General features: G+C 38.1%; 2 protein-coding genes across 3 annotated transcripts; one reads left to right on the forward strand and one right to left on the reverse strand.

Moving 5' to 3' along the window:
- The first annotated feature begins 2,198 nt into the window (after positions 1 to 2,198).
- Positions 2,199 to 86,095, forward strand: SNX24 (sorting nexin 24). 2 transcript variants are annotated; one of them, XM_081943553.1, is made up of 7 exons: positions 2,199 to 2,458; positions 46,986 to 47,069; positions 52,787 to 52,891; positions 80,626 to 80,720; positions 81,547 to 81,579; positions 82,644 to 82,782; positions 84,256 to 86,095. In XM_081943553.1, exons 1-6 carry the CDS (start codon positions 2,399 to 2,401, stop codon positions 82,744 to 82,746), a joined length of 480 nt encoding a protein of 159 aa, XP_081799679.1. In that variant the 5' UTR covers positions 2,199 to 2,398; the 3' UTR covers positions 82,747 to 82,782; positions 84,256 to 86,095. The 2 variants fall into 2 exon arrangements, with proteins under 2 accessions (XP_081799679.1, XP_081799678.1); XM_081943552.1 differs by having other exon boundaries at positions 2,206 to 2,458; positions 82,644 to 82,708.
- A 114-nt stretch (positions 86,096 to 86,209) lies between these two features.
- Positions 86,210 to 98,138, reverse strand: PPIC (peptidylprolyl isomerase C). Its single transcript, XM_081943551.1, has 5 exons — positions 97,987 to 98,138; positions 89,681 to 89,794; positions 88,249 to 88,342; positions 87,323 to 87,507; positions 86,210 to 87,004 (listed from the first exon to the last, which is right to left on the reverse strand). The coding sequence occupies exons 1-5, from the start codon at positions 98,074 to 98,076 to the stop codon at positions 86,870 to 86,872; spliced, it is 618 nt and encodes a 205-aa protein (XP_081799677.1). The 5' UTR covers positions 98,077 to 98,138; the 3' UTR covers positions 86,210 to 86,869.
- Positions 98,139 to 116,391: the final 18,253 nt, after the last annotated feature.

Raw genomic sequence — 116,391 nt, forward strand, 5'->3', positions numbered from 1 at the left:
AAGTTCTCAATGTACATTTTGTGAAGATCTCCTTTAAAACTGGAAATAGGTGAAACATTAGGACTCCACTAGAGTCCCAGGTATCACTTGGAATAGAGATTTAAGGAAAAAACGGTGCTTTCTGAAAAATCACTTCACATTCTGTCAAAATCACTTCAAGAATACAGCATAAAATAATCCAGGAAATAATACCTCCAGGATAACATTTTGGAATCTAGGCCTACTGACCTACACGAAAGAGTTCAGGAAAGCACTGCTAAAATGAGACTGGTGAAAAAAATATAAGATGAATCCTGTAGGTGCCTAGGATAATTGATGCTATACTCAAATTTGCCAAAACCACTTGGATGACTTCCGTAGGAATATGATATGGACTGGTGATTAAACAGTGGAACTTTTCATACCATGGTCAATACTGAAGGGCATTAAGAGATCCAGCAGAACAATGGATACATAACCTCCATCCTGCTTTCACTATAGATCATTCAAAAGTGCAACCAATGCCATTTCCATTCAATATCCAGTTCTGAATCTTGACTGAAAGGACTTCATATCCATCAGCCTGAGGAGCAGCTTCCCTTTAAGTCTTAAGACACATTCAGATGAAAATAACTACATCCCCGCACCTGGAATCTCTGTTAATGCCATACCTGAAACCCAGCTGGGTACATATCTGAAAGAGCCACCCCAACCTCTGGATCCATCCAGGTCTCAGTAATACATGCCAGATCAGCAGTCTCATCTATGATTAAATCAATGTTTGAGACCTTACTTATCAAATAAGCACTAAACTCTGGCAGAATCTATTCCTTGAGAATCTTGTATCAATAGAATACTAAAATACAGCTCTGGTAATATTCTGTAGTGAAGATAATGCAACATTCAGAAAATTTTAAAAGGAACATACTTTCATAGAGCTGTATTTAGCAGCTTTTATTTTAAGGAAGAATGGTTCATTTCACATGAAATGCATATTTGACAGGAAGATATAAATGGATACATTTGGTCACTGAAAGTTAATCATTAACATCTTTCTGAACGTTTTTTATGCTAACATGATCAACATCAAAGAGGAAGAAAAGTCTCTGAACTGACTTCAAGTCCTAATACCCATGGAGTTTCCCTGGCATCAGTACTGGAATGATTTGCCAACTTCTTCTCAAATACTTTTTCTACTTCTCAGTCTAGGCTACACAAAGGTTAGTTTGGATGGTAGTCCATTCAATCTTGTTTAGCTGGACAAGTTTGTCCAGGTGTCTGTCTCTGCTTAGGATATGATCAGCACTAAGGCTGAGTCCAGTCAAGGTGTTTAAATGCTATCTCAATGTCCTTGAAATATAGTGTATTATACATGTTTATAAATGCAGCTTCTAAATACATTTTTTAATTGGCTTAAGATGTTAGGTACGTCTATGGATATCTTAATCTGTAAAGATTTACTGTAATGCCATGGAATTTAAAATCTTGATAGTTGCATTTTCTCCCACAACAGTTCTTTACTGCCTTTAGCAGCAAAAACAGAATTCCAGATGATACACAACAATCCTATTTCATATGTATTTAACCTCGTATAAATTAACCATTTACATAGGAGAGGAAAGGTGAGAGAACAATGTTCGCATTCAAGTAAACAGAAGGCAGCAAAGAATATGAGCCCAAAGAATCGAGGAGTCTGAAATTTTTAGTGATGTCAAGTGCGCATCTTTTGCAATCTAACAACTGTTCTCGAAGTAAGAAAATTGTGCGTTTTATTTTACAAACTTGCAGCCACTGTATTTTTCCCTGTGTTTACTGTCTGGCTAGCGTATCTATTAACATTACTATTGGATGACAGTTCAGATTGCGCATTCCAAAAAAGGCGTTCCCCTTACTCAGCACTGCCTAATGCGTCAACTTACAATTAAGTAGGGGCGGAGGCACCTAAGGGCTGTCCTTATCCCACATTGCTGCAACCGCTTTAATAAAAAGTATGAACGTGCCTGTGGCAACTGCTGCCGAAAATAGCGCAGCCTCCAGCAGGAACAAAGATAACATTTACCCTGGCGCACAGGACGCCCTCCCTATCGCCCAAGACCAGGAGAGCTGGGAGTAGCGAAAGCACCCTCCCTCGCTCTCCCCACCCTCCTCCCCCGTTTCGCTTTCCCAGTCCTTCTTGCACCAGGAATCACGTGGGGGAAGAGCGGAGACTGCTGTTCCCATAGAGATAGAAAAAAAGGTTGCCCTTGCCAGTCATGTGATTTTCACTGGCCCCACGGCTCCTTCCGCCAGGCTTTGCGCTGCCCGGGGGACGTAGAGTCCCCCCTCCCTCCCCTTGCCTATCCTTTCCACGAATGCCCCTCCCCCACCCACCCTCCGTGGCGAATCCGTCCAGGGTCTGCGCTCGCGCACCGGCCGTACCATGGAGGTTTTTATTCCTTCGTTCCGCTATGAGGAGAGCGAATTGGAAAGGGGCTACACGGTGAGTGATGGCCAAGGCGAAGGCGCTAATGACTCCCCCTCCTTCCCCCTGCAGAGGATGGGATGGTACAGCTCGGGGGCCGGGCGTTTGCTTGCCTTCTCCCGGAGAAGCGCGCTCAGGCAGTGCTCCTGAATAGAAGGGATTTGCAGGGTTGGTGCGTTGGGCTAGCAGCCAGGTCGCCGACAAGGCGGCGAATGATTTTAGTGCTAAATTTATTTTGCGGGATCCAATCGGGGTCGGTCACCGGGACCAGAGGCTTACTCCTGCCCGCTTTGGGATTCGTGCTGGAGCCCATCCTCAGGGAACTTCTCTCTAGCAGAGTGGTGCGCTTTGGACTATTTTGTGTGTGGTGTTCATATGGTGCCTGATTGTGCGTTCGCCAACTGCAAAGCCACACAACACACACAAAACAGTCCAAAGTGCGCAAACTGCTAGACAGAAGTTCTCTGAGGATGGGCTCCAGCACTAGCCCGAAAGCTCGTAAGACAAAACCTCTAATCCCGCCCGGTGACCGATCCACATTGAATCCAGCAACATTATCCTGGGACACGTATATTCGACTTCATTCATAAACATATTTTGATTGTAGTGTAAATCTAGTGAATGGTTGGGTTACCGTTTGAACTCGTCATTCTATATCATGGCTACCTAGCTAGCTGAAGACCTGAGGGCATTCTAAGTAGGCTATGATGGAAGATTTGGATCAAATTTTATTGTTTAAAAAATTCCGGGTCTTAGGACAATTTATCTTGGAGCATGTGTGAAATGTTTCTTAGAGATACATAACTCAACACGGAAGGCAGCGGATACCAAAGCAGATACAAACTGCATTTATGGAAAAAAAAATTGCTTTTTCCCTTGTCTGGGGTCCTCCAAAGTATACTACTTGAAGTATGCCCTGATATTTTGGGCCCTTGCTCCACACAGTGGAGTCCATGTGTCTATTTTAAAGTTGTAGCTCTTTCTCTTAAGTGAAGAAGCAGTGTTTATATTTTGTCAGAGTAAAAGATTTAGGGTTACTTAACCTGTAGCCTAATTATTAAACGTTGTTCCTAATTATTAAATGTTCCTATCAAATGTCCAACTAACAAATACCAATTCTGCTGTGTGGTTCCTCACAAGTCTTGAGTTAAATATGGAAACTCTTTTACTATCCCTAATTAACCAAAACTAGAATTAACTTCCATCCTTCACTTCTCTCTGCAATATATGAGCTGACAAGCTGTTGAATCTGACTTTAAATGGGGTGGGTGGGGAGGATCTCACTCATTCATAAAGAATACGAATTAAATCATATATATAATTCAAACAAGATAGAGGTGTTGCTTATGAGGAGCCTGCAATGGGAATGGAGTCAGTTTGGATGGGGTGCTTAATCTAAAAAAAAATCAAATTTCCTTTTGGATACTTCTAGATTCTGCTTTGCATTTGGAGGCTTGTCTGAACGTAGAAGTGCCTTTACCAGATTTAAGGCAATGATATATAGAATGAAGCCATTCCTGATTAATTAGGCCTGCCTCTGCTTTAGTTAAGTTAAACTAGATTGGTACAACACACATTACTTGGGGTTTCTATTTTGAAAATATAGTTGGTCTAGAACCGTGATGGCAAACCTATGGCATGCGTGCTACAGGTGGCACACAGTGCCCTCTCTGTGGACAGGTGAGCCGTCACCCCAGTTCAGCTCTGCTGCGCATGCACACGCATTTCCCACCAGCCAGCTGGTCTCGGGTCTCTGCCACACATATGTGGGGGGTACATGCATGGGTGTCACACATGCATTGCATTTTGGGGATTTGGGGGGCACACATTCACACATGTATACATGCAGTTTAGGCACTCGGTCCAGAAAAGGTTAGCCATCACTGGTCTACAAGAATGCTGATGGGCAAATGTTTGAGATGGAGCCATAATGTATAACTCCACTGATTACTGTAGCTCTTGTTCTAATTGGCCTGACTTAGGGCACAGTTCAAAGTTACAGTTCAGATAGTCCTTGACTTACAACAGTTCATTTAGTGACAGTTCAAAGTTACAATGGCACTGAAAAAAGTGACATGACCATTTTTCACACTTAAAACCATTGCAGCACCCCCATGATCAAAATTAGAACATTTGATAACTGACTCACATTTCTGACAGTTGCAGTGTCCTGGGGTCAAGTGAACAGTTTTTGCAACCTTCTGACAAGCAAAGTAAATGGAGAAGCCAGATTCACTTAACAACCGTATTTGTAACTTAACAACTGCATTGATTCACTTAACATCTGTGGTAAGATAGGTCATAAAATGGGGCAAAATTCACTTAACAAATGTTTCACTTAGCAACAGAAATGTGCTCAATTGTCATTGTAAGTTGAGGACTACCTCTAGTTATCTTGAATTCTTTAGTTCTAGAATAGCTTGAGATCTTTTCATATTATGTTCCCTAACATTTATTTATTACAGCATTCTCTACCCTAAAATCTGATGAAACGTCTGTTCTCTTGGCAGAGGCATGATTGATGAAGATAATAGAAAGAGGTACTCAGTGGCTACATTTAACTCTGGACCTCTGTACATCAGGGATTCTCAGGACCACACCTGCACTTTTTCCAGTAGTTTTTTATCAGTTGGTTAAGAATTTCCTATTTATAAGACTACCAGATCTGGGCTAGAAAACCACAAATAGCATGGAAAAGCCAGAGCTTTTTCGTACCTTTTGACTACCATCTCAGGTCATAGACTTAGTAGCTCTATTATTTAGGAAAACATTTGATTCTCACATAAGTGTAAATTTCATTTGATAATTTCCTCGGTATTTGTCTGATTTATACTGTAAGAAAATCTTACTGCACTTTTTTCCTATATATTTTTAATGTTGCACTAGTTTCAGTTGCTAGTCTTTGTGATAGAAGGATGACATAAAATAACGTTAACTAGCCTTTTCTTCATCACAAGACATTAACATTTCTGGGAGTGGTAAGTTTGAGTTCCCAAATAGAGGATTTATCAGAACTATTGGCTGATTTCCTAGAGTAGAAACTAACTTCACAGGAAAATCACAGTTATATATTTTCCAAATTTAATAACATGCATTCATCTCATTATTTTTATTAGTGGAGTTATGTTTTATCCCACCTTTGTTTTTATAAATAATTCAAGGTGGGAAACATATCTACAAGTAGTAATTCTAGTACTCCTCCTAACTTTCCCACAACAAATCTGTGACTGACAGAATGACTGGCCCAAAGTCACCCAATTGTCTTGCATTTCTAAGGCAGAACTAGAACTCCTGATTGCTGCTAGCCCGATGCCTTTTTAAGGCTTCATCCAATTCATACTATTCTTTTTTCTTCTTCTCCTATATCTTGAAAACAGGGATAGAGCTCCAGATTGTCAAATTCACTTTTCCATATTCCCTTCTTTCCACTTTCACCCATGTTTGCTCCATTAATAATAATAATAATAATAATAATAATAATAATAATAATAATAATAATAATAATAATAATAATAAATAATAATAAAAATAAAAATTTATTTATTAGCCGCACCCTCTCCCGAAGGACTCGGGGCGGCGTACAATAAAACACATAAAATACAAATATGGACAAACATACACAAGAACAAAGACGTATACGTGTACGTGGAGGAGGTAGACAGATGAGTGGAAACAATTAAAATCACAATTTAAAATCCCCTAAATAAAATTACAAAATTAAAAACCCATCAGGAGCGATATGAAATTATGGTTGAGCCAGGCCAGCTGCTTGGAATAGGTGGGTCTTGAGCTTTACACGGAAGGAGCGGAGGTCAGAGGTAGTCCTAATATCCGGAGGGAGGTCATTCCACAGGGCTGGGCCCGCCACAGAGAAGGCTCTGCTCCTAGGCGCCGCCCCTCGGCACTGTCTGGTGGACGGCACCTCGAGAAGTCCCTCTCTGTGCGAGCGGATGGGTCGCAGGGATGTATGGGGCAGGATACGATCCCGCAGGTAACTAGGTCCTGAGCCATGGAGCGCTTTAAAGATCGTTATCAGGACCTTGAAACGCACCCGATAGACCACAGGAAGCCAGTGCAGCTCGCGCAGGAGAGGTGTCACATGGGAGTACCTTGTACTCCCCATAATTACCCGCGCGGCCGCATTCTGGACCAACTGTAGTCTCCGAGTGCATTTCAAGGGAAGCCCCATGTAGAGAGCGTTACAGTAGTCCAGGCGAAACGTCACCAGCGCATGAGTGACTGTGCGTAAGGCGTCCCGGTCCAATAGGGGGCGCAATTGGCGCACCAGGCGAACCTGGTGGAACGCCCCCCTTGCCACGGCTGTTACATGGTCATCCATGGACAGCCGGGCATCCAGGAGGACGCCCAAATTGCGCGCCCGCTCCACGGGGGCAAGTTGTACGCCCCCGATGGCCAGAGATGGAATTAACTGGTTGAACCGGGGGGGCCGGAACCCACAGCCACTCCGTCTTGGAGGGGTTGAGCTTGAGTCGGTTGTCATCCATCCAGACCCGTACAGCTTCCACACACCGGGACATCACTTCGACGGCCTCGTTGGGGTGGTTCGGGGTGGAAATGTACAGCTGAGTATCATCAGCGTACAGATGATATCCCACCCCGAAGCCACGAATGATCTCACCCAGCGGCTTCATGTATGTGTTGAACAGGAGTGGCGAGAGGACCGACCCCTGTGGCACCCCACAAGTAAGGGGGCTTAGGGTCGACCTCTGCTCCCCTGCCAACACACGTTGCGTCCGGCCGGAAAGGTAGGAGCCGAAACACCACAAAACGGTGCCCCGGACCCCTGACCCATCCAGTCGGTGCAACAGGATACCATGGTCGATGGTATCAAAAGCCGCCGAGAGGTCTAATAGGACCAGGATAGAGGAACAACCCCTATCTCTGGCCCTCCAGAGATCATCCACCAACGCGACTAAGGCCGTCTCTGTGCTGTGCCCGGGGCGAAAGCCGGACTGGCGCGGGTCTAGATAATCATTTTCCTCCAGATGTCGTGGAAACTGATAAGCCACCACACTCTCTACAACCTTCGCCAGAAAGGGAAGGTTGGAGACAGGACGATAATTGGCCAGCTCCGTAGGGTCCAGGGAAGGCTTCTTGAGCAAGGGTCTCACCACCGCCTCTTTCAAGGCGGCCGGAAGAGACCCCTCACCCAACGAAGCGTTCACTAGGCCCAGGAGCCAGTCACGTGTAACCTCCCAGGATGCCAGTACAAGCCAGGAGGGGCACGGGTCCAGTAAACATGTGGTAGGTCGCAGAATAAGTTCATCTGTTGTCTTATCTTTATCTTCTACATCTTCATTCTCTTCTTTAATTTTTGGGGCTCCAACCCCCTCATATTTTGCTATGAGAAACAATAGACTATCCAACTTCTTCTCAAATCTCCCAAATCCTTCCAATATGTTTTGAATTCCAGCCAAAATATTTTGAAAACTTAAGGATTCCTCATCTGCATATTAATCCATATTTCCAGGAAAAAAGTGAGGAAAAGAAAAAGACAAAAGAAGTATAAAATCCGCTGCCACTCTAGCCTTCCAAGCCTCTTTTGTATTTAAAAATATATTTACTTTAAATTGACTTAAGCACAAGTTCTTTTATACTCTTCAAAACAAGGGTTCTGTTTTTTTTCTTTTCTTTTCCTTCCCTTGCCAAGTTATTTCACAAAAGGCACCTGAAATTCATACTATTCTTTATGTATCAGTCTATCATTGTTTGATAATGAGATTTAAACCAAAATTTAAAAACAGTATGCAGAATATGTGTAAGATTAAAGTGTACTACTTTACCATTTTTATTGAACAAAAAAAAAACACTAATTATGGGCATTTTCAGTATCATTACAGCAATATAACTTTATAGAGAAGTACCTTTTCTTTTGGTAGTGGGATTCTATTCAAACTTTCTAAGGAAATCAAATATCTATTGTATGTGGAAAGATTGCTCAGTGATATATTTTCCTCAGTTCATACTAGTCAACATTTAAACTTTTTACGAACACTTTAAATTGATGAGTGGATCTCCAAACTATTGATTTCTCTGCTTTAAAATGCAACAGTTGTTCATAATTTGGTAGTGAATAACCTTTAAATGTAGACATTTTGTGAACATATCCTTGGGGAACAATTTAACTTTAAAATGACACCCATGAGCACTTGTTATCATTTAAGTATGATTCTTTTGCCAATGACAGAAGAGCAAATACTAGTTAGATTTCTAAGGTTGATTCCAGTATGAGGAAACCACCTGAATAAATTAATTTGTGCTTGATTCACATTGATCAGAAACATTTATTGGTATGTTATAGGTCAAGGTGACATGTGTTTAAGTAGATCAAAGTGCAAAGGGCATATTTGACTGCCAGGCTTAGAGTGTTCTTAATTAAATCCCCCCTATCCTGTTAGCTTTTAATTGCCTTCATGTAATGTTTTCTTAAAACACTTTTTAGAAAGATAATTTTACCCATCCTTATGCCTATTCTTGACACTTAGTCTCATAAAGATAAGTTAATTATACTTAATCATAAAGTAAGTGTAGTTCTTACTGTCTAATGGAACCTTGTATACAGATTAATAACAAAATATCTTTAAAAGTATTTGGAATGTGCTTTTTTTCTTTTGTGGCACTCCTCTGCATTATCAATATAGAAGTGCTACATAATATAAAGTGTTATCTTTCTCTTCTTTTAATTTTGAAATACTTGGTCTAGTTCATTAAGTTCTTCTGTGAATGCAGCAATACATAGAACAGAAAGAGTATAAAAAATACAGGTTCGATATTGGTAGAAAAAGACAAATCACTAAATATTTCGCTTATTTTAAAATTTTTAGTTAGCAAAACTACTTAAATTCTATCCCTTGAGGACTACAATTATTAATACCAATTATTAAACCTGCTCTAAATATAACTGAAATATATGTTGTTGTTTAAAAGAATAAATGTTTGTTTCAAGTACACAATAATCCAGCAGTGCTTATATGTAGGTTTTTTAGGCTGTACTAAGGAAAACATATCCACTTAGAAAAATGAATGAAAATAGAGTGAATGTGGATGAATGCACACAAACACCAAGAGAGAGGAAAGGAGGGGGAGAGAGAGAGAGAGAGAATTGACCGGTTTCCCTGTTCCAAAATGAAGGTCTGTTTGGGGGGCTGAAAAAAAATTCAATATTTGCTTTGAATTCTGCAGGAGATATTCACACTGCATAGATATAACTTACTATTTTAAAGGTTGGACCTTCCCACATAGCTGACATATGTAATTTCTTGAAAATATGTATCTGTCAGTAAATAAAATTTCCAGTATAAAACATTAGTTATTCCTGTTTAGCTGTTTTGGTAATAAAAGTATTGTTTAAAAGCACAGTTTAAACGTCATGCAGAGAAATATTCATATGCTGCAATGGGGTTTCAAACTGGAGAAAAAATGAAATCCAATGTCTCCTCATCATTCCATTCATAATCTTAAAATAAGGAGCTTGATTATGTGGTGAAATAATCAATAAGATAACTGTAAGTATATATTGATTAAGAAAATTGTTTTCGTAACATGTAAACAAATTTCACTCCAGCTGACTTGGTTTCTTCTTTCTTTCTGCATTCAAATGAGTTTTCTTAGGTTCTGAGATTGAGAAATGCATTAAGATGAGTAGAATCTACTTTTAATGGTGTTTGGGATCACAATATATCGATTTTAGTGCTAATGTTATTACTTTAGCTATGTAACCAATAGGTGCTTTACATAGTATCCAAGTATCTTCTAATACTGTTAGATGCTATTATTTCTTACTTGTAACTCTTGGTATCTATTTACATGTTATACTACCTATTTGCATCATAATATATTCATGAACATTTCAAACAATGATTGATTGGTTGATATTTCTTTTCCAGCACATTATTTTACAATACGTTTATAGCAGATTTTCCAAATAGTAACAGTTATGTTTAAGTTTTTATATTAAAATACTTAGAAGCTTCTTAACAGTAACCATAATTATAACAGTGACAGAGTTGTAAAGGACCTTGGAGGTCATCTAGACCAATTCCTTCTCTCATAGGAGACTCTTTCCAAAGTCTCCATATCTTTTAGGGAAGAACAAGCAATTATCATCACATAATACTTGTGAACCAGACAAAAGCAGAGTCAGTACTGTATGGGTCAGGAAAGAGACTAGATAGCCCAAAAAGGTCAATCCTTGTTGTAAAGATGCATAGCAAAGGCATTAATGCTTCTCATAGTTCTATAAGCTTCCTGTTTTTACTACTTATTTCTGAATAAAATGGTTTTTTATTCTGTGTATTGTCAGAATAAGAATATGAACAGAGTTAGCAAAACTGTGGTCTGTTGCTAACAAATGAAATCAACAGAATTTGTGGTGATTCAGTCCCATGTTCAAATCAGTGGAGAAATTGTATGAATTACAGTATTAAAAGAAATTGGTGGACCAGTAAGTTCGATCAGTTTCTACATTAAGAACATAGCTTTCATTTATATTACCATTTATTCTTTTTATATGAAAGGAAAGTTTTGTCCAAATCTGAACTGGAAAGCTGTGAAAAACCTTCATAATGAGTCAGATAATGTTTATTTGATAGGCTTCATTTGGACCAATAATGACTAAACTGCCTCTCTTGCTGCCACTGAGATAGTACAAGGTAGCAAAGAATTAGAATTCATTATTGGCCAAGTATGATTAGACACCTAAGGAATTTGTCTCCGGTGCATAAGCTCTCAGTGTACATACAACAATATGTTGTAGATAGTTATCATAATATTGTAAAAACACATTCATCATAAAACATTAAATCAACACTTAGTTATAGTCATGGATAATTGTGGATACTAAATAAATCATACTGGAATACTAAGTAAACAATGTAAATTGTAAGATGCAAACAACAAAGTTATAGTCATAAGAACATAAAGAGATAGTAATAGGGAAGATGAGAACAATGATGGTAATACTTCCTGTCCAGATAGCTTGACAGTGTTGTGGGAATTAGTTGTTTAGCATAGTGATGGCATGGGGGGGGGGTGCGCTGTCCTTGTGTCTAGTTGTTCCAGTATGCAGTGCCCTATAGCATCATTTTGAGGGTAGAAGTTGAAACAGTTTATGTCCAGGATGTGAGGAGGCTGTAGATATTTGCACAACCCTCTTTCTGGTTCGTGTAGGTCCTCAATGGAAGGTATAATAAGTTTGCTGTTTTTGCTACAGTTCTGAAGACTTGCCTCTCTAGGTTGATTCAATTAGCATCACTTAGGTCAGTGATGGCTAACCCTTTTCTTGCGGTGTGCCAAAATTGTGCATGAGCATGCATGCCCACTCAATCATCCCCGCCCACCTGTGCATGCACATGTGACCCCCCTGTGAATGTGCGTAAGACCCCCAGGCTCCAGGGGGCTTTCCTGAAGCCTGGGGAGGGCAAAAATGCCCTTCCCCAAAGAAGCTGGAAATGGATCATTTCTAAACTTCTGGTTAGGCCATTGGGGCAGTTTTTTGCCCTTCCCAGGCTTCAGGAAAGCCTCCAGAGGCTGAGGAGGTCAGAAAACAGTCCCAACAGCCCATGGGAATGATCCATTTCAGGCTTTCGGAGGGCCTCCAGGGACTGGGAGAGGCCATTTTTGCTCTCCCCAGCCTCTGGAGACTTTCCTGAAGTTTGGGAAGAGTGAAAAACGGCCCCAACAGCCCAACTGGAAATTCAGGAACAAACTTCCGGCTGGCCTGTTGGGGCCATTTTTCACCCTTTCCAGCCTTCGGAGACTTTACTGAAGGCTGGGGAGGGAAAAAATGGCCTCCCGCACCCTCTGGAAGGGCAAAATATCAGCTGACGGCTGGCATGGCACCAAATATGGCTCCTTGTGCCATCTATGGCATAGGTTTGCCATCACGGACTTAAGTGCTCTTTGTCCAAAGTATTTTCAAAATCAAATGTCTCAAGTCCTCAACTTATGATGGGTCATTTAATGGTCATTTGAAGTTATGACTGACCCTCGTGCACTATAGTGGTCATACATGCATGACATTGTATTTTGGGTCCTTGGCAACCAGCTCATCTTTATGGCCATTTGCAGCATTCTGCAATCACATGACTATGATTTGTGACACATTTTGCCTCTTTCCAACATTTACTTCCAGTTTGGCAAAAAAAAAACGAAAAACATCTAAGGGTGGGAATTGATTTGCTTAACCATGGTGTTCCCTTAACAACCACCATAAAAAAGGTAAAATAAATTGGATCTGGTGATGATTTGACCTAGGACTGCAACACCTTATAACGGTAATTCAGGCTCAGTTATGGTCATAAGTTGAGGATTGCCTGTATGTTAGAGAAATAAACTTTCTACATTTTAAAAGTTGCAAGCTGCAGAAGCGTTAATGAACCTCAGGCTGCTATCTCATTCCATTTGCCTCATTTGCTACAGTGAAGCTAACATTCTTTTTAGTACTATACAATGGTGAATTCAAATTATTATTGAATGAACATTAAGGCAAAAAATTTAGCAACTTGCCCTAGCTTTTAAATTTGCTTTGGTATATTTCAGAAAGTATCAGAGATAGTAAACTGGAAAAATTATCCTGAATTTTAAATTATTATTTTTTAGTTACAAGGACAAGCAGGATATTTTTCTAATCCTGTTAAAACATCAACTTCATTTAGCAGCAGAATATTTAATTGAAAACATTGGGATGGAATTTCATCTATAATAAATTCATGTTAAGCTATACAAAACATTCTGTTAGAATCACTAATGTGTTTAATATATTCATGGTAGAGAATTCAAAAACAATAGATGAGTGATTATTTCCTTGCCTAGAAAGGATGCTCTTGATATTTAATTCAATTCAATTTAGATGCTGCCTGAATTCAAACTAATTATAAATAGTGAAAATTTTGTACACATCGGTGGTATAACCTTCTGTAGCAATTCCTCCTCTTGAAAGATAATTTCATTAGGACATCCTTAACTATCAGTGCTTTCTATGAAAGGTCTTAGAAAGATTTAATGTATATAAGATGACATTTGTTTTTCATACATTTTTGATCCAGGATGCTAATTCTGTTAATAGTATATTGATTTATATTATTTAGTCTCTGTAACAAATGCATTAGATTAACTTTTTCACATTACTTAGATTTGTGTGTGTGTATTATTTTTTATACAGTGTTTTCCTGTTGACTTTAAGGAACAATAATTTTGTAAAACAGAATAATTCCAACGCTTAGATGTAAAATAGTGCTTCTGTGTATAAATGAATCTCAGTGAAAATTGAAACTTGAGTCATGAAGACAGATAATGATGAAGTGTAAATAAATTATATAGCTTAATTTTCCATGATCAAGCAATATACAGATGCTTTCAAAACTATTTGCAAAACATAAAAAATATTTCAGGCTACACTACTTCTTCAGTTCTTTGGAATTTGGTCTCAAAACTAAGGTGTGATTAATCATGCAATCTAAATACCACACTTATCTTTTAAACTGACCTAACAGAGATAATGCTCAGGAAGGGGGGGGCAAACAAACAAAATAAACTCATTGTTAGTTTTACATTCATTCAGCTAACTTCTCATAAGCTAATAGTGAAGCAGTTCCATTTACAGAAGTGGGAAAAGAATCCAGGTGTGGATTTGTAAGCTAGAATTAAATAGCATTAGACTTCACATATTGTGCACCCTTGCATATCAGTACATATATTTGCCTTGATATGAATAAAGACTTGTATTTTATAATAAACCAAATCTTTCAAAATTTTGGTTTAGGTTTAAAATATTAAAAGAATAATCTTCTTTATATAGACTGAATGCATTGTAAGTAAAGTTGGTCTATTTAGTGGGACCCCAAAAAATTATCAGCAAATGTAAAATAGAAGACGAAATGTTTTATATAAAATGTGTCATCGAATCTTAGAGTTCATTGAAACAGTTAATTTGCTTATCAGTTGGTTGTGGGCAAAAGAACAAACCAACAAACATTACCTCCCACATTTTCGTCCTCTAGGAGAGAGCCGTGTTTTTTAATGAAGGCTTCTGCCTCCCCCACTGTATTAATTCTAATTCTGTTTCCCTCCCAAAAGATCAACATTCCCTCTGGCAATGACCATCTAAACCAAACTCCTTTATTATATAATTTCTTTGATAAGGCAAAAGAACAAACCAACCTTTCATTATCTTATGTTCTGGTTGCATTGATATTACAGTTCCCGTGATTCTGAGAGTTATAATCTTAACATACCTGTAAAGTACTGGGAGTAAATCAGTAATAGATTATAAAGCAAAAAGAGGAGAAAAATATGGTTTCTGTTTGAAAACACGAAAATAAGGTTATTGAGTTTGCTTTGATGTTTCATATTACTCTGAACTGTAGGAATTATCATAAACTTGCTTTAAATTCTGTGTTAATAATTTCAGTATGGTATATCTTGCCTTTGGAGATCACTGTTTGTTACTGGAAATGTTTCACAGTGTTCAGTAGACAGATTACTGGTTTCCTAAGAAAAACTGACAGCAAGATTCTCAACCTTTTTGAATTACTTGTAATCTGAGTTGTCGAAACTGGCTGGTTTAAAAAGAGAACTCTACTAAAATAATCTCCCGATAGCTTTATCTGTTGGGGCTATGAACTCAATGCCCTGTTTCTAAAATCTCACGTTCCCCCACCACCACCAGTTTACTAGATAGCTGAATAACCCTCTTAAGTGAAGAGCTCATGAACCCACTTCCATGAATATTTGTAGTCTCAGCTCTTCTTTCCAGGTCACCAGTTATTTTTGCTTATAGAAGTAGAAAATAGATCTGATAAAAATGGCCAGTCTCTTGGCCTTCGTTTTATTTATCATATCAGAAAAGAACAATGTTTTGCTATCCTATGGTCAAAATAAGAGGCGACCTTGCTTGTTCACAAGTGTTCAAAGTCTAGAGATAAGAAGGACAAAATAATAGGGTACAATGGAAAGAGTGCAGTGTAATTATTTGTGGCTTGTCAAGGGACGCCCTTTCAGGCCCCAAGTGATTCAAATCTGGGAACTCTGCACAATTCTCTAAGCTAAGCCTGGCCAGCATCTCAGAAATCTTACCCCATTTCTTCGACAGTGCTGAAATTGCATCAGTTTGTCATGCACTGAGCATGCCAACTCTATACAATATCATTTGCTTGCAAATCGGCCTGGCCCCCAAGCTCTGATACACATTCTTTGGTATCTGACTCTTGGCCTGTGATTTGTCATGTCTCTAGTACTATCAGTTTGAGGTAATTTTAATAGGTTCTGATGGTTTGCTTCTGGGAGTAAAGAATGCATATAGCTTGTTTTACTTGGTGCCTCTTACTGTGTTGTGTAACAGAGGCCTCATGTTGCTGGTACTTATTTAAATAATTGTCAAGGAAATGAAACCATTGTGTGAGTACTTTTGCTAAAAGCTTGTATTGACAAATGCAATGTCAGCTGTGACAAATCTTGAGAAATTTTATTATTCCCATTTCTGAAATTCAGCATTTCTTTTAAATAGTTTTGCATTTTCTGATGAATATGACATAGTTCCTACTTATTAAAAATGGAAACGCTTGTTAGAATCACATGAGTTTACTTACATTTCATTTTTTTCTGATTAACTGTCTACATTGTGATCTTGAAGAGTTTGCTTGTTTTCCTAAATACAGTTATATAAAAGAAGTTCCATAAACCTCAATGTAAATTTTATCTTGAAATGTATAGAATTCTGCTATTACTATTAACTGAATAGATCAAAAGGTTTTCAGACATCTTGACCAAAATATATATTTAAGATCTTATTACAGAAGATATCCCACTGTCATTTAAATATCTTTCAAAAAAAGGATTTATTTTATGTAAACAGTAATTTAATAGTAGGTAAATAGATGTTACTGTCTAGAAAAGTGGGTATGCAAAATAGCAAAATAATTCAGCTATGTTATGAAATAAATGCCATATTTTACTCTGCTTTTGACACCATAAAATGAGATTGTTTTACTGTTGACATCTCTGATCTTTGCATCATTTTTAACTGACTCCCTTAATTGATTACTTCTCTGATATTAGAGCCTGCAGCATAGCTCTCTAAAATTCTGCTGACATTAATCGATTACCATAAAGGTGTTAATGTTTGCTATTTCATCTAAGAAACATTCAAAATTATAGATAAAAGCTGTCAGAGCAGAAAACTCATCATATTTTGAATTACTGTTGATTTATCAAGAAGTGTTTTAGGGATGTGTTAATGAGTTTTGGGGAAGCAACTAATCATTGAATATTGAATTGGTGTGTATTTTAATATATTAATTGTATTTTTCTTTTTTTTAAAAAAACTTTCTTTTAATAGTTAATCTCCTTGGAGTTTGTACAAAAAGATAATGATCATTTTACTTTTTACTAGACTTTGGAACTATTTACTTTGGAGTATCTTTTCTTTAAAGTATTTTTCCTATACAAACATGCACACAGACAAATTCAGAGTAGGGTAGACTTTTCTTTATGTAAGAAAATGTTGTATTCAGACATAATTTAGGGATATTTTTTATTTTTAAGATTTTGCATGGGAAATGCAAGAAATATTGAACTTTTAAGAATTAAAGGGATAATTCAGCTTCTAAAATAACCTTGCCCCATTATTCCTTAACATATTGCTGTATCTACAGGACTCTTGGGATTGGAGAAGGCTCCATGTTATATTTGCATGCCATGTAGCACTTAAAAGATGAGACTTCCATCAGATTTTTTTAAAATGGCCAGTTAATTCAGCATTACATATGTGATTTTCTGCATAGAAATTCAAACCCATACACTTTGAAGACCTCAGTCAAGAGTTAGCAATACAATATACATATATGAACACATTGCCACCGATTCCAAGACATGAAATCAATGCTACAAAATGAAAACTTGCTAAAACCATGCAAGTTTAGAGTTTTCTTAGACTGGGTATGCCTAGAGCTCCAAAATGTTGCAAACCTGAAATATAGTTCCTCAACCATCTTTCTGAGTTAATTGAAATAATTGTATCCCAAGTGATGTCAGTATACTGTACAAGATCTGTCTCCAAGTCAATGGGATATTGGCGATGATAGAGCTTGCAAGGTAATCTCTAGCTTGGATATTTTAATTTATTCTCTTGCTTAAGTGAAATTGGGTTTTGATTGTACTTGTGGCCTACTTGCCAAGACTGATAAGACCAATTTTTTTACCCTTAACAGTGAATGCTAAATGTTGCATGGTGATAACTGAAGATGTAAGCTAGTCCACAGCTTTTTGTGTTAAAAAGGCTTATGTGAAAGCCTTGATTGACCAAAGTCTTAATGGGCAGCAGAGATCAGTCATCTGGTGATGACTATAGCATATTAAAATGTATGACTTGCAGGGCAAGAGAAATAAATAGTAAAGAACATGAGATAAATTAAACGAGGTGGGATAAATTTGTTAAATGTTTGTAAAACTAAAAGAAAGGGAAAGTTGGTAATAGATCCTGAATGAAAGTTGTCTCATCTTATAAAATGAAACTGATAAATGCCCGTTGGGAAGTGAAGATGTAGGTTAATTATTTATCAGAAAGCCAAAATGCATGTCAGGAAAAATATATATCATTCCTTAAGATCTGGCTACATCACCTAGGGATCTCAGGGACCTAGAAACATTCTTAGATGACTGCAGTGTGGTTTTTCTTTTTATTCCTTTTGTGTGGTTTGCATATTTTAAATTTTTATAATGCTTTGTTTCAGATAAAGACTTTTTATTGTTATAATGAAGGTTTTATATATTTGCTTTTTCATTAATGGTGGTACACCACCTACATTTGCTTTCTGTGGAATTAGTGGCCATATAAATGAGATAAATAAATAAAACTATTCTGTTCATGACAAATTTGTATTAATGGGACTAATATGAGAGTGTACAACAAAATGTTTGGGGCTATTCAGAGACCTAAGTATGAATAAGAATGATACTATCTGGTGAAAAGTCACCAAACACACCCAAGAGATGTTTGTTTTTGAATAAATGGGTTTAACATGTAATACCCAAGCATGGCAAAATAGATTTATTGTTATAATTGATTTATGTATTTACATTGAAGAAAGAAGAGAATTGATGAAGAATAAAAGGGTGATAAAAAGTTCTGAATGTGTTAGGCATGTTCAGTAGTGTTAAGAATCCAAATTTTGACAGTGAATGTTATATAGAGCATATGATGCATTAATGAGTATAAATCTGAAAATCAATATATCAAATACAAAGGATGTAGTGTTTAGCAAAGAAAATTGACTGAATACTTCTATGTAAAAGCCAAAAAGAAATTGAGCAAGTAGCTGAATTTGTATACCTTGATAGAACACTTAATAAATTTCAAAAATGAAGAAATTTTAAGATTGCAAATGCTAGTGTTGTATACAGTCTGTTGTAAGAAATAAATATTGTCAAAAGTAGCAAACAATGGCTGTCTATCGAGGCATACTTCTGCCCACTTCGTTACATGATTTTTATATGAGGAGAAATACAAAAAAAAAAAAAAAACCCTGAATATGAAATCGAATAAAGTATATGTGGTAAAGTAGTAAAAGTAACCAAGCAAAACATAGTGTTGATATAAAGTGAATATGCTTTGTTTCCTTTTGTTTTTTTTCTATTTCCTTTTTGTTTCATACCATTAATTTACATGACCTATTATCTCTTATTCAATTTACCATATGTATTCATGTAGTTGCCCAGTTCACAGTAGTAACTGTTCCATATCTAATGGGACAAGCTGATACAACTGGAGACAAATGGCCCAACGGATTAGTCATTCCTGTGTTATAAAGGGCTCTATGGGTAATAAGAAGAATCATGAATTGTACCCAGAACCCTATAGGATGACAATGTTGCTCACAAAGTAGTTAAGTGACTGTATTGTGATGTGCCCCTAAGTACCCATGCCAGTACATTCTCAACTGATTGTACTTTAATTAGATCTTCAAGGGCAGCTCCATGTAAAACTCATTACTGTAGTCAAGCAGAGGATCTACCATTTAGTGATAATGTGAGTGTTGGTTTCTCTTAAAAATGATTGATCATTTTAATTATCAACTACAAATACATTTACTGGAATGAATAGTAAGTTTAAATTGTGTTTACACTGGTTATGTATATGCGTATATATACACACGTGTGTGTGTGTGTGTGTGAGAGAGAGAGAGAGAGTGTGAGTGTGTGTGTGTGTAATATAATGTATACATACATGATATAATCAATATAACCAGTATAAATACAATTTAAATTTCCAGTAAAAATGTAGTACATCTCTAAAAATATTAGAAACATTATTGCAGAACAGTGCAATTTTGATGATGCTACTGTGATAACCGATATGATCCAATGTACTGTATGTATATTTAAAAAGTCATATTTGTTCCCTTATGATCAATATCACTGCTCTCTAAATCCTTCTATTTCTAGCAAGATTATTGTTTAAAATTCTTCCCTCAAAAAAGATATGTATGCCAATATGGAACAGCACTTCATTTTTGTTGAAGACTTACCTAGAAAGATTATTCCTTTTCTAAATTTGTAAGTCTCTTCCCCTGTATAGTTCCCTAAATCTCAGCTCTTTTGAAAGTAATTGGCAAGATCAGCTCTCTGGAAACTGTCATACAATCTTTGCTTTCAGGAGTGGATTAACTACATATTGATGTTGTAATATATCCTGGTTGGTATTAGGTAAACAGAATATTCCTAACTACGTTTGTTTGGGGGATACAGCTCTTTTTATGTTGATATATAATTTCTTATTAAATGTTAAGACTGAATCATGATAAAAATCAGTGTCAACAAAAATGCTAATAAATATAAAAATATATTTAAGAAAAAACATTTCATATAAATGCAATGTATTTGTTTGAAATTTCCCCACAACCTTTAATCTTTTATACATGTTAATTTCTTGGGAAATATTATTTTTAAAGGATGATTTATTAGTCATTTTATATTTTGTTACAGTTATTTGACTGATGATCCTGCAATGCAATGAAAAATTAATTCTACAATTTTGTATAATTTATGTTCCAACAATTATTTTGATTCCTTATTCAAAGTTATACAATTAAGAGTGAAATAACTGGGTAATTACTGTCAACTTCATTATGAACTGCAAATGCTCACATTTCTACTTATCAATTCCCTTCTCCCCCTCTCCCCAAAAGCTTAACAGATGTACTTTAAGACTGACCTGGTTAATTAGTTTTACACTACAGTGAATCGATTACCAGGTTGGGTTGTCATTGCTTTTACTTGGATATCCAACGTGTATAACAGTAGGGGTCACTCTATGCATTTAATATGTGATATCATTTTAAAATTAACTTTTAAAACTTGCATATGCAGAAAAGACTTTTTCAAAAAAGAAAAACCACCAACTTATTATCCCAAATTATTTTTAATAAATAAGATAAAGATGCCCACATTGTTTCAAAATGAATGGAATAAAAATATGATTAATGTATTTTAGTGTTTTTTTTCCATATGACCTTGTTGACATCCAATGCAACTATCTGACTCATCCATAATAACTTTCTTAGAAAAAAGGGAATGTTTAAAAAGAAAAGTTTGACGCTGATAATTTTAGCTATGAAGGGTATGCAAAAAGATACTAGCAAGAGGAAGCAGCATTAGCAAATAATGAGAAAGTAAGAAAATTATACAACAGATAAAAGTATAAACTATGGCTTAATCAAAGGCCAAATGTTTGGAACTATTGAAGGTAATTTTAGCTGTTTGTTTTGGTGTTAGTACTTCTCACTTTGAAAGGATAGTTGTTTTCTGCCATTCTTAGCTTTTTAATAGTCTTCAAATGATAAGTGGTAGATTTTTGATGGGAACATAATTGTAACTGTTGTATGTCCAACAAAATATTCTCATTTTCCAAATGATTTAGATATTAGTTAACAAGTATCTTTCGACATTAGTTAACAAATTCTTTATATTATTCAGTATCTTCTTGACACTGTGCTTGGTATCTGCATTTATTCTAGATATTCAGTACTTTTAACTTTTTGACAGTATTTTAGATTTTTGACAGGAACATAATTGTAACTCTTGTATGTGCAACAAAATATTCTCATTTTGCAAGTGACATTAGACATTAGTTAACAAGTATCTTTTGACATTAGTTTACAAATTTCTTATACTATATTAACAGTATCTTTTTGACACTGTGCTTGGTATCTACATTTATTCTAGATATTCAGTACTCTAGCTGAATCACAGCTTTTTTCCCTCCCTTTTCCCCCAGGGCCCTACAATTTCTTTTGTTATAGTCTGTTGAAAAATTTAGATCTTCCTTTTCTTGACATGGTTGCATTAATCTCCCTGACAGTGTGCTACAGAATGAAAACAGGTCCAAAATCTTCATATTTGGATTCATGCTGAATTACACGCAGTAGTATTGAAGCAAATTGTGCCTAAAATGGATTCATGTATAGGTCACTTCTTAGTGATATATATATTTTTAATATCGGAACTAAAAAAGGCATGCTAATCAGTCTACAGCTCTACAGTCTGCTGTTAGGTTCCTTCTAAAAGCCATTTATTTCTAGTTAAATCATCAGAGATCCAGATTCAAGTATTTCCTTAACCACGGAAATCATTAGGCCTAATCATTCTCTCAGACCAAACTAGTTTTTCTAATTGTCCTGTCTCCACACTGAGTTTTCAAAACTCAGTGTATGAGTTTTGATGTGGCATACAATCATTCCTCAGCAGAGGGCAGCACCTAGCTGAACTTGGCCAATCTTAATATTTAAACAGAATTAGTTGTGGTTAGTTCTTAGGTGGGAGACTAACTGGAAATGCCACAGTTCTTGACTAAACAGGGGAGTTACAAATGTACTGGGGGAAAGGAAGCTACTTTGTAACACTGCCAAGAAATCTGAGAATCATTGGAAGCTGAGCTTGAGTTGGAAGCAACTACTTTATCATCCTATTCAAAGGGCAGAATTAGCCCTGCTAGCTTTTCCTTCTCTTCATTGATTTAGTCTCTTTTCAAAGCCATCCATATTTAGTAGACTTCACTACATCATATGAGCAAGGATGGGAAATTATTGATTTTTTTTTGTATTGTTCATTGTCGGACTTGTTACATTTTCATTCAAATAAGTGGCTTCTTCTTCAAGATAATGGCAACCACAGTTTGTCCCCAGCCTTTTCCTAAAAGTAACACTATGGTGAAATTGGAGGTAGATCTTTTTTCACTTTGGGTTGTAGGAAGTTAAAACCCACCCCACTCCTAGAAAAATGAAATATCCTGGGAAATATTGAAAAAGCAGAAAATTATATTATATTTCCCTCGATAAGAAATGGAGAAACATGCAGGATAAAGTCGCTCAGATCCGGAGCGGATGGCCCCCCCTCAGTGGACCAGACGGGCCGCCAACAGCGAGTCTTGTGAGACCATCCTGGGAGGAGTTTGATTCTGTTGTCCCCGAGGATTTGGATGGGTTGCGTGGACGGCTGCGACCCACCACATGTTTAATGGACCCGTGTCCCTCCTGGTTGGTACTGGCATCTTGGGAGGTGACCCGAGGCTGGCTTCTGGGCCTGGTGAATGCCTCATTGGGTGAGGGATCCTTACCAACCGCCTTGAAGGAGGCGGTGGTGAGGCCCTTACTTAAGAGGCCTTCACTCGACCCAATGGAGCTAGCTAATTATCGTCCAGTCTCCAACCTTCCGTTTCTAGCGAAGGTTGTTGAGAATGTGGTGGCGCAGCAGTTTCCACGACACCTTGACGAATCCGAGTATCTAGACTCAGGCCAGTCCGGCTTCCAACCCGGGCACAGCACAGAGACAGCCTTGATCGCGTTGGTTGATGATCTCTGGAGGGCCAGAGATAGAGGTTGTTCCTCTATCCTGGTCCTATTAGACCTCTCGGCGGCTTTTGATACCATCGACCATGGTATCCTATTGCGCTGGTTGGAGGGGATAGGAGTCGGAGGTACCGTTTTGCGGTGGTTCGGCTCCTACCTCTCCGACCGGAGGCAATGTGTGTTGACAGGGGGACAGAGGTCGACCCCGAGGCCACTCACTTGTGGAGTGCCACAGGGGTCGGTCCTCTCGCCTCTCCTGTTCAACACATATGTGAAGCCGCTGGGTGAGATCATCCGTGGTTTTGGGGTTGAGTATCACCTCTACGCTGATGATACGCAGCTGTATATTTCAACCCCAAACCACCCCAACGAGGCTGTCGAAGTGATGTCCCGGTGTTTGGAAGCTGTCGGGGTCTGGATGGGGGACAACAGACTTAAACTCAACCCCTCCAAGACTGAGTGGCTGTGGCTACCGGCACCTCGGTTCAGCCAGCTGATTCCATCGCTGGCCATAGGGGGCGAACAATTGCCCCCTGTGGAACGGGCGCGCAATTTGGGCGTCCTCCTTGATGCCCGGCTGTCAATGGATGACCATGTGGCAGCCGTGGCGAGGGGGGCGTTCCACCAGGTTCGCCTGGTGCACCAATTGCGCCCCCTACTGGACCGGGATGCCCTACGCACGGTCACTCATGCGCTGGTGACGTCCCGCCTGGATTACTGCAACGCTCTCTACATGGGGCTGCCCTTGGGACGCGCCCGGAGACTGCAGTTAGTTCAGAACGCAGCCGCGCGGGCTGTGATGGGGTGTACGAGGTACTCCCACGTAACACCTCTCCTGCGCGAGCTGCACTGGCTACCTGTGGTTTTTCGGGTGCGTTTCAAGGTGCTGATTACCATCTTTGAAGCGCCACATGGCACGGGACCTAGTTACTTGCGGGATTGCATCCTCCCACATACATCCCTGCGGCCAATTCGCTCACACAGGGAGGGACTTCTCCTGGTGCCGTCCACTAGGCAATGCCAACAGGCGACACCAAGGAGTAGGGCCTTCTCTGTGATGGGCCCAACCCTCTGGAATGACCTCCCCCCCGACATTAGAACCACTTCTGACCTCCGCTCCTTCCGGCAAAAATTGAAGACCCACCTGTTCCGATTAGCAGGCCTGGCATAATTACAACTGTCCCTCCTGGCAAATGTATTATCATCTGGTTATTTTAGGGTTTTTTTAATTTTTTAATTTATTGTGTCTATTTTAGGGGTTTAAAACTTATATTTATATTAGCTTTGTACAGTTCTTTTAATTGCATTTTAACCTCCTCCATGCCAACTGTACATATTTAACTTTTTTATTGTATTTTGTTATATTCTGTATGGACTGTACACCGCCCCGAGTCCCTTTTGGGAGAGGGGGCGGTCTAGAAGCATTAAATATAAATAAACAAATAAATATAAATGTTCTTAGGCAGGAAACAAACTCTTAATAGCCCTCACCTTTGTCAATGGGCCATTAAAAGGCCTGAACCAATCTATTCTACATAACAAAGATATCCCCCTTCAGCCCCAGGGATAGTATTAGCCCTTTACCCATCTCACCACAGGGCACCTGGGAAGAAGCAATGTTCAACCAAACTTGGACTCAAAACACAGCCTAGAGAGTTACCCTGCATTGCCCATGGGAGTCTGACAACCAATCAGAATACAAAATCTAGATCAAAGGCCAGAGGGGGCATAAAATCAGGGACTTTCAGCATCTCGCTCTCTTTTCTTTTTCACCCAACATCTGGAAGCATGTGATTCCCCTTTTCGGTACAGGAGCTCAAGCAATGTGATCCTGTTCAATCCCAGTTCACAGCAGTGATTGATAAATCCACCCAACAATACTATCAAAATCATGACTGATCTCTAGAACAATTCTGCATTTTTAGAAGAGTTAAATTTTTGATTGTTTATTGAACAGTAAATGCACAAACCTGGAGGCAACACTTTTGAAAAAAAATAAAGAGAAAATTAAGGGCAAGCTTGAAATGTGGTAGGAGGGCAAAATCAAATAATTGTAGTTGATAATGCCTATCATTTAATTAGTGAATTAATTACTGAGTATAGGCAGGTGGAAGCAGACTTCAATTCCACTTGAATAACTCACTGTGAGCATTTTTCCCCATTACAGCATAGTTAGAATGGTGATTTTATTTCCATTTAGGCAATGGCCTTTGAAATATAGATGTGCAGTTTCTTTTTTTAAAAAACATTTTTTTATTTGCTCTAAAACTAAAATAACTAGTTTTCAAAGCATTAGATGCTCACCTCTTTTCCCATCAATTGGTCTATTGGTGAAAACTTTAGAACCTACTCAAAATAATGCTCAGCAATTTTACCCGTTATCTTAGTTTTTGTAAACTCATTTTGTTCTGAGATGGGACAAAATAGATTCTAACCCATGGCCCACAGCAATTCTAGATGAGAGTCCCCCCCCCCCTTTGTGGCAGAAGAGGAGGAAGAAAAGCATGAGGTGCTGCTGCAGTATATTTCCCACCACAGAACCATTGCTCCCCCTCTCCCCCAAAGCTTAGGTGTTCAGCAACTTAACTGGGAGGACATTGAAAATATGCATCCTGAAGCCTTTAAAAAATCTGCTGGACACATGTCATCTTGATAACATGGGAGATCCTTGGCCTGTGTTTAAAATGTCCCACCCTAGCTGTAATGCCCAACCTTGGAGGAGGGGAGTTAACTACTCTTCTGTTGAGGGGACTGTAGCATATATAGAGCAGAGTCTTCTGCTGCAGTTATAACTTGCCCTCCTCCAACTAGTCAGGAGAGCAATGTACAGCTTCCACAACAGTCATTTTGCAGTGGGAAAAAGAGCTAGGTGAAACAGCTCTGCAGCAGAAAAAGATGGATGAAAAGACCCATCTTCCCTGCTGTCTTTCACGCTTCACCTGCCTCTAATGACAAGGAAAGCTGGGTTAGAGACAGAAAAAAAAATCCCAAGGAAAGTATTCTCCATTTGTCATTCCTGGGCTCTCAGTATAGACTGAAGCCAAGAAACCTTTCTCTAGGCACCTAGACTTGATACTGCTGTGAACAGTTCATTGGCTGGGGATGAGATGAATACAATGTACAGCAACGGGGGGGGGGGGGGGAATGTTTCCAAGACACATTTGTGCCATAGTTCCCCCAAACCCCATATCCTTCCTCATTAGCTTTTGCTACAGTAGCAAAAGATGGGAGTGTTGTACCATCTTTTGGGGAAGGCCTTTTTCTCCCACATACAGACTGGCCTCTTCCAAATATGAAACTCCACAAAACTAACTCTTGCATTAAGTAACTAATAATAGTTACATGGGTGTAATAGTAAATATACTATTGTTTTTGCTCATTTGGAAATGCCGCAAAACTAACCTTTCTATTAAGTAACTAATAATAGGGCATTTTTGTTGATGGGTGTAATAGTAAACATGATACTATTATTTTCACTCATTTGGATCTCAGAAAAACTCAGTTGTTCCAGTTACTGATTTTATTCCCCCAAGAAGTAATAGTAGTGCTATAGGCATGCTTAGAGCAGTGTCTCAGTTATTTGCCCAGTTCACATATTCCTGTCAAAAAGAGTCAGTTTCTGCTCTTCTGAAACCCAAGATATTACCTTGTAAATCTTGAAGTGTGTTGTATTTTTTGTCAGCCAAAACAATAAATATTTATATCTTTTATTGCTGATTAATAATTAATCGGGAATAGTCTTAAATACAAGATGGCCATTTGGATCACCTTTCATTGATGCTTATTTGGGGGAAAATGAATTTAAAATTATTTGGATCCCAGAAACTGCAAGTTGTCAATGGGAGATTTCCTTTACAATCTGAAAAAGACAACATACGAAGAGACAGGTGGGACTGGAAGAGAAAATGTGCACTTTACATATGCAGCATCCAACTCCTCTTATATATTTTTCCAGGTGGCATCTCTATAAAAGGGGAGAAAACCTGCTTACCTGGTAAAAATCTGCCCAAAAGAAATTATGGCTAAGACTTCATCCAATACAAAAAAATGGTTTCTGCTTAAAAATAATTGGCAAAACCTGAGCCCTAACAACTGCAAGTTAAAACCTATGTACACAAAAACTGCACTGCATATATGTAACTTTAAAAAAAAATCAAAATGCACAACACTGCTTGCTATCTGTAGAAAGGCATTTTAAAGGATGCCATTAATAAGCATTTCTGTGTTGTAAATTATTTAAACTATTATTTGTGCCTAATTCCAATTAATAATACAGGGAGGCAAGACTTGTATTGAATGCCTTTGTCTCATTAAGTTATTAATTTTAATGAAATCTACGTATTTAGTCATGATGTCTGTTTTGCTGTAAATATGACCATTATTGGCAGTTGCAGTCTCTACACAGTTCAGAAAGTGGAAATTTCTTAGGAGATAACAGTACTTATTTTCTTTACATTTTGTGTGGGGTCTGAAAGTATATTATTCCTTGTTTTCTCCTGCTAATAGTGATTCTTAATCATATATATATATATATATATATATATATATATATATATATATATATATATATATATATATATATATATATATATATATATATATATATATATATATATATATATATATATATATATATATATATATATATATATATATATATATATATATTACTGAATTTTGAAGGCTTTTCAGGCTGTGAAAACTTGAAACTAAGTCTCATAAAGCTTATTAAGAAATAATAAAGAATTGAGATGCAGATCTGTTCTCCTCCATCTCAGGAACTAGCTGTCTCCTTTTCTAGTCTTGTTTATACTCTTGCACGCAAGGTGAAAGGACTGGAAAAACAGAGTGGAAGGGCAGAGAGGATTATGCCTAGTGATGCTACTGCCTGGCGACAATGGTACACCAATGTATGTACTAACTTAGCAGTGGAAAAGTTTTTAAAAGTATCTTCCTGAGAGGTTGTGCCTCACTAAATTGTAAGTTACCAGCATTTTTTTTAAATGGGGGGAGGAAAAGGTCAGCTCAATAAGCCTTTGGCACGATTGCAATGTCAGTACCTGTCTGATATATTCGTCTTGGCAAGTTAGCCGGCCATTTGCAAAGGTTTATGAGCAAATGCAGTTAGTAGCACATTGATACCAGCACAAAGAGATTGTCCTCAACCCTACGTAGACAAAGCAATCAGGAAATCTAGGCAATGTTTTAAGCACTAGTGGCATGATATAATGAAGTTGTATGCTATTAAACACTTGTATATGGGGAACCAAATGTCATCACCTGAGTGTAGCTGCAATTCAGTAATACAACATCATCTGTTCCATCAACTAGTTTTGCTCTGATCAATAAGCAGTTTTCTGTGGCCTTTCACTACTGTCAGTTATCATTGAATGATGTAAATACACATCAGAAACGAGAAACTTGACAGCTCACCCAGACTAAGGAGGGAGAGGAAGACCAGTGCAATTGACAGAGATGACAGTTGACATCTGCTGTGTATAAATTATTTGTTGTTGCCACACAGAAGAGCCCTATAGTCTGTGAACATCCCACTAAATCGTTATTACCTGAGAAAAGCCCAAGCAAGTGATAATTGTACTGCAACATTCATAACCAGATTCATTTTTTTAAAAAAGAATATTTGGGAATATGATATTCAAACAATTCTAGTAACTGTTAAGAAACAAAAAAATAGTCTATTCTCTCTAGACATACTTGTTATAAATTGACTTGATAATGATTCAAGATGTTAGCATTTAAGTTCTTCAAATTCATGAATCACATCCTGCAAAAAAAAAACTATTATGCAATATTTATTTCAAAAAGTGTATTGTCTGTTTTGTGGTTATATTGTGAAAAACCTCACAGCAAGAACTGTGCAATATTTGTACAAAGAGTACAGCGTTCCATAAATAGTATAGTTATCTCTTTTTTAAAAAAGCAACACATTGTATTTCTGTAGTATAGTAATTGGTAATGTGGCTTGCTAGGATATGTTTTCTTCTCATTTAACTGTAATGACCTCCATTTGTTTTCGGACACATTTTAAAAATCTGTTTTGGTGATATTTATTTTATTTTTGTCATATAATTTATTTTAATTTTTAATATGAAGATTGAGACAGGTTTATACAACACACTACCAGAACAGTGTTCATTTAGCTTAGCAGGTTTTATGCACCATGCAGTATGTTATAGTGATTTGGAAACCATGCATTTTACTTAGCCTGATGTATAAATTCAGTCAATTGTGGCTTAGTTATTAAACCACAGTTATGCAAAGCAAGGTTAAGTGCTATGTGTGAACCCAGCCAGTCATTGTGAAACTGCCATGATTAGAACAGTACAAAGGACCACAGTGAGGGATTCAAGAGAGTAAAGATTCTGCATTTGCTTAATCTTTTTTAAGACTGAGACATCCCCATTCTCTACTAAATACAGAATTTAGTTTTGACAGTTCCCAAAACAGTGTTTGTTATTTGCTCACTTCACACTGTCAGAAAGAGTCAGTTTTCATTCCTCTGAAACCTTGTAAGTTCTGAAGAGTATTGTATCTTTTCCTAACCAAAGCAATACATATTTATATATATTTATTGCTAATTTATAATTAATCAACTCTGTTATTCTAAGAAAAATACAAGATAACCATTTGGATCACATTTCACTGATGCTTATTTTAGGGGGGTCAATGAATTGCAGATTAGTTGGATTCCTAGAAACTGGGAGCTTCTGTATCTACTATATTATTTTTATATTTTAAAACATAAAATATAAGTTGCAACTATAATATACAATACACACACACACAACTACTTACAACTATAATATACGCAATAACTGATACTAAATTACAAGTTTTTAGGTGGTGAATGGAATCCTTTGAAAAGTATGATAACTACTTATTTTTTAAAAATATCTATCAGTAGGGATCAGTACTTTGAGCAGTAGTGTAAAAACACTAGTAGATTCTTTTATTAAATTATTAATTTGTTCTGAAACAAATGAGTGGAGGAAAAAGAGGAGGAAAAATGTCAAGCAGACTTACATGAATCAGTGTGACTCCCCCCCCTCCACCACCACCCCGGCAAAGCTGTTCAGGATTTTAAAAAGTGAATTGAATTTGGAAACAACTTGACAGCTGAAGAGGTTTGGTCTGATTTATGAATGGGTCAGAATTCTGGTGCTGCATTGTGAGTCAAAAACATTGATTTCTAGTTAATTTTCAAAGGCAGTTCCTACTGTCTTGAGTGGAGTAATTTTGTTCAGAGGAAGCTAAATTTATTTTTGTGCTTCTAGACCGCCCCCTCTCCCAGAAGGGACTCGGGGCGGTGTACAGTCCATAGAGAATATCACAAAAATACAATAAAAAATTAAATATGTACAGTTTGGAGGAGGTTAAAATGCAATTAAAAGAACTGTACAAAGCTGAATAAATATAATTTTTTAAAATCCCTAAAACAGACACAACAGATTAAAAAACCCTAAAATAACCAGATAATAATACATTTGCCAGGAGGGACAGTTGTAATTATGCCAGGCCTGCTAATCGGAACAGGTGAGTCTTCAATTTTTGCCGGAAGGAGCGGAGGTCAGAAGTGGTTCTAATGTCGGGGGGGAGTTCATTCCAGAGGGTTGGGCCCATCACAGAGAAGGCCCTACTCCTTGGTGTCGCCCGTTGGCATTGCCTAGTGGACGGCACCAGGAGAAGTCCCTCCCTGTGTGAGCGAATTGGCCGCAGGGATGTATGTGGGAGGATGCGATCCCGCAAGTAACTAGGTCACGTGCCATGGAGCGCTTTAAAGATGGTAATCAGCACCTTGAAACGCACCCGAAAAACCACAGGTAGCCAGTGCAGCTCGCGCAGGAGAGGTGTTACGTGGGAGTACCTCGTACTCCCCATCACAGCCCGCGCGGCTGCGTTCTGAACCAACTGCAGTCTCTGGGCGCGTCCCAAGGGCAGCCCCATGTAGAGAGCGTCGCAGTAATCCAGGCGGGACGTCACCAGCGCATGAGTGACCATGCGTAGGGCATCCCGGTCCAGTAGGGGGCGCAATTGGCGCACCAAGCGAACCTGGTGGAACGCCCCCCTCGCCACGGCTGCCACATGGTCATCCATTGACAGCTGGGCATCAAGGAGGACGCCCAAATTGCGCGCCCGTTCCACAGGGGGCAATTGTTCGCCCCCTATGGCCAGCGATGGAATCAGCTGGCTGAACCGAGGTGCCGGTAGCCACAGCCACTCGGTCTTGGAGGGGTTGAGTTTAAGTCTGTTGTCCCCCATCCAGACCCCGACGGCTTCCAAGCACCGGGACATCACTTCAACAGCCTCGTTGGGGTGGTTTGGGGTTGAAATATACAGCTGAGTATCATCAGCGTAGAGGTGATACTCAACCCCAAAACCACGGATGATCTCACCCAGCGGCTTCACATATATGTTGAACAGGAGAGGCGAGAGGACCGACCCCTGTGGCACTCCACAAGTGAGTGGCCTCGGGGTCGACCTCTGTCCCCCTGTCAACACACATTGCCTCCGGTCGGAGAGGTAGGAGCCAAACCACCGCAAAACGGTACCTCCGACTCCTATCCCCTCCAACCGGCGCAATAGGATACCATGGTCGATGGTATCAAAAGCCGCCGAGAGGTCTAATAGGACCAGGATAGAGGCCCGTCTGCTCCACTGAGGGGGGCCCATCCGCTCCGGATCTGAGCGACTTTATCCTGCAGATATTCCCCAAACTCCTCTGCTCTGCCCTGCAAGGGTGCCCCTTGCGTCCTCTGTGACAAGAGGGAGCGGGTCACCCTAAACAGGGCGGCAGGGCGGTTATCCGCGGACGCAATAGAGCAGCGCAATATCTACGTTTGGCCGCCCTTAATGCCACAAGGTAGGTCCGTAAATAGGCTCTTACCTGTGTTCGATCAGATTCGGAGCGTGAGGACCTCCACCTGCTCTCTAGACGTCTCCTATGGCGCTTCATCACCCTCAGCTCCTCGGTATACCAAGGAACCCGGGTGGGTCGCTGACGCAGGAGAGGTCGCAAAGGCGCAACCCGGTCCAAGGCCCCAGCCGCCGCCCTATTCCAGGCGGCCGCTAGGTCCTCCGACCGAGCGCGGGTCAGGGCTACAGGTAATGGCCCAAGCTCCATCTGGAACCTATCCGGCTCCATCAGGTGCTTGGGGCGGTACCAGCTTGGACCATCTGGTCCCGCCTCCTCGCGGTGGGGGGTAGCGCCAGGGAAGTCCAGCCGGAGACATGAGTGATCCGACCATGACAGGGGTGTAACAACAAAGTCCCCTATACCCAGATCACTCGTCCACTGCTCAGATACAAAAACAAGGTCCAATGTGTGGCCACCTTCGTGTGTGGGGCCCTGAATTAACTGGGTCAGGCCCATGGCTGTCATGGAAGCCATGAACTCCCGAGCCACCTCAGACGCTGCACCCGTCGACGGCAGGTTGAAATCCCCCATAACCACAAGCCTGGGGATCTCAACCGCCGTCTCCGAGATCAGCTCGAGGAGCTCGGGCAGGGCCGCTGATGTATAGCGAGGAGCCAAGTATACAATCAGCAAACCCAACTGCCTCCCTGGGCCCCATTTCACACCAAGGGACTCACACCCGGATATCTGAGGAACAGTGAACTCCCTCGGCTCTAGACCTTCCCGTATAACTACCGCCACCCCACCACCCTTACCCAGGGCCCGAGGCTGATGGAATGCGCGGAAACCTGGTGGGCACATTTCCACGAGGGGTAAACCACCCTCGTGGCCCAACCAGGTCTCCGTTATCCCTGCAAGGTCCAGCTTCCCCTCAGAGATCAGCTCATTAATGAGGGGGGCCTTGTTGGTTACGGATCTTGCATTGCAAAGCATCAGCCGTAGGCCCGGGCTCTGTAGTTCCTGGCCACCTAGGTTGCGGGGGTTGGTACAAATGACCGGGCGTAGCCAACAGCCACGGTCTCCCAACCGACCTTGTAATCTTCTTTTGTCCTCGCATCCCCCCCTTCCCGCGACCGTTGTAATCAAACAACCCTCTATTGGAATAACTTGTTCCCTCCCCCCCCACTCCGCTCACTTCCCTCCTGGACTCACCTGTTCGTCTGGCACTGGCTTCCCTCCTGGCCTGGTTATCCCCCCCCTCCCTTCCCAGAACCTCCTAAAAACAATATAAAACATTTAGCTAAAAAGCCCCTCAGCTTCCTCTTCTTCCACCTCTCGGGGTTCACAAACCCGTCATCAAGGCTGGCCCCTGAGAGAGCCAAGGGCCATACCTGCGAAAGAGGGGCCTCCCGCAGGCGGAGCAGATCAGACCTCGAATAAATTAAAACGTTGTAATAGTCCCAGTAGGGTAGGGGTGCAGATGATGCAAAGTTAGTAATTAATAGAGTCTCGGTGGAATGGAGGGTAGAAAGTTAATAAATAGAAGAGTCTCAATGGAGGGTAGGGGATATTCCAGTGTCCAGGTGGTACTTGGTACTTGGAGGCAGGGGGGGGGGAGGGCAAGAAATGATTAAATATCCCAGGTGGTAGGGGGAAGGCAAAGGTAGCAAAAATAGTGGAGGGTAAATGAAAGTTCAGCTTAGCTGTTTCCAGGTGGATACAGCCCCCCCCCCGATGGATGGGGGGGCCTGGAGGGGTATGGGAGCAGCCAGGAATGATAAAATAACCCAGGAGTCCCTGGCTGCGGCTCCCTCCCTTCGTCTGCCGCCGCAGGCATCTCCCTTTGATCCTCCGACTGCCTCTGCCTCTGGCTGCTTCCCAGCCCTTCTCACCTATCAGCTGATTATTCCAATGTCCTGTTGCATCCCGTTGCTCCCCCTTAAGCCCTTTGATGTCTCTGGGTCTCTGGGGGCCTCCGGAGCCTCTCACCCCCTCTTCCTTACTCCTCTTCTGGCATTTCTGGCTTTTCGGCTTCTTCTTTCGGCGTTTTCGGCGCCAGCGCCATCTGCGCAATCGCACCACGCCATCGCCATTGCTCTCTCCTTGCTGTTTACAGCCTTCCGAGCCTCTTTCCTCTCCGCTCTTCACCGACCACCCTGTCGGGCTAATATCAGCCTGAAACATGCCTGGGTGGTCGGGCTGTCCAACTCTCGACCCCCTTCGATGGTATGGGGGCCGGCAGCAGTCCCTACCCGGTCGGGAGCTCCATGGTGTTCCTGGAGCTCAGAGGACGACCGCCATTCGTAGGAAGCTCCTCCTCCTAAAGCCAGAAAGTTGTGTATAATACAAGTCTGTAAAAATCATTCTGGGCATCATAGCCCAGAGGAAGCATGGTCTTTCCTATTCAAATGGATTATAATCCATACCTACCTGTTCTGACCCCCCTCTTCATACACCAAAGCAGTCCAAGACAAGAATACTGCTAGATGATTTATTCACAGTAAATTAACACACTGACTAGACCTTAGCAGCAATCCAGACTTCCAAGATAAGAAACAGACACGAGAGCTTCTCCAGCGTAGGTAATTAAGTTGAATCCTGCAACCAGCCTCCAGGAAAGTCACTCCTTATATACTATCTTATATACTATATACTCCTTATATACTATCTATACTAGAGGAGCCTAATTACAACCACCTGGGTCCAATTATCTTCTGTATCTGCGTAGTTGTTATCTACATCTATCAGCCCTCCGTTTCCGGATGTCCAGGACCAACTCCCTTGTCTCCTCCCCGCTGCTCCAAGGCATGACTTCAGGAGCACACTCCCTTTGGCTTTCACCACTACTCCATGCCTCAGGCACCTAGTGGTGGCCAACCAGCCTCTCTGATCCCTGCTCGGAGTCGGAACCCTGTCCAGGGTCCTCCACATCCAGAGCCGACTCATAAGGCCCCTCGCTGTCGGAGTCTGGTTGCAGCTCCAATGGCTCCTGCCGGGTCACAACACCTACCATATCTAGTAGTTTCATTACTACAATCCAGTCTTTTTACTACCTGTTCAGTAAAATATTATTTGTTTGTTACTTGTTTGTCTGTGTGCCTTAACTTTTGTCAATAAATTACAAGGATGTAAAAAATTTTCAAGAATGCAGATTTTTAAAAAGTTCTTGTCTAGGACGTCAAGAGACTTCTCTAAATTGTTTGATTATTCTGTTTTTAAAAAGAAGTAGAAAAGGCTTTAAGGGATTTGTCAAAATCTATTCAGTACCAAAAAAGGTGTGTGTGTGTGTGGGGGGGGGGAATCGTAGACCTTTTATTTTGTTAAAGTCACTGAAGAAACATCTTCAGGTAACCGAAAGATTCAAACTTCAGTCACTAAGGCAGATAAATTTTTAGGGAAAAAAACATGTAGAATAAGTTTGGGATGAACATGTAGAGAAAATTATTAAACCTTGGTCCATGTTGCCTTTTATTTATCTCAATTTTATCATTATTTGGAATTATTGACCAATAGTAAATTTAAAAACCAGAATTCTATCTGAAACTCACATGGAAGGGTAGATGAATATAAGTGTTACACAAGACCACTACACGAGATACCTAGGAGCCAGTGGTGGGGTTCCGGATCCCATTGCAACCGGTACAGTGCAACAGGGCCCGGCGTCCACCACATGAACACGTGCAGCGTGCACATGTGTCCTTACCTCCTGTAGTTGGGCAGGTAGGCAAAATGTATCCTCAATGCCTCCGCCACATTCCAACTGCTCAGTGGAACATCGCGCAGGTGCCGTTCGCTCCATGTGCAGAGCTCAAATACAGGTAAGGAGGGTGGGTGGGGTGGGCCCTCCAGAGCACTATACCAGAACGGTACCCGGTGCTCCTGGCAGGCACCGGTAAGCCTGTACTGGGACGAACTGCTTGCAACCCACCACTGCTAGGAGTACTCATCTTAAATGATCTAAGCCCCAGAGCCGACTGTAACATGATTGCAAAAAAAGGCATTAAGAGTTGTTAAACTAATTTTGTGAAGCTTCTTCTCCGGTAATGTTGTATTGCTAACTGGGGCATACAAAATCCTTTGCCAGACCAATTCTGGAATACAGCTCATCTGCCTTGAATCCACACTGTATATCAGGCATTAATACAATTGAGCAGGTCCAGAGGTACTTCACGAGAAGAGTACTCCACACTTCTACTCACAATAGAATTCCTTATGCCACCAGACTTGAAATTTTGGGCTTGGACAATCTCGAACGATGCTACCTGAGGTATGATCTAAGCACAGTACACAAAATTGTCTGCTACAACGTCTTGCCTGTCAATGACTTCTTCAGCTTCAACCTCAATAATACATAAGCAAACAATTGATACAAACTCAAAGTAAACCGCTCCAAACTTGATTGCAGAAAATATGACTTCAGCAACAGAGAGGTCTACCTGACTCCGTTGTTACATTCTCTAACCCTCACAGCTTCAACCTTAAAAGTGGACTTTACCCCATTCCTAAGAGGTCCATAAAGGGAGCGTGCATAAGCGCACCAGCGTGCCTAACGTCCCTATCCTACTGGCCCCATCTATTTGTATTCATTTCTTTCGTTCATATCCATGTTTATATTTATACCTGCTATCTTGTACATGTTTGACAAACTAATACATACAAATACAAATACATGTTTTTAGAACTTCTTTCCGCAAATATTCTATTTTAATAAACTGAGGGAAATGAGTAACTTAGTGAACTAAAGTGAGAAAAATGTTTCTTGTTTACAGATTTCTTGCTTAGCTGACAAAATAATGGGCTACAGAATTGACTCTCTACCAGCCTGTATAAAATAGCTCAGAATATCTGTTTTACAAACAATCATCCAGATTTTTTATTGCTCATCAATTTTTGATGTTTACATGGTGAAAAAAAAAGAACAAAATTTCTTGGGAAATAAGAGTAATGGTATCATTAATTACCATTAATTGGACACAATGGTTACTCCTACTTAAATGTAGTTATCTTAACCAAGTTATTTTCAATTTTTTGCACATGACAGGTTAGTACTAATTTAGCTAATTTTCACAGTTTACTGCCATATCTGCATCCCCTCTCATATAATTTCAAATGTGATTGTGACTCTTAAGGAGCATGTTAAAGTATGCAGAGATTGCAGTGAGGGCAAATAGTGTGGCAAAATAACCAAGTGTTTTACTTGTATATATTGAGATCAGAAACATTTGTCAAACTTTATAAAAAAAGAACTTTGTGGTATAAATGTGGTCTAGAAAATTGCTTTAGATCTGACCAAAAAAAATGTCAAACTTTCTCAGGCCTACATATTCAACATATCTGTAGAAACATCAGATTGGGGGAGAAAATATTTGTTAACTTTATGGCAAGGAATATGCATTTTAAAGTAGAAACAGAGAAAGCAGTATCTTCTTAAAGTTCTCCAATCTGTTTAGTGTGTTTTAAACACCCTTGGCAGCTATCTTTTCCAACACTGCATCTGGAGCAAGATAACTCTTGATGTGCAATGTTGCAAAACTTTTTAAGTAACTTCCAAATCTACTTAAAACTTTTGAAAGCTTGAAAGCTTTTTCCAGAATTGTGTTAAGTTTATGTTATTGTAGATTATGTAATTTGCAGCCTTCCTCCTCCTCCTCCTCTAGAACCAAATTTTCACGTTAAATCATGAAATCATTACTTTTCAAAGATCTCCAGGTTTCAAAAGCAAATTAACCTCAAAGGTAGATTACCATCTGGGCATAAAAAGCTGTTTTACATTAATCCATAGATGCATAAATTAACTGTCCAGTTCTTTGAATCCCATGTCATCCCATATAAATAAATAAATACATTGCTACTAATAACTCAACTGTCTACTTGAAGATACACAAAAATTAAAGGCCCTCATTCAGAGCATTGTATTCATGACCTCCTTTTTCACCAACAGCAAGCACTCTATCCAATAAAATAGCTCAGGCAAAGAAAAATGGAAGTTTCAGAAGAAGCTGTGAACTTAAAACTATTTTTTAAAATATCTGATTATGAGGATGATGATGGTGGAGAATTTGATTTTAAGCAATCCTGGCACTTTTGTGGTTTACTTCTTATTAAGACTTCAGAGATACAAACCAGTAGCTCAGTAATTGCTTTCTTGAATCTGCCCTTAATAATTACATTTAGTAAAGCTGTATTGAAAATTAGAAAGGCAGAGACTAATGGAAAACTAGATTTTTCACTGAATTAGAAAGCAAGACAATCCATATATTGACAACATTTCAAGTTGAAACAGATCAGGAAAACTGTTTTGGACTGTCCACGCAAAGAGTCAAATACAGGCCTGATGTGCAGTGGCATCTACATTTTATACCAACAGAGAAACTATACAAGATTTCATGTAAATTGCTGTCTTGAAAAGCTGATACAATTCCAATTTGGATGAAGTCATTTAAATCTTTGTGAGGTGGGAATTATTGCAGGATTTTCTGTTTGACATGTCACAAAACAAGAAATTGTGTTAATGAAGAGACTGTGTCTTTAAATTAGAAATGAAAAATTAGATATTCAAAAGCAAGGAAAGAGGCATGGGATAAAGAATTAGAATGCTGTGTATAAATCAATGGAATGCCATTTGAGCATCTTTGTCATCTTGCTAATTAATTCAAAGAATATTGTTTTGTATGCATTGGACATTTATGGGTTTTTTTTAGAGTTATTGATGGGTCCACCTAAGAGTTGAAGAGGTAGTCCTCAAAATGCAGATTTATTTTGTACTATAATAATTCCTTTTCTGGATAAAAATTGTTTCACTTATTAATTTTGTTCTTGAACTTTCATTGATATTTTGGGATGCTTGTGTTGCTTTCCATGATATTCCAACAGTTTGGAAACTATTATGAGGACAATAAAAATTGATATTGTACGTATTTATAGCTACAAAAAAATTAACACTATAGAGTTACAGATGGACATACTATCCATCAGTTTATGGTGGTCTGAAAAATACACACCTCTTTGTATATTTGAATAAGCATTTTGCTACTATGGATTCTGTTTGGAAGACTCTTTTAGAAATTCAGGTTACATGTTTAAATCTTTAATATATGTTTCCCCCCTTCCCTTGTATTGATGTTTCATTAAAAAAAACTTGCACAGAAAAAAACAATGAAGTAATATAAATTAATTACTATTAAGTAAATACTTAGAGTGACAATTTTAAAAATATTTGTCTATGTTGCTTAATTACATTATAAAATCTGTATTTAGTATTGCATAATATATATTATATTCAATAGAGTAGTAATAAAGTTCTGCAAATAAACCTGTAGTCACTCTCCCTTCCCCTCAAAAAAGCTCTTTTGGTTGAATTAGAATGAAATGGGGACAAATATATGTCTTTAGTTTCAGCAGGGCAAATTCCTCAATATGTATCATTTCTTCTTCTTTTTTCTTCCAAAATAGTAGCTAAATTGGAGAACTGCATTTTAGAACATCGGGACTTGAAGTGACTAAATATGTGAGAAACAGAAACAGTAGAGAATGAATATCTAGCTGCTTGAATGACCATTAGAATAGTTGGACAGGTAGGCAAAATGTATCAATATTATCATGTTTCTCATGTGTCTCATATTTCATTGAATCCAACAGTATTTCCTATGTCATGAATTTGTGTTGTATTTGTACCTCATATGAATAAACGGTATAATCCGGATTGTTAAAGAATAGGAAAACTGTGAATAAAAAGCTTTTTAAAACATTATTTCAAATAATGTATACCGCCACCCACCTCACAAGGGCGGGTGCACAGGTTCAGCAGTTAAGATGCTGGACTTGTCAGCTGGAAAGCCCATAGCCCAGGGGTGTCCAAACTTGGCAACTTTAAGACTTGTGGACTTCAAGTCCCAGAATTCTGGGAGTTGAAGTCCACAAGTCTTAAAGTGCCAAGTTTGGACACCTCTGCCATAGCCCATTGTGTCATGAGATGAACTCTATCTTCACCTACCATATTTTTCAGCGTATAAGACACACCTTTCCCCCCCTAAAAGAGCGTGGAAATGTTGGCGCATCTTATACACCGAATGCAGCCATTTTTGCCTCCTGAAGCCCCGCCCCTGCAACCCATTTTTGTGAAAAATCGGCCATTTTTCACCAAAACGGGGGTGGTTTTGCCTTCCCCCACCCCCTAGAAGCAGTCTGCAGGCTTCAGCAGGGCTGGGGGAAGGGAATTTTTTTTTTTGCCTTCCCCCAGCCCTGCTGGATCCTTTAGAGTGCTGCTGGGGGCTGGAAAAGACAAAAACTTTTTTTCTTACTTACCTCTTCAAAATCTTGGTGCATCTTATACACCGGTGCGTCTTATAGTCCGAAAAATATGGTGGTTTCTGAGAGTTCAAAAGCATGCAAATGTACTTTGATAAATATGTACCACTTTGATGGGAAGATAACAGTGCTCTGTGACATCATGCTGGCCACATGACCCAGAAACATCTTCAGACAATGCTGGCTCAATGGCTCTTGAAAGGAGATGAGCACCACACCCTATTGTCGGGTGTGGTGCTCATCTATTAGCAGAGTAAACATCCACAGAGACTCCTTTCCATCTCACAACAATGATTCTAAATGACATACAAACATTAAAGATGTCCTCACACAAGCTGATTTTCTCCTGTTTTAAATGCAGTGCCAGAGGTTTTGTATTTAATGCTTAATTCAAGCTAGAATTACATTGCTACAGTACTGTTATTCAGATCGTTTTTCACATTGTACTTGCCAAATATAAATGATTTTATATGCACCAATGTCCATTTATATACTAGAAGTTTGAAATAACAAAATAATAGAGTTATTATGGCTCAGTTAATGCTCACTCTGCCGAAGAACTTCAATAACTTATGGACTGTTTTAGCAAGGCCTGCCAAGACTTTGGACTAACAATCAGCCTGAAAAAAACACAAGTCATGGGTCAGGATGTGGATTCGCCTCCCTGTATTACAATCTCTGCACAAGAACTGAACGTCGTCCATGACTTTGTGTACCTCAGTGCAACTATCTCCAACACTTTCTCTTTAGATACTGAGCTGAATAAACGCATTGGTAAAGTGGCCACCATATCTTCTAGACTTAAAAGAGTATGGCTTAATAAGAAGCTGACGGAACATGCAAAGATCCAAGTCTATAGAGCCTTCATCCTGAACACACTCTTGTACTGCAGTGAGTCTTGGACCTTTTACATACAGCAGGAGAGAAAGTTGAACACTTTTCATATGCGCTGTCTCCGACGTATTCTTGGCATCACCTGGCATGACAAAGTTCCAAACAGTGCAGTCTTGGAACGTGCGAGAATTTCTAGCATGTATACACTATTGAAACAGTGATGTCTACGCTGGCTTGGGCATGTTGTGAGAATGGCTGATGGTCGTATTCTGAAAGATCTCCTGTATGGAGAATTAGTGCAGGGAAAGCGCCCAAGAGGGAGACCACAGCTGCGATATAAGGATATCTGCAAGAGGGATCCACGGTGCCAATGATATGGCTCAGGGAAATATATACAAGCCATGTGAAAAGTGTGGCTGGGGGTATACAACTTGTATGAATTCAATCATAATTTAAACATAATATATCAAACATGGTTAAATTTAATTCTAGTTAGGGTTTTTGTGGCCTTAGGTATTATGTGATCCAGGGCATTTGGTCAACTTATCATTTGGTGTATTATTTAAACCCAAATAGTGGTCAATTTGGTCACTAGAATGTAGCCAGCGTGAATCTAGCTTGTGGAGTTGTTCAAAACTGTACTATCATTTTCTACTGAAATGGATCCAGTAGTACCAAATTTTTCTTGTTTATAACTTGATAAAAATATAAATTTATTTATTGGATGCCTTCTTCTCTATTGCTGAGTACTTCTACGCTAAGATATTTCAGTATTCACAAACTTAAAAAAAGCAAAGTATATTTCTGTTATATTTGCAGTATGTATTTGTTATGGTACAAAACAGTGGTATCCCTTTTTTTTAAGTAAGTTCAACTTACTTAAAATGGCTTGCTTGCCTCCAATCATTTAGCTACATTTTGCTATGTTTCTTCAGTTTTTATTATATAAAATGTGTTGGGCTAGAGTAGACTGAGCATTGTCTTAAGTGTCCATGAGAAATTTTGGTCTAAAGGGAATTAGTTGTGATGTTAGGCAATGGATACAGGTGGCCAATAAAAATGCAGATTCACTTCATTTGTATTCAGCCAAGATGTAGTAAAGTTGAGTAACGTTCATTTGCAGCGAACTAATTATTTGGTACACTACACCTCTACTGATAACTTTTTTTTGGTTCTTTTTATTTGTCTGAAATACAGATTTGTTTTTGTTTTTTAAAATTTTCAGTATATTTGTACTGTATATGGAACGTAAATATATATTGAAGAATTTCAGCATACTTCATAACTGCACACCTAGTATTTCCCTTCAGTTCTCCCTATTTTGACACTGGAATCCCCATACATAGACATCTTTAATAAAAGCCTATGGTTTTCCCCAGTTTATAGTTCATTCATTTAGCACTGAATCCTAGTTAATGTGATCTTCTTCTTTCCTTGGCCTTAACTCCAAATAAGACCTTAACAATTGAGAATGTTGCTTTATACTATAGTATTGGGAGATAGATTGCTTTCCAAATTTGCTATGGTTTATAGCATATTTATCATAATAGTTTGTGATGCATTTATTATAATGGCTAATCAGATAATGATTTACTATTATGTTTTTAATATTCACTTTAAATGAAGACATCTGTTAATATTTACTGAAATCTATAAAAAAACTTTGCTATGATTTCTCACAAATAATTTTTCAAATAGGACTTTAATTTAATAGGTCTCAGTATTTCTCCATCTTTTGATAGTTATGAGATAAAATGTCCTATTTTAGGCACATTAATCTAAGAAAAGTGTAAGTCTTCACACACTGTCTGTTCTTCATTTATATGAGTTAAATGGGATGGGTAATTGTTTTCCCTGTCAGCTATTGGCTCAATGTAGGAGAAAATTGTTGAGAACTAAATGCACTTTTATTGTGGTGAAAGAGAAAGAACATTCATTTTGACTGCCAAGCAGTTATAAACATAATCTGTTCTATCTGCTTCATTTATGAATTATACCTTTGAAAGGCAGAATGTAATAATTGAAGTTCTATATTCCTTGCTAAAAGAGCCAAATTATATAATGGGTTAAATGTGTGCATACCCATCATCAATCCCCCTTCCCCCAACTTTAAGGTTGCACATTGATGGAGAAGGAAATGAATGTGGTTTGAAAGATAGATTTGTATGTGTTTGTTGTTAATAGATTTTCTTTGCTATGATCTGTATGAAAGTTCTGCCACAAGCTGTGATTTTTTTTCTTGGGAAGAAAAGTTATAAAAAGCAGATTTAAGGAAGAGAAAAAATAGCTTTGGTGCAGTGGGAAAATATTTCACTCCTTCCTAACATACTGCTTAGATTGAAAATAACACAAGAAACATATAAATGATAAAATGGCTTCTTTAAATGTTGGCTTAATGCGTTCTGAGAACTTAACCAAATGTAGTTTATTCTGTAAGAACTTGGTGCATTGTGTGAACCAAATCTCTGTAGTCCCAATTCTCAAGTTATTACTTTAAATGAGGATGCATATTAAATCCATACATTAACATTTTTTGTTCAAAAATTGTAAAATGGAAATGGTTATGGGTCATTAGCTACATGGACAGTGTCTTTTTTCAGATATGATAATGAACATGTAAGGAACAAACCAATTTTCATTTTGGTTCAGAAAATGTATGAATATCATAAATACATAAATAATCATGTCTGATATTTCTTAGTGTGGGATTTCCTTCCACCTCTGGTATTATTCTTAAAGAACTAAATAGAACTTTATAATCCATTGAAATTGCAATAAACTATTTTGTCATTTTGGGAAATAGTTGCTGCAACTTGTACTTCAACAGCAATCCATAATGTTGTATTTATGAAATTGTGTATGTCTTTTCAAGAGTAGAAACATTTTCTTTTGGTACAGATCTTCCAAATATATAATTTCATTTGCAAAGAGTTCAGCACAATGTGACTTGATTACAACTGATTGATCTTATTTTTTCAAGGTCCAGGTAATTGAACATGCTTTGGTTTGATGTTTGCATTTGTCATGTGGCACACTCTAAAACTCTTGAACTATGCAGTTTTCAGTATGACCAGTATTTTAAGAATTTTAAATATCCTAAAGCTAATTTTAATTGTTCTTAGCAAGCATAACACAAATCTGAAGAATTACAATGATAAATTTGCAATAAAGATGTATTGTCTTTTGAAAAACAAATTGTATTGTTGTTGACTGATAATCTGTACAGTTAAGAGAAGCAATGTTCATAAAGCATACTAAACCATAGCTTGTTTTACTGCTGGGTTTTTAAAGAAACCACAATTGACTCAGTTTATACAACATACTAAATTATAATTTATAGTTAACTAATTATGATTACTAGATTCATATAACACATTAAACCAAAGCCAGATAAACTACATTATGTCTGTTTATATATTTTATATGAAGTCTACAAGCTGAATGCAATTAGTTTAGAATTATGAAAAGGGGATTTTGAAAAGTAAAATACCCCAGATACAGAATTTAGTAGCATATGGGTATTTAAGCCAGTATTTCTGGAAAACAATCCCTGACATACGGAAGCTTCAGACCATACATACAATATGGAAATCCAAAATTATCTTCCAACTTTAAAAATGTTCATGAACTTTGACCATTGATCCTGAACTTTAATAAGAGTTTTTCATCCCTATCCTCCCCCAAAAGGTTTATTATCTTCCTTGATTCATATCTATATAAAGAAAACTAGCCCTCCCTAAAATGAGCTTCCATTTACTAGGTGATCACTCAATTCCACCTAGTTATCACTGTACTACATGGATAACTTTATTGTTCCAGTTCACTCATAATTCCTAACTAGTGCTTGTTGAATGTGTTTTATGTCTGGATTCATCAATAATGTTAAATCATAAACCATGATTTACAAATTTGGCTGGATTCATAGAATACACCAAGCTAAAATCAAACCATACTACAGTTTAGTGCAGGGATCAGCAACCTACGATTCTGGAACAGCATGTGGCTCTTTCATCCCTCTGCTATGGTCCCCGTTGCCAGTTGGCACCACAATTTTGAGAGGAGTTTCCGGTTTCGGGGGGAGCAGGACACAACAGGAGAAGACTCTATGGCAAGGGGTGGATTTTCCTGTCAGTTCCACAGTTGATAGGTCTTTTAGTTAGGACAGGTAGAGGAAAAAGGATTCTGCGCTAGGAGGAGACTCTATGGTTGGAAAACTGGACTTCTGGTTGGCTCCAGAATTAAACGGGGGCTTCCTGTTCATGGGGCTAGGACCTTTGTGGCTCTTTGAATGTTTAAGGTTGCTGACCTCTGGTTTAGTGTATTGTATAAACCTAATTTGCTATAGATATGACATGATTTAGAGACAAAATAAAGTTGCAAATTTTCACATAAGCGTGTTTCACCAAAATTCGTTCTTTCAAAAGTGCTTGAAGTATACATAGATGCTTTTTCTATAGTTGTTCCCTATCTCATTATAGAAATTGTGTTAGAAATATTTGTCATGCAGAACAAGGATCAAATCCACAAATGATAGAGGCAATCTTGAGGGAAGTCTTGTCTACTTCCTTGAGACAACAAGCTTGAATACGTTCTAAGTTGCAGGTTATTGGCTGTCAATTTCTCAGTTGGTTTCCATGTCCAAGTAAATGTGATTTTTATCCACAAAATGCCTAGATAATTATAACAGACAAAGTTACATAGTTCTCTTTTTTGGAAAATTTCCTATCTAACATTTTTCCACAAATTCATTTTGGGGGAGGGAGGAAAAAAAAGTATGCTTAACACAGTTTCAGATTTAGAAATCTCCTGAATCTATTATTCACTCTCAATCTATTTTTTTTCCTGAAGGTAAGAATATTTACTGATTGTAAATAGATTGTTTTATTATGCAATTTCCCGATCTTGGTTTCACTAGGTTGTGTTTTCATGAGCATTGTGAGATATTTCTTGTCACCTGCCCTAAAGATTTGACCTAGTGACCTGGAAATCAAGAAAATGTCATCTTAGTGGCTACTAATTAGTGGGTCTACAGAGCTGCTTCATCTGCCCTTTCAACCGTGTATAGACAGTATCCAAAGCTGTCATACTCATCATGCTAAGAAAATAAGTCAGCACCACATTTTTTAAAGTAGTTTAAACACTTAAAAAAAGGTCCAGCTGAGACTAAACAAGAGTATATAGGTTAGGGCAGAAATTAACCTATAATGTAGTGTTCGTATTTATATCTCATGCAGTAAAGATACTAAAAAGTAGAATAGCTTATGGGATACCTATCACTCTATGCTGTGAATGTACTGTGTATACTACATGATCAGAGAAGCACGAATGCTTCTCACTTATTTTGCATTTTTAAAATAAAATTCCATCACTGCATTGCTTGTGGGATAAAATACCCAGTTTCAAAATGCAGATAATGTCTAGGAATAAGAGGAGTGGAGTAAAATAGACTTTTAAAGGCACTAGACGTTTTAATCCTTAGGTGGATTTAAAGAAACACTTGGTTAAAAGGCACCGGAGCGCTCGTTAATCAATGTTGCATCCTGGTATCTCCTGAGTGTCGTGGGGTTTTGAGAGGTAGAAAAGATTGGCTACAGTAATTAAAGCAAAGAAATCGATTACAAAACAAACATATCAGGAAATACATAAAAGTAATCTTTTATTTCCACAGGTCTTTAAGATTGAAGTACTAATGAATGGAAGAAAGCATTTTGTTGAAAAAAGATATAGTGAATTTCATGCTCTCCATAAAAAAGTAAGTATATTGTGCAAATTGTTCAAGTAATACTGTCTGTAGCCCATTTCCATTCACTCCCAAGTAACGACTGCACTTGATTTCTGAATATGATAAGAAAGCTTATACTTTACTTTACTGTCCATTTTTGAAAAATTAAAGGTAAGTAGGTAGGTAGTAGGTAGTTACAAAGAAAGTAAGGCATTCCACTCTCTTCTGATCAAACATGGCGTACTACTCTGTCTATGTGATGGAGGGGGATCGCAGCGCTTCCAAGAAGCATATCTCTGAATAAGCAAAAAATAAAACCCGAGAACATGTTCTAATGAAAACAAACTTTAATATGAAAATAAAAATAAATCTTACTATCTAATTCTTACATTCTGGCAAGAGCAATTGTTGCCCATCTCCTCCGGTAGGCAAACGGAAGATCAGAAGGAAAGTACAAGAATGTGTGACGTATTATGAAACGTGTTATGAGACATGCGCAGTAAATCATTGTCACATAAGAAAAACATTTCTACAGTATAACTCAGAATAGAAGCTCAAGTAGACAAACCAAAATAACGCAGTGACAGTCTATATAACAGCCCACCAGCCCAGATAAAATTCAGTGGGCCCTCAGTCAAAGGTTAAACTTAAGGCTAAACTTAGGCAAAGGACTATTTTTTTGACTTTGTCTTTTTTACCATCTTTCTTTTTGGGGTTAATTCTCTGCTTTCATTACTACTGGATGATCAAAGCCTCAAACAAGGGGCAACAGACATTTAGAAAAGAAAAGAAAATACAAATTTAAGTAAGTGGGAGTTGGTAATTCCCTCTATCCAGTCTTTTTGAAGGAAAATCCAAGTGGCAGAAAAATTATCTATGCCTTTGAATATTACCTATCCACCTTTCTTTTTTCAGAGGGAAAGGCTAGGTGAGGTGAATGTTACTCTCAGGTGCCATGCCACTTTTCCAAACTGTACTGGGTAGAGATATTGATCTCGAGCAAGCCACTTGAAGTTCCTTCCTGTAGCCAACATGACAACCTCAGATTTTTCAGGAATTGCTTTACAAAGTGGGATGTGCAGCAAAACACCGTAGCTTAGGTATACTTCATTTTAATCCCCTGCTCTCTTCTTCAGCATCCACTGCTTTATGCTGACTGATCATAGCCACTTTTTCTAGGCTATATGGAAGTTCTGCCCATCAGGTTTTATTTCTGCTTATCTAATTTGGCTTGCTGCTAATTCACTTTTTTTGAACAGTGTTTAATCTTACCTGAGGGAAAATCCACACTGCCTGCTGGCCCTGATGCAGTGATGACTCACTATCTGATTTCCAAGGACATGTCTATATGCCTTTCCTTATATTACAATGTTCTCTTGCCGCTGACGCAGCTTAAAGTTTTACATACCAAAAGAGGTGTTTTCCCTAATATCTCATAGTCAACATAGTACCCAGCAAATGCAGGCAATGCTGATATGTTTGAATTAGGTGTTTCATACCAGCAGTCTCTTGGCTCCAGTTGTTTTGCAGGTTTCCTGTGGAATTTCCCCCTTTGATCTTGTTTTTATCTGTTCCTCATTTCTCTCTTGGCTGCCAGGAAGAACACAACTGTAATTTCTACAGCTTTTCTTTTTTTATGTTAGTTAGTCAGCTGGTTGACCTCTGTAACATGGACAGCCTTAAATCTTGTCCTTTAGAAAGTTACACATTAAAACAGTTACACTGACTTGGCCTAAGTTGTGAGGTTAAATATACTGTATCTAACTCAATTATTTTAATTTTAATTACTGTCATTATATGATGCTGGATTTGTCCAGCATTTGTAGCATTATGGTTTGAGAAATACATTGCTTATTTACTATCTCATTTAAAGTGCAAATCCAGAAGAATTAAAATCCATGCCAGGAAATTCTAGGTTTTCTCTATGAATCACCAATTTCCATATTTAAAGAGAGCCATAGATTGACTATGCTATGATTGTGCCTCAGTCATGACCTTTTACAAATTCAGATCTGCTTAAGGTTATCAGAACACTGGATCATGTTGGAGCTTTCCACGTGCCTATCAGAAATAGTAGTTGTAGAACAACACCAGATTATGGAAGTCTGGTTTAAATGAGCAACTGTAAATCAGCATCTGTGAATTCCTTCCTGAACAGTAGACTTTTTTCTTTGATATTCAAATCTCATGACTTGAAACATTTGTTGACACAGCTTTTAGTCAGATGACATCTCGTCAAGATGAAAGATGAAATGTAAATTACTCTACTCCTGTGGGCATTACATGTCAAAGTCAAATTTGAATGTCCTTTTGACTTTCAATTTCCACCCCTTCTCACAATTTTTGAACTGATAAAGTACCTGGAGAGTACCACTTTTACTTTTTTCAACTATAGGTAAAATATATTTGTTATCTTTCTTTTTACTTTCTTTTTTATTTTTAATGCAGCCTGTTTTGTATGTTAAATGAGTTGATCATAACCTTTATTGGAATCCTGATAGCTAGGCATTATTCTTACTAATGAGACAAAGAAAGTATAGGTCTCTCATCTACAGTAAAAAAGTAACTTATCCAAGGGCACATAAAAGTCACAACTGTCCAGATATGTCACAATCACCAGATCCCCTACAGATGTTTGTAGAGGAATTGATTTTTTAATTATTATTTATTTATTTGTCAAACATATAACATAACAATATGACAAGTATAGGTATGAACCTAAACAGGAACAAAGGAAGTAAATACAGATAAATGGGGACAGTAAGACAGGGACGCTGCTGCGCTTACGCATGCCCCCTTTACGAACGCCCCCTTTACAGACCTCTTAAGAATGAGGTGTGGTCCAGGGTAGGCAGTTTGAGTTTGAAGCTATGAGGGTTTGAGGCTGTAACAATGGAATCGGGTGGAGCAGGCGTTGACCATTCCGTTGCTGAAGTCGTATTTTCTGCAATCGAGTTTGAAGCGGTTTACCTTGAGTTTGTATCTATGTTTGCCCGTTTATTATTGTGGTTGAAGCTGAAGAAGTCATTGACAGGCAAGATGTTGTAGCAGACAATTTTGTGTACTATGCTTAGATTGGACCGCAGGAGGCTCAGTTCCAGATTGTGCAAGCCCAACATTTCAAGTCTAGTGGCATAGGGAATTATATTGTAACTAGAGGAGTGGAGTATTTTTGCTAATATTCATATCCTGCTTTCCCATTTTAAAACCATAAACTGTGGATAGGAATTGGTTCATATTCACTTAATAATCTGGCTATAAATCAGCCAAAACAAAGCCATAGTTTTGTAGTTGTAGAAAATTCTTTCGTACTTAAGTCAATCACAACTTCACTTTGAGGTGTGCAGTAGGACTACTATATAAGGATTATAAAAAATATGGACAACTACTGGATGGCAATGAAGAATTAACGTTTTTTTTCTTTGCGGCTGTCTTCCAGTTGTCTAAATATTTGTAAGCCAGATCTGATAGTCCTAGCACAGTGATGGCAAACCTTCTGGGCTTAGCATGTCAAAAATTCAGAAAATACCTAGCTTTATTCTGCTGGCTTGTTTGTTTTGTTTGTTTGTTTGTTTTGGATTTATATGCCGCCCTTCTCCCAAAGGGCTCAGAGCGGCATACAACATTAAAAAACACACATCCCAAATTAAATATATATCCAAAAAAACAAATCGAATTTATGGAACAATACATTTAAAAATGAGTTAAAATTAACAGGCCAGGTCGGCTTGCTGGAAAAGCCAACTTTTTAGGGCGCATCGGAAAGACCGGAGGTCAGGGATTATGCGAAGCTCTGGGGGCAGCTCATTCCAGAGGGAAGGTGCTCCCACAGATAAGGCTCTCCCCCTGGGAGTTGCCAGCCGACACTGCCTGGCCGACAGCACCCTGAGGAGGCCAGCTCTGTGGGATCGTACTGGACGGTGGGAGACTACTGGTGGCAGTAGGTGGTCTCGCAGGTACCCTGGGCCTAAGCCATGGAGCGCTTTAAAGGTCATAATTAATACCTTGAATCGCACCCGGAAAACAATCGGCAACCAGTGCAGGCCGCAAGTCACAAACACACACACACACACACACACACAAACAAATGAAACAATTATCTCCCAGTCATCTAGATCTCATAGAACGGTGGCACTTAGTGGCAGTACCAAGGCTGGGCCTAAAGTAGAGGAGGCTTCGACTTCATTCTTCAAGGGCTTCAGCATCTCTGGCCTCAACTTCAGCCCTAGCACCACTGGTGCCACTCAAAAAGCCCACACAGTGTCATTCCCCAAGAATGTGTGATTTTCTTGCAGCCCACTGTTCTCCAGAATCTTCCGCTTGCCTCTTATTTTCAAGTAGTATTCTCTTTCTGTTAACAGGCCCCTGCAACTTATCTACACAAGGCTGCTCTAGGACACACAAGGCCTTTGTTTTTGATGTGGCTTTGGAGAATTGTATTTCAGAGCCTCCACAGCCTCCAAAACTGCATGAAAGCACATCCCATTCCTGCAGGATTTACACGGGCTCCAGGGGCCATGCAAGAACATGGCCCACTTGCTTGAGATCCAGAGGTTGCCCAAGATCACAAGCCATCCACAGCTTCTGAAAATCACACAAGAATGGGGATGTGCTTTTAAGTAATTGTTGCATATTGGTGAATACTGGCATGACACCCAAGATGTTGTAGCATGTTACCGTTGACACATATCATACATTTCCCACCCCTCTGCTTTTAGATCTTGGTGAATAAGCAGATTCCTTGCTTATCCTTCGCTACAAAAATATAAATTTAAATACTACCCAGAAAGTTGGAAAGTAAGAATATATAGCAGGTTCTTTAAAAGTGACTTTCTTTTGTTTTGAGATCAATATTTTGGTCTCCGTAATCTGTAACAATCTTAGCAAATTTTGGAAATGCACACTCTACTTATTGGCTAGTGATTTTGACTATCATTTGAATCTGAAATCTCTGAAATAAACCATATAATAAAATTGTTTGTTTTTTGTTTGCTTTTCTACCTTTATATTCTTGTCAGCTACTTTTTGAATTCTATCAAATTAACAGGAAAAATGAAGGAAAAAGCACAATTGTTTCAATGGAATAATTTCCACTGCCAAAAAGTGAGAGGAATAATAATACATATACTTACACACATTGCTGCCACTCAGCCTGCCTTTCTTGTAATCTCTGAGACTTAATTCATTCAAAAATTATTTTGTTCTGTCTCCTTATTTTTCAGATTTTGAAATTCTTGCCGTAAGATGTCCTCTCAAAACCAAAGCATTTATATTTTCATAGATATTTCATTTGTCTGTATTTGCTGTTTTCTAAATTGCCCATCTGGCGAGGAAAAAAACAACAAATTGCATTTTATCCATATAGTACAGTTTTTAAGGTTTGTTTTTTAAACTTAATGCTCAAGAGTGCATCTAAAATAAGAGTTAAACTCCATTCTTTCGGATTTATTAGAATTGTATATTGGTTAGTTGGTATTTAGCTGACATACCAAAATGTTTTAGTTTCCAACTTAAGAAATTGTCTAGTCTGTTAGCTGTTACAAGTGTTTATTTCAAATTTGCAGTACCAATATCTTTTGTAATTGAATAAGTCCATTTACGGTCATAGAGGTTTTTCATAACAACACTTAGCTTATTGATTTTTTGTCTGCTTTCCCAATTTGTTTATTTCTCTTTTTGTAAGTTTTTATTTTTAAAGAATCTGTTATATTGATCATAGAGTTTATTTCTTTGCTCCTATTTTTTAGCTTAAAAAATTCATAAGAACTCCAGAAATCCCTTCAAAGCATGTGAGGAACTGGGTGCCCAAAGTTTTGGAACAGCGTCGGCAGGGATTAGAATTTTATTTACAGGTAAGCTATTTTTAACAATGAACAGAGAAGAATCTTTTCTCCAAGCAATATCAGAAGTTTGAATGACTCTAGAAGACTCTAGAAAGAGTGCAGAAAAGAGCAACAAAGATGATTAGGAGACTGGAGACTAAAACATATGAAGAACGGTTGCAGGAATTGGGTATGTTTAGCTTAAGAGAAAGAAGGACTAGGGGAGACATGATAGCAGTGTTCCAATATCTCAGGGGTTGCCACAAAGAAGAGGGAGTCAAACTATTCTCCAAAGCATCTGAGGGTAGAACAAGAAGCAATGGGTGGAAACTAATTAAGGAGAGAAGCAACTTAGAACTGAGGAGAAATTTCCTGACAGTTAGAACAATTAATCAGTGGACCAGCTTGCCTCCAGAAGTTGTGAATGCCCCAACACTGGAAGTCTTTAAGAAGATGTTGGATAGCCATCTGTCTGAAACGGTATAGGGTTTCCTGCCTAGGCAGGGGGTTGGACTAGAAGACCTCCAAGGTCCCTTCCAACTCTACTATTGTATTGTATTGTATTGTATTGTATTGTAATATGTACTTTACAGTGATCATTGAAGTCACTTCAATAGCAAATATATTATTTGCTTGTGTCTATCTAAAATATTTATATCTGAGCTTTGTACAACTATATTGTTTTAAAGACAGTTTTAAAGACAGTCCCAATTGCAAAGGACAAAGACATGGTTATAGCAAAGAGAAATACTTGATTTAAATAAATAGCATTGATTCAGTTAATATCATTGTTCTACATTTATTTAATACTCTTTATCCACTGTAACATTAAAATTAAAATGTTCTGTTTAACATGTACACAAACTGGATGTGCTAAGAGAAATATTACCGAAGGAAAGCTGTATTCTAGTTCATCTTTCTTGCTGCTTTCTGTTCTTGGATGGTAGTTATCTCTAGAGTTTCCCTGATTTTTACAATTTCAGTTTGCTTGTATTCTAAAAACTTGGACAGAGCATCTAAAGGGTACAAGAACTTCTTTGCAGTCATGTAGTAAACAATGAAAAGTCATTAGTATCTAGAAAAGCAAATGACATGTATATCATGTTATGTGCATGTGTCTAATGTTCTTGTGTTGAATGTCATTTATGAAGGGACATTAAGATATGTAATTTGCCAGTCTGACATCATTGTGGTCTACTCCAGGTATATGGAATGGAGGAAAGAATCAGCTAGTCCATTTCTGATGTCTTATTTTTATTCATGAGGTCCAAAAGTAAATGTTTCAGCAACACAATATTTTAAAGAATTATTTTAAAGGTCCTTGAGGTCTACCTCTTTATTTGTTTGTTTTTGTACTTTATGTGAAGGTGCTTGCTTTTGGGGGGAAAAGATGTCTTAGATACTTGCCATGCTCTTAAAATTCTTCACTAAAGCCTTTTCGGTGAAAGGTGCTTTGATATAAACTGTTTGAAAATGTGGCCCTGTATTAACCTTTACTTTTAGCCTGTCATGTAAGACAATGTACTGTAGCTTCCATTGAGTTTTTATAAAATAAGCTAGAGCCCTTCAGTGTTCTGTTTATGCCTAACCCACTGAAAGCATTCATTGTTAAGCTAATTATAAACATTTTTAAATAAAATCTAAAAATGAATGTATTATACTTATAAATTTAATTAGGGTATCTGTTTTTATTGGTTTTCAGAACTTTATTTGCATTGAATACGAACCACAATTTTCTTTTGGAAAAAACTTTATTAGAGTTGAATATTTCCAGGACTGAAAGAAAAAATCTCCCCCTTCTCCCTACTACTTTATCTCCCTAAAATTTCTTTGATAATCAGGGTAACCTTGTGGGACAGTGGAAGAAATAGTGGTAGATCTTGCAAGTTGAAAAAGAAATGTGTGAAAATGGTCCTTTCTATTAGTGAAAGTGTTATGAGAGAAAAATCTGTTCAAGTTATAGATCGTACTGCAATTAAAAGGAAATACTTGATGCAGCCCAGCAAGAATTAATATAATGTCAGATTTTTTTATGATAGTGAATCCATGTAATAATTTTAAAATAGGAGTCTGATTTTCCTCTCCTAATGCTTTGAATTCGGTACTGAAAGGTATTTTTGAGTAGGAAAAAGCTAACCATTTTAGTCATGATACAGTACAATTCTTTCAAAAGGTTGAAAAAAAACATTTTGACTGTAACACAGTTACAAAGTAATTATACAACTGAAAATGTAAACAAAATGGATGGAATGTTTAAACTATAAACATGTTTATATGTTTACATGTACATAGTAAAAAGTATGTTTTTATTACATCATACAAGAGTTTGGATACTAGGAGAGATAATGTTTATAGCACAAAATAATAACAATAGCTATAGATTTGTTTTTAAATTGTATTTAGATTCTCGCAACATAATAGATACTAACAAAATTCAGTTAGCAAAAACATCTCACAATTATTATTTTCTGTCCTTAGCAAAATAATTGGCAGTTAGCAAAAAAAAAAATATGTTCTAAAAGTTATTTGCTTGAATAAAAAAATTGTTTTTGATTAGCTTTTAGAAAATGGCTTTCCAAGAGCAATTCTGTGTTCCAGGTCAACAGTATAAAAAGAAAGTTTACTAGATTTAATTGAGACGGTGACAAATATTAATTGTCTACTGGCTGGAATATCATTTTGAAATCCTGTTCCTTGCTGAAAGGATTTGATTTTCAAATACATATGGAAACCAGAATATTGAGGTTTAAACCTATCATATTTTAGGAGAACATATTTCATTATCCTTTTCATAGGTACAAGAAGACTATAGTGGGCGGAAAGAGAAATAAATTAAAGACAAATTGATTCTTCCACCATCCTCCCAATCTTAACAACACAGTTGGTAAAAGCAAAACTTAAAATACAGTGAAGAGTAGTCTGTTGGCATCAGAATGGTGCATATTGGCTATACGTTGCAGATTCATATCTTAGAAAGCTACTAGGTTAGCTTTCTAGTTTAGCACTGTTTTGGATAAATACGAAAATTCACAATACCCATCTTTTCACATGTTCAAAATTTATTCAAGAATTTGCTTATTCCTGGAGGGGGAAAAATTCCATCAGTCATAGTCAGTGCTTCAAGGATCTGAAGAAAGCTTTTATCCGAATCCTGTTTAGACTGATTTACCTAAATAAAATGAGCTATTCGGAAATTACTTTCCTCAGTTTAAGAGGAGTTGTTGTAATTCATTCATAGACACCTCATTTCTATGATTTCCAATGTTTTTGCATAGTTATTAATACATATATTTTCTAACTTAATGAAATTCCATATATATGTATGTGTGTGTGTGTGTGTGTGTGTTTGTGTGTTTGTGTTACAACCCCTGGTATGCCCAAATATGGGAGGGAACTCACTACTCCCTCTTTCTGTCATTCAGCTCATCACAGAAAACAATCCAGACAGAAACCCATATTTTTATTTTTAATGTTGCCCTTTTATATTTGTGTTGTATTTGTGCTGATAAATAAATAAAGGGAGACTAGTATGGATCCATTTCAAGCTATTTAGCTCTCATCAGCTAGCTCTCATCCATACTTTGGGACTCATCCATACTAGTCTCCCTTTATTTATTTATCAGCACAAATACAACAATATATATATATATATATATATATATATATATATATATATATATATATATATATATATATATATATATATATATATATATATATATATATATATATATATATATACGAATTTATATTATATTATATAAAATTATGTTTTTAAGAATTTCATTAAGTTAGAAAATATATGTATTAATATATATATATATATATAATTATCTGGAAATATATATATATATATATAATTATCTGGAAATGGGCTTTCTGATGGTGTAAACTATAGAAATTTACTTGGAATATATGCAAATATATTTCACTCCAGTTTTATCTTGTTTTTAAGAAAGCCACTGAAGACTTCTATTAATCACACAGAAAACTTAGCAGAAATTATTCAGTGTCCTTGTCCCTGTGAAACCCTGATTAGTTTTAAAAGATCACTTTTGAGTTGTGTTTATACAGATTTCTGGAAAGAGCAGTATGATAAGTTGAAGAACCAAAATGTTCTTTATCCTCATTAAAGATTGTGAGGAGTGTGTTAAATAATATTAATGGCTAGGATTGTCAGTAGTTAACAGTACTTTCCTAGTACAAGTGATTTTATTGATCAATGCAGACTCAGTGTAGCAGGGCAGATTATTTTACTGATTTTATTGAAACCTTAACTAACTTTGTTAGTGCACCACATATCTTTAAATGGATCTAGATGATGATGAAGATTAAGAAAAGCAGAAGACCATCCATCTTTTTTTGATCTGTTAATAACTTAAATCCATCATTGTTGGTAAGAGCTGTTTTAAGATTCTGTGGAGTGTCTGTCTCTCTGTGTGTGTATAAATCTCTCACGAAGGATATATAACACATCAACACAGCTTTATTAAGTATTTATTTTAACTAACTGGTAATATATAACAATGTTTTTTTCAATAGGAGAAACAGTAAATTCTGCTAATAATAAAAAATATCAATAATTTTTCACTTAACTCTGAGCAGAATTCTTGCAGAATCAAACTCAAATCTTTATTTGTTTTAATTTTTTTAAACAGTCTTTAAAAACAACATGCAGATCACAAGCTGCCTAGGGCAGTGGTCGGCAAGCCGCGGCTCGCAAGCCACAAGCGGCTCTTTACACATTTTAATGCGGCTCTTCTGTGTGCCGGATTATTATCCTCCCTAATCATTGTGGATCGAAAAGAAAAAAGGGAAAGGGGCGCTTGTTTTGAAGCGCCCGCTCCCCTCCCTCCTCTCGGGCACTTCAAAACAAGCGCCCCTTTCCCTTTTTTCTTTTCGACCCACAATGATTAGGGAGGATCCTGAAGTCGGGCGGGAGGAAAGCGAGGTCTGACTGGGTGGGCAGCGAAACTCCAGGGCTCTCTGTTCTAATTCCCCATGAAAACTGTTGCCTCTGAAGCGTTTGCTCTACTGTTTGAACCTTTAAGCGTCCCTTTCCCTTTTTTCTTTTCAACCCACAATGATTAGGGAGGATCCTGAAGTCGGGCGGGGACGAGAAGTGAGGAGGCTCCGTTTCTTTTTCTGCCTCCTCACTTCTCGTCCCCGCCCGACTTCAGGATCCTCCCTAATCATTGTGGGTTGAAAAGAAAAAAGGGAAAGGGACGCTTAAAGATTCAAACAGTAGAGCAAACGCTTCAGAGGCAACAGTTTTCACGGGGAATTAGAACAGAGAGCCCTGGAGTTTCGCTGCCCACCTGGTCAGACCTCGCTTTCCTCGCATGATTGGCTAATTTGCTACTGCCCGGCTCCCCGGTTAGATTTTTGCTGGGAGGGGGCGGGGGGGAAGCTCCTTGGCCTCCGTCTCTTTTTCTCCCTCCTCGCTTCTTGGGGTTCCACCAATGGGGGAGCAAGGCCCAGCACCAGGCTTTGGGCTAACACAGGGGTCTGCAAAGTTGGCTGTTTTAAGACTGGTGGACTTCAATTCTCAGAATTCTGGGAGTTGAAGTCCACCAGTCTTAAGAGCCAATTTTGCAGATCCCTGGGCTAATATGATTGATGCCCTTGGTGGACTTCAATTCTCAGAATTCTGGGAGTTGAAGTCCACAAGTCTTCAAGCTGTCAGGTTTGAAGACCCCTGGGGTTTTTTTCTAAAGGGTTAGGGGTGCAAGGATCTTGTAACTTGACAGCTTTAAGACTTGCGTGCTTCAAATGCCAGAGTTTATTGAAACTAAAAACAGTGTACCATCCTATGTATTTTCGGTTTTAAAAATGTGGCTCTCAAAATAAATTTCAATCGTGGTTTTGGCGAGATTTGGCTCAGTTGAAAAAAAAGGTTGCCCACCACTGGCCTAGGGTATTAAAGATTAAATAGTGGACTTGGCAGCAAAGATGGAGTGCTTCTGAGCTGTGGCTGAAGGGACTACAAAATGAAGGATACTTGAAAATGAGTTAATGAACTACTTTTGCCTTAGACTTAGCATAGTTGGAAGGTTTTTTTTAATGTTTGGGAATAAACTCGCCCTATGTTGGAAGTAAATAAGTCTCTTGCCACCAATCTATGCTTTAGGGATAGATACAGTCAATTAGCAACCAATTCTCAATACATTCACATTTTGACCATTGCCTATAAGTGGGCAAGAGTGGAAATATTGCAATGTGTTGTGGACACAAACTCTACTGGAAATGCATGTTTCGTCATTTTGTTGAATTTGTTTTACTTTCTTTGCTGCTAGTACAGGCAACTCGCCTTCAGTCTTTTGTATCGTTTAAAGAAAGATTCTTCAGACAGAGGGAGTTTATTGTTTTCTCTATAAATCTTTTCTCCACAAAGTTGGAGAACTCTGTTCTAAGACTGTGCTAAACTTTTACTCCCACTTCCCACTCCCTTTCCCACTTTTAAAAATTATGTAGCACCCCAAAAGAGTGCTTCTGCTTGTATTGATTGCATTTATTCTTATGTTCAATCATGTCTGATTCTCAGAGACTGCCTAGACAAGTCCCTGCAGTTTCTTGGCAAGGTTTTTCAGAAATGGTTTGTCATTGTCTCAGTCCTAGGCTGAGAGAAAATGACTGGCCCACGGTCACCCAGCTGTTTTGTGCCCAAGATGGAACCTGTCTCCTGGTTTCTAGCCTAATGCCTTAACCACTACACCAACTGGCGCTCATTGGTAATTACCATGTTAAAAATTAAAATTAATATATTCATAGAATATTTATTTGTTGAACCATGTAAAAATAATTATTTTTACCCATCAAAAATTAATATTAAAAATGAAAATGAAAATACTTTTCATGAAAAAAATCCTTCATTTTTTTTAGCAAAATTAATATTTGAGAAAAGCTATAACATTTTCACTAAAAAATATGATGCCTTCAATATTTGGAGCTTTGCTGGTGCAGTGATTAGAATGTAGTATTGCAGGCTAACTTTTCTCACTACCAGGATTTTGATTGAGCCTGTCAGAACTCTGACAACAGGCTCAATATTGACTCAGTCTTCCATCCTTCCAAGATCAGTAAAATGAGGATCTAGATTGTTGGAGGCAATATGCTGACTTTGTAAACCACTTAGAGAGTGTTGTAAAGCACAATGAAGCGGTATATAAGTAAGTGGCATTGCTATTTGGTACACAATTTTGATTTCATAGATCCTGTCTAGGATATTGTCAGTGAAATAAATGATCTGAGATCCCCAAAATAGGAATAAAGTGGTATTTTCTGTGTCTCACTCAGAAGAGGTTGCAAACTAGATTATTTACAATAATATATGAAAAACTTATATTTCAAAATAATATTGTATGTCATTTTATTCTATTTGATAAGAAGTGAAATCCTTGCTTTGTTGCTCTCTTTGTTCTGTAGTCAACACATGAAGTTTTCTAATTCTGTTATCTGACGTAACTATTGAATGCTCAGAGTTGTAATCAACTTACAGAGCCTTCATCTTGTTATAAAAATTAGATAAGCAGGAGCAAATTTCACTTGTTAGACTTCACACTACATTAGCCAAGAAATATAGAATAATTATTTTAAAAGGCGGATACAATCTGTATGTATTGAGAAAAAAATCACTCATCCAGTTTGTCTTTCTTAAATGTCATCTATGTTATCAATGCTAAATTATACGAAAGTCTTCAACATTTTACTAACTTGGATGTAGTATGTTTTGCTGAAGGCATGTTGGAATTTCATTGTAACTCACAGAAGGTACTTTGATTCTATTGTTGACATGGAAAGAGAAACAAGGAATAGTGAGAATGAATACCAGTAAGAAAGATGCTTTTCTTTTATTCTCTTGCATTTGCTCCATTCTCATTGCCTCCTTGCATATTCTTGATCTACAGGTGAAATTCCTAAAGTTTGCATAAACTAAAATAAAGCATGAAGTAGATCTGGCACTTTAATTTCATTAAACACCTTGTAACTGGTAAAGATTAATGTATATATCTCTTGCTAATTCTTTCCAATTACCTAGTTCATATAAATTCCCACGCCTGGTTAATTATGCCGAAGTCAAGAGGTAATTTTTTAACAGTATTTCCACAACAGGGGAATTTTCTCAGCATAACCTTGCCCTCTAGTAGAAACTCTCAGCAGATTAGGCACTCTGACTTAAGTCCATTCATTTTCAACTCAAGCCTAATTGCTGCCGACTAGCTGCCACAGGTACCTGGCTATTGTACACATAAAGAATGTTGCTCTTTCTGAGAACAAATAAGGAAAGATTAATTGTTTGTTTCATTTCATCCCCAGAGAAATGTGGGCCCTTAATCAAGAAAAATAATTTATCCTGTTGATTTGGCTTATTTGGAGCGATGCATAATTGTGGAAAAGAACAGGGTGGACATGCATTTTGCAAGAAATGTAGCCATGTGCTTTGCTCAGGAGACAAAGATAAAATGAAATAAATATAAGACAATGCTGAAATGGATGGGGATGGCTCACATTTCTCATAGTAAGTAATTCGGCTGTTGGGCTTTTATTTGAACCAATATTGCCAGGTAGTATTGTCATTTGTTTTGTCTACTTCTTTGGAAATCTAATCAAGGAGACAATAGTGCAAGTGGGGGGAGAACTTCTTCTCCAAATTGTCCTTAATTGCTAGAACACAAAGTGAGCTAAACACTCTGGTGTTTCCAATTAAAGAATCTGTTTCAAGCAAGCACCATTAAATCTATCTTTCCTTGTCTGATAAATAAGCTATCAAAGACTGGAACAGATTAATTGAGAGCAATTAATTCAAGGCTTAGTATAAAAGTCAGACAAAACCAATGCTGTCAATGACTACAAATGTGACATAAAATAAATTATTTCTTGGATTAGAAATATTTTAGCCCTTACTATCTCATTACCCTAGTCAGCAAAACACACAAGAGAACACAGGTCAATTTTCTGCTGTTCCAGTGTAGGTTCTGTACATTTGATTTTGGCCAAACTCTTTATAGTTGCTTTCATTGACAATGGTGCAACAGGAGTAGTTTGAGAACTTTATCTGTTTTCTTTGGTGATGAATAGTACATGAGAAGGCAAAACAAAATAATTGACTATTTCTCCATATGTATATACCTAGAATTAAATGCATGCACATATTCTGTAGACAGATGGACAGACATAGATACTTTTGAGAGAAACTTTGTTTTGAATATTTCATGAATGTTGTCTTGTTGTAATTCAGTAGTGAGTTTCCTAAACTATTAACACTAGATCTATTGAAATTACAATCTCCAGGTTTCTCAGCTTTCTGTGTCAGTTGGTGGTTCTAAAAGATGCAATTCAACACATTCACGGTGCTTTCCTAGACATATATTCAACTTTAAAATAATATTCTCTATTTTCACTAAATAGAGTTTAAGTCAGTTTCATCTCGCACCTTTTGTAGCTTTCAATATTTTATCATAATTAATTTCCAGGACCCTAACTTTCATAAGTAGGATTGGGAAGGCTTCAGGGTAGATCGGTACTATACTGCCCTGCTCCCAACATACACACATATGGACGGCAATAATTCTACATGTGTTTATTCAAACCCCCTCCCTCCCAAATATGTCCTCAGAAAGCACCGCCCTTGCACAGGTCCAGATTCTGAGCTCAGTATCACAAGAGTCACTGGGTAACTGAGTTCCATAGGTACACATGAAGTCCAGGAAAGCAATCCATGGGTTGACTGGGTCAGGATACACAGCTCAAACACACAAGGCACAGAACTGGATACGTTGCTCCAACGACGTTCAAGTCCTCAGGGCGGGATTAAATAGGAGATGCTGCTGTAGCTCTGTATGAAAGGTGAAGTTGCCTCCTTGCAAGTAGTCTAGCTGCCAGCCATTGTGCCTGTCTCCTTTCTGCTCTATGTGTCCTTGGATCAGGAGGAGGTGTGGACTCACTTCTTTCTTATTGCTAATGGACAACAGCTATTCTCAGTCCTTTCCTGGAACCTCCTGGCCAACTTGCTACAGCTGTTGCTTGCCTCAATCAGCCTCAGCTTGTTGCTTGGCTGCTCTGTCAGACCAGCACTTTCCAAGTCCCAATCTTGACCACCACTCAGCTCCACACTTTCCTCTGCTAACTCAAACTTTACCTCTTCCTCAGAAATTGCATCTGCAGAGGGTCTGGGAGCAGATCCATGACAGATACACACACAGAGAGATTAGTGAAATATGATTTCTTTAATTAAAGATAAAAGTAAGTGTTCCAGGCAAACCAAGTTACCACTAAATAAATCGTGCATAAGTGCACCAGCGTGACTACCTCCCTGTCCTACTGTTCCCATCTATTTGTATTCATTTCTTTCGTTTATATCCATGTTTATATTTATACCTGCTACCTTGTACATGTTTGGCAAACTAATAAATACAAGTGCAAATCCATTGGATTTTTGTTGTATTAATGTTTTATTGTATTATTAGTGCTAAATTTCTGAAAGAGATTAATTTCTTGCTGTTCATTTTCTCCACACATGATTTTATGTACTCTAGTCATTTCTCTCCTCAATTGAATAATCCTAGAATGTACAGGTACTCCTTGTTTAAGGATCATTCGAACATCAACTTTCAAATTTATGATAGTGCTGGATTAGGACACATGACTGGTTCTTGTAGATGCAGTAATCACAACATCGATGCAGTCATGTGATTGTGATTTGGGTAACTGGCAATTGGCACACAATTAAGACAATTGCAGTTTCTTGTGATCATATATAATCACAACTTGTGACCTTTCCTGCCAGGTTCCAACAAGCAAAATCAATGGGGAAGCTGATCTGTTACATTTTGTGACTGCATTGCTTAGTGACAGAGTTGTAAGTCCCAAAAGTATGTATTGCCCATTTTTCTCTTAGGAGCAGTTCAACACACACACACACACACACAGAGAGACACAGAGAGAGAGAGAGAGGAAGGGAGAGAGAGAGAGAAAGAAAATAATTTTGATTGCCATCTACTGCTTTTCCCCCAAGGCCTATTATATGATTTTTGAGATGTGCCAATCAGAACCATACACAATATTCCAGATGCAAAAGTCCAATATATTTCTATAATGGCATTTTAATATTGACAGTTTTATTTTCAATTACTTTCCTAGTAATTCCTTGCATGGAATCTAATATAAATATTTCAAAAGAAGGTAGATTCTTGGAAGAAAGTTTTTAGGTTGATTGTATTTAGTGTCTGTAAAGGCATTAGGTTCAATCAAAATTTGGCCTACTTGAGATAGCAAGATTTTAACCCAAATTGATCGGGAATGAACATTTAACTTGAATTCCAAGCTATTTATATCTAGTTGGGAAAAGCTATGGAAGGCCTTGGCAGTAGAACATATGAAATACAATACATTCTCAGTGGTAGCTTTTTTTCTTCATAATTAGGGACACGGTGTATGGACATTTCTGACACATTTCTAGGAATAATATTAAAGATAATAATTCTATAAGACTGCTGGTTTTGTAATTAAATCATTCCCAAGACTAAATTGTAAGGAAATAACAGGGAATCCAGTAGCAAAAAAGAAAAGATTATATAAAATTGGGAGATATTTCAAGTAAGTTCTCATTCCCTCACCCCCATTCTTCCTAAATACAATGTTGGGGAGAGTAAATTATTGACCCAGTTTTAGGGAATAGTTCACTAATCTTATTCTAAGGCAGGAAAAAGGATAAAAATTTAGATGGTATCAGGAAAAAATGTTGCTTGGCTTTGTAATCGTGGTTTGTCAGTCTACAGAAAGAATCAAATGGCTTCAATCACACCATCAGGACTATCCTCTTGACATTTTTTTTAACCATACCCTGCAGTACTCTTGTATGGATCTCTTAAATTGCTCCTTTCATTTTCTTGTATTTAACGCAAAACCCTTCATATATAAAATTAGGAAAGCACAAGTTCTAGAGAACAAGAGTTACAATGAAATACTTCTGATTGAGAAAGAATTACACTGCTCAATTCATTCTGTAAAAAATTAATCAGTTTGTCACCCAAATAAATGACTAGAGCACATAAAATGTGGAACCGGGTGACCCCTAAAAGAAAATCAATTGAAGTTCATATTTCATGGGTCTATAATTGTTAGTGGAACAGATCACATTTTTAAAAATAAAAATACTGCATTATTATAGATAATTCCTATTTACAATAGTGATGGGGTTGAGGATTGTTATTGTCTGCCTTATTCCATAAACAACAAAGTCAGATTTTCTTACACTGTTCGTCATTCTGTATTTGAGCTTAGTTAAAAATATTTCAGGCATACATATAATGCCTGAGATTTCTGCAGCTGTGGCAAAGAAAGAAAGACTTTTGTACTCCCTCTTCTGTGAAGTTATCAGTTTGTTAGAAGTTGAACCCACAAAGAGGGGCTCGTTTTAGGTGTTCCTTTTCCATCAAGGAGGCAACAAATCTTGCTTCTCTAAAAGCAAAAGCAACATTTTGAAAGTGTCCACCTTATTTTTTCCCCCACCTCTTATTTCAGTCTGATTTTATTTTTACAAAGCTGCTGGAAGATTCCTATCCCACTGTGGACTGAGATGTCATATAGATAGAGAAAATGTCGCTCGCTTTATGGATTACTGTTAGGTCAACAAAACTTTGGCAGCATTGATTAACTTGACAGTGAGTACAGCAGTACATTTATCACTTATGGCTGTGCTGTAGAAAATCTAATAAGAGGCAAACAATTCCCCTTAGAGTAGTAACAGGTTCACTGTGCCTAACGGTGCATGCACTGGAAATTTCTGCCTTTAAATTATACTCTTCCTGCTAGTTGGGTCATTGACTTGAAGCTACTGCATTTACCCGTGAACCATGTTCTATATTATTTATTTGATCAAAATCATGTGGTTTATAGAGCTATGGTTACACTGAAGATAGCTCTGGAGTTTAAGAAGTAATAATTGATAGTTAAAAATTTCCTATTAAAGTTTGCTGTGCTGTGCTATATAAAAGCTGGCTGCCTACTTTTTTGAAGCTTGAACAATTCATCACAGGGGACATTAACAGAAAATGATGGAAATCAGCATGTGCAGATATAACACACATTTTAGAAATAAAAGCTTTTTATATATTTGATCAGCAGTGCTGTGTAAAATGCATGCATATGGGGGCATATTACATTGTATTGTAACATTATACTATTATACTATATGATACGATACGATACGATACTATACTATACTATACTATACTATACTAATATTGGAATTTGAAAGGCTAATGTATGGAAGCATTACTGAAATCTTTGAAATAGAATAACAAACAATGAGTTATAACTCAGTGAGTTATAAACAAACTGACTTTATATATTGTCTAGAACAAATTAATTCACACTTATTAGTGTGTTATTCATATAAAGAATCAGAGGATGTAGATAGGGATCTCATCTTTTACTCATCTGAATATGCTCCAGGGTTGTTTAAATATAATCTTGTACATATTCGAGGTTGATGTCAGATGTTTCCATCCCTTCCTTTATGTAGAAATTATTATTTTTAGTTTATTACTCATTATAGCTAACTGAATAACAGTGCCCTATATTGATTTTTAAATACTGAAATATTTGTTATAAACTCCAAAACTATTTGAAATCTGGGGTGTCTAATACATTTAATATTTATCTTCTAATAACTATGCATTGTTTTTCTTTTTCAAATATTTCCAATTTCTGATTGTACTTTTAATCATCTATGTCCTTCAAGGATGTTGAAACTGAATAAATGTGAATTTCAAACTATCAGACTGATTACATATTGCATTAGGCCATTAAGCATGGCTTCCGCAGTAGTACACTCATGTCCTCTAAGCAATAAATGAACCTCATGCTTCTTAATTTGTTATTTTTGAAAACACTATTTTGAAAACAGAAAAAAAAAACAGATCCAGGAAACTACAGACCTATCAGCCTGACCTCAATAGATTCTGGAAAAGATAATCAAGCAACAAATTAGTGAACACCTAGAAGCAAACAAAGTAATAACCAAAAGCCTACATGGGTTTGTCAAAAAAAGATCATGCCAGACTAATCTTATTGCATTCTTTGATAATGTGACAAAATTAGTGGCCCAGAGGAATGCCATCGATATAGTTTACTTGGACTTCAGTAAGGCATTTGATAAGGTAGACCATAACCTACTACTAGATAAAGTAGAAGAATGTGGATTAGACAGCATCGCCACCAGATGGATTCGTAACTGGCTGACCAACCACACTCAATGTGTAGTCCTCAATGGAACTGCATCTTCATGGAGGGAAGTATGCAGTGGAGTACCCCAAGGCTCTGTTTTGGGCCCAGTACTCTTTAACATCTTCATCAATGATTTGGATGAGGGAATAAATGGGGAACTCATCAAATTTGCAGATGACACCAAGCTGGCAAAAATGGCCAACACTCCAGAAGATAGGCTTAAGATACAGAAGGATCTTGACAAACTTGAACGTTAGGCACTATCTAATAAAATGAAATTCAATGGTGAAAAGAGTAAGATTCTACATTTAGGCAACAAAAACGAAATGCACAGGTACAGTAAAGGTGGTACCTTGCTCAACAGTAGTAACTGTGAAAGGGATCTTGGAGTTCTAGTGGACAACCATTTAAATATGAGCCAGCAGTGTGCAGCAGCTGCCAAAAAAGCCAACACAGTTCTAGGCTGCATCAACAGAGGGATAGAATCAAGATCACGTGAAATGTTAATACCACTTTATAATGCCTTGATAAGGCCACACTTGGAATACTGCATTCAGTTCTGGTCGCCACGATGTAAAAAAGATGTTGAGACTCTAGAAAGAGTGCAGAGAAGAGCAACAAAGATGATTAGGAGACTGGAGACTAAAACATATGAAGAATGGTTGCAGGAACTCAGTATGTCTAGTTTAATGAAAAGAAGGACTAGGGGAGACATGATAGCAGTGTTCCAATATCTCAGGAGTTGCCACAAAGAAGAGGCCGTCAAACTATTCTCCAAGGCACCTGATGTAGAACAAGAAGCAATGGGTGGAAACTAATCAAGGAGAGAAGCAACTTAGAACTGAGGAGAAATTTCCTGACAGTTAGAACAATTAATCAGTGGAACAGCTTGCCTCCAGAAGTTGTGAATGCCCCAACACTGGAAGTCTTTAAGAAGATGTTGGATAGCCATTTGTCTGAAATGGTATAGGGTTTCCTGCCTAGGCAGGGGGTTGGACTAGAATACCTCCAAGATCCCTTCCAACTCTGCTTTAGGAAAGTTTTAACTTTTGGAATGTATTTTTCCAAAATATACTGTATATTTTGGAAATATACATATATACTATAGCTTTTTCATTATTAGGTAAGAATTGTTTCGTTTGAACAAAATATAAAAAATCCTTGTCACATAATAAAGCAATTTGTAGAGTATTTTTTTTTAATGCAATGTGAAGTAAATACCCTCGGGTATTGGTTTTAGCAGGAACCCGAAAGCCAACCCAGAGAAGAAATGCTTGATCATTCAAAGAACAGGAAATAATATGGTGAATCCCAATTCTTTTTCTTTCTTTTTTTAAATAAAAAAAATTATTTTTAATTTTCAAAACAAACACAACACAAAGAATCCTTCTTTACATACTGTAGAAAGTGTATGAGTTGGTTACAAAAAGGCTTTCGTGCATCTCTTCCACAGTCAACAAACATAATTCATATTAACTCAAGTATTTTAACTCAGATATTTATGCATGTTACCATCATCATACCTCCATTTTCATTTGACTATAATTGTTTAAACGTCTTTCATCATAAAATATACCAAGATTTAATACATAACCATATACTGGCATTTCGTTTACTATTTCTAAAATCCTCCAATAACACTGAATCCTTATGTCCTATTTTAGCTAAACATCCATAATATTTAATAACAAAAGTTTCTAATCCTCCTTTCCAAATCACTGTTTTCAATTTACATCCAGTTTCCTTATGTTGTACCCATATCTATATATACGTTGTTATCATTATCCCTCCTTTATTTAACTATATCCTGTATCATAACATTTCCCCCCTAATAATCAAGACTTAACTGTATCTAAATTAGTTCTTTTTTATTAGTTTTTATATATAATCCAAAAGGATTTCTAATCTTCCTTTCATGGGTACCATTCAATATTCATATCCAATTATTACTTATCATAACACTACACTTTGTATACATTATTATTATTATTATTATCAGTTATTTATTTAACTATATCTATTGTCACTAAATTTCATTAAGTTTAACTAGTTTTAAATTATAGTCTTCCATCTATCAACCTGTATCTTTCCAGTAGCAAAACAGTCTCATATCTTGTGCCATTTGTAGTGTCAGTCCTCTAATCATCTCCTTAATCAACTTTGTATGGATTCCTCTTAGCTACTCCTTGCTTATAAAATCTCTCATGTAATTTCGATGTCCTTCTTCTGTTTCCTTAATCAGCTTGTCTTTGATTGTCGGCAGTATTATGAATGTATTAATCAGCTTATCTTTGATTGTCGGCAGTATTATGAATGATATTGCTAATAAAATTTCTCTCTTTAAATCCATAAATTCTTTTGTTTTTTCTTGTTCTGTATCTTGCCATCTGGGATAGATTTTCCCTCCATTTAATTTCTCTTTCAGTATTCCACTGTTTCCATTTTCAGAGACAAACCAATCACCATAAATATCAGCAAATTTAATTTCTTCATATTCATTTTCCTCTTCGATTTTTAGGATTTTAACCACCACTTTTTCCACTTGATAAACATCTCCAACTTCTTCATCATATTTTACTGTTAGATGCTCTAAGTCTTCCAATTTCTTCTCTATCTTCTCATATGTGTGATCATTTCTGTATTTCTGAGAATATCTTTTGCAGACTTAAAGTTTCTTTCTGCTGTTGAAATTGTGCCATTATCTAAAGCTAACAAACACTGCTGCTCTGGCTTGGGAGGTTTTAACAAGATTAAGCATAGATTCACAATAAAGTTTTATTTTCACTTTTCTCTGGTTAAAGATATACTTCAAAGGGACATCTGTATGCTTTTCTTTTTATCACTTTCTATAAACAAGCAGTGAGACCTTGGAGGGCCAAGCCAGGATAATCAGTGAGAAAAGTAAGAATGTTTCATTTCCAATACACAAACCTCCAGCCTCTGAGTAGCAGTATTATTGTTGCAATTTTTTTGTTTCTTTTTGTTTCTCTTTTGTATTTCAAGAAAAAAAAAAGTCCAATTCTTGAATGAGTTAGAAGAACACCCACAGTAATGAAAGAGGAGAATTTTAGTGCATAGGTTACAAAGAATAATAAAAGAAAAAAAGATAGAAGAAAACTTAATCCATTCGTTTTAAAAGGCTTGCATAAATTCCATCCATGAAAATAGCTTAAAAAGTAAGATAACCCAGTCCAAAACCATTCCAAACTTAAATCCACCGCTTATTTCTTCTGTTCTTCAATTTAAATTAATTTTAATTTTTTTATAGGCAGTGTCTTTTAAAACGGTAAAAATTCCTCACCAGCTGGAAACACTTTCTCTTTCCGTATTCTTCCATTTTGGAGCTGCCCCGACTTCATCAGCCTAATGGCTGGATTTTTTGTTGCCGGCTTGAAGAACTTCTCTTGGATCGATCAACGACTTTGCAATGTCCCTGAGATCAGCAAGACATATTCTTCCTGTTCACTGTCTCTGCAGGATGGTTTAGCTCTGATTGGACCACCCAGTGGCAAAAGTATTGGCTGCGGTCTCAGAGCATTGAGACTGCATGTCCGTATTTTTGCAATGTTGGCTCCTCCCCCCTAATTCTTTTTCTTTTGAATGTAAATAAATGGTGGGGTCCATCTTGCTTTAAAAACAGCAGTAGTCACCACCTAAATTCAAGGATTTGTATAAAGGAAGTCCTCCCACCATTTGCCTTCTTAAGTGTGAAGACCTGAATATTGATTAGCTATCACACTGGCATCAGAACTACTCTTAGGATTCAATTTTTTGTTGTTGTTTTGCATATTTTATTGATCAAAAGTGGTAAATGAGCGTCAAGCGTGCAAGAAGACGATGAATTGTTTACTTGCATAAAATAACCTTTCAATAAGGGAAGATGCATTGCTCACACTTTTGGTGCTGATCTGCTGCTCAAAGCAGATGGCATTCAGCTGCTATTGATTGGCTCCTATAGTTACAGAACAGCACGTAACTAAGTATGCTTGTTTCAGGTGGGTTTTGGTGTGTTGTGCGCTGTTCCCACCATACTTTTTTCCCCCATTTATAAACAGAGATACAGACAGTGTCCTTGTTTTAAAAAAGGAAGACAAATTTAACTTGAAAATTAATTCAATAACCGAGGAAGGAAAGTTAGTTTAAATGTAAAAACAAAGCAGATGAAAAGTATCAGTTATTTTGGTCAAGGAATACAAGCATTAATTTCTAAATGATCATCTAATATTGTCACATTTATAAATTTAACACTAAGTTCCTTAAGGACAATAAAATACTTCTTTGTAATTTATTATACACACATATATACATACATCCTTGCCTTGTGCATATGATGGATTTCATTACAATCCTAGGTTTGCTAGTTTTCTATAATTCTCAAGATATGTGTGCTGATGCGGGTGGGAGCATGTGACAGCAATTGCTACACACCTTTGTTCTTCTGGAGTGTCATTTGACAGATCTGCTCAATTAGGATACTCCCATATGACATGCAACAGCCAAACTTTACATGGCTTCCAGCTATGTATTTCAGTCCATCAAATTCTTGATAAATGTTTAGGATCTGTGGCTGTTTCTTAGATTCTTCTAACTTCATTTCTCCAATGTTGTGAATGGCAAACAATAGAATTGGCAATGATTCTCTGCCCCTAGATAACAGATATCATGAAATTGTTGATCTCCGAAGTTGACTTCTTATTATCCATGACCATTGACCATATTGGACAGGCCAATGGGATTTAGAATCCTTCTTCTTAAAAGCCACAACTGCAGACATGATACTTGTGAGCTACATTAACCAAGTTCTGTAGATTTAATCTCCTCTTTCTTGCAGAAGAAAATGGGTCCAGATCTTAATGTCCGTTGTCATGAAGATAATGCTATGAACTGACTTTTAACTCTTAGCATTTGCTTAATTTTCCAAAATATTATAAAGTTAGATTACATTCAGAACAAACTTTTAATTTAGGGAAAATCAGAAAGGTGATGCAGAATCACCTTTCTGAAGTCAGCTTTTAATTTTTTTATCTATATCAATGTGATATATTCATAATGTTTTAATTGCATGTGTACTTTAAATATAATGGTACAAAAGCTTGCATACATCTTTGGACTTTTGTATGATTATTATTCTGACTATAAAGTTTTTTTCCACTTCATCATAGAAAATATAGGCTGAGATATATACAAAGAGGCAAGAAGCAAACACTATGAACACCAAAAATAGAAAATATCAGTGCTCATCAGATTTCAGGCAGAAAGTGATGCCCATTCAATGATCCTGTGAGGCTTTTTTAAAATTATTCCTGCTATAGATAAATTCCAATTAATTTATTTGCTTAGGTTTGTGTGCACTCCACTAATCCATGTAGATTTAGAGTAGTTTACAAAACCCTCTTCAGTATAAAGATTAAATATGGCATATCAAGTTAACAAAAAAAATATCATTATACTTCCCTATTCCCAGCTCTTTGCAATAGCTAGGACTGTAATGGCTTCCCAGAATGTTAATAGGGAAGAAGTTAATCTAATTTGCTGGATGATGCTGGTCCAAATAAAAGCAGCCATCAGTGAAAAAACCCATCACCAGGTTCCCTGCAGATGGCATTTTCTTAAAGGATCAATTCCAAAGGCTCCACCTTCTAATCTATCAGGAGGTGGTCTAAAAGAACTGACTCAGGAAGAGAAGAGGAGAAATATAAACTGAAATATGGGCAGTTTTAAAGGGATATTTGAATCCTTTTATCCTTCTCTCCCTCCCTTCCATCGGCACAAACACGGCCAGTAGCATGGGATAATATTTTCTATATGGGTATTTTGATTGTTTTCTTAAATTGTGAAGAAAATAAGCCCTAACTTATTTCACCCTAACAGCTGACCACTAACAGAATCTTAAAACACTGCTGAAGAAATGGGAATAAGCTTTTTTTAAAATACAGTCCCATTATGAGAAAGAACAAAACTAGTGTGAATTAGGAAGGCACATCTATTTTTCCTTTTTCTAAAAAAAAAAAAAAAACTCTCACAAAACGGAAGGTTCATTTTTGGGTTAGGTGAAAAACATTCCAGACTGCTTCTTGACTTTCCAATGGGTGATATTCTTTTGCTAACTTTTTCTTTTATCATTGTTAGAGCCCTTTAAGCGACTGCCATAGACAAGGCAAACAGGAATATATACTACAAAATGCTCTATAAAGACCGCAGGTTGAAGTCCCAGTGGAGGCTGATGCTCCTGCTTTCTTACTGTAGCTAGAATGTATTGATTTTTTTTCCCTCCCCCATTTTAGCTGCACCACTGAATTAGATATTGTGAAGCATCTTTCTTTGTGAAGACAGGAAAAAACTGTCATGAACTTTTTCACCCTAACAATAGGGCATTTCAGACTAAAAGATTGCAATAACGATTGAAGCCTTCAAAAACAAAGCTTCTTAATGTATCCCACACTGACTGTTCCTGCCCAAAAGATAGCTGTAGATCTTGAGGAAATAGGAGGGCAGATTGGGGAGGGTGGCATGCGTTTTTAGAGCTGTTTTGTGTGTTAAAAAGAAAATCAATTGATGAAAACAATGCAGTCCTCTGGTGCGTTCTCAGGTTATCACAGTGGTCTCATCCAAGTTCTCAGCAAGCTGTTCAGTTACTATTATAATTGGCTGATGAGTAGGTTTGGACCTAGCTAGAATGCCAGAGTTCGATTTCATGGTTGTCCTCTGTGAAGATGTGTCACCATTTAATCCTAGCTTTAGTGACATTTTTTTAAAAAAAGGAAGCACATGGGAAATCATTATGCTGTTTATATGTCTCCCATCCTGGAGAACATTATCCTATGATATTTTAGCGCTGTTTTCTAGTGCATGATGGTATCTAGCGAAGGTTAAGGCAGAACAAGTCCCTTTGCAATTGTGTGACTATATTTCACTTACTGAAGGAGAAATGATAACTGACAATTAAGAATTCAGAATGTCACTAGGAAACATGCTCAGCTGACCAACAAATCCTCCGGGAGGATGCTTCTTATGAACCTAAGAAGATAGAAAAATTGGGATATTATGGTTTTGTTATATAATATCCTTTCTTAAGGCTGTATCGTTTCTAGTAAACATTCCTAGGTTTTTTTAAAAAAATACTCTCAGTGTAGTTAATTAATTGTAATTAATGTAAAGGAAGCAATGAAAATATCACATAAACAATGATATTTTGATTTCTTTCTAGTTTATATATTATCTTTACGTTTATGTAATCACTTCATTTTTACATGTAGTTGGATCTAGATTTACCAAACCAGACTTTTTCTAAAGCAGCGTTTTCATGATAGAATTTGACATCCCATTCCCTTCCCCTCACCCAAAGTTTTCTTTGAAATATCTGGAATTTTAGAAATATTTTGGAAAGTACAGCTTTTTGATTTGCTTTTCTATAGTACCCTACCAAATTCATTCCTGCTTTTCTGCCAGATTTTATCCCTAAATATTCTAATTCTAACACTACTTTTTCCTTCTCTAAGGATTATTTATGTATCATCACATTTTGTTTTAAAATCTAGCCTAGACAGTGTTTTATTAGTGATTGGGTGATGTTGGACCAGTCACTGTCTGTCATCCTGATTCAACTAACAGCATTATTGTTGTGAAGAAAATAGGAGGAGAAAGCAATATTAGGAAAGTTCACTACCTCGGATTATTTATAAAAATAATAAATAATAATAATAAAGCCGGGATACCATTTTTTCTCACATCTGGACTAAGGATTCACCCTCACTTTCTCTACTACTTTCAAACAGCTGTCATTGGTGCTGCTCCTAATGAATCATCCATTAGAGTGTGAGAGGAGGGGGTTTCATACTACAGAATGGAAAATTCGCTGATTATGAAAATAAAATTTTGATGCGGAGATATTTTGTATAAGTTAAGTGTATTTATATTATACACCATAACCTACTACTAGATAAAGTAGAAGAATGTGGGTTAGACAGCATCACCACCAGATGGATTCGTAACTGGCTGACCAACCGCACTCAGCGTGTAGTTCTGAATGGAACTGCATCTGCATGGAGGGAAGTATGCAGTGGAGTACCCCAAGGCTCTGTTTTAGGCCCAGTACTCTTCAACATCTTCATCAATGATTTGGATGAGGGAATAAATGGGGAACTCATCAAATTTGCAGATGACACCAGGCTGGCAGGAATAGCCAACACTCCTGAAGATAGGCTTAAGATACAGAAGGATCTTGACAAACTTGAATGTTGGGCACTATCTAATAAAATGAAATTCAATGGTGAAAAGAGTAAGGTTCTACATTTAGGCAACAAAAACGAAATGCACAGGTACAGTATAGGTGATACCTTGCTCAGTAGTAGTAACTGTGAAAGGGATCTTGGAGTCCTAGTGGACAACCATTTAAATATGAGCCAGCAGTGTGCAGCAGCTGCCAAAAAAGCCAACACAGTCCTAGGCTGCATCAACAGAGGGATAGAATCAAGATCACGTGAAGTGTTAATACCACTTTATAATGCCTTGGTAAGGCCACGCTTGGAATACTGCATTCAGTTCTGGTCGCCACGATGTAAAAAAGATGTGGAGACTCTAGAAAGAGTGCAGAGAAGAGCAACAAAGATGATTAGGGGACTGGAGACTAAAACATATGAAGAACGGTTGCAGGAACTGGGTATGTTTAGCTTAAGAGAAAGAAGGACTAGGGGAGACATGATTGCTGTGTTCCAATATCTCAGAGGTTGCCACAAAGAAGAGGGAGTCAAACTATTCTCCAAGGCACCTGAGGGTAGAACAAGAAGCAATGGGTGGAAACTAATCAAGGAGAGAAGCAACTTAGAACTGAGGAGAAAATTCCTGACAGTTAGAACAATTAATCAGTGGAACAGCTTGCCTCCAGAAGTTGTGAATGCCCCAACACTGGAACTCTTTAAGAAGATGTTGGATAGCCATTTGTCTGAAATGGTATAGGATTTACTGCCTAGGCAGGGGGTTGGACTAGAAGACTTCCAAGGTCCCTTCCAACTCTACTATTGTATTGTATTGTATTATTGTATTATGTCTTGCCGCCTCTGGTGGCCTAGTTTTCAAAATAATATATAATACAAGTAGTCCTTGACTTACAACCTTTCATTTAATGACTGTTCAAAGTTACAACAGCACTGAAAATTGACTCCTGACCATTTTTCGCACTTAACAACAGTTGCAGAATTCCCAAGATCACATGATCAGAATTTGGATCTTGGCAACTGGCTTAGTTATGATGGTTGCAGTGTCCCGGGCTTCTGTGATCACCTTTTACAACCTTCTGACAAGCAAAGTTGGGGGGGGGGGGGGAATCAGATTCACTTAACAACTGTATTACTAACTTCACATCTGCAGTAAATCACTTTACTACTATAGCAAGAAAGATCGTAAAATGGGACAAAACTCACTTTAAAAACTGTCCTGCTTTGCACCAGAAATTTGGGGCTCAATTTTGGTTGTAAATCGAGGGCTATCTGTATGATAAAAAAAAATTGACAAATATTGCTAAGGTTTAGGGAAAATAATGGAAATGATTGCATCAAGCAAAAAGAAACCAGCCCAAAACATTGATATAAATATCTGAGTTGCTTTAACAGGCGTGTTTTGAAAACAAAAGATTAGAGTATTTGGTAGAGAAGTTTTTTCCAAAATACTATTCTTCTTATTCTTCTTCTTCTTCATCATCATCATCATCATCATCATCATCATCTTTTAACAAAGCCATAATCCCTTGCAGGGTGGAGTCTGAGGAATTGAATGGAGCAAACAGAGTGTTTAATGGTCAGGTGGTCTTCCTGCCGCCAATGTGGAATTTTGTTCAGCAGATACATTCTTGTTGTGCCCAGAGAGAGAAATATCTGCCTCTACCTAGGATCGAACCCACAGCCTCCTGATTGTGAGGCGAGAGCTCCACCTCTAGACCACCGCACCATTCCTTATTTCCAATATACCATTAATGCGCAATATATTCATGAATATCAAACTACAATTGCCATAATACCTAAACATAAGCCATTCTGTCAATGGCTGCTGGGAACTGAAACCTGACAAAATTTGGAGTGCTCAAGTCCCCACTTTTGTTTACAGAGACAAGACAATATCAAATCTATAATTTCAGGTCCTGGCTTGCTCGGTTAAATCAAGCATTCCAAATTTTCAAAGCCTACAGTTCTTTAAAGGTTTCATCACAGCTTCCCTAATGCAGCTGCCAAACCACAACTTTGAATATAAAATTAAAAATTCATTATTATGTACATAAGTAGCAATCAAATTCATTTTATTTATTTAGTTCAATTATATTTTATTAATTTAATTCTGCTCTTGGTCTTGTATAATTATTTTTCCTGATTCTTCTTCGTATGACCTTGGCATATCACGATCCCCCTTCCCCTACCCTGAGTCACCATAAAACTTAACCATGGATCTATAGCAGTGGTGGGTTCCTACCGGCTCGGCTGAACCGGTAGTGGTTTAGCAGCCTTGGTCGCTGAAACCAGCAGTGGCCCAGGCCCGCCACCCCCCAAACCCTGAACAATTTTTATTGCACTGCGCATGCGCACAGATTGTGCAGCAAGCGCGCGTGCAAAGTGCACACAAGCGAAACGGCAGTAGTGCCTGCCTGAACCCACCCCTGATCTGTAGGCTATACTATCAGAATTATTAAAAACAAAATCCGAAGTTGATGCTTTTAAGCCACCTTTGGAAGACAAGAAAGGAAAGTTCATAAGCTTGAGGTCCATTCATGGAATGCTGAAGTACAATTTAGGATTAGCTCTGACGTCAGCCAATAAAAATATATTAATAGTGACTTTGTAGCCCAGATACACTTCAATAGATCTAAATGACCTACAGATTAAAGCTTTTCTCTCACTATATTAAAAGTGTATTTAATTGCCTGCAGAGTTTTTTCAATATTTTCCCTCAATACCTAGATTAGTGACTATTAGGACTTTGTTTTCCTTGAGTTAACAGTCTGTATTGTTATTCCATTCACATATCCTTTAACTTACATCCCCCACCACCCCTCCTTCTGTGAATAACTAAAATGCAAAGCAAGATGAATTTTGTAGCAGTAGAGTGCTGATTTTACAAAATGCAAATGAAAAAGACATTTAATGTAGAATTCTTATGTAAAGGTGAACTGAAAGGCTTTCTAAATACCAGAAAATAAGAGTTTCAGCCAGGGTGGTCAGCAGTTGTATGAGATACAACTCAGCCTACCAATACCTGCTGGCCTGGAAGAAGCCATCCAATGACTGTTGGCATGTCCAGATAAAGCACAGCCAACAATCTGAAGCAGCTGGGTGAGTATTTTAAGAACAAGAGTGGGAACGGGTGGTAATCATGGAAATATATTCCAAAATTTCTGCTGGGTTTTAAAATTTTATTTATCTTTGGCAAACCTACCAGATTTGCAGTTTGGCCAACTGGCAGGGAACTGTATACCCAACAGATCTGGACGGTTTCAGTTTGGGGGGAAATATATATTTACTTTTTTTTCTAATTCATCGTTTTTATATAATTACCTGATCTTCTTTAAAAAAATAGAACTTGGGTTTATATCTACAGAAGAGTTAAGACCTCATCGTATTTCCTTTTTTAAAAAAAATTGAAGTGTATTTTCTGTTCTGAGCATATTTTCTTCACTTTCTCTTTGTTGTGGCACCCAACCAAATAATGGACTTATGGATGGTTGTAATAGAGGCTGAATTACTATAGCGGTGTGAACAAATGAACTTTTCAGCCAGCCCTACAAGACTCTTATCCTATAACAGTGATGGTGAACTTTTTTGTAAAGGCGTGCCAAAATTGTGTGGTGCTATCACGCACGCGTACCCACATCTACAATCCAATGCGCCCCTTCCCACCTGCGCATATGCACACGACCCCTGCACATGCGTGCACAACTCCCACACACACACATGGGTGGGTGGAGTTTTTGTTTTCCCCAGGCTCCAGAGGCTTTCCTGAAAATCAATTGGCCGGCACACACATGCACGCTGGATCTGATGGCTCGCATGCCGGCAAATATAGCTCTGCATGCCACTATGGCACGCATACCATAGGTTCACCATCACGCTCCTATAAGCAGCAGTATAATTGGACTGCATTGATCAAGACTGTCTTCTACTATTTCACTAATATTGCTCTTGACTTTTGTTTTCTAATCCAAAATCAATATGATATGCTTTTTCATTAGATTTCCTTTTTATGAACTTGTAAATTTTAAAAAAAATCATTTCTCAGTTTTTTTATAAAAATACTTTCTTGTAATTTTTTGGGGGGAGGGAAATGACTTGCACGGATCTTAAAACAGATAAATGATAAATGAGTATTTTGATAAATGATTATTTAAGTGCTATAGACAAGCTTGATGCTGTGATTAAAATGCTGGACTAGAATCAGAGAGGTCCAGTATGAAGTTCCTCCTTAGCCATGGAAAGTCACTGAAAGACTGGGCCAGCTATTTTTCACTGGCCAATCTTTCTTATAAGACTGCTGTGGATAAAAAATGGGAAACAGGGGTGTTCCTAACTGCCATTTTGAACTTCTGAAGAGGAGGACGGATATAAATCTAGCAAATACTGTATACATATTTTGTGGAAACAGTCAAACATAAAAAGTTGGTCCAGAGCCGTGGTGGCAGAGTGGTTAGGGTGAAGTACTGGAGACTACTTCTGCTGACTGCAATTCGGCAGTTCGAATCTCACCAGGCTCAAGGTTGACTCAGCCTTCCATCCTTCTGAAGTCAGTAAAATGAGGACCCAGATTGTTGGGTGTAATATGTTGACTCTGTAAACTGCTTAGAGAGGGCTATAAAGAACTGTGAAGCAGTATATAAGTCTAAGTGCTATTGCTATCCTCTTAATGAAAAGCTTTTTTCCCCTTTCTTTTCAATATCTTCTTTATGCCAGGGCCCTTTTTCTGTGGTCTATTTTCAGCCCTTGAATTAAGTTGAGCTGATCTCTTGGTCTATCAGAATCTTAACTCAAACCTTATGCATTTTTTTCTAGAGTGATATACTTCTCATTCTGTCCTTGTTAATAGTACCATAGTAAGAAAGGATAACTTTTGATTGTAACATTCCCAAATTAGAAATATGTTAGAAAATGTTTGATAAATAAGTATTTAACAATTATAGACATCTTTAAATATATTGCTAATTGCTCCCATATAAAATGATTATGGGTTACATCATCAATTATTTCTTATGAAATATATGGATTTAATCTCCACTGAACTTTGCATTGATTGTCACTTGGACCGGTGATCTTGCACTTAGTCAAGGTGTTTGAGATGAATCTCTGTGTTGTATGCTGATCTATCAAATCAAACACTTCCCTGTCCTTGTTAAGATACATTAAATCTTTCATTAATGAAGCCAGCTAGACTCCCAGATAATCAGAAGACATTTCCCTGGCTGCTGTGATGGATGAATGTTTTTCAGATTCCACTAGCAAAATGACTACTGGATGTGATCATGTTAGACTAAGTGCATTATTTTTATTATTATTTTATTATAGAGTATTGTTTTAGAAAATGAAGAACTTCCCAAGATGTTTCTTGATTTTCTCAACGTTCGTCATTTTCCTTCTCTCCCAAAAGCAGAAAGTTGTGGGTAAGAATTTTATCCAAACAGTTCAAAATACAACAAAATACAATAAATTTACAATTACAATTTCCCTTTATTAATTAAAAATTCATTCACAATTTGTCTCAAAATATTAGATTATTTCCTTAAATGTGGCACTTAAAAATGTTCAAGAAATTCTTCAGTGATTCTATTTTGGATATAAAACAGGGAAATTTTTATTTAATGTGTTTTGGCATTACCATGCTAAGACAGTGAATTTGACTTCATATCTAAGTATTTGGTATAATTTTGCATTAGTCTGATTCAGTAATTCCTCCAGGTTTAGAAGCTTTCCTGATAATGCAGGTCCCTTCTTTAGAAATATCTCATTTATTTCAGTAGAAGGAGTTTATGTATGTCTATGTTCTTTTGAAAAAATAACATTTTACTGTACATACTAAAAAATGCTTTGGGACATTTGAACAAATGTGACCTCTGAAATAGTATTGAAATGACACTAAAAAAAATTGGGTGTGTAGGGTTAAGCATTCATTATCATAAAAATGGAAAGCAGCTGGCATTAAAATAGAAGTTATTTTAAAAATATTTACATTAGAATAATTTTAAAATAATTTGGATAGCTGCTAGATGTCTTTGGATAAAGGATCATAAAAGTTCAGGTGACAGCCATAACGTGCAATTGAGCCTGTTTTTTAATGTGGATTTTGGACACACTTGGGACAGCTGGTTACAGGAAGGCATAAGGCTGTGTTAAAATCTGTTTTAAAAAGAATTAAAGTTTTGCCATTCCTTTTGTGGAATATATATTTTATATGTGTATATTCTAATATTTTAACAAATTATATTCCAGTTCTTTTGAAGAAACAGAGTCTGAAGAATCAAGGTAAGACATTGGTATTCTTAAGTGTTTTTATATGTACCAGATAATGTGAGATGATTAAGAAAATCATCTGTATATTGCAACAGATATGATGAAGACATACACTTCCCCCCACCCACTTTTTAACAAGAAGCAGCATGCAAAGATTTTAGGAGCCACTGTTTTGTATTGTTATTTTGAATTGAATTTTTTTTAAGTGATTATATTGAAGTTAATCAGACATTTAACATTGCATGGTTAAATGTACTCATCCCCAGTTAATTTTGAAAGACAGCCTAACCAAATATTTTGAAGAAGATTTATATGTTACAGTCTCAATATGTTGATATTTGGCTATCTGACAGTTTTTTTATCTTATGCGAATTAACACTTTTGCATTACATTTAGATTTCCTTTTTCCAGATTTCCTATGTAGGTATTTCTGAACCAGAAAAACCTACACTTCCCGATACACTACTATTATAGCAATTCTGGTTTTGATGCCTAGAGATTAAATTTACATGCAGTTAAATCAGGTTATGGTACTATTTTCCTGCCCACAGATCTATATGATGATACAGGTTTTCCTTCTTTATTTACATATTTTGTGTAACAGATGGGTAAGAAATTTATGATACTTTCTTTAAGTGTCCCAAATCCACACAAGGTCTAGCAGCGGAAATAAATTAATGTTGAAGTCTTAAGGGGAAAAAAAGGAATTGAAGTTGCCGACAACTACAATCTTAAACTACTTGCTTTATCCTGAGATTATTTCCAGACAAACTACATAACAACCGAAACAGTTTTAGTACTGTGATCATTAGTCCTGTTGCAAGAAATTAAACCGCTCTGAGCTCAGCTGGATTAGGTTCTGAGTAAATACATACCTATTCCTGGTATTATATGTGATCTTCTACATGTAAGCATTATTCCTTGATGATGTTTTTTTCCCCTTTCCCATAAAACTGATTTATATATATAAGTGGTATCCCTACCCGGTTCGACTGCCTTACTTTATCAAAGCTAGTTTGTAATGTATTTGGTTTAGTGTCCCTTGATGCTGATATTCCTGTTCTTGACCTTTACAGCAAACTGTCCCACCAGCCTGTGTTGCTGTTCCTAAGGGATCCATATGTCTTGCCTACAGCCAATGGTAATCAGACCTGTCATCCATTAACAGCTCTTTACTGATCTGCCCCATACCACAAAAACCACATTGTTATAAATGTATGTTGAGCTCAAATTCTAATAATTTGGCAATACATCAGGAGTTATTTTAATGCTGTTTAAAGTAATTGCTGAAAAATGGTTATTATTTTTTTGCAGACAGCCTTCCTACAAATAAAAATTAAAAATATATTGTTATCTTGGCTCTCTCCTACATCAATAACAGAGCTCTTGGAAGTAAATTTCAAATGGAATGGAATCTTGCAGCACTGCTAATATTTTGATAAGGATTATAAAAACAAACAGTTGGATGAAAAATCTTTTTTGTGTTCTGATATGTGTTGTCTTTTTATTGTAGCTTATGATGTTTCACATAACCTTTGCTAGTTTTCCCCCCTCAAATATTCCCAATATCCAGTGATATCATGATTTTAGACTGTGAAGTGAGCAAAATTAGATGTTTCCAGTACAGCTTATGTTCAAACTAAGTCTTAAACTCCCATCATCTTTAAGGTATAAAATGTACTTGCTGTTGTGATTGATATGGGCTGGGATATAGTACAAAAGAAAGGGTATTTAATTATTCACTCTTGTAATAGTTTCTTTGGTTAAATTAATCTTGCCATTTACTGTTAATTGTGGAAAGTAAAGCCTACAGAAAAAGAGCTTTGGAAAAGAAATAGAAATTGGAATTATTAGCATGGAATAATTGATTCCCTGGCTGAAATAAAATCACTGCCCGTACCAAATTATGCTATTTTGAGTGCTTTTTGTAATGTTAAGATTACACTCAAACAGAAAATAAAGCACTAGCCCAGTATGAAAATGTGGGTACAATAAAGCCAACTTTATTAAGAATGTATACATTGAAAAATATTCTCTTTAAACACCCCCCAAAAAATTAAACCTGTCACATTTTTTTCCTGAAATTTTCCTTCATTAATATTTTGTTTTGATTCCTGTATCTGTTGTAGTGATTAACCTTGCTTAAGTTCTTTCTAGGACTTTTTCCAAAAGTTCTTAAGATCCGTTTTTTTAAAAAGAAACTGTCATTTTCCTGCTCTAGAGATGTTTGTGTGACAGCCTTAAGCCTCTTCCAGTCAACTTGAACAAAACTGTGGTGTAAACTATAGTGGAAAAACTGCCGCGGACTATTCCCAGTAGAAATCTTGGAATTCCTTCAAGTGTATTGAGATTTTGTTAGAAATTGAATTGCCAGTGTAATCCATCTTCCTTGTGAGAAAAGATTCAGATAAAGAGCTGGAGCCTAGCAGCATTAAGTATTAGAACATCCCTTTAAATCAATAAGCTGCAAATCTGGCAGTGCATTCAAGCAATGCCCAGTGCTACACTAAAGTCGGTTCCTGCTGAAACAACATTACTAATAACAAATTCTGAGCAAAGATAAACAGGGTGGTGATGCAATATCCTAAATTATACCAGGCTTCGCCTTGTTAGGTTCTACAAAAACATTTATATTGTATTGACATATGTAAGAAAGCAGTTTTTCTTCTCTCTCTTTTTTTCTCCCAGATGACTTTCCAAATGTAGTTATTGAAGGCATTCTCCATGGATTGTTTTATCCTCACCTACAACCCAGGTAGAAAATGGATTTCGATGGAAAATAATCAGAGTAAATTCAAGTTGTGTTCATCGATGCAGGGTTTTGGAGGGTTTTTTCTTTTTTTTTAAAGTAAAAGTCAAAATACTAAAGTATGACACCTGTGTTCGAAGATGGAACTTTTGGGATTTTTTTAATTGTATCACTGAAAATGGCAGCTTTTCAAGGTTATGAATAGGGAAAAACGCTACTAGGTTGAACCTGTGTATTAAACTCTAAATACTTAAATTTTAAAACCGCTGACAAAATGCCAAATTACACTAACTTTCATCATGTATTTATAATTTTTGTGTCTGTGATAAATCATTACCCTAATACTTTTGTCTCAGCATTGCATCCACTGCTGGCAGCGGATACATAAAATATAATAGCATGTATGACTAAAAAATGTAAATGTTAAAAAATAACTACCAAAACTGGAGATGCAATATAAGCTCACTGTATCAGTATTTCTGATGTTATATCACGTAAGTATTATTTTACGAACAGAGATGGCTAACAGCTTGGTTCAGTTTTAATTTAGGACATAAACTCGGCTGTAATTCTTTTATTAGCCTATGGTTAATGTCATTTTGAAAATTTTGTTAATTTTTAACCTTTTGTAATAGAAATAATAATGAACAATAATGATTAATAAAAATAATTAGCCAGTCCAGGGGCAGTTCAACTTGACTCCTGTTTGCAGCTCCTGGAACTTTCCCTAATTTTATTTGCTAAAAATTAAGCAGTTTTCCAAAGGTTTGAGATGGAAGCACATTAAAAAATATACTCAAAACTATACAAATATGCATTAGCACAATTTAAAAATAAAGAAACCATTAGCAGGCCCAGGAAAAAAATGAAAATAATGCTTCTACCCAAATGTATGGTAAAAATCTGCCCATTTTGACCTCATCCCCAAAGGTTTATCCAGCCTATCAACTGTGCAAATGAACGTTGTTTCTCAACATGTGAAATTCAAAATAATGCTAAAACCACAATGAAATAATGAATGTAAAAATACTAACTTATTGGCCATATGTCCATCCACCATTTTGTCAGTTTTGAGTACGTGTGCCATAGCTGGGTAATATTGAGGATGGAGCTGTAACATACTATCCTTAACTTGGGGAGTCACATCTACCATAACAACTATGACTCTCTGCCAATGGGTACCTGGCACAGCACAACATGTTGTAGTTATGCCTTTCAAATACAGTAGCTGTCAGAGATGTTTTCCTATCTCTCAGTTGTCCTGGCAGATCATTCTCTGGGCAGCTTTAGGTTGGCCACTGGAATGAACTTTAACCAATGTTAAAATGACTTCCTGAATGCCATTGGGGATTTTTCCATCTTCTCTGTCAGCGATACTGTCAAACCTTATCAAGCAGTAGATATTATTGCTCAAAGAGGCAACACCAAGTGCAGACAGTACATTCACATCTTCTTCAAAGCAGCTTTCCTGCCTTGGATCCAAATACTGTAAACCTGTCAAGAAGAGACTTCTTTAAAATACCTTCATTTTTTGAAGTCCATTTTCCTGTCACCCAGGAGAGAATTTTCTCCAATGCTGAACAAAATTCAATTCCCTGTTTCATTCAGCCCCAGCATTCTTCCACTATCTTGAAATAAGTCTAGACTTTTATGGTCAAGCCTTTTCACTCTGAATTGGTTTAATAATGATGGGTTCATGTTTTTCTTCTTATTGTTAGCTGTAATGAATATGGGCAGAAATATGGAAAATAATTGATGACAATAAATGATATTCTTGTCTTTGTGTATGTTATTACTATTGTGTTGGGTATAGAAAATGAAAATATATTTACATCTTTTAAACCTAATTAGTCTTGGATTAGTAAAAAAAAATATGCATGACAAAATAAAGCATTGCTTTAAAACAGGTGGTTTTCACCAGTGGTTTAATATTTTCACATAAGGTAAGTAAGCAAGATTTAAATGATAAATTTATAGAATTAATATATAACTATAATAATGACATATTTTGCATTTTGACAAATTCGAAACAAAGTTGGAAGCGAAGTCTTTTAATAAATGAAATCTATGTACTGTTGAAAGGTATGATGCAAGGTGTTTGTCATATCAGTATAATTTGTTTAATTACATAGTAATTCTTCCTTGTCTATTTTCAGATTCATAAATTAGGAAATCCACACAATATGTGCTATAGACGTGCCTGTTGAATAAGGGGGGGGTTGTTCAAAGTTTTAAAATTACTAGGCAAAGATGTTAAAATATTCATAAGATACTAATAATAATACTATGAATATTAATATTCAGAAAGTATTCATAAGATACTAATAAACAAAGAACAAGGGACTATAAACATGTATACTGTAAAGACATATCTGTGTCAATCTCTTTAAATCAACCCTAGAAAGGCAATATCATAGCATTTCCTCATTTAATACCCAGGTATTTTCTGTTACCTACAAGGTCAAGTTGTACAGTCTCTGCAAAGTATTTTCTGATAGAAGCCTCACACAATGATAACCAGACGTACTTGCTGCTCAGTTGCTTCTATTTCTGTCAACTTCTCCAATCATCTACTTCAACCACAAAAGGTTCTTTTACATCTATTTTTCCACTGTTAATGATCACACAATCCTGAAGAGGCTGGTCATCGTCATCTGTTGCCTGAAGTTCAATATCATGTACTACAGACTAAAGAGAGAGTGGCTTTTGATGAAAAGGAAAAACAAGGTATGAAACACACAACAAATAAGACACATGCTGTAGTCTAAATTTTGTGGGATTTTTCACTTTAGAGGTTTTATACCTCTTCATCTGTGATGGAAAACCTATGGCACGCGTGCCAGAGGTGGTATGCAGCGCACATGAGCCACTGCTCCACTTCAGCTCCGCTGCGCATGTGTGCACACATCCCGTCAGCCAACTGGTCTTTGGATCTCTGCTGTGCATGCGCGGGGGAGGGCACCTATTCTATTTCTAATAAATAAAAGCATTGCAGAATTCACCTACCATTCCATCAATTACTTTTCCAAATACTACATGCTTTCCATCTAACCAGCCAGGCTTTGTTACAGCAATGAAGAACTGGGAGCCATTAGTGTCTGGGCCAGAATTAGCCATGCTGACCCAGCCAATGCCATAGTGCTTCAGCTTGAAGTTTTCATCAGGAAACCGATCTCCGTAGATGCTTCTTCCTAGATTAAAAAATAATGGTTTTCATCAGAAGAAGCAAGGCTAGTAAAAGCATTGTTTAGAAAATTTTACAGTACAGGACACTCACTGGTAGAGCTATGTAATATGTGTGTGTGTGTGTTTTCTTTTGTCACAGATCTGGTATGCCCAAATATGCACCTCGTATGCCCTGGTATGTCCTCCCATATTTGGGCATACTAGGTGCTTTGACAAAAGAAAAAACACTTAATCATTCCCCTGGCTGAGCTGATAAGGGAGGAGAGCTTGTGGCTTAAAGGTTAATATAACTGCCTAATATGTAAAAACAGCCCAAGTTCGAATCCCAGCAAGGGTATGGCTAGCTGATGACAGCTAAATAGCTTGAAATAGATCTATACTCTCCCTTCATTTATTTATCAGCAAAAATGCAACAATTGCTGAATATATTTTTCATTGCTGTAGCCTTCCATCTCAATCAAGTGACTCTGGCAGCAAACAGTGCTAAAACAATTAAAAACTGTCAAAAATAAACCTATATAGCAACCAAGAGAATTATCATAATAATTGTCAGGGAAGCCAAGAAATTAGGCCCTTAATTCAGGAGCACATAGCCAGGTTTTTAAAGCCTCATGACAGGCCAATAAAGTTGAGGCCATTCTAATTTGTGAAGGCTGGTCCAAAGGGCAGGGGCTACAACAATTAAGGCACGCCTTCTAGTATTTGGACCTGGCAACATGAATAGTCTCTAAAGAAAATAGTGTTACCTCCAGTACCATCTCCAGCTATGAAGTCACCTCCTTGAATCATAAAATCTTTGATTACGCGATGAAATTTGCTTCCTTTATAACCAAATCCTTTCTAGAATTTAAAATGACACAGTTGCAGTTCAGTAAAGTGACTACAATTAACAATGGATGCAATTAAATGTTTAACAAGACAACTAGTGTGTGTGTGGTCATTTAATTTAATTGAGGAAAAAGATCAGAACATTCTGTTAGTGATAGTCAGATATACACCCACCCAAAGCTTAATTGTGACCCACCCTTTCTATCTGAGATTTAATAATGCCATACTTCTTACTACTTGAATGTTCATCATTTTTCCTCATTAATTGTATTTTATTAAACTTGGAAGGCCACTTGACTCTCTTACTTGGTGAACTGTATGCTGTGCCTTTGACAGCTATCAGACCCAAAAACATTTTTCTCAAAGAGGTCAGAGCACAATTCTTTGAGTAAGGAATTTATCTATGGGTTCCTTCCCAAAAGAGGCCAACCAGAATCAACAACTGTAAGATTATAAACATATAATTACACTGCTGCTTGATGCTACGATGTATGATATCCTTAGATTTGCTGTAAAAGATCAACCTCCAGGAAGTTCAAATTTTTGAATGGCTAATGTATAACTGCATTAGAGAACACTTGTAGCTGAGTGTTGAAATTGCTTGCACACATTTTGTTAGCCAAACTAGATAATATCAGTGCTAGCCAATGATATTACCTAGTTTGGGTAATGAAACATTTGCAAGAAAACAACCAACCTCAGAGAGCACCAAGGACCCCCTTGTCTGAGAATCAAGTATGGGAACAAAACGTACCATGCACTTCAGACTGAACAATAAATCCTGCCATCAAAGAAAATCTTAGAAAATAATTCTCTAGAGAAAAATCTTGAGAATTTGGGCTGGCTGTGGTTCTATAGCCAACTTTTGCACATTCTAAGACTTCAACTTTTTTACTTTCCGTGTCTCTCTAGATGAGGTCAGACAAGACCCTCCTTTCCTTTCCCACTATAAATTTGGTGCTGAAACATTTAACTGGAGATCATCCCCCTAAAGGTCTCCAAACTTGAGAAAGAAAGAAAAAACTGTTCCTGACAGTAACCTGCCAAGACACCCAACACAATGACCAAATTCAACAACCTTTCATTGAAACTAAGGAAAAGGCTTACTGTTTTTCTGATTACTACACTGGCATAACAACCAATTTCTACTTCTATTTACAAAATACTGACATTTGGATTTTGGGGGTTTGATAAACCAGCTCTCTCTCTCTCTGCACCAAACCAGCCAGGCCTGGAGGAGAAGGTTCAAGACATCAACCCTAAACTGAAACGGAAAACATGAACTTTTGCTTATGGCTAGAAAATAATGGTTCAATCACTACTAATCAATATTTTTTAAAAAGCTCTTACCTCTCCAGTTGCAAGTTTAATGAAGTTTTCTGCCGTCTTGGGTACAACTTTTCCAAACAAGCCGATTACAATTCTGCCTGCATTTCTGTCACCAATCTGTATATCAAAGAACACCTGGAAATTTTCAAAAGTAGAAAAATGGAATCACTGTCAATATGATATATCATTGTTAAGCTAGGCTATTTGTTAGTTATTTACTAGAAGATAAAACAGTTATATTCTAATGTGTTGTAGAAGAAACTTTTCTAACGATCTTTGAGCAGCAAAAAGCCTGTTGGCTTATCATTTCTCAATGTTTTCTCCCACTTCTCTGGACTATATTTATAGCATGGAGATGGAAATACCCACTTTTTCTACCTATTTCTGAATGTAAAGAAATATTAGCTACACTTGTTTTCCACCACAAACTATGCAGTATGTAAACCAAAGGCTTATACTTTTATAACCTTCCTATATTATGATCTCAGAGCTGTATCAGGTGGATTACAAGTTAAGAAATATAACTATAAGTAAGCCATAGAGCCAAATGTTGTAACAATTCCTGACTCCCTAACATAAATACTCTTCAATATCTAGCCATGCTTCACAATTATTATTATCCTTCCCCTTATTGTTTTTAAAGTTTCTAATCAAGATTTAAAACTGTGTCTGTTCAGAATGTTCAATTCCAATTGGACTGCATTTGGTAGTAAAGGGGCATTAACACAGTTTTAAAGAACAAACCTTTTCAAACTTCATCATTTTGCATCAAAACCCTTATTTCTCAATATTTCTCAGGGGTTCCATTTTGGTTCCTATCAATAGTCAAGCTATCCAAGTTCACTATTAAAGGAAGCAATATTCAGTTATTACAGTTACAATTAACAACCACAATTGATCCCAAAATTTATGCTGTTAAGTGAGACATTTGTTAAATGAGACATTTGTTAAGTGAGTTTTGTCCCATTATACAATCTTTCATGCCACAGTTGCTAAGTGAATCATTGCAGTTGTTAGTAAGACCTGTTGTCAGTAACAACTGTTGTTAACTAATTCTGGCTTCCCCATTGACTTTGCTTGTCAGAAGTTTGCAAAAGCTGATCACATGACCCCAGGACATGGCAACTCTCATAAATATGAACCAGTTGGCAAGCATCCAAATTTTGATTACATGACCATGGGGCTGCTGCAGTGCACGTAAGTGTGAAAAATGATCATAAGTCACTTTTTTCAGGGCTGTTGTGTCTTTGAACTGTCACTAAACAAAAGTTTGTAAGTTGAGGACTACCTGATGATTTTTCACTTAACACACAACTACTTAGTTTAAAAGTTATGATTTGGAGAGGGAAAATATACCAGCTTTCCCTTTAAAGAAAAAATGAAAACAGCAATTAAAAAACACGCTGTTACCTAATGAACACATATCCTGCCCAATTACATAGGATGTTGTATATACTTTTATTTCTCAAAACTGCTTGCCTTCCCTACACATCATGGTCCTGGAGAAAGCTAAGAAGTTACCTGAGGAACCGTCTAGTCTAATCAGTGTGTCCCATCAAGCAGGCATAGTATTTAGGGACCATTATCAGTTAGACTTTTTACTGGTGGGGTCTCTTGCCCCTTCCTAATACAATACCTTGTGTTGTGGTATGCTGGCGGCCTGCAGAGTTGGCAGCAGAGTCAGACAGTGAAGAGGTGGGGGAGGAGTATGGGCCAGTCCTGAAGTCTGGGGAAGGTTTGGACGAGATCTCTGCATCAGAGGCAGAGAAGGGGCCAGGGCCATCTGGGAGTTATGTGCTGCCTCTGGAGTCTCCAGAGTTGGACATCGGCGATGCAAAGGAACGGGGAGCCTTTTCCCAGTGCGCGCATGCACAGAGCTGCCAGAAGGCAATAACAGTTAAGACAAAAGGGACGACTCAGGAGTAAGGCTTGGAGGTGATTGGCCCTTCCCATAGGACAGTGGTTCTCAACCTGTGGGTCGGGACCCCTTTGGGGGTCGAACGACCCTTTCACAGGGGTCGCCTAAGACCATTGGAAAACACATATTTTCAAAAAAATACGGAAAACATAAAATAATGTTATGGTTGGGGGTCACCACAACATGAGGAACTGTAGTAAAGTGTCATGGCATTAGGAAGGTTGAGACCCACTGCCATAGGACATAAAGGAGGAGCAAAGGCAGGAAGCCTTTGCAGAAAGCAACTTTGTTCATGCTGGTCAGTTTGACTTCTGAAGTTCTGTTTAACTTCTGAAGTTCTGTTTTGATTCTGTTCCGTGTGGCCTTGCAAGCTAATTGCCAATTAGGGTTTTGGCAGCATTTCAAGGAAGATAAAGGTGAGTGCTTATCAGTGTTATCCCGAAAAACTTTGGCAGACTACTGTCGGACTCTTTACAACTATTTGTGACTCATTACGGGCTGTGAATGAACATAATTCACAGCCTTTGAAATAAAAAGAGGGTTTTGGGGATGAAGCATGTGCTTTTTATTGTAATAGGAAGCCTAGGACAGCACATCTTGCTCCTAGAGGTGCGATTAGCGCTCATTTGAATTTTTGGAACAGCATGTAGACTTAGCTATTCCAATTGACAGAAGGGTCAAAGACGGGTATCATGAGGAACCCCTGGGGTGTTTAAGGGCTGAAGGTGATCCTGCCATCTTTTAAACGTGACTTTTTATTCTGTTTTTTTCTTCACTTTGTTTTAATTTAGCTTTTAATTATGTCTCTTTTATATGGTTTTATGGATTCTATTTGTAAACTGCCCAGAGTCACTTGGATGGTGAGATTGGCTGTGTTTTAAAGTATTTATAAAATAAGATTCAAGCTTTACTGACTGTCCATTGGCTAGAAGCCAGTACACAGAAGAATATTAAGCCATGATGGACGAGCTTTGTTAATTGATACCAGAATGTCAATCTTTTTAAGATCACAGTTTCCATTGGGCTATGATCTCATAATGTCTGTCCTAAGCTCTCTTTCAGAAATATGTTAGGAAAGCAGAAGAGAGGGAGGGCTGGCAAAGCAGAGAAATGATCCAGGTTTCAGGACTCCATAATTAGAATCCAGGGTTAAAGGTAGGGGCTCTTGAGTTTGGAAGCACAGATGGTTATATGATTATATTAACTGCATATGCTGCAAAACAGGTATAAACATTAGCAATATTAGAAGGATACATAAATACATCCATCATTCTTCTATGCTTTTCTTTTAAATGTCTATTTCAAGAAAAATCAGGATTCCTCATCAATTGGTCCTGATCTGATATCTACTGAAGCGTGCTATTTATTATAGTGACTCACTCTACATAGTAAGGGAATTAAAATTCCCCCAAGTTCTGTAGATTGTCAAATGTTAGAACACACCTGGCTTTTGTTCTTTATTGCTTCAGCTAAATAACCAAGGCATAGCGATATCCCATATGAAATAAAACCATTTCCCAATGATCTAATTAAAATACTCCAATATTTGAGAATAATATAAATATTTAGACAATTAGTAAAAAGCAAATGCTACTTCAGGTCTCTTTACCAAGATTTATTACTAACAAGAAAAATATATTTCTTTCTTCTATTTCTATAGCATCCCAATTCAACTAAGTGAGTCTGGGTTGTTACATTATGTTTGTGTTATCTCCTTTTAATTCAGAAAACCACTGGTTTAATTTTTCTGAATTCATTCAACAGCATTGTATCACACAAGGGTCACACCAAGCAGAAAAAGATTTTCACTAAGCATGATTTATGAACAGAAGCAATGAATAACATATGGTTTAAAATACCAAAATATTGAAATCATAGTTGCTACTGGCTTCATGATTATAGGCAAATAGGAACAAATGTTTTCTTTTTGGTACTCCATTCATACTCCAGCCAGAGGTGTCAAACTGGCTGCCCGGGGCCAGATGCATCATGCGCAGGCCATGCCCACTCCAGCTCTACAAAGGGAAAAAATGTTATAAAAGGCCACGTGACAGAAACGTGACACCTTGAGTCTGACACCCATGCCCTAGCCAATCCACTGAAATACAAGGCAAGAGCAGCTAAGAGAAAAGTAGCTAATATTACTTTGCTTCATTGCAAATGTTTTTTGCAAATTCTATTTTCTTCTAGAAAAGTGGATAATAATTATACAATACATGCACGACTAGTCACTTTTCATCTAAAATTCTTCCCTTCTCCATGAAATTTCTTAAAGTAAAAACAAATTGAAGGGAAACTATTCTTTCAGGGCAATCAAATTTTAAGAATAATATTTTTTTAAAGCTGTAAGGTTGAAAAAATCCTTATCTATCTATCTATCATCTATCTATCTATCTATCTATCTATCTATCTATCTATCTATCTATCTATCTATCTATCTATCTAACTCTATCTATCTATCTATCTATCTATCTATCATCTATCTATCTATCTATCTATCTATCTATCTATCTATCTATCTATCTATCTATCTATCTATCTATCTATCTATCTATCTATTTATCTATCTGGTAGTCCAAGATTTTTCCTTGCTTTTTGTTCTTAATATGACATGTAAAAACATTCTGTAGAACTACATGGGGAGACACATCTTAAGAAATAATTTGAAAGCATGGAAGCAAAAGTCTTGTTCCTCTCACCTTATGCAATTCTCACTAAACAATGTTAATACACAAATTATATTGACAAATCTTGGTGTGGGTTCTGTTCATATACACACATGCACACAGAAAAAATAATATGAGACAAGTAACTTTAAAATTATTGACCTTGCATTTACCATTTTTCTTCCCTACTACTTCTAATACATTCGTAATTATATTGTTTTGTTTAAATTTTAAGGGATGTGCATTTAAGGGATAAATCTTCCAGTTAGTTTCCAGGGTTGTATTGCCCTAACAAAGTCTACAGATTTTAACCCAAATTCAACTGTAAGGCCACAGTCCAACTGCTACATGTCTCCAGCAGATTGATGCTTTCACACAAATCAATGATATGTATCCAACAGTGATGGCATCTTCCCCCAACTATAGAAATCTGATTCTTCGTCTTTTGTCCACAAACATATCCACACAGGATCACTACTGACTTCAAGTGTCTTATCTCACCCATTACTGAAGCAATGTAAAGCCTGCCCTCATTAGTGTTATTTCAGTGGAACAATACTTCAATGCCTCTAGAACAGGCATGTCCAAAGTCCGGTCCGCGGGCCATTTGCGGCCCGGGGGGCGGTTTAATACGGCCCTCTAACAGCCCTCCCTGCTCTGTGTAAATGCGGCCCTCCCACGGCCCTCCCTTCTGATTGAGGGCGGCAAGCAGAAGACTGTCTGCCACAGGAGGGAGGGCGGTGAGAGGGCCGCATCGGAAGCTGGCTGGGGAATTCTGGGGGTTGAAGTTCACAGGACTTAAAGTTGCCAAGGTTGAGAGACCAAGCCTCACGGGTATCGCCGAAGAACGCGCGCTGTAGCCTTCGCAACACAGGCTGTGAAATGGGCAAACTACCAGGCGGCGCAGGCGCAGTACGTGAAGCACGGGGCCAAGGGATACTTGTAACTTCTCCGCCGGGCTCAGAGAGGTCTGGCAGGCGAAAAGCAAGGAACCTTCCCCCAAGGTGGGTTGGTTTTTTGTTTTTGTTTTTTTAAGGAAGGAAGGAGGAAATATTCAGCCACGCATTAACTTCTCTGCTATCACAGGTTTAGATGGCCCATTAAAGCTCACATGAGCCGCTATAAACAAATATCAGAAGGTTTTTAAAGGGTATCAATAAGCGTACGTGTGTGCGCGCTCGCATATTTGCCGCGTCTAAACTTTGGGGAAGTTTATTAACATCTTAGCGATGTAGAGAATGAAAGAGAGATGCGGGTGAGAAGGAATTGAAGGGGGTAACTCAAGTTCCCGGTTTCTTTCCTTGGGCACAACAACAACAACAAAACTCACATATTTTGCTTCCGCTTTAACAAAATAATGATTCATTGGGAAAATGGGGCATATATCTTCATTTTGGACGCATTTTGGACCGAGCCTATTTGCTGCAGTACAGATCTCAGTTTCACCCTTCACATTAGTGCAGGTAAGCTTTTTTAAAATTTATTTAAAATACATTGTGAAAACTCAACTGTCAGTTGATCTTAATGTTATGAAATGAAAAGTATGCCATTTGCAATTAACTTGGCATAAAATAATTCATTTGCATTTAATTGTAATTGTTCAAAGAATGTTCGGAAAAATGTTCGGCCCTCCAGCATGTTCACTTCATCCAATCTGGCCCTCTTTGAAAAAAGTTTGGACACCCCTGCTCTAGAATGTGCTAAAGCTCATTCTCTCTATCCACTAACTGCAGCACAAAAAATACTACAAACATTTATCTTTAGCTATTTTGGTTTTAAAGGTGTGTTTTCTCTGGATGTAAGTCTTGATATATGAACATTCTACAACAAATCATTAATAAAACAGATTTTGACAAAACTGTGGACTGGAATCTTTCCAGCTCTTATTGGCCAAGTTGTAGACCTCTGGTTTAGAAATGGGAATAGCTCTTTCTGTATGGAAGTTGGAATTAAACTGGGAAAAAGAGCAAGGTTGTACCAACTGTCTATTAGTGGTTCTGACAGGAATCAGTGTGTTATAGTTCTTTTTGCTGTTCCTGCTAACAAGAAGTATCAGATGACTCCATTTATTACTTTTGTGGCGAAGTTATTTTGAGTACTCCATGGATTACTTTGGGTACTGATTGCCTTAGCTTGTTCCTGCCAACTGTCCTTCCCTTGCAATAGATATTATTTGGAAGTGTGTGTGAAATTGGCAAGAAGTTTGCCCCAGCAAAAGCCCTAGCAAAAGGAAGATCAGTAGACCTGTGTACAAAAACAGTCCATCTTATAGGAGGGACTGTGGGATGGATGACACACTATGGAATGAAGCAGGAGGGTATTATCTTAGCATAGTCCTTCTCATTCTGCTCCACTGGCCTGGTCATTTTTGGACACATCTAATAGCCCAGGTACCGATAACCTTGACAGAGATATGCAGGAACTGTTAAGAAAGAAAAAAACTTGGTTCTGAGAGGGAGGAAAGCTTAAGAAATTCAAAATAATCCTTATTCTTGTTGATATGAGACAGAACAAAGAAAAACTTTGCAAACTACAAAATTATGTTTTTTACAACAACAGAGTACAGGTAGCCGTCGAGTTATAACCACAACTGAACCCAAAAGTTAGGTTGCTAAGTGAAACAATCATTAAGTTTGCCCCATTTTACGGCTTTTCTTGCCACAATTAACTGAATCATTGCATTTGTTAGGTTAATAGCCTGGTTGTCGAGTGAATCTGGAATCCCCATTGCCTTTGCTTGTCAGAAGTTTTCAGAAGCCGATCACATGACACCGCAACTGTCATAAGCATGAACCACTTGCCAAGCATCTGAATTTTGATCATGGGGATGCTGCAATGGTCCTAAATGTGAAAAACGGTCATAAGCCACCTTTTTCTCAGCACCGTGGCAACTTTGAACGGTCACTAAATGTATGTTGAGGCCTACCTGTATTATTTCTGTGACCCTTTGTGATGTCCGCTTCTTGAGCTGTCTATTTCAAGGCCGACATCAAGTGACAGACCATCTCAAAAATGTTAGCCAATCTTGAAAAAGTCTAACACCTCCATGGTCACCCTTGCTCCTCCCAAGCCCTTTCCACTACATCTTAAGGACAGCAGTACTGACAACTCAAGGGTGTTACACGTTACTGGGAGGAGGGTGGTCAATTGACAAAGTCAATGAAGGCACAAGAGGGATGGTCAGAGAAGAATATAAAATTGATGCAGGTAAGATCACCTTTATTGTCATATTTTTACTGTGGGAACCCTGGCACACCTTAAAAGTGAAATTCTGTTGCCTGCTCTCCAAATGCTCACACATGCATAGCACACTATATAGAATGCTCTATTCATACATGCGTATAGACCCACATCCATACATAGAAGTACATATCAATCCCTGTCCATCTTGAATGCACAGGGGGGGGGGAAAGCTTGAGAATTCATAAGATCGTTACCGCATTTGGGGGGGGGGGGACCGCATGGTTCTGCAATTCAAACGGGGTTTTGTGGGTGACGCTATAAAACCCTACAGATCATGAATGAGGAAACGGCCGAGGGAAACAAGGAAAATAAAAGACACATGGCAGGTGAGGAGAAGCGCCTCGGAAACCGTCGAGGAAAAGCAAAGCGCACGGCAGGAAGGCGTTACGCTCCCGAAGTTAACTTTTCCGCCTCTGCAGCGGATAGGGAGGTGGAAAGGGGACGGGACGAACCACCCATCCCTCCTGCCCTCCGACTCCTCGCTTCGGGGAGATAGTCACCTTAGCGGTCACGGTGGGCCCTCGCTTTCGGACGGTCTCGGCGCCCCAGAAAAGGCAGAGGAGCAGCAAGCGCGGGGCCAAGCGTCCCATCCTCCCGGCCTCTCCGCGACAGCCCAGCGCCTGCGCGGCTCTCCCTCGCGGCTGACACTCTGGCAGGGGCGGAGCAGCGCGGAGGGAAAGGCGCGGGCGGCGCTTCCAGTCGCAAAGGAACCGGTTTCCATGCTTTCGGTCCGCGGTGGGCTGCGGCTGATGGCCTTCTTTGCCTAGCCTGGAGGGTTAAGGTGGCTCCCAGCTGCGAGTGCGCTTGCGGAGCCCCGGCGCTGAGCGTGGAGCGTCATTCAAATACCACGCTGGCTTTGAGGAGGGGACTTGTGGACATTAGAATTAGAAGGATTAGAATTAGAACAGAGCTGGAAGGGACTTTGGAGGCCTTCTAGTCCAGCCCCCTGCTCAAGCAGGAGATCCTATACTGTGGCAGATAAGTCTCTTTTTAAAAGCCTCCAGTGATGAAGCCCCCACGATTTCTGAAGGAAAGCTGTCCAAGAACATGAAGGACTTCTAGGATGGTCCTAACCTCCCGATTTTGAAATGAAATAAATGGACCTTATTTTTGCATTTGTTTTTCTTTTGCCCGAAACAAATTAGATGTTATGCAGAGGCAATTATGTACTGTGTCTTACCCTAAATATTAGTACAGGTTGATAGCCAGCTGGCAACTGATGCGAGAAAAATACAGTGAATTTCTATAACTTTTTAATATAACATAATGTGTTTAAGTAGGTTTGTGTAAAACCTACCGTGGCTTATGTTACAGTGTGGACTGCTTTTATCCAGCCTAGGGAGGCAATCCTATCTTATTTCAGAATATTGTTTTTGATCTGTAGGGAGAACGAGGCAGGCAGGAACTGAGGCAAGGCAGGTTGAAGCTAATACAGCCTTTATTAACAGTTTAACAAGGCAAAATGTAAGGCAAACCTCGAACTGGCAAAACAGCAACATTTGACAGCTGACAGCCCTTTTTATACCAGAGCTGTCAGACGCTGAACCAATAGAATGGCTGCATTCTCCCGCCAGCTGGCTGTTCGCGTCTTAACCAATCAGGGGCTGGCAATGATAGTCAATGGCATCGTAGCCTCGAGGACCTAAAACACCCTTCTCCTCCCAGTTAGCACATGCATAGTCAGCCAAGTACCGGCTGGCCGGTGTCTGGCTACGCCCCGATCGTCTTAGTTCAGGGGCGGTGACCAAAGGAGTCCTGTGGAATATCAGGAGACTGCACAGCTGAGTCGGTGGGAAACTTGACCGCCACGGGACTGACCAGCTTCTCAGATAAGCCTGGTGACAAGAACACATCGGTGGGGGGTGTTGCATGCGATTCTGTTTGCGTTGGAGCAGCCTCTGCCAATATTAGTTCCCAGGGCAGGATTGGGCCTGCACCGGGTGCTGGTCTGCTGCGCTGGTGGCTCACCGTCTGACCTGGTTGATTTGTCGGCACCACATTCGCCCGTCACTGAGCTGGACCCTATAAGAGTAGGGTCCAGTTAGTTGCGTGATTTGTCCGGGAAGCCACCTTGGTTTGGCCCCATAGTTTTGGGCGTAGACTGGGTCTCCCACATTAAAGGCCCATGTGGAGTCTCCTGCGGGGGGGATATTCTCTGCTGCATACCGGGGTGTAGTCAGTCCAAGGTTGTCCGGAGCCGACGACCCATAAGTCGTTCTGCGGAACTTTGCTTGGGCATGGGGTTGTATGCTGTGCCAGGAGGTATTGGGTAGTTTGCTGTGCCAATTCCCTGGCCCCAGGTAGCCCAATGCCTCCTTAACCGACTGGACGGTTCGTTCTGCCAGGCAATTTCCGGCCAGGTGGAACAGGGTGTCGGGGCGTGTCGTATGCCATGCTGGCCTAAAAACATCTGGAAGGGTGCCGATGTGAATTGGGGCCCATTGTCAGTCAACACCACGTCGGGCAACCCATGGGTAGCGAATAGCCTCCCTAGCACCCTAATTATGGCCTCTGGAGTAGTGGGGGGCATGAGTGCCAGCTCCACCCACTTCGAGTAGGCATCTAGGAGGACCAAGAAGTTCTGCCCTAAGAACGGGCCAAATGGACTCGTGCTCATAGAGCCCGGGGCATGTCCCATTCCCTGATGGGCACAGAAGTGGGAGCCAGTCTAGATTGCTGGCACTGCTGTCAGGTGGCTACCCAGCTTTCTATTTCCTGGTCAATCTTTGGCCACCACACATAGCTTTGGCCCAAAGCCTTCATGTGCACAATGCCTGGGTGAGCAGTGTGTAGGCAGCTTAAAATTGGCGATCTAAGCTTTGGGGGAGCTACCACCCTATTGCCCCATAACAGGCACCTGTTAAGGACGGACAGCTCATGCTGCCGTATATAATAGGGGTGAAACTCAGGATCTACTGGCCCCTGTGGCCACCCCCTACGCACCCAGTCCAAAACTTGGGCCACTATGGAGTCTGTGGCAGAGAACCTGGCTATATCCTGGGCGGATACTGGCATGGCCAACCGTTCAATTAAGAGGACCGAAACTGCAAGAGCAGGGTCCAAAACAGGCGCTGGCAGAGGACAGCGATTGAGGGCATCAGCATGCCCTAAGTTTTTTCCTGGTCTATATTGCAGCTGATAATTATATGCCGCTAGAAAGACTGTCCATCTGGACATCCTTGGAGACAAAATCTGAGGAGTCTGGAAATCCCCCGCCAGCAGACCCAAGAGGGGTTTATGGTCGGTCACTAAGTGAAAACAACAACCATAAACGTAATCGTGAAACCGCTTTACCCCTGCTACAGCAGCTAGGGCCTCCTTATCTGAGAGCGTGTGCGAATAATAGGCAATTGGGGCTTCTGAGTCATTAGGTAGGATGTGACTCAGAATGGCCCCAATGCCATAAGGCGATGCATTGCACGCCAAGGTTAATGTTAGGCGATCACTGTATTGCACTAATAAAGACTTGGATGTAAGGATAACCTTAACTGCCCTAGATCCCCAATGCCAGGGCGTCTTGGAGTCCAGGAGCCTATGAAGAGGCTCTGCCAAAGACGACTTATGGGGTTAAAAAATGGAATGAAATTAAGCATCCCCAGAAAGGCTTGCAGCTCAGCCTTAGAAGAGGGTGTGGGGGCTTTCTTAATCGCCTCTACCTTGGATGGAGTAGGGTGGATGCCTTTGGAATCAACTAGAAACCCCAAAAATTCTACACTGGGAACCCCAATCCTACATTTTTCTTGTTTGAGCTTCAGCCCCGCTTGGTGGAAACGGGTCAGGACTGCTCTTAATTTATCGACAAGCTCAGCTTGATCCAAAGCGGAGATAGGCACATTGTCAAAATAGGGTACCACCCCTGGCAGCCCCTGGAGCATCCGCTCCATTAGGCTCTGGAAATACCTGGGGCTTCACTAACCTAAAATTGCAAGCATTTACATTTGAAAGCTCCCCGGTGCGTTACAATGGTTTGAGCCATGGCAGTGGCTTCGTCCACCGGGAGCTGCTGGTACGCTTGTGCCAAGTCTAACTTGGCAAAAATGTTTCCCTGGCCTAAGGAATGGAGCAGATGTTGAACCACTGGCACTGGGTAAGGGTTGGCTTCAGGGATGGGTTCCTGCCAGTTCTAACCTCTTCTATAGAAGAGGTTCCACAAATCTACAGTGCCGTTTAGAACCGGTTCCAGCTCCCTCCCCCCCGCATGTCCGCACATCATCAAGATGAAGAGCGAGAGGAGGAATTCTGGGAGTTGAAGTCCACAAGTCTTAAAGCAGTCAAGTTTGAACACTCCCAGGCGCCCCAGAAAAGGCAGAGGAGCAGCAAGCGTGGCGCCAAGCGTCCCATCCTCCCGGCCTCTCGGCGACAGCCCAGCGCCAGCTTTTATTAGTGACTTCGCTTTTCCTTTACCTCAGTAGGTAAAGGAAAAGCGAAATCACTAATAAGAACTGCCTCAAGTAACAGGCGACGAGACGTCGCTCGAGTATCCCACCTTTGTTGCCAGTGTTCTGTAGGCAGAATAAGGCAGGCAGGAACTGAGGCAAGGCAGGTTGAAGCTAACACAACCTTTATTAACAGTTTAACAAGGCAAAATGTAAGGCAAACCTCGAACCGGCAAACAGCAGCATTTGACAGCTGACAGCCCTTTTTATACCAGAGCTGTCAGATGCTGAACCAATAGAATGGCTGCATTCTCCCGCCAGCTGGCTGCTCGCATCTTAACCAATCAGGAGCCGGCAATGATAGTCAATGGGGTCGTAGCCTCGAGGACTTAACAGTTTTAGTTTGCTCATCACAAAAGATCCTCAGCATGCCAAGGACAGATTCCAAACCTCTGGAATTGATTCTGGCATTTTATTTTTAGCACACAGCTTTCTCCTACAAACTTTGTGTGTGTGTGTATGTGTCTATATATATTTTTTTTATTCAATCGCATCCATTTCTTTGCATGATGTTCAGAAGTGGTTTGTTATTACCTCCTTTCTAGGGCTGAGAAAAAGTGACTGGCTCAAGATCACCCAGCTGTCTTTGTGCCCAAGGCAGGACTCCTGCTGTATTGGTTTCTAACCTGATACCTTAATCACTACAGCAAACTGTCTCTCTTTATATTGTTAGTCTCTTAAACCCAGTAAAGGTCCTAAAGGTAAGGTAAAACTGAAAACGTAAAAAAGCCACCCTTGATAATACAATTATGGCTACTTAGTTAAAATTCAGCACCTGAATTTATTAGAGGGAGAGCAACTTGAAGCATTATGAAATAAATGTCTCTGATTGGGATTTTTGCCCAATTTATATCTCATAAATTAGACTTTAGGATACTGCAAGATCTGAACAATCAAAAGGATGATTACCAGGATGACCGGAGTAACGTTTTAGAAACAGGAAATGTTGAAACAAATCAATGTCAACCAGATGGTACCTTCTAAATCACTGACGGTTTTAAGCCAGAATTTGTTTTTGTTAACTATCATAGATTCTCTCACAGGAGTTGTTGGCCCTTTGCTTACAGGCCAGAACATGCAAACAATAAAGTTACAAGTAAACTTAACACAGTTGTTGTTGTTTAAGATTGTAATATATAATATCAGCATATAAACCCTGAGAGGTTTAATGTAAACATGGGCCACAATTTAGAAGCAATTCAACATTTAGAACAGACCAAAAAAAATGGGTGTTGAAGCCTTTGCAAAACTGAATCATCTTGTAATGTTCTTTGCAGATGTTTTCCTGACATCTTTTTCTTCAACGTTTTTCTCTTTTTTGCCGCATTTTTTAAAATTAATTTGACATACAAATAAATTATAATTATTTATTGACAGCTGCTATTTTAACAGATGACACTAATTGATTTTTTTAACATTTTGAAATTGAATGAAGTACAGAGAAAGGGTACGTTTTACCATATAATGATGTTATGTTCTGCTTTGTGTGAAATAAACAATATTTCCATTAAATCCTTTAAACATGTCTGTATCCTACAATTTATCTTACAGATAAAGAAATATTCCAAAGGCAAACTCTAGTAATATATTATATCCTTCCCATAAAAATACCATGACTGTGACACAGTAATTCTGTTTAACTTCTCTAGCTCTTTTCAGCCACCACTATTGCCAACAGAATGTTAAGCTGTAAATCTTTTTAGCAAAAACTTTTATTTATCCTTATTCAGCAGGCATTCATAAAGCTATAATGGGGTAAGTAAAGGACAATTGAGTTTCAGAATAAGTCAACATTCCTTCATGGAGGGCAAGTAGGTCTCACTACTGTTTATCTTACATACATGCAATGGTATATATTTGCCCTTCTGCCCAGAGGTCGGGTGGGGGGGGCGTGGAATATAATAAATAAATTCTTTTTAAATCTGCGTTGTGATTTTTCACACAAAGATATATGAATGAAAGAGTGCTGCTTTCATCTTGATGAATATACATTAGTTTTTTTTCATATCCAGGGGGTGGTTGCACAATGCACTTAATTTGTTAAATGTTTATTACATGAATGATCTGGTTTTCCATAATGTACTGAACTGATAGGCTTACATAAGGCAACAAAAAAGTGAAATACATAAATATAGCCACCAGGTCTGATTAAGAAAATTGAGTGAACCAGTCCATGGAATCAGAAATTAACTTCAGAGTTCAGAGCAATAGAGCTTCATCACACAGCACTTTTTTTTCAACAATTTTGTGCAGTTAGATTTTTTTTAGCACCAAATATAAAAACTAAACAAAAATATGTAGTATATCCTTTTTTTTAAAACTCTGTTTAAAAATAAATAAATCAAAATGTAATCTAAATTGCTAAAATTTAGTTTAATCAAATATAGTAGTGTTTCTCGTTGGCATGGTTTTCGTAGTATTTTACAAGAACAGACAAATCGTATTCACAATTTAATATATTATTATTGCATGAAGAAGTAGGCATGTGGGACATATATGTGTGTGTGTGTATGTGTGATTAATATTAATTTAATATATTGTTTATATTTGTTTTTCAGTTTGTCGTTTTCATTTTCTTTATTCCTACAATTTCATAACTTATTTGTCAGGTGTTACTCTTTGTTTTTTAATTTGTTTTGTACATTTTGTTTTTTCTACATTTCTCTTTTTAAAAATTGCAATAAAATTAAAAGCAAAGAATGTTTTTGGACATCAAAGAAGCATCATTGTCATGCTGATGATTTACAGTGTAATTTTCAAGGCCAACACCTTAGCCACTGAACTATAAATGCTCTCTTAAAAGCTGCCTAAAATCCCTTGCTTCCACATCACATCACCAATTAGATAAGCCAGTATCCCACAGTGGTTTTGTTAATGGTCATCACTTAAAGAAAAGAAAGTTACTAGGCCAAAATTATCAACACATCCAAAGGATGGTCAAGGCCATTGACACTGATAGAAAACTGATTGGAAATCATAGTCCTTTAAGGATTCAAATCAGATATTTGAAAGAGAGTGATTTTCTACTATGAACCTGCTCAGACTTTCACTATCCCACTATCCATAGAAAAATCTTTGTTATGAGCATAAACAAATTATTTTGGCTGCTGTTTTCAGGTTCTTAAAAGATTCTGCCAAGAGAGCTCAGTTTAGCTTCCTCTATCACACTCTTTCATCAACAGGCAAAGCATTTTATTGAGAATAGCATTTCCCAAATTTAAGATACAGTAGGTAGACGACAACTCCCTGAATGGCTGCAATGCTGGCTGGGGAATTCTGAGAGTTAGTCTACCTATCTTAAAATATTCAAGGTTGAGAAATACTGATCAGGAGACAGACTTTAAGTATATAACCAAGGCCGGGTGCTGAATTGATTGCAATTGTTTGGTTGTTTCTACTTTTATTGATGCATTTTAAAAGTTCAATATGTTTTTCTTTTGTATGTGTTTTAGTTGTTTTTTAACAATCTGATTGTTAGCTCCATTGCGTGCCAGGATGTAAATTCAACAAATAAATAATTGCACTAATTACTCAGTGTCAGAGGAATTTAGGGCAAGCTTGGGTTCAAATGCCTCTGAACATGGAGATTAGTTATAATGTCAAACAGCTGTTAATAAACTTAACCCCTTCACAATAGGATTTTTTTTTATTTTTGAGCAGCACCAGCTGGAAAGATGGTTCTATGCTTTAAAAAATATGTTTGACCTGTCTTTCAGATTTGTCTTTCATGCCAATTTTATTTATTGCATAACATTTTCTCCATTTTTTACTCTATTGTAAATCAAATTCAGCTAGAGCAATGTAATAATTCTGTTAGGACTAGTTCTTTTAAATGAATCTGGTGATTCTAAAAAAGTTATCAGATAGTTATGTATTTTGGAACTCAGTATAAATGTTTGTTTTTAAGCCCCAATCAGTGGTGCCCGAACCGGTAGTGATTTGGCGGCATAGGTCGCTGGAACTAGCAGCTACCCAGGCCTGCCATGCCCCCGAACTGGTTCTCCAGGTAACACCATAGGCACCGGCATCTTGTTTTTCCAGTTTTGCACATGCACATAACAATTTTAATTGCACTGCGCATGGGCGCACAGCGCGCACCAGGCATGCACAGTGGACATCAAGCATGCAAAGCATGTGCCCGCATACAGAGCGTGTGCCCACATGCAATGTGCACACAACCGACCCTGCAGTCGTGCCTGCCAGGAACCCACCCCTGGCCCCAATCATAATTGTTTACTATATAATAATGATCTTCTGAGCACAACGAAATATTAGATTTTTTTTCTAGATTAACTTTTCAGAGTTTATGCATTAAAATGAAAACTTTAAAGTTAGAGATTAAAAATCCAGTTTATTTCTGAACTGGCTGCTATATATTCAATATACCGTGAAGAACTGTGTATATACCAATTGCAATTCACAAATGGCTAACCTTGCCCATAAATGTTACTAAGTTCTAACAACCCTCAAACTTTCTTCCCTTTAGCAATTAATGAATTGCAACAAGTTGGAGGTTTGAAAAAAATACCTGCATTTTATTTTACTGTGGAAAGCATTACATTTATTATAGCATTAAGGAATCATGGCCATATCAAATCTGCTTAGAACTCCTGTTATTCTCTGATGTCTTGCAATTCTTTTTCCCCCTTTCAAAATATAGCTTTGGGTATTCAAACACAGGTTTTAAATGTCTACCTGTGTATGATTTATTCAAATCCATTCCTGCATATGTCTGAATACGTCCCTGGTTTCTAGCAGCAGCAATCACAGCCTGAAAGCCCTGCAGATGTTTCTTTGATTAGATCTAGGGAGATGTCAATGATATCCTTAGAAGCAGAAAGATTGGCTTTGGCAAGACAACTGGTGGCATTCTTCTTCTCATTAAAACATCAGCTTGATAAAGTCCATATTGCACTGTGCTTCAAACCATTCAAGCTTTATTCAACATTAACATTCTAATCATTTATACTGCACCCATTACATGAACAGGCTTCTAGCAGATTAGCTTTTTCCCAAATTCTTCCTTTAAGATATTTTCTTCCATCAAGTTGACAAGTGAGAAAAAAAGTCATTCTTAAGATTGCCAGTCCTGCGTGCTTATAAGACAAGGAGGTTATGATGAACTGTTAAGTAAACTAGTCAATTACTCCTCTGCCCTCTTGGGCTTAGGTCCCAGTTCACTGTTCTTTTGAAGACAATCCAGTCCTTTCTCAGTCTAAATGATGTTTTTTGTCAAGATCTACTAACTTTGGACAACATTAGCAGCCAAATGACAGCTTTATAGGTAGGAAAAACCAGTCTATATTCACAATTGTTATGAGAAAGGAAAATCATAAAATCAAGCTGATGCAATACGTGAAAGGCCAGGAATTGTTTGCAGTACTAATACACAGACTTAAAAGAGTACTTTTTTTTAAAAAAAAAATCTGAGCTCTAATTGCCAGTCACTTTACAAACATCCTGGTGATATGTTTACGTCTTAAGCAACCAATGTCCTTAAGGAAGATAAACATTTGTCATCCCCATCAAAAATGTTTGTTTTATTTAAATGAAATAAGGAACACATTATAGTGTCATTAATTAGAAAGTAAGACTCAAACAATGATAAGATCAAAATGAATGGTTCAATTTAAAAAAATGGTTCCTTCATCTTTGTCAGTACCTTGTAAGACTATTTAAAATGTGGCTACCAAAAAAGAATTACCATATTTTTCGGAGTATAAGACGCACTATTCCCCCCCCCCAAAAGAGGGCAAAAATTTGGGTGCGTTTTATAGACCAAATGTAGACCTGCCCACCCACCGGCCCACACCCTTTGGCCTCTGCCGCCCAACAATTTGCCTCTTTGCAGCAAACAGCCTGTTTCAGTTTCAGCTTCAGCACAGCTTGATTAGCACAAGTAGCTGATTGTCGGTTGGATTGGCCTTCTGACCATCAGCTGTTTCAGGCTGCAAAGATTGCCATTGCCACCTCCTGCACACCCCATTTTCTGCCCATTCCGATCCCCACCACTTGGAATGGGAAGAAAACGGGGTGCAGATAGGTCAAAAATGGAGCATGCGGAGCAGTGGTGGGTTGCAAGTTCTTTTACTACTAGTTCGGGCACACTCCCGCATGCATGCTTGATGCTTCTGTGCATGCCCCATCACCACTACTACCGGTTCAGCCGAACCGGGAACAACCCACCTCTAGTGTGAAGGCTGAAAACGGGGCATGTGGAGGCAGCAATAGGCTATGGCAATCCCTGCAGCCTGAAACAGCTGGTCCTCGGGAGGCTGATCCAACCGACAATCAGCTGCTTGTGCTAATCAGGCTGTGCTGAAATTGAAACTGAAACATGCTGTTTCCTGCAAGGAGGCAAATTGCTGGGAGGCAGAGGCAGAGGTGAGATTTTTTTTCTTGTTTTCCTCCCCAAAGCTAGGTGTGTCTTATACTTTGGAGCATCTTATACTGTTCTGACCCCCCCTTCCTCCTTCGCCCACACAGAACACGCTCCGGAACAATACTATTTTAACAGGGTTTATTTCACAGACAGACAGACAGATTCTTGGCAGTAAACCACCACGACAAAGCTCACAAAGACAAGACACGAAAGCAGCTATCCAGCCTGCTACGTTTCCAAGACCAAACTTCTTGCAGGATTTCTTTGTTGACTGCTGCAAAGGGCGTATGCTCAGTCAACCCTTTTATAGCCTGAAGGGGAGTCCACTTATCAGCAGCTGAGAGTCCTTACCGCCGATAATTGCGCCCTCGCTCCTTGCGTCTATGGGCGCGGCGATAACGGGCGTCCAAGAACTCCCTGCTGATCTCTGATTCACTGTCCCGTGACTCCTCCCCACTGCTCCAAGGCATGGCATCAGGAGCCCCCCTCCTCTGGCTCTCACCGCTGCTCCATGCCTCAGGCACCTCCTGGTGGCCGACCAGACTCTCCGATCCCTGCTCAGAGTCAGAACCCTGCCCAAGATCCTCCTCATTCTCCAGAGCCAACTCATAGGGACCCTCACTCTCGGAGTCTGGTGGCAGCTGCAACGGCTCCTGCTGGGCCACAACATTATACTATGAAAAATACAGGACAATAAAATTATAAATATAAGAATAGCTTTAACCATAAAAACAATGTAAAAATTGTTCGGGAAGAATGGAGCTGGTGCCGTCTCTGTCACTGTAGCCAGGGCTGCCAAGAGGATTATTAAGTGCTGGAGCAAGACTAATATTTGCCCTCAAAATGCAATTCACGCAACTCCCATGCATGCATGTGTGACTCCTGTGGATGTGCATGCAACCCTCATGCATGCATGTGCGACCCCCGTGCATCAGGGGTGGGTTCCTGCCAGTTCTAACCTCTTCTATAGAAGAAGTTCCACAAATCTACAGTGCCGTTTAGAACTGGTTCCAACTCCCTCCCCCCACCCGTCCGCACATCTTCAAGATGAAGAGCGAGAGGAGGAATTCTGGGAGTTGAAGTCCACAAGTCTTAAAGCTGCCAAATTTGAACACCCCTTGGTTTTTTTTTTCAAAAGGGTTAGGGGTGCAAGGGTCTTGTAACATGACAGCTTTAAGACTTGCGTGCTTCAAATGGCAGAGTTTCTGATGCAACATTTTGGTTGCTAAGCAAGAGCATTAAGTGAGTTTCACCACATTTTACAAGTTGGCCACGCCCACCCAGTCACATGGCTAGCAAGCCACTCCCACCCAGTCACATGGACGGCAAGCCATTCCCACAAAGCAGGCCACACCTAAAGAAGAGGTTCTAAAAAATTTTGAAACCCACCACTGCCGTGCATGCACGCATGACTCCATGAATGTGGCCCCCCATGCATGTTGTGGGGCAGCATGGGGGAGTCACTGCTTTTCCAAAAACCCATAAGGTCACTGTTTCAACCAATATCTGCAATTATTAAGTGAATCACATGACCGTTAAGTAAATCCTCCTTTTCCCCTTCATGGGCCCCCTTTAAGCTCCAAGGGCCACAGAACAGTGTACTGGCTGCACCCCCCTCTCCTCAGGCCTGACTGTAGCAACCACCTCCAGTCTGGGCCACTTCCATCAAGCCCCCAAACCAACTGGCAGAACCAGGTTTTAAGATCCTTCTGGAAGGCCAGATATTGCCAGTAAAACCTTTTAAAATAGAGATGGGTAACCTGGACCTCCTAAATTTCTTATTATCGTAACATTGCTTTAAGACCAAAAATAGGATTTATGACTAATTTTGGCAGAAAAGTAAATAAAATCAATATGCATACAAATAAAATGGCTCTGCATATTTTAAACACACACATTCATGCATACATTTCCTCCTAAAAAAAGCACAAATAAATCAGAAAATTCCAGTCCTAATTATTTCCTGGATGCTTCTGATTTTCAAAAGCCTGTCTATACTGCTGTAAATGATTTGGGACAGATTACCTTATGGACCATCTTCATCCATTTCAAATACATATGCTAAATCCATGCTATGTACTTGCTAGTAAAGTATGTTAAATTGGTGAGCTCAAGAAATTGATCATTTGCAGGGATGACTCCAGAGTTAAGGAATTCCTTTTCATGTCCTTTATACTTTTCCTCATCTGTGCAGTTTTTTGACTACCTTCAAAATGTTACATCTTTGATTCCCCTCTTAAAAATGTAAAATGCAAAATCATCTCCTCATAGTAGTAATTTTTATACACAAATTGACTGTGTGTGCCAATGCTATCTTTCATACATAATCCCTGATGAGAGTCTGGTCCTAAAGATGTCCTAACACTGGTAACATTTTCAGAATAACAATGAAACACAACCTCATTATTCTATCTCTTTGTTTAATACCAATCACTTGAAAACAATATACTAGAATTATATGCTGATGTCATCGAAGTAAAGATTTATTGAAAAGCAATGACTGGAAAAACAAAGTAGAACCCAATGCAATCCAATTCAGCTGTATGAATAATGACTCTAAAATTAGGTCAGATTTGCTGTGTCTCCTTATTTGAGATATTGATAGCAATGGCAGAAATGTTAAGTTGATGACTTTTATTTTCTTTGCATGCAATCTAAACTATAACTTGAGAATTGGAATTTTCTTTTTGTATGAGGCAGTGATACAGTTTCTAATGCCAAGTCCTGATGTAAAGTAATGTTAATTAGTTGGAGCAAAAAATACAGGCTCTAGTGACATGGTAAATAGGTTTGTCATGACTTTGTAACTTCTTGACTTAGAATTCTTCTCCCAGAATCTTTATTAAACTTTGGATAAGGATCATTCATATTTTGTTATGCTATAATTGTTCCACAGAACATACCAGCTTTAAGCAATACTTTTAATTTGTAAGAATTGAGTATATAAATTTATTTATTCATTCATTTATTAAATTTATATGCCAACCATCTCACCAAAGATGACTCTTGATGAAGAGGTTTTTTTTAATCTTGCTAGCATTCCAATTATTATGTCTAAATATACATTGTCATAATGCTGACTTATTATGAAGTGCAAGAAGCTTTACAAAGTAGTTGAATAACAAAAGCTGCACTATCTTCTTTTCTGATCATAAATTTGAACCTTCAGTTCTCACAACTAGGAATAGTTTGGATTCAAGGACATATCTTTTTAAGCAATTGGTTTTAGGTTTTCTGATTGATTGATTCTGATTTCCAAAGAAAGAAAAGCAACACCTCAGGAGTTGTAGAAGTTGCCCCTGGCAATAGAATAGAAAAAAGGGGAGTTTTAAATGGCAAATGTACCTGCTGAAAGAAAGAAATATGAAGGCAACCAAATGCCTTAAAGTGCCCGAAACCCAAAGGCCATCTGTTGAAGGCTACCAAAATTCCAGGGAACATGTCTCATTTGCATTCCTGAACTTGGAAATAGAAAGGAACACGGGAATGTAGGTTTTTTCAATGTTTAATAGATGAAGTTTGTTTTACAAATGGGCCATATTAATTGAATAGAAACAAAATAAAGAACATTGCAGAAATGCTATTATGCCAGATAAAGTACTACGTTTTATTCATTTTGAATTTGATATGTAAAGCTGCTAGTATTAAAATCTCCCCAGTATTAGTGGCCAAAATAGTTATTAACCAAAAATATTTATTTTAATTTTGTGTAATAAAATTCTTCTGAAACACGATACTGGGAAATTTGCACAGGTGGAAAAATACTAATCACATAATGCTTTTATTTAATCATTCACATTTTGCTTATATTTGTGTAATTAAATAAAACCATATCAGATGGAGAGATCTTATGTTATTACCACATTATGGAACTGATATGGGAACTTTTCATTTCATTTAAATATGCTAAGTTTTGGGATCTGAACCCAAACTAAACAGTCATCCTATTTCAAAAGGCCACAGATAAGTAGAAAAATGTTTGTCTACGAAATATCTGAGTTTTCAGTGCATAGATAAGAAATGGATTTAGCATATGCTAAGAACAGTCAGAACTAAAGCAAGTCAAAATTTGGAACTCAAAGGAACTGTATTATGTTATGACTTTAATCATGTGTACTGAACAAGGGTTTGGTGTAGATAGCCTCTGAGATCACTCACAATTTTACTATTCTACTACATATTATTTACAATAGACACAGAGATAACCACAAAATTTTTCAACCACTATTGCTGCTATAAGACATAGAAAAGTTTCTTAATGACCACTAAAACCATGTGCAATTAGGTAAATTATCTCATTTCCTCTAGTATAATTTTTTAATTTAAAAAGAACCAATTGTGTTAAATTGTATTTTGAGACCAGGGAAAAAAATTCTAATCACTTTAAATTGCCACTGCAAAGTCCCTGCAGAAATTATAATGGGATTTAAAAAATTATAAGAAATTTTACCCAGATTAAATATTTTTCAAATTAATTTAAAGCATTATAATAGATTAAATGTTGTCCTTTAAAATGTCTCATGGACTTATTTTTCTTGAGTAGCAACACAAAGAGGATTGTGATAGAATTTGATAGCATTTAGTGTAGTGGTTAAGGCATCAGGCTAGAAAAGAGGAGTCCATGAGAGACAGCTCAATGACTTTGAGCCAGTCACTCTCTGTCAGCCCAATTTATCACACAGAGTTGCTATTATGGATAAAATAGGAGGAAAAAGTTGTGTTGGATGTTTGCCACCTTGAGTTATTTGTAAAAATAATAAAAGAGAGATACAAGCAAATAAATAATAAAATATACTTACTGAGGGAATGGTGCCTGGTAGGTGGTGAAGATACATTATTAAGGAATAAAGGATCATCTGTTTTCAGATTCTATGTTGTTCATTCCCTCCTTTTTTTAAAACTATGCTATTTTATACTCCTTAAGTAATTTACTAAAGTAACAAGTTTATCACAATAATTTTCTCTCTTTAACTCATGGTACTTTCCTCATATAATTAAGATTTGTTTTGGTTTAACCAGTCATGGAATTTTAATGCTAATTTTTTTCTTCCATTGGCAATAAAATTGAAAAATAATCTGAAATATCCAAATAATAATACAACTACAGTTATTTTTACTTACTTCCAAGTCAAGTTTGCAACTTTTATTGATATGCTTGAAACACTAGATAGTTGGACTCAGGAGAATAGTAATCCTTCAATCATTGTTTGCAACTAATCAAATATCCTCTATTATTCTAATTATTGGCAGTGACTTCAATGTTCTCATCATGATGCATTGGAAGCCATTAAAGATTATGCTTACATACCATAAGTTAAATGCCATTTTTGAATTTTGAGACATATAAATGTGTAGAGGCATATTTGAAATAAGCCAGATACACTTACTCTTCCAACTTAATTGCCGAATGGGCAGAATGCCCTGCTCTCTTGCAACTGTTCACTGTAGGGAAACAGCCTAATCTGGCTTTTCCTTTTTCAGCAGAGATTTATGTACTGTTCATATCCCTCTGCTAGTATAAAATCAAGATTATTGATGCAGAAAATTCAGATATGCAATGCTTATATTAAAAATAATTTGCAGTTAATATGGTCTGGACATGAAACTCCCATTATGTCTTGAAAACCATCATTTCCTGGATTGAGAGCTATTCTTTCTTATGAAAAGGCTGCATGTAGCTAAGTGAATAACACCAGGTAAAAGAAATAACCACACATCTTTCATTTGTGTGAGCTCTGGATCAACATGTTTTACAGATATTTAGAGCTTACTAAAGCTTATATTGCTGCCAGATTTTTGCTTGTACTCTATATATCTCATATTGCAGTGAGAAATATGTTATTTCTCATGTATATTTCCTAGCATGTTATTATATATTAGGAAATAATTTTTCAATTTAAAAAATTGAAGTTTGAAGTTCTTAAAACCCAACACAAAATGTTTTAGAATTCTAAGAAAAAGGACAAACAATATTTTCAACTGATTTCTTAAAAGCTATGGCTTATATTCATGATACATTAATTTTGGATTTGAAGGATATTTAACTTGCCTTTAGCTTAATGTTAGATGATGAATGCATAAGTATTGTGGTTTTGTGCATTTTTTTCAAATAAAACATAAACATAAAAATGTGCATTGTTGTAAAAAAATAAGTTGCTTATTCTGTGGTAGCACTAATTTTCCGACCAAAAATGTTCATGGAATTATATGCCTCCCCCATTCAGGTAATAAAATTATTTTTATTATCAGAACCTAATTATAATCTAAAGTATGAAAAACCCAATTTGTGAGTTAGGGCTTAATTCATTGTTGCAAAAGAGAGGATAGATAGATAGATAGATAGATGATAGATAAACAGATGATAGATAGATAGATAGATAGATAGATAGATAGATAGATAGATAGATAGATAGATAGATAGATAGTAGACTAGACTAGAATAGAATAGCAGAGTTGGGAGGGACCTTGGAGGTCTTCTAGATACAAGATATAATAGCAGAGTTGGAAAGGACCTTGGAGGTCTTCTAGTCCAACCCTCTGCCTAGGCAGGAAACCCTACACCACCTACACAACTTCAGACAAATGGCTATCCAACATCTTCTTAATGACTTCCAGTGTTGGAGCATTCACAACTTCTGGAGGCAAGCTGTTCCACTGATTAATTGTTCTAACTGTCAGAAAATTTCTCCTCAGTTCTAAGTTGCTTCTCTCCTTGATTAGTTTCCACCCGTTGCTTCTTGTTCTACCCTCAGGTGCCTTGGAGAATAGTTTGACTCCCTCTTTGTTGTGTCCTACCAGCCTCGACCACCAGATGGCGTGGCAACCCCTGAGATATTGGAACACTGCTATCATGTCTCCCCTAGTCCTTCTTTGCATTGAACTAGACATACCGAGTTCCTGCAACCGTACTTCATATGTTTTAGTCTCCCGTCTCCTAATCATCTTTGTTGCTCTTCTCTGCACTCTTTCTAGAGCATCGATGGCAAACCTTTTTTGGTGCCATAAGTGGGGGGAGCACAGGGGATCGTGTGCAGGTGTGCCGTAATGCAATGTGTGACCCCCCCAGTGTGCATGCACACACTACAAGGGCTCCCCCCCATTTCTACATGCTTTTTTCGCCCTCCCCAGGCTCCAGAGGCTTTATAGGAGCCTGGGGAGGGGGAAAACAGCCTCCCCCCCCGGACACCCTCCGGAGGCTTCAGGGACCGTCAGGAGGCTTCCCTGATGCCTTTGGAGCGCTCAAAACCACCCTCTGAGCAAACCGGAAGTGACTTCTGGTTTGCTCAGAGGGTCGTTTTAAGTGCTCCGAAGGCTTCAGGGACCGTCAGGAGGCTTCCCTGATGCCTTCAGAGCGCTCAAAATGACCCTCCGAGCAAACCAGAAGTCACTTCCGGTTTGCTTGGAGGGTCGTTTTAAGCATTCCGAAGGCTTCAGGAGGCTTTCCTGAAGCCTCCGGAGCAGTCAAAACGACTCTCCAAGCAAACCGGAAGTCCATTACTGAATTTCAGGTTTGCCCGTAGGGCCGGTTTTTTGCGCTCCAGAGGCTTCACGGAAGCTCATGAAGCCTCCGGAGGGCCTCGGAGGGGGGTGGGGGAGGCTCTTTTAACCCTCCCCAGACTCCTATAAACCCTCTGGAGCCTGGGGAGGGTGAAAAATGGCTTTTAAAAAGAGTGAACTCAGCTGGCCAGTGTGCGCCTCGCGTGCCCTGACAAATGGCACCGCATGCCACCTATGGTACGTGTGCCATAGGTTCACCATCACTGTTCTAGAGTCTCCACATCTTTTTTACATCATGGCGACCAAAACTGAATGTGGTATTCCAAGTGTGGCCTTACCAAGGCATTATAAAGTGGTATTAACACTTCACATTATCTTGATTCTATCCCTCTGTTTATACAACCTAGAACTGTGTTGGCTTTTTTGGCAGCTGCAATGGTTGTCCACTAGGATTCCAAGATCCCTCTACTACTATTGAGCAAGGTACCACCTATACTGTACCTGTGCATTTCATGTTTCTAGTCCAATCCCCTGCCTAGGTAGGAAACCCTATACCACTTCAGACAAATGATTATCCAACATCTTAAAAA

This window comes from Natrix helvetica (assembly GCF_964273705.1).
Source record: "Natrix helvetica genome assembly, chromosome: 2".
Lineage (NCBI taxonomy): Eukaryota > Metazoa > Chordata > Lepidosauria > Squamata > Natricidae > Natrix > Natrix helvetica.

Coding starts and splice junctions, on each gene's coding strand:
- PPIC (XM_081943551.1), bottom strand. CDS start 98,076: ATGGGACGCTTGGCCCCGCGCTTGCTGCTCCTCTGCCTTTTCTGGGGC. Junction 89,795..97,986: donor GGCCCACCGTGACCGCTAAG/GTGACTATCTCC, acceptor GAAAATTTCCAG/GTGTTCTTTGATATACAGAT. Junction 87,508..88,248: donor AGCTGGAGATGGTACTGGAG/GTAACACTATTT, acceptor TTTTTAATCTAG/GAAGAAGCATCTACGGAGAT.
- SNX24 (XM_081943552.1), top strand. CDS start 2,399: ATGGAGGTTTTTATTCCTTCGTTCCGCTATGAGGAGAGCGAATTGGAA. Junction 47,070..52,786: donor TTCATGCTCTCCATAAAAAA/GTAAGTATATTG, acceptor CCTATTTTTTAG/CTTAAAAAATTCATAAGAAC. Junction 81,580..82,643: donor ACAGAGTCTGAAGAATCAAG/GTAAGACATTGG, acceptor TGACCTTTACAG/CAAACTGTCCCACCAGCCTG.